The following is a 121,523-nucleotide window of genomic DNA, read 5'->3' as shown; positions in this document are numbered from 1 at the left end:
ACTGTGTAGCCTTGGCTGGACTGGACTTGCTATGTAGATCTAATGACCTGAGTCCAGTCTCTGCGACCCACATGTGAAGGAGAAAAACCTATTCCAACGAATTGCTCTCTGACTTCTACATGAGCACTGTGGCATTTGCGTGCGTGTGTGTGCGTGCGTGCGTGCGTGCGTGCGCGCACACCCCAAACTGCTTTGTTAACCTGTTCCATCCTAATAAATAAATAAAATGGGGTGTTTTGTGTTTGTTTATTTGTTTGTTTGGTTTTTGTTTTTGTTTTTTGAGACAAGAGTTTTCTATGTAGTCCAAGTTGTCCTCATTCTTTTCACCCTGTCTTACAGGTATACACCACACCCAGCCCTGCTGATTCTAAACTGTGTGTGTGTGTGTGTGTGTGTGTGTGTGTGTGTGTGTGTGTGTGTGTGTGTGTGTGTATACATCCTTTGATCCAGCTCCTGGGAATTTATGTACATAAAGACTTCTGTTTGCTCAAATGTGTGCACCCGAGTGTCGACAGTAGCACCAGCCGTATCCCATGTGCCCATCTGCATGTTAGTGGGCTGTGCTCTCTCCATGGTGTGAGACAAGCATTAAAGGCAGCCGTCCTCATGAGTTAATACTTATGGTCAAGATACATTGATTCTATTATGTAAAACTGTCTGTGTGTGAAAAAGGGAGCTGAGGCTATGCATGCTTATATAGCCGTAGAATACCTATGGAAACAATGTAAGAAATGGCTCAGTGGGTAAAGGCCAAGCCCAATAGCCTGAATTTTAGTCCCCACAACCCACATGGTGGAAGGAGAGAACTGTGTTGTCCTCTGACCTTCACACCTTGCTGTGGCATATGCATGAACACACACACACACACACACACACACACACACTTCAGAAAAAAGGAATAGGCTGTAATGTCAATTATATATATATACATATATGCAGATATATGGTTTGATGTCTATAAAATCTAGGGGCTGAAGAGATGGTTCAGTGGTCAAGAGCATTTGTTTCTCTTGTAGAGAACCTAGGTTTGATACCCAGCCCCCTCGTGATGGTTCACAATCATCCATAACACCAGTTCCCAAAGATCCAATGCTCTCTCCTGACCTTGAGTGCCAGGCACACGTGTCTTACATGTACATACATTCAGGCAAACACTCATACACATAAATATTTAAATTTTTAAAAATCTAGGATCATCTGGGCGGCGGTGGTACACCACTTGGTTAAGGCAATGGACTGCTAAAAATCTAGGATTCACAAATGAGAGAAAACATTCCATGTTTATCTTTCTGCATTGGTTTGATTCACTTAATGCTGTTATCACCATTGCATTCATTTTCCCGACAAGGATATGGCTTTGTTCTTATGTATGGCTAAACACAGTTCCACTGTGTGAACCCATGTTATCTTTGGCCATTCTCTGTTCTTGGACATCCAGGTGGCTCCATGGCCAGTGTTGTTAACAGTGCTACAATAAACTGGTGCACGAGTGTCTGTGACATGTTGACCTGGAGTCCTTGTGTCATGAGTAGAAGAGCTGGGCTTCCATAGGATGGACTAGCCTCCATTTCCAGCAGTGCATAAGGACTCCCTGTTGTCCACATCTCACAGCATTCCTTACTTGTTTTCTTAATGATTGCCATTCTGGCTGCGGTGATGGACTCCCATTGTGCTTTGGGTTTGAGTTTTTCAGATGGCTAAGAAGGTTGGACATTTTCTGCATGTGCTTATTGGCACACACACATACACACACACACACAAAACCCTTTTAAGTGGTTTTTTTTTTTTTTTTTTTGGTTTTTCGAGACAGGGTTTCTCTGTGTAGCTTTGCGCCTTTCCTGGAACTCACTTGGTAGTCCAGGCTGGCCTCGAACTCACAGAGATCCGCCTGGCTCTGCCTCCCGAGTGCTGGGATTAAAGGCATGCGCCACCACCGCCCGGCCCTTTTAAGTGTTTTTGAACCATGATTACAAAGTGTTTTTTATTGGGGGGGAATGCATGTGGGAGATGGAACCAAGGGTTTTGCCTATGCTGAGCATGAGTTCCACTGAAAGACCCTAACCCTTCAGGCTTACACCCCCAAGCCCCAGGAAATAAGGAACTAAAAAGAAAACTAGTTCCAAGGGCCACCTGACTCAGCCACTACTCAATCACCCCTGTAACAATGTAACAATGTAAAAAGATTTCTGTTAAGAGATGTGCTCAACTGTGACTGGGATAGTTGCAAGTGTTCCAGGAAGGACCACTGTGACCTTTGTGTAAACTCCACTCCCACCCTGATACCCCTCCTTGAGGTTTCAGGAAGAATGTACATGGATGTGACTGTACCCACTCTGTGATCAGACCATGTTCTTGTGAAACGAAATTGTATGGGAATTGTAACCTTATGGCTTTTGTGGGTTTTTCCTTTAAAAACCCCCATATGGCTGCAGTAAGATGCGGCTCTTGCTCTTAGGAGCAGAGTTTGCCCTTCTGTATAGAAATTTCAATAAAATCCTCATGCTGTTGCATCAACTGGACTGGAGTCTGGGTTCTTGGGACACCCACTTGAGACCCTAAACTTTGGGGTCCAACACCACCACTGAGCTCCACTAAGCCCTTTTTTTTAAAAAAAAATCATGCATATGTCTTTGTGTAGATCAGAGAACAACTTGTGAGAATTGGTTCTCTCCTTCCACCACGTGGAACCTAGAGATCAAACTCGGGTCATCAGGCCTGGCAGGAAGCACCTTTACCTTCCGAGCCATCTCACCAGTCCAGAGCCTAATTTTAAATGTATCATTGGAAATACAGAAGAAACCCAACAGAACAACTGGCAAAACACGTGACTGGGTGATCTAGAAGAGACGCTCCAAAACACACTGTTTCTCGTTTTCATTAGTCAAACTCAGACCACAGTGAAGTACTCACCACATTCCCTCCAAAGAGGCTGCAAGAGAAACACGGGTTCAGGAGCTCCCACACTCTAGCCGGTGGAGACGAGACAGGATTTGCTAAACTTCAGCATATGCACAATTACAGGACTGCCCCTAAGAGCCCCACACTTGACACAACCTAAAGGTCCTGAAATACAGGGCGGATAAATAAACTGAGGCCTGTTTGTACAGTAGAACTAGTCTGCAGCTATGAAAATGTAGAAGTAGACGACAGTAATGAACAGGAAAGCACGGGCAACAGTATATGTCACACAACATGATGTTGCATAGAAGCCAAGTGCCAAGAGTGCACACTGCAATCCTGCCAAAAACACACGAAAGTGGCCTCCACCAAGCCAGGGCTGTCGTGGCTCCATTGAAGGGGAGGTACAGGAAACGATGATAATCTGCCCTGTGGCCTGGGAGCTTGCGGCAGGGCATTCTTGGGATGAGAACCCATCTAGGCATTAAGGCTTGTAGCCTCCTTAAGCAAATGCTGGAGAGACAGAGCCCCAAAGACAGCACCCTGGGGAAGCAGAGATGTGTTTTGGAAAGCTGCCTGGGTTGTTTGACATTTTCCACTGAGTTTGTGGGGGTGAATTTGTCAACAGCCAGATTAGGAAGGCCTGATGACTGAAACTCCACACCCCACAGTGTTGAGCAAGAACCCGGAAGTCAAAACCCAAAGTGGGGCAATATGTTCCTCAAATCTTTTGTTCTGGGCACTTCACCTTACCTATGGGCAGAGCCTGCTGGGAGTGGCCTGCTTAGTGGTTTAGGTGCTGAGTGAGACAGGTGCTTGGTGGGATGGGTGCTTAGTGGATCAGGTACTTGGTAGGATGGGTGCTTAGAAGGTCAGGTACTTAGGAGGGCGGGTGTTTGGTTCACCATGCATGCTTGGGGCTGGGAATGGCTGCTCCCTGAAAGCTGGGCCTGTCCTTGACACTCTTCCCTGAATGGCCCGCTCACTGTCATGTCCCTTAAGACTAGATTGAAGTGCCCTCCTGCCTGACCACCAATAGGATCCCTCCCCTGCTCCCACTCCCGGGGCATTTCATCCCATCCCCTTCCCTGCCTTGCAGCCTGCCACCTCTGGCCACCTCCACTTCTCTCTCATTTACCCGATTCTTTTCCTCCTCATGAAGCAAGCCTCACAGAAGGCAGGGAAATATGTGGAAACCTTAGAAATCACTCTGTTCTGGATACCTGTTGCCTCCCCCTCTTCTGGCAAGAGCACCTCTGTTTCCTGGAAGTCACCTTTTCCTTGCACCAATCAGCATGGAGGGGCTGGCCCATACTGCTCTTCAGATTCCTTATCCCGGTAAGCTGGCCTCAGAAACTGGCTCTAAGGATGTGCGTTCCCACCACATTCTGGGATTTTGCTGGAAGGATCAAAAGAGAAAACGCCCTTTGTCCACTGGGCCGCTAAGGTGAGGGTGAGACAGAGTAATCCTGGAACTGCTAGAGACCGGTCTGTGAAAAGAAGCTGATCTGAGAAAGAAGGAAATCAGTTTAGGCAGTACTTTGGCTAGGGTTTCTATTGCTGTGCTAAACATCACGGACCAAAAGCAACTTGCACTTCCACATCACAGTCCATCATTGAAGGAAGTCAGGGCAGGAACCCGGAGGCAGGAACTGAGGCAGGAACCCTGGTGGAGTGCTGATCACTGGCTTGCTCCTCAGGGCTCGTTCAGCCTACTGTTTTATAGCTCCCAGGACCACCTGTCCAGGGGTGTCACCTCCCACAATGAGCCGGGCCCTCTCACATCAACCCCAAAATGCCCCACAGGCCAATCTGGTGGGGACATTTTCTCAACCTAGATTCCCTCATCCCTAAAGTCTCTAGCTTGTGTCAGATTGACATAAAACTAGCCAGCACAACCTAAAAAAAAAAACAAAAAACAAAAAACAAAAAGACGCCGGGCGGTGGTGGCACACGCCTTTAATCCCAGCACTCGGGAGGCAGAGGCAGGCGGATCTTTGTGAGTTCGAGGCCAGCCTGGCCTACAGAGCGAGGTCCAGGAAAGGCGCAAAGCTACACAGAGAAACCCTGTCTTGGAAAACCTAAAAAATAAAAAAATAAAAATAAATAGCCAGTACAGGCAGACCAGGAAGAAGTAAGTTCTAGTGACATCTTTTGTGCCCTTAGATCCTGCTGGGCCTGCTTCAGAGCTTTTTAGTTAGGGAAACTCATAGATCTCTCTACAAAAGGCAATTTGTATTGAGTCCCTTGCTTAGAAGGGAAAGAATCCAAGCAGGTCTGATCTATCAGTCAGGGTTCTCCATGGGAGCAGAACAGAATATGTGCCTTAAAGGAGGTTTATTAGGTTGCCTTACAGGATAGGGCCTGGGCAGTCCGACAATGGCCATCTGCATACTGGAGAGTGTGAGAACTTGGTGGTGCTTCAGTCCATGAGGCTGGACACCTTAGCAGTCTCAATCTGACACTGAGGGTTCCTGGTCTTCCATCCATGTGAGAAGGCCAAAGAAGCTGGGTTCTGATGTCAGAAAGGCTGGTGGCAGCAATATCACGGATGTGCTCACCAGCAAGGGGCAAAGGTGGGTAGGCAAACGCAGCATTGCCTCCCTCTCTCTCCCTCTTACTTGGGTCTCCCAGCAGAAGATGCCATCCCAGGGGAGGGGCCTCCCCCTAACTTAATCCTTCCGGGAAACACCTTCATACCTGACCAGAGGCTTGATTCCTACCTAGTGGATTTCAGATCCAAGCAAGTTGACAACCAAGGTTAACCTTCCTACCTTTGGTTGGAGATGGTATTCCCACCACACTCCCTTATCTATATGTTCACAACAGGAAATAAAGCAAACCAACCATCACATGGCCTTTGACTTTGTTGCTGTTGTGAGGCTCTCTCTCTCTCTCTCTTCTTGTCTTCTCAAAGGAAAGAATTCAGTTGAGAGACATGGGCAGTTTAAGTAAAAATTTATTCAGCAAAGCAAAACCACATTCCAGAGAAAGATTGGAGTGGGCTGTCCCAAAGAAAGAAGCCACCTAGTGGGTCCGCATTGTGGATTTTAAAGGAAGATTTTTATGATTGTTATTATTATCATTATCATTATTTGTTGTTGTTTTTTGAGACAGGGTTTTAATGGGAATAGGGGGGCCAGAAAATGGGATAACTCCACGGAGTCTATTTGAAGGTCACAAGAATAATTGAGTTGGTCTTGGAATCCAGGAGGGGTGGGTGCAGTCCAGTGCGGTTCTCAGGAGAGCTCTGCCTTGATCCGCAGCACCAGCATCCCAGACCACGAGGTAGCGAAGAAGGGGCAAGCAAGTTACTCCTCCCAGGTCTTAAGGGGTCCCAGTCTGGGGCTCGCCCCCTGGGGGGCAGGTACCTAGCAGTTACCTGCTGCCTCACTAGGGGAGATGCTTCAGGGTAAAGCACAGACAACCAGCCCTACAGGGTTTCTTTGTGTAGCCTTGACTGCCCTAGAACTAGCTCTGTAGACCAGGCTGGTCTCGAACTCACAGGGATCCGCCTAGGATTAAAGGCGTGCACCACCATTGTCTGGATGATTTTATGATCACTTATGAAGTATGGTGGATGACTCTTTTCTCCTCGCAAATCATGATTGGGCCAATCTCCCTTTTAGGATATTCCCATGATCCTCTTGAAAAGCCCACAGGAAGTGTAACACAATATAAATGATAGCATGATGAAGCAAGGGTCTTTTGAAGATGTGGCCCTTTTGTTAGTGCCATGTGCAGCACTGGGAAAGATTTATGGTACCTTAGTCTCCGATAAAATGGACAATCTATTTGCAGATTCGAGGACGTTTACCTGCAAAGGAGCATCCTGACCGCCAGAGAACACAGCTACCCAGACACAGCCTCAGGCTCTTTCATTCTTCATATCCTGCCCCTTGCCTATCACGTCTCAGTGTGTCATTTTCATAGGGGTCACAAATATTTTCTGAGTCATCTACCCTGAATGCTTCCCAAGTTGATACCAAGTTCACTGGTCTGTGGCTTGCAGAACATTCTTCCTCATTTCAAAATGTCATGTCATCTGCCTCTGTCCAACTTCCTGAGGGGGTCAGAAGCGTGTTAGCAGGCAGGGCAGGGTGCTGCTGAATCTTTTGAGAAGAAAGGATGTCTCTCAATATGGAGTATGACCATATTGTTTTAGTTCTCTCCAACAGTTGTCCAGGTGAGGTCAAGGTGGCAGGAGTTGGTGCCTAAGGCCAGCTTCCTTCACTGAAGCAGGGGAGGGTTCCTTCAACCCCAGCACCATCCTCTCCCATCCTGCAAGTTTTCTGAGCACCTATCTCTAGCATCTCACAAGGATGAAGGCTACAACCTACCCTCCCCTCTGGCACTAAGCTCTCACACCCAGAGGTCTAGCTTCTCCTGGGGTGGCCACGTGCACCTGGAAGGTCCCAAACGCTCCAGGAACAGCAGCTTCCAGCCTTTTCCTCACCATTTCTTAAACTTTCCCGAGAAGTCTTAGTGGGACAGATGTTCGCATCTGTTAGCAGGTGCTTGGTTACCACACTACCTACATCATCTTCCTGAGTGGCCGAACTCCAGTCCCACTGCCTAACATTCATGACTTCGGAAAATCCCTGGAAAGCGGCCTTGATTTTCTTTTTCTTTTTCTTCCCGGATCTAGGCACGGGAGCCAGGACCTCGGCCATGCTGGACCAGTGACCCGCCGCCACTGAGCTCCACCCCCAGCCTCTTTGTGTTTCTCTATTGAAGAGATGTGGGAGAAGCTGTATGGCTGGACGTTGTGTTTTTGAAAAGAGCCCAATCTACCGGTCTTTTAAGACACGCCTTTCAGAAGACAAATGGGATTCAGCTTGCCACCCGCGCCTTCAAAGGCGTGTCGGTCCACGGGATCTTCGCGGGGACTCTGCTACCTCCGACAGGGTCAGGAAGTGACCTGAACCTGACCCCACGGGCCTCGCTCCTTGAGGAGCTTTTCCCTCTCCTAAACCACTCTTGCGTGCAAAAAAAAAAAAAGCCGCGCCCTGGTCATCCCTCTGCAGGAACTCTGTTCCGAAGCGAACCGGCGCGGCTGTCACGCGGCGCAGGGAAGGAGGGGTGCTCCTACGCCTGCGTACAAGAGCCGAGAGAGGCGGGGCGCTCCCCGCAAAGTGACAGCTCGCTCGTAGTGCCTCCGAAGGCCCCGACTGCCGGCGTGTCACGTGGTGCTCCCGAGGCGGGGCGCCCGGCTCACTCCTGGGCTCCGGAGAACCCGGCCGCTCGCGCGTCACTCAGGGTGGGGGGCGGGGTTGGGCGGGGCGCTCCCGGCTGACTGACAGCGCTCTCCGCCACACCTCCGAAGGACCCGGCTGCTCGCGCGTCACGTGGTGCTAAAGGGGCGGGGAGAGCCCAACTGACTGACAGCTCGCTCCGCCACGCCTCAGAAGGACCGGGCAAGGCTCGTCGCGCGCGGCGCATTCGCGGCAGCTGCGGACCCGACGGCGTCCGTCCCCTGCCGTGTCCCGCGGGCCGCCGGGGTGAGAGGGCCTCGGGCTGCGGGGCTGCGCTCGCGAGGGGCTGGGCGGCGTGGCTGCGCGGGGACCGGTGAGGAAGCGTGAGGAGGGGTCGCTGGCGGCGTGGGCGGGTCGGCTGGACGGTCGGTGCGGCGGGCAGGGCTGTCACTCTGCCAGCCTCAGCGCCGGGCCCGCCGAGGGCCGCAAGCCGGTCTGCGCGGGGCCGCCAGGGAAGGCTCGGGCACCGGAGCAGCTTCTAGGATTTGGGGAGATCCGACCCAGTCTTGCCCGGGTCTGCGCTCCCCCGAGTTGCGGGTTGAGACGTGGGAAGGTGACAAGGGGTGGAGGGAAGGAGGCTGGGCGGTCAAGTGCTGCACCCACCGGGTGCGCCCTACGGAGTGAGCGGGAGCGCGGCTCTGCCGGCACAGGTGCGCTGGCACGGGCTGGGTCCCCGACGTGGAGCTGTCCGGGTGGTGAGTCAGAGGTAGAGGTGAGCTGGCAGCTGTCAAGCCGGGCTGCCCTCACCAGGCTGGGATCCAGCCTGTAACCCGATGCTGAGTTCTGATTCATCCCACTCTGCCTCCTCCCTAATCCTGAAAGCAGGGCAGGCACATAGCACGAACCTCAGGACAGGAGCAGAGAGGCTCCAGCGTTTAGTGAGCCACGTCCCTTCCCCCTTTCCCACACTGTGGTCAGAGATGGGGATATTTAGGCCTTTGAGGACCAAAATGGCAGATAAGCTGTTTAGATGGGCTCCATGGAAAAAGTTGACACCTGAGATTTTCTTTTCCTCTCAAACACTGGTTGGTGATGGTGGGCTATCTCAGTCTCTGTGGCATTCCACAAGTTCCTTGCAATGGTTGGCTTTTGGATGGTCTGTATCAGTTCACGTGGAGTGGATTCCTATTTTTTGAGACTGTCACAAGTATAAGCGGTGTGACGAGCATATCATAAGTCTTCAAGAAATTGAAGTGAGGTATCTCTACAGATGCTAACTGCATTTTATCTTCATGGCAATTGTTGTTTCTCCAAAGTCAAGTTGTTTCATAGTAACCCCAAATGGTTACTTTTAGGACAGCCCCCTCCCCAGGGAAGCTATAGAGTGGGCAAGTCATGTGAATACCTGGCTTTCTTTCCTTCTCTCCCTTCTCTGCATTCCTTTCACAAAAGGAAAACAATCAGGTTAAAAGAAATGTCAAGGGGCTGGAGAGGCGGCTCAACAGTTAAGAGCATATGCATGTACTGCTTCTGCAGAGGACCAGAGTTCAGTTCCCAGCACCCACCTTAGGTGACTCACAGCACCTGTAACCTTGTCTCCACAGAGTCTGACACTCTTCTCGCCTCCTCAAGCACCTACACTCACTACAATACATAAAATTAAATAATAAAAACAACTCCTAAAAAAAGAAAATAAATATCAAAAGCCAGGTACAGTGGCATTGGCTTGTACTATTAGCACTCCAGAAGCTGAGGCAGGAATATCATGAGTTCAAGACCAGCCTGGGCTATATAACAAGACCCAGTCTAAAAAGAGAAATCAAAAGCTGAGTGACAGCCCACTTCAGGAAGGAATAGCAGTAGCAGGGTGGCTTCCACTGCTACTGTGTCCTCTTGCTTTGGGAGCTTACAAAGTACTTTCAACAGGAGCTCTTAGTTCATCCTCATTAATTTGGGAGTGGCAGATGGCATTCCTCCTGATGAGGAAACTAAGACTCACTTGTCCAGGGCTACTTAACTGTTGGAGGCAAAGAAAGCGCCACAATAACTTTGTTGCTACAAGTGTTGAATATAGCAACCCATCAGCAAGGGGAAATGAGATGCATCTGAGTAAATTATGCCCCCTGCTTGGCTGGGTGGGTGCTGAGTGGAGCATCCTTCTCTGCCTTCCTTGCCTCATTGACAGTCAGCCCGGCTGGCCAGCCAGCTCACCATCCTGTTACCTCTCCCTACACACCCTCTGTGGCAACTCAGATTTGTTTCTAGACTTTGAGAAAGCCAGTAGGAAGTGCATTGCTGAGCATCTTTGCTCAAGTGCCTAGTGTTTCCAAACAGGCCAGGTGTCCTCTGTTATGATGCAAGACAGCGTGGATGTTCTGGGGAGACCTGCCCCAGTGAGTTTTCCTCATCACCCACCTAGAAGAGAAACATTGTAAAATCCACGGAGCTGCTGTTAGCTCTGCTGGTTTCACCTAGATTTTGTACGTGGCATTGTTTGAGGTTTCATGGCATCTTTTCTATTTTTAGCATACACAGCTGTTCTCGTTAGGGAAGAACAAGCCTTTTATCCCATTCTCTAAATCCCGGCAGCACCACAGGACTGCAGGGGGTTGCCTTGTATCCGCCTCTGCAGGTCAGTGCTTCAGGCCAGATTGAAAGCCAAGGCAGTCGTGGGCACATGTATTCACTGCATGCCTCGGAGACTGTGTTCTTTTCATGAAGGTCACAGGAAGCCATCGAGAGTACTCACTGAGGTGCAGGAATTAGAGCTGGTAAGCCAGGAACATCTTGATGGCCGGAATTACAGAACATTCAGAACTGTTATTGGGAAGGTCCCAAGAAGCAAAGGACAAACAGTCCAGTTAGAAAGGCTTCAGTTTGAAGAATGCCATGGTCTCTCAGGATGACTTCCCTTGGGCTGCCAGGTAGTGACACAGGTGCTGACTGATCTCACCTGTTCCTCCAGTGTCAGCAGCTACCCGGGTACTCCTGCAGGTCCCTCCCTAAGCATGCCTAGTTCGCTGTGCCACAGGGCCTGTCCACTGGTTGTTCCTCCTTCCAGATTTCCCTGTAGCCACCTCCCTGTCATTCAGGTCACCACTCCCATATCACATGTTAAATGAGATCTTCCCTAATAGTCAAAATGGTCTTCCCATTACCCCTGGTCCCCGGCCCACTCCCTTCAGCGTGTTGTACTAGTCTTTGTCTGTCTTAGAAATGACCTTGTTTCTTTGAGAATATTTTTATTATCTTTTCATTGTTTGCTGCATGTATCAACAGGCCCAGAACAATGACTGGCTTGTAGTAAGTGTTCAACACATATTTACTGTGGGACTGTTTATTCCAGTCAGAGCCTTGCAAGATGGGAAGTTGTGCTACTAAGGTGGGCATTGAATTGTTTTTCTCTTACTGGAGATAGCAGCTAGCTGGCAGCTGACCACTAGGCAGAAGAATTCAGGCATGGGTGAATGGGAAGGGAAGCCAAGGGTCAGTCTCCTAGAGCAACTAGCTGTAACAAAGTGCCACAGACTGAGTGTCTCAACAAGGTAAATGTATTCTTCCAGAGGTTTGTAGATCAGAATTCCAAAGCTGAGGAATAAGCAGGGCTGGTTCCTTTTCAGGGACTCAGAGGGAGATGTCCATGTGTCTGTCTTTCTGCTTCCAGTGGTTGCTGGTGAGCCCAGGTATCCTTCCCTTATAGATGAAGCACTCCAGCCTCTGCCTCTGTGGTCACATGGTTGTCTTCTCTTGTTTCTGGATCTTCTCTTGTAGGGGCACCAGTTGGACTGAATTTAGGGTCCACGGTATTCCACTGTGGTCTCAACCAGTCACTCAACCATCTATGACTACCCTTTTAAAATTAAGTTCATGCTGAGAGATTCTGGGGTTAGAACTTCATTTGACTTTTGGGGGAGCATAATTCAATTTAACATCTTCCGACTACAGGATCTAGTGACCTTTAGTTGGGTGTAGGGCACTCACTTGTAATCCTAGCACTTGGGAGGCAGAGACAGGAGGATTGCAGCAAGTTTAAGGCCAGTTTCCTAGTAAGTTTGAATTCAGTCATAGTCATAGAGTAAGACCCTATTTCAAAACACTAACAAGCAAATAAACTAAAAAAACCAAATGACCACCCCCCAAATGTAGTGACATTTTAAAGGGGAAAATTGGTGGAAGGTGCTTGGTGATGTTTAGGGACGATGACAGTGACTTAGACGCTTTCTTGGGAAGTGTCCATGATCCTCCCAATCTTCAGAGGAAGGATGAATGGTGTGCTTCATGCAGGTCCTAGGACAGGATTTTCTTCATGGGCTTTTTGCTGGGTTCTGCCCAATGGAGTAGAAATAGCTTGTCAATGTCTAGCAGTGAGAAAGAAGATATCCTATCCCTGTTCTGTTCACCGTGGACTTCATTCACACCTCTGTGTGGAAGAGGTGCTGACATCAGGGAAGCTGTGCCCTCCCTGAATGGTTCCTAAGGGCAGCCGATGAGCCTGTTGGGGCATGCAGTCTCTGACCTTGACCCTTGCTTGACTGTGCATGAGCTTTCCAGGAGCTCCTGTCAGGATGGTTGGAGATCTGTGGGGACAGAATGGGTTCTTGCTGTGTAGCCCAGGTTAGCCTGTAGCTCACAGTCCTCCATCAGCCTTCTAAGTACTGGCATCCCAAATCTGTGCCTCATTGTCTAGGTTGCTAGTATTTTTTGATTAGGCAATCCATGTGGCTAGTACCAAATTCAAATGATATCAAAAGATGTTAATGAAAAAATTGCTTCGGTCACTCTCGTGTCCTTTCCCACCTTCTCAAGGCACCATTACTGCCAGCCTCTCGGGGCTCCTTCCAGAGACCTGATGCTCTTTTTGTTTTCCTTCCCAGATACCACAGGCCTGTGGTTGCGTCTCCTTTCAGCCTTCTTTTCTCCTGCTCCTTCTGTGCCCAGTGGACTGGCTTGTTCCCATGTGTTCAGAGATGATGGCACTACCCCTGCCAGGAGTTCTATATTGGGAAGGAACGTGCTAGAAGAAATGACTTAGTGGTAGCACGTTTGAGACAAATGTGAGAAGAGTGCTTCTCTGGAAGGGTGCTTCTCAGTGTCCTGCTCCTCCAACCTCATTAACTAGGCTAGTGCTGACAGGGATGAGGACAAGGGACCCTGCGGGCAAGGTCAGCTGATCTTATGTTCCAAGAATGTGAAATTGTCCAGAGCCTTGTGATAGCTGGTACTTATTATAGAGTATACTCCACCATGACAAGCAGTGTGCCCAGCTTTATCGGGTTGTCACCTCAGTCCCCACAAAAGCAGTCTGAGGTAGCCACGGGTAATATCCCAATTTACAGTTGAGAAACTAGGCATAGAGGAGCCAAGGAATCTGCAAATCCAGGCTCCCTGGCTCTGGAGCTGGCTCCTTAGCTTGTCTCCTCTGCTGCTGCCCTGGGATGAGCCCAAGTCACCTGTGAGATCCCCTGTTAGTGTGCCTCTGCCAGGTGCTGGAGACAACACTGACCCTCTGCCCTCTGTGCCTGGGCGTTCCTGTTGTCCTGGCAGCCCTGGCATTGAGTCTCTAGGCCTTATAGGTCCCCTCCCCACCAAGAGCACTAGCTCAACAGCTCTGTAGCCTGGCCAGGGGGATCTTCACCCACCTCACTCACTCTCTTACCTGGCCTCAGCACCTCTGACACTTTGGGGATGCAGAAGTGCTGAAGTCTAGTATAAGGCTGCAGATGGCTTGAAAGCCCTGGCCTCTCCAAGCTTGGCTGCCAGCGTACTGCCCGATTCCTTCTGTGGAGATGCTCAGCTCTCGACTTCAGATCCAAGAGCTCAATCCTCGTGTGTCTTCTGCCTCCCCTCACCCTCTCTCTGCATAGACCTTAAACAGATCCAAGAGCTCAGTCCTCGTGTGTCTTCTGCCTCCCCTCACCCTCTCTCTGCATAGACCTTGAACAGATCCAAGAGCTCAGTCCTCGTGTGTCTTCTGCCTCCCCTCACCCTCTCTCTGCATAGACCTTGAACAGATCCAAGAGCTCAGTCCTCGTGTGTCTTCTGCCTCCCCTCACCCTCTCTCTGCATAGACCTTGAACAGCCTCCTCCTTCCCCTTTTGCTCTTCTGTTCCCTCCTTCCTTTAAGAGCTTGTAGAAGTACATTTTACACATTATAGAATTTACCCATTTCACGATTCAGTTGTTTTTAGTAACTCTACTGAGTGGTAAGACCATCGTCATAGTCTAATTTTAGACCATTTCCATCGCCCCCAAAAAAGCAAGTCGCTAGTGATAGCAGTCACTCTTGGTCCCATCCCCCACCAAGGAGCTTACCGGTTTGCACCCTCACCAGAGTCCTGCCTATTCTGGGCACTGGGCAGTAGGTGGCTCTTTGTGACAAGTGTCACTTCTAGTGCAACCCTATTGGAGCATGGACCAGTCTTTGCTCCCATTCAGTCATTATTCTGTCCCAAGAAAGTGTGATGCCTTCTGTCCCTCTGTTTTCCAGCCCCAACCTGCCATCTTGCAGATATGCCTCTGCTATAGGTGGTCAGGTGAGTGAGGGTTCCCTTAGCATTCTTGTTGACTCGGCTGTGGACTTTAATTTGGGGGATTAACATCAATGTAGCTCTGGATGGTCTGAACCACAGTCCTCCTGCCTCAGCCTCCCAGTGTTGGGATCACGGGCATGTGGCACTAGCCTGGCTCAGATCTTGTTTGGATTGCATGAGTTTGTCTATGAATGTCTTCTTTCTGTCCCAGGATCCTAGCAGAGTCCCTGTTATATGTCTGTCATAGCCCCCTGTGCTGGGACCCCTCTTGTCTGGCCTCTACACACACACACACACACACACACACACACACACACACACACACGCGCACGCACGCACGCACACACATACACACACACACACACACACACACACACACACACACACACACACACACACACACGGGGCGGGGGGTGTGGGGGGGGAGACACAGACAGACAGACAATGGTGGTGCCTGTGAGACTCGCCAGCTTTGGAAAAAGAAAGGGACACTAAGACAATGCACATGAAGCTGCCTACTGTATTGTGGAGGGAGGATTGTCAGGAGTAAAAGCCACTGTGGATCTTGGCTATGTGAGCTCCTTCCAGAAGCTTTTTTCCTGCCTCTAGAGCCAGATATGGGTGGTCACAACCCATTGCAGGGCAGGAAAATATCTAGCAAAGACTGGGGCTAGGGGTGTTTTTCTCTTAGTTACTACCCCTGTTCAGGGTATTGTGCTGTGTGCAGACCACAGGCAGGGGCTCCTACCCAGCAAGGTGTGCCAGAGACATTTCCCTGGCCTTTGCATCCTAGGCAGGCATGATTCAGAGCAGATGAGTCACAGCTGCAAAGTGGCCACTGAGCTTGGGGGAAATGGGACACTGGAAAGAACAGATGCAGTGCAGATGGAAAATACCAAAGTAGATAGGCACCAGTGGCTGCTGTTGAGCCAACATGCTTGAACTGAGAGGAGTAAACTAAAACTGGGGTGCAGAGCAGGGCTTCCAGAGAATGGGATGAAGGCCCTGGAAGAGCAGGAGCCCCACCCTGGAAAACTGTAAATATTAGGAATGGAGGATCGAACCCAGGGCCTTGCGCTTGCTAGGCAAGTGCTTCACCACTGAGCTAAATCCCCAACCCGAATTCAATGATTTTTGTGTAGCTGGTATAACCAAAACATTATTTCCACATAATATAGTTTTTAAAAGGTTTACTTATTTTTATGTGTATTAGTGTATGTGTGTCTGTGCACCACATGTGGGTCTGGTGCCCCTGGATATCAGAAAGGATATCAGATCCCTTGAGACTGGAATTACAGGCAGTTGTGAGCCTCCGTATGGATGCTAGGAATCAAACCTGAGTCCTCTGGAAGTACAGCCAGTGCTCTTAATGGCTGAACCATCCCTCCAGCCCCACAATTTAGAGTTTTTGTTTGTTTGTTTGTTTTTGTGTTTAGATAGGGTCTCACTATGTAGTCCAAGTTGGCCTTTGAGACATTTGTAGTGTCACACTGGCACTAAGCACCCTACCCTAGGCAGGGAAGTTCCTCCCAGAGAGACCAGTCTGCTGAAGGCATTCCATACTACAGTGAGAAGCCTAGCTGTGATCACAGGAGAACGGCAGGCTGAAGGTCCACCATGCTGGGGAGAGATGCCCTGCTCTGCTGTAATCAATGATGCCTGCTCCATCACCTCTGGCGATATCGGGAGGGTCCTTATCTAGGAACCTCGTAACTCCATGCAGACCTCACCTCCTCATTCCCTTTCATCCCAGGATGTAGTCTCTCAACCTCATGTTTCTTTCCCTCAGAGGACAGAGCAAATGAGAACCACCTCCAGTGAGAACAGTTGAGCTGAGAGAAGAGAAGGTCACTTGTAAACAGATTTCTGCATAGGCAGTAGAGGGACTACATCTATACACACAGAATAGTCCTTGCACTGTTTAGATGCCATGAGTGTTGGGGTGGCAGGACCCTTCTTCCTCATTCACCAGCTAGTGGCACCTGCAAATTCTGCACCCCATGTTTCTGAAGGACATGTGTTTATATTACAAAGTCAGAGAAGAATGGGGACTGAGGGTGTTTAGCTCTTGTCTATGAGTACCCATGAGAGAGTTTGGAGCTGATTTTATTATGGCTAAAACAGTGGTTAATTATTTACGTTTGAATTGTATGGTTTGGGGGGATTGCTTCCAAATGTAAACTGAAACTGTGCTAAGCTTCCAGTATTGTTTATCCCTCCCCGTTTTCCATCCAAGTCTGAGTAAGTCTGCATTAGCTATGTGGGGGATGTCAGTCCACATCTATCCTTAATCTTCTGTTTTACACCATCTGCTTTGTGGTCTTAAATATCTTTTGGTGTCTGGTATGCTCAGGTTCTTCCAAGATTTGGCACAGAAATGTATTCTCTCTGTCTCTGTCTCTGTCTCTCTGTCTCTCTCCCCCCCCCCCCTGCTCTCTCTCTGTGCGTGCACTCGTGTGTGTCCATGTTGATTTGTGAGTACAGTGCCATGATGCCCATGTGGAGGTAGGAGGATCAGTCTTAGGTATCAATCTTCACCTTCCACTTTATATGAGACAGGGTTGTTGTTAACCAATGTGCATGCCAGGTTAGCTTCCAAGGATTCTTCTGTCTCCACCTCTCATCTTACTGTAGGAACATGGGCTATAAATGGACACTACTTCTCATGGCTTTCCAGGGGTTCTGGGGTCCTCTTGCTTTGAACTGAGTCTCTCTTCTTGTGAGGCAAGTACTTTACCCACTGAGCCATCTCCCCAGCACCAGGAAAATGAGGCTCTTGAGATTTCCCTGGGCAGAATCAAGCTTCCACTTCAATGCTGCCATTAGCATCTACATCCAGAATTGTGGCATTTGTCAGGATGCTAAGATACTTTTGGTATGTCTCTAGCTTGTGGTTGGGATGGGAAGGCTATTTCCCATTTATCTTCACACCCATGGGGCCAGCAAGGACCTGATCAGTGGTTGTCAAACAAATTCCTTGAACTCTGTGAAGTAGCACCCTGTATCCTCCCCTCTGTGCCTTCTGTGGGAAGCAAGGAGAAGTGGCATCAAGACAGCAGCTGTGGACTCTCTGACTGCTCTGTACTAAGCAGGGTTGGCAGCCAGTCCAGAGCAGGAACAGTCTCTCTGTTAATGTCCCACAGCCAGGGGCTGCCAGCCCACCCCAGCACTATGGCTGTCTGAAGGGTCCTTATCTATGTTTATCAGCTTTCATTACTGAAGCACCATACCAGAGACAGCTGGGTGAGGAGAAAGGTTGTTTAGCTCACGGGTTTGGAGGTTCAAGCCTAAGGCTGGGCCACATTGTTGGTTCAGCCTCCAGTGAGAGGAACAATGCATGGCAGAGCCTGTGAAGACAGAGTGGTTGCTCAACTCTAGCCTGAGCAGGACTGGATGAACTGAGTCCCAGTGACCTAAGGACCTCTCGTTGTATCTGCCTCTAGACCATTTCTAGCCCCTCCCATATTGCCAGCCTCTGGATCAAGCCTGTAATGGGATGGACCCTTGGAGGAACACAAATTCCATTCTAGCTGTAGTGGTGTCCACAATCCAGAGTCTGTGGAGTCAGACTCTGCTGACTCTATCTGGACTTATGCAGTAGCTCTTTGGCCCCAGATAGCTATATAAGCTTTCTAAGCCTTAAGGCCTCCGCACCCACAGACTGAAGTAACAGTGGACTTGGTCCATGTGGCTCATTGCCTGGTGGGTTGTGACAGCATAGTGTAAGTTGCCATTTTTTTTTTTTTTTTTTTGGTTTTTCGAGACAGGGTTTCTCTGTGTAGCTTTGCGCCTTTCCTGGAACTCACTTGGTAGTCCAGGCTGGCCTTGAACTCACCGAGATCCGCCTGGCTCTGCCTCCCGAGTGCTGGGATTAAAGGCGTGCGCCACCACCGCCCGGCTAAGTTGCCATTATTTTTAATGACCAAAAACCCTTGCCACTGCTGGAAAAGCCCAGCTGGGCTGCCCCGCCTGGAGTGCAAACAGCACTGGATTTGGATGGCTTTGACTCTGGGGCAAATGGTAACAGGTTTACATAGCATGCAGAGGAGTACCCATGTCACACAGGGCCCTAGAGAGGATGCAGCAGAGTCCCCTTCAAGACACCTGAAAATCCACTCTTCGATTCAAATGCAAGGTTTTTGTTGTTGTTGCTGTTGTGTTTGTTTGTTTTTCGAGATAGCGTTTTACTGTGTAGCAGCCTTGACTGTCCTGGAACTAGCTCTGTAGACCAGGCTGACCTTGAACTCACAGAGATCCACCTGCTGCTGCCTCCTGAGTTTTGGGATTAAAGTTGTGCGCCACCACCACCCAGCTTCAAATGTAGTTTTATCAAGAGAAAAATTCAGAGAGCTGTAAGTGTCCAAAGCTTCTATAATGAGTGACACAAAATCTTTGAAATGCTTAATAAGGGAAATTTAAAGTGCTCTACACAGCTGTAGTTTCAGCTACTAAGGAGGCTGAGACATTACGAACACTTGAGTGTTGGCACGAAGTAAGGTGCTTGCTTGCTGTCTCTGTTTATGTGTGTCCAACTCTCTCTTATTCACTCGCTCTCTGTGGGTATCTGTGTTCATTTCTTTGCCTCAGTATTACCCTCTCCATTTCTGTCTCAGATTGTGTCTTTCTCTCTCTGTTATGTGACTCTGGTACCCCACTCCACCCTGTGTGTGTCCTTCTTTCTGGCACTGGAAAGACTGAGCAGTCTGATCTGATCAGAGGCATGTGGACAGATGGCACTCCCCTGCACTGTATTTGGGGAATTTTGACCCGTGAAGCTTATTTAATCTCTTGTATCAAGTTGTCTGAAGGATCTGGTGTGGCATTTTAGGAAGTTGTCCTAAATTCAACATTCTTCAGCAAGAGGCATCAAACTGGGGTGAATCACTCCAGGAAAAGCATGTGTTAAGTGAGGCCATGGGGACAGGAAGGCCAGGTGTGGTCCGTCAGACTCAAGCCTCTGTTCCTGAGCCTTGCTGAACGTGGCCTGCTACTACTCAGGCCCCAGTCTCAGTGTGGAGAGGATTGTGTTAGTGCAGCTCCTCTCTGCCACAGAGGCACCTCCTCCGAAAGCTGAGGGTCCGGCTCTGGTGACTTGCCTGGCCACTCTTGCTCTTTTCTTTGGGTTGCTCTGCCCCACTCCCATGGAAGTATTTGAATGGGTGAAATGAGGCAGAGAGGCACAAACACTCTCCGGCTTGTTTCCTTGCTGGGTGAGGCAGAGGCAAGTGTTTTATGTTGCTTATCTGTGGCTCTGACTCTTGGGCAGTCAGTGGTGAAGATTCTGGGTGAGTGGTGTTGGTTTATAGGGAAGGAAGAGGGGGGTGGATGCCTGGCACAATGCAGAAAGTCAAGGTGACCTTCCATGTCAACCAGGATGGGCCATGGTGTTCAGGGAGCTGACTGGAAATGGAGCTCCACCCAGGGGGCCCAGAAGGAAGCCTGCAGCACGCATTGTTGCTCCTGGCAAGCATTGAGGCTCATGTTGTCCCAGCAGTTCTAGAAGCATCTGCTTTCCCACCCCAGACAGTAACACTAATCTTAAGGGTAGTTCCCTGCTCATCCTGTCAGCAATCTGGTGCTGGGACTCATCTGGTTTTCTGTGACACAAGAGTCCTGGGGGCTCCTGGCACAGCTTCCTGTCCCTCACCCCCACACCTGGTGTGAACTTCCTGTGCTGCCCTGGACTCATGGCTGATGCTGAAGAAGCCCAGCATGGGTATATCCTGAAGAGTGCCCAGCAAGGGTGTGACAGTGGTAGTGTGCAGTGTGGCGTCTCAGAATTGAGCTGGTTATGGCCCTGGCATTGATGCATTTGGCCTGTCAAGTGAGGGAGGTCTTTTCCTTGTTAGCCTGGGTCATTGGAGCTTCCCAAAGAAGCCTGGTGGGACCTGTCCTTGTGTCCCTGTGAGTTTTGCCCATCATCCTCTCACTTGGTTGTCTGTCTTGCTATACAGTGGTGTCTTTCACATGCAGCCACCCTCTCTGAAGCTGCCTGCCCTGTTCAGTTAAAACACCAAGCCTGCCTGACCTAGTGTGGGTTTTGAGCATGGAATTATTTCTCCTGATTGGTGGAAGAGGAGGAGGTGTCTGGCGTGGGAAGCCCCAGCTCCCCTCTCTTCCCTTCCCACCCAGCCTCCACTCCACCTGGCAGGGAACTTGGAATCGACCTTCCTCATCTCCAGCCCCTCTCCAGCTTCCAGGCCCTCACTGAGCTTCATTGTTGTCATGAGCAAGTGAGACTGTAGGTGGGAACATCTTTGTCCTTTGGGGCCTGCTGATGACAGAGCCTGAGGTGACTCATATTCTCAAAGGACCAGGTTCAGAGCTGCCTGTCAGAGAGGGCTGTAGCTGAGGTCTCTCAGGACAGTGGAAACCTGGGGAAATCTTGGGCATGTAGTGAGAGGCTGCAGCCAGCTGCTGAGTCTGGGGTCTCTAAAGCCCCCTCTTTCTCTTCTTTTTCTCCTTTTTTTTCTTTTTCTAAGTTTATTTTGTGATGCTGGATAAGTGCCCTATACTGAGCTATCCTCCAGCCATTCTCCTAAGAAAGGGGAACTGTTCAATCTGAGCTGTGTCTTGGGCATTCGGTTTCTCTTCCTTATAATTATCATGCAGAAATATAGACAACTTTAGAATGTATTTTAAAATGCATAGATTCATTCAGTCACTACTGAATTCAATTAGGAAACAGTTTATATCATCTCAAATTTCCTTTGATGATGTCCCTCCCCATCTCTACCAGGCAAGGACATTTCTCTGTCTTTTGGAAAATGTCTCACAGGTGGAATCAGGTGAACTGTCAAGGAGACTCCCTTCACCCTGCTGAGGCTCACCAAGGCATTCATGCCTGTAGTCTAGAGTGAGAGCATGATGGCTGATGGAACCTTGTCTCTAGCTGTTAGCGTGAACATTGCTGAGCAGATCTGCGAATATGTTACTCCCCCCAGAACAGTGCACACCTGGGAGAGAACTTGCTGGGCTCTGCAGTCCCTGTGTTTAGCACTGTAAGATACCCAAGCCTCCCAAGCAGAGGGATTCCCAGTGATGTATGCAGATGCTTTGCTCTGTGGGGTGGTGCCTCCATCATGCGTCTCCGGTAAGGCCATGAACAAAATAGGAGAGATAAAGTATTAATTGTTGTGGCTGTAGAGATGGCTCAGCAGTTAAGAGCACTTACTGTCTTGCAGAAGACTGAGGTTCAGTTCCCAGCATCCATGTTGAATGGCTCACACCCACCTGTAACTCCAGTTCCAAGGTATCTGATGCTGTCTTCTAGCCTTCACAGGCTAAAAGTAAGTACACACATAATGCACTTAGAGAGAAGCGTGGTGTACACACACACACACACACACAGAGAGAGAGAGAGAGAGAGAGAGAGAGAGAGAGAGAGAGAGAGAGAGGGAGAGGGAGAGGGAGAGGGAGAGGAGAGAGAGAGAGAGAGAGAGAGAGAGAGAGAGAGAGAGAGAGAGAGAGAGAGAATATATATAATTCTGCAGAGCCTGACGGAGGACACAGCAACCTGATGCCCAGGGCTGGCCTCCATCCAGAGTGGTGAGTGACTAGATGGCCTGAGCCCAGATGTGGTGAGAGAGAAATGGCTCTCTCTAAAGACTGCTCAGCTACATCCCAGGAGTATTTCCTTTCCTCTCTTTGGGTTTTTGGAAACAGGGTCTCATGTCCTCAAACTTAGCATGTGGCTGAGGTTGACCTTGAGCTTCTGATCTCCCTGCCTGTGCCTCCTGAGTGCTAACAGTGTCTGCTGCTGTACGATACTTCCATCTGGTTAGCTGCGCTTTCCTGCTCCTTGAGATGTCCTCTTTGACTGTTGGATTATATGTGTGTGATGCATGTATGTTGTGTGTTTGGATGTGAGTGTGAGAAGGGTGTGAAATGGATTCTCTAGAATTAGTCAGCTTCTTGGATCTATGGTCTTTGTCCCTTGTCAGCCATAGCTTTGGGAATTTTGGTTGGTTTTGGCTTGCTTCTCTGTTGTATGCTGTCTGTCTTTCCAGCACATACATATTGGACCTTTTGCTGCTGTCCCTTGTCTGCAGGCTCAGCTCATTTCCTCCTCTTTTCTCTGTTGCTGGGATCAGGTGCTTGCTGACCTTTTGGTGTGCGCTGACTCTGCTCTGCCATACCGTTCTGATCCTCTCCAGTGAGTTTCTAATTTTCCATTCTACCATTTCTGTTTGATTTCCCCTATCTTCTTTTCCCCTGAGACTTTAAAATTTTTTCCATTCCGTGTCAGGACCACCCAGCTTTGCTTCTTAGAGTATTTTTAATAAAAGCCATTCTGAAACCTCTGTCAGCTGATTTTAGTAGCAGTGCCCTCTCAGGTGATCTGAGCATTCATCTCTCTCATGAGGACTTTCCTGGTCCTTTGTATGCTGAGTTAATTTTGGATTAACTCTGGATGTTCCGCATGTCAAGATTCTGAGTCGTGTTTAAGTCCCTCAGAGAGTATTGGTATCTTGGCTTTAGCAGGCATTAACCTCTGCAGGTTTTGGTTTTGGCTGTTTCCCATGATTTTGCCCAGCTGTTCTGACCTTCCCTTGCCATAATCTTTCCATACAGTGATTCCCATAGATGCCTGAAACCCTAGTGGTACCAAACTCATGATAAAGTTTAATTTACATGTTAGGCACACCAAGAGACTAACAACAGCAATATGATGAGCAGTTACACAGCACACTATAATGACCAGCATATAACTCTTTTACTTTGGGGCCATTATTGAGTAAAATAAAGGCTATGGAAACACAAGCACTGGGTACTAACACAGGGGAACTGATAACCAACATAGATAACAAGTAAGATCGAATGGGTAGTGTATAGAATGTGGATATGCTGGACCTCTTAGGCAGGATGGAACAGTATATCAGGAGGTCCTATCACACTATTCAGAACAACACATAATTTCAAACAGAAATTTTATTTCTGAAAATTTCTGTTTAATGTTTTCAGACTGCAGTTGACTGAGGACAACAAGGACACCGTAGATAAAGGGAGGCTTCTGTGTTTTCCTCTGGCAGGACCTCCCCTCTGCTATCCTCCAGCCCCAGGGCTTACCAGGCTTTTCCTGTCTTTGTGCTTACTTCCTTGTCCAAGAAGACAGAGAGGAAAAACAGTGGGGTTTCCACCCATTCACACCTTTCTGACTGAAAGGGGTTTTTCCTCCCTTGGGGCTGAGGTACCTGTACACAGGTCACCTGCAGCCAAGGAATGGTCTGGGGACAGGGCCACTGGAAAGCAGAGAACAGAGACAAGGCAGCAGTGAAAGCTGGAAGATTTGGCTCATCTGGAAAGCAAGCCACCTTATTCCTTTCCCCTAAGCCAGGACTGGATGGCCAGCGCCCCTCCCCCATGCTGAGTCCAGGTATTGGGTTCTATTTAGTCCAGGCTGGGAACGGCAGGAGCAGAAAGGACAGTCTCCTGCCACTCTGGTGGTACACCACCTATTGATCTCTTCTGTCACTTATCAGCCAGAATTAGATTTTCAGAGGCATCAGTCTACATTTTCTGCAGGCATCAAAGCCACAGTTGGGGTGAGGTAGGTGACCAGGCACTTACTCAGAAGCACAGGGAGCCTAGAAGCCCCAGCCTGCAAGGCATGAAACTGAGAACCTGGATTGAATAAAGAAAAGAGGAAGTTACTGCATGTCTGGCCAGGAACCATGTGGTTTGTGTGGGGAAAGAGGAAAAGGGTGGACGATTGGGCAAGGATAAGTACAGTGCTGCTGCTGCTCGGGGGCTCTCTGCAGCGCCTTTGCTGAGACAGCTGATTTTTGTCTTCACAGAGTGAGCAGCCTCCTGGGCTAAGCTACTGAGTGACACCAGAGGAGCTGCCTCTCTAGCTGGAGCACAGGCTGAGGATCTGTATCTGAAAGTCTAAAATTCCCAGCTCTTCAAAGTCAGAAACCCTCAGCATCAACATGATGCTATAGTCAACCTCATTAGAGGGTTCGAGTCAAATGCAGACACACAAAAAAACTGTATAAAATTACTTTTGGGCCATGTGAATAAGGCACATGTGGAAGATGCACATATTCCAAAGCATGAAGTATCTCAGATCACCCACAGGCAGCCTGTATTGGACAATCTTAGGTGGAGATGTGAGGAAAGACTTCTGAGAATAGAGTTTTGAGTCCAAGGTGTTGGGTGTTTGCATCCAGATGGTCACCGTGCGGTGCCTCCTGCAGTCTAGCTCCATAAAGAAATTAGTATCTAGCCAGTCATAGTGGAGCACACCCATAGGCCAGCACTCCAGAAGATGAAGCAGGTGGTTTCCAGGCCAATCTAGGCCGCAGAGTGAGATCCTGTTTCAGCAGCAATACAAGTTCTCAGTGTTTATGCATGGTGGTACTCTCTCATTATCCCTTTCTTCGTCTTCTTTTTTTCTCTCAAAAAGCAAAGCTAAAGTTGGGTGTGATGATACACATTTATATTCTCTGTGGGACAAGAGGATGGTCAGTTTGAGACCAGCCTGAGCTACCTACTGAGTTGCAGGCCCACCTTGACTAAAATGTGAAATCTTACCTTGAAACAAAAGCAAACAGACAACCAAGAAACAACCAAAAACCAAGGGCTGGAAATGTAGCTCAGTTGATAGAGTGCTTGCCTAGTATGTTCAAAACCCTGGGTTCAGCTCCCGGTACCACATAAACTGGGGATGATGGAATACACCTGTAACCAGACCATTCCAGAGCTGGAGACAGTAAGATCAAAAGTTCAAAGTCATCCTGGGCTGCATAGTGAGTTTAAGTCTGTCCTGGGCTAAATGAAATTCTATTTCAAAAGAGAAGTTTTTACTGCAGGAATGATTCTTGATGGTTTAAAATACCCTCCGAAGGACTGTGTTAGTCCCCATCAGTGAATACCCATCTGCACGTTGACCGTGGCTGTCAGGGTTCTCCTCACTGTGGATTTTCATGCTGAGCTCCCTTCAGACACCTAGTATTAGCAAGCTGCTGAGTGCTTCTAGCTCTTGGACAGGCCTCCTTCATCGTCCCCTACATCATCATCCCTACATGCATCGATCCCTACGGCCACCTACAAAGACAGCCAGGTTTCCCAAGGGCTGGCTGTGATCGTCTTACTGCTCCCCTTTTTAGCTTCGTTTCGTTGTCATTTAACATAAGCATTTCCCCTGATGCCGCACTGTCGTCACCGCTCTCATATTTCCACAAAGTGCCAGAGTTAATGTAACAAAATGTACGTAATGTTTTCAGTGCACGGCTTTGCTGTATGCTCAGGTTAGTGCCCTAGGATAGACCGAACAGGCAGGTGTGATGACATGAGGGGGTCAGAGGATGCCAGTGACCTGCAGAAGGCACCCACATAGAACACTGTCAGCTTGAGACTTCTGCATGTGGAGGAGCAGTTTCCAGCTAGCTAGGGGTTCAGCCAGAGAGAAAGGGAAGGTAGGAGAGAAAGTCAGCCCTGAAGGGGTAGGGTGCTGATGAAGGTTCAGAAGTGCTCACGTACCCTCCTGAGGTTGCTTCTGAATACTGGCAGCATCTCTGCTTTTGTCCCTGGAGAGCTGTGTGGGCAGCTTTGACCGAGATGACAGGTGTCCTGAGTAGGCGGAGATGGACATTAGTGGCCTTTCTGCAGAGGACTTTAGGCAGCCTGCCAGGGCTTCCTGCCTCCGGGATAGTAGCTTGATCTCTCCTCCCACGGGACACATGTCCTCTACACATGCACAGCTTTGTGCTTGACCCTCTCCTGAGCCAGCAGACAGCACTGGACCTGAAGAGAATGAACCATTATTTGTTCCCATCGTGACCTCCAGTGGGATTTCAGGAAAGGCACACTTTCATATCCTGTGGGAACCTGTCTCCATCTGGGGATGGCCAGCTCTTTTTTCCATAGCAAAAGACACGCACTGTTCATGTATTTTGTAAACTTACCAAAAAGGATGAAGAGTCAAGCCAAGCCAGTGTACAGACTGCATCCAGCTGTCTCAATTGTTGTTTGTTCTGTTAGAGAACTGCAGCTCAGCCAGGTGGTAGTGGTGCACGCCTTTAATCCCAGCACTTGGGAGGCAGAGGCAGGTGGGTGAGTTCGAGGACAGCCTGGTCTACAGAGCAAGTTCCAGGACAGCCAAGGGCTACACAGAGAAACCCTGTCTCAAAAAACAAAACAAATAAACCTGCAGCTGGCCAAGCTTGGTGGCACACACTTTTAATCCCTGCACTCAGAGACAGGCAGATCTCAGTGAGTTCAAGGCCAGCCTGGTGTACATAGCAAGTTCCAGGTCACCTACAGATACATAATGAGAGACCCTATTCACAGAAGGACAGTGACTGACATTGAGCTGGAGCATGTGGTTAGTGCGAAAACAGTGGAGCTGGGGAATGGTGAAGGTCATGGAAAACAGTGAACTTGCCTGAGATAACTGAACCATTACCTCTGAGTGTAGCTTGAGTTTTGAGTGGCACACAGAAGCCCATGGCTCAGACTTGGAGCTGTTGCTTGTTATCACAAGTCCTGTCCTCCCTTCATGGCAACTTGGGCTGCTAGACTCTTCTGGATGTTGGCTATGGGATGGAGTTTGTTCTGGAACCTTCTGTGGTAGCCAAATCAAGGAAGAAGGAGGAGGGAGCCTGCCTCTGTCATGCCATGCTCCCAGCCTGTGCACAAAGCCTGGCTCATCTAGTCATGGGCAATACTGCCAGTTGCTATTCATGGAAAATGTTACCTATTGTTTTAACCCTCTGGATTAGGGACCGACAGTCAGTTCTCTCTTTTTCCCATGGCCTTGGAAACATGTTGGCCATCTCATTCTTCCCAGAGATGATAAATTTGGCACCCCTTTGCATGTAACATGATGAGGGTTGCAGCAGAGAAAAGCTAGGTTGAGTTTCACAGACATCTCAGAGGGAAACAACAGGAGCCCCTTCCTGTTAAAACCTTCTGATTGGCTTTCCAGGCAAGAAGATTTTATGTTCAAGGCCATACCTTACCTTGTTGGAACCATACCAGTCTAGTCCCTCCTGCCCAACCCCTTACAGATGGGAGGGTTATGGTCCCGTCTCCAATTAACTGTCCCCCAACCATGAATTCCTTCCACTTCCTCTCCAATGTTCCTTGACGTGATCTACACATGGCAGCTCAGCATGGTTTAATTTCAATGCCTTTGGATACTAGGAAGATTCTCAGCAGCTCTCTGCTTTCTCTTTTCATCTTTATTTAAAAGATTTATTCATTTATGTACTTTATGTATATGGGTGTATTGTCTGCATGTACATTTGCATACCAGGAGAGGCCATTGGATCCCATGGGACTATAGTTACAGATGGTGGTAAGCCACCATGTGGGTGCTGGAAATTGAACTCAGAACCTCTGGAAGAGCAGTCTGTGCGCTTAAGTGCTGAGCCATCCCTCCAGTATCCTCTTTTCATCATGTTTAAAGTCTTGCAAATGCATCAAATTAAAATGCCTTTGAAAATCTATTCTTTTTGTTGTTGTTTTGTTTTTGTTTTTCGAGACAGGGTTTCTCTGTGTAGCTTTGTGCCTTTCCTGGATCTCGCTCTGTAGCCCAGGCTGGCCTCGAACTCACAGAGATTCGCCTGGCTCTGCCTCCCGAGTGCTGGGATTAAAGGCATGCACCACCACCGCCCGGCGTAAATCTATTCTATATACATAGATGACTCTAGGGTTGCTTTGAACTTGGGAGATAGCCAATATCTAGGGCCATGGCTACTCACAGTATTGCCGTGGAAAAGGAAGCTGACCACTGCTTCCAAGGTGCAGAATTGCAGAGTATTCTCAGCGTTCTAATCTGCACAAGCACAAACAACATTGTTACTTGGCTTTAGATCAGACATTTGTCGGTGCATCTCAAGATCATTCTAGCTTGTGTGGTTGCTGCCCTGACACATGGATTCATAGTAAGTATGTCATCACCCTTTGAGTACCTTTCAGTGTGGTATTTCCTCATGGGAAGGCACAGGCCTTCTGTTCTGTCCTTGTAGCTGACCACATGGGTGTATTCACTTTGCAAGGACTCTATCAGCAGTGTGGTTAGGGTTTATATGCTTTCTTTATTTTTGCTTAAGAAAAGGAGGGACTACTCTTGTCACCACATAGTGACAACCACATCATGATGAGTCTGTGGTGATGGGAACAGTAAAGGACACAGCTGTTTCATAGGTCCTTTGTAAAAGAATGAGATATGAACCGGACGGTGGTGGCACATACCTTTAATCCCAGCACTAGGGAGGCAGAGGCAGATGGATCTCTGTGAGTTCGAGGCCAACCTGGGCTATAGAGTGAGTTCCAGGAAAGGTGCGAAGCTACACAGAGAAACCCTGTCTCGAAAAACCATATATGGATTTGGTGGCGCACGCCTTTAATCCCAGCACTCGGGAGGCAGAGTCAGGCGAATCTCTGTGAGTTCGAGGCCAGCCTGGGCTACCAAGTGAGTTCCAGGAAAGGCACAAAGCTACACAGAGAAACCCTGTCTCGAAAAAAACCAAAAAAAAAAAAAAAAAAAAAAAAAAAAATCCATCAAGCACTTAACTAGTGTCAGGCCACTTTTTCTTGTTGTATCATGAGTTTGAGTTTGTTACCTATGTTCTAAGCCTGGTGTGCTGTTTCCACAGTAATGACCCAGCCTATTGATGTTATTCATGGTCTCCCCTGAGAATCTTTTGTCATAGTGTACCCCTGGCCTCTCCTCAGCTACCCTTCCCCAAGCCTTTTGTCTCTTCTTGGTGACAGCCTCTTTGTCCTGCTGCCCCCTCAGATCATTGAGTTGTCCCCATTACCAGCAGTGTGCCTTTGGAAGCTGGGGCCGGGTGGAGGTGCTGGGAGTTGATGCTCTACCTGCCTCCACATAGGAATGTCCCCTGCAGATGTTGCTCTACCTGCCTCCACATAGGATGTCCCCTGCAGTTGTGTAAGGTGCTGTTGATGTCTGGGGATATAGCCCAACTTCCACTTTCACAGCCTCACGGCAGCTCCTTCCCTGGCAGCTGCAGCACCGCTCCTGTCTTGGCTAGCACTTACTGTGCTGGCACTGGAAACCCTCTTAGAACTCCAGCAGGAGACAGCTGGCACATGATGGGAGACCTACAAAATGCCATGCATGTCTTCACCTAGCGGCAGTCTCCAGGCAGCCAGATCCCCATTCCAAAGGCACAGGATTGGCTGCCTGCTGCTTTCTAGACTCATTTAAAGGAACATTTGGTCTCTGCCTTGTTAGAGACTTTGTCATCAGGACAACCAGGGTCTTTTCGTGGGGAGGGGCCCAGCAGGTGCTTAAGGAAAGTGATGGCAGGTGCATCTGGCTGGACAAAAGGAGTCTCACAGCACAGCATGTGTTGTTGCCTTTGGTTTGGCTATCAAGAAACTCAATTCATCCCATCACTTAAGGGCAATAATGGGTTTATGTGATTCTGCAAGTCTGTAAATTGCCCTGGAGCCATATTAACTGGGTATAAATCTAAAAGCAGCTACCTGTGCACCCTGCTATCTAAAAGGACATTGGTAATGTTCCCTATGGCTTGGCATTCATTGGAATGACTGTTTCCTAGCCCAGCTAGCTACCACTTCCCTCCTCAACTAGCCATAAGTCCCTTCCCGGTTGTACAGTCACTTACTCTCAGTGAGGAGCAGATTGTTGGTCAGGAGCTTTGGGGTTAAACTCATCAGCTTGGCAGAGTTGAGGATCCTCTTTTGGTCTTAGGGTAGGTGGCCTGCTTTCAGACTTCTTGGGTGGCTGGCTGCCACCTGGTTGGAGGAGTAGGCACCCAGGCTTTGTCAGGGACTTTGCCAGACACTGTGTCAGAGCCTTCTGGGGTTCTTGTTAGGTCAGGAAGGATGTAAGGGGAAGCTGTAGGAGTATATGTTCAGAAAACACAGGCAGTCACAGGAAGCACTGTGAACAGCAGGCTGCGTGTGTGAGGGTGGGCTGAGGTCTGTGAGCCTTGTGGTCCTTTGAGTTTCTTTCCTCCACTGTACTTGCAGTGGTTACTCTGTGCAGGGTATCTCAACCACGTTCCGTGTCTGTGATAAAACAGCTGACAGAAGGGATCATGGAAAAGGACTTAGTGCAGTTCACAGTTCCAGTGCTGTTCACGATTCCAGTGCAGTTCACAGTTCCAGGTTACAGTCTATCCCACTGGGGAACCCAAGGCAACAAGAACTTGAGGCACCTAACAGACAGAAATGAGTGCTGGTGCTCAGCTCACTTTCTTCTTTTTATTCAGTCTGGGACCTCAGCTCCACACTGAGGGTAGGCCTTCTCCTTTCTCTTCATCTAATCAAGAACATTCCTCACAGATCTTGCCAGAGGCTAGCCTAATCTAGATAATATGTCACAGGTGTACCAGAGGCTTATCTCATGGGTGATTCTACGTCCTGGGAAGTTGACAGTATGAACCATCACACGAGGTAATATATTAAGCACCTGTGAAGGGAGTGAGCTATTGGACTCTTGGGTTTCTGTCCCAGAGACCAGAATTCTAAGCCAGGAGGCTACTCTGCCGGATTCTCACATTTGCACCCAGATCAGCATAGTCAGTTTCCAACCAAGCACCATTCAGGACACCAGAGAACACTGTTCGGACAGGGCCTCTGGTGTGTTTGCAGCTGTCATGAGAAACAGCCACTAGCTGGAGGCAGAAGAGTCCATTGTCTTCTAGTGTTGAAAAGGGACATATGACGAGCACACTGCAGGCTAGAAGGACCACGCAGAGGGAGAGGGTGGATTGCCCTCCTGCTTCCCAGCCCCTTTGTAGCATGTTTGAGGAAGGGACTGAAGTCTTCAGAGTCTCCAGAGCTTGAGTGGCCAATAGGAGGAAGCAGCTTTAACAGGCCATTACAGAAGCCTGTTAGATCCCAGAGCAAGCCGGAAAGGGATTTGTGATGGTTCCTGCTGGGTGTGGGCCAGTCAAACCCTAACTTCCACACTGCCTTCAAGTTTCAGTAGCTTTTTTTCTGGGACCTGGAAGCTACAAGAAACACCCAGATGTCTATACCTGACAGGTACTTATGTCCTAACGACATTTGTCTTCCTTATTGCTACTGGAACAAATGTCTGTGTGCTTAGTGGCTTTAAGCAGCTCACATTTACTGCTTTACTACTGTGGAGTTCTCAGTTGCTCATTGGGATAGTCAAGGTGCTGCTGGCAAGATTCCTTCTCAAGGCTGCGGGAAAGTATGTTTTCCTGCTTCTCCAGTTCCCCACGGCATCTGCCCACACTCCTTGGCTTTCTCTATCATCAATCCCAGCAGCCTAGTGTCATCATCTCCTTTTCTGACTCTGACCCCCCTTATTTCTAAGGCCCCTGGTGATGGCATCAGGCTACCTGCCTAACCCAGGACCATGATGCAGCCTTGCCAGGCCCCTCTAGCCTTTACTCTTGGCAGTTTTTGGACAAAAGGTAAAGCAGATACATGCAAATGTGGTGCTGTGTGTCCTGTTCATGCAAGGGCTGGGCTACAGGGAGACCAGAACATGCTTGTACACACATGTACACTGCATGCACACATACCCTTTTGGCTCAAAGTTACCTTCTAGGGAAGTCCCAGCCTTCTCACTCTGGTGGTGTGTTGGGAAAATCAGAGTTTGAGCAAAGCTCAGGGGATGTGGCTAAGTGCAATAGCAGACAGTCTTGCCATAGTTCCTCCTGAAGCCTGGCTAGGAAGGGCTGATGAAAAGGTAGGGCTGGGAGGAACCCAGGGAGGAAGTTAGGGTGCCTTCCCTACCCTCAGAATGCTGATGCCACAGCTGCCTCCCAGGGCCTGCCTGTTTGGCTCTGCCTCCCTGGTCTGTACCTTCCTCCCAGACTTCCTATGGCCCATTTAGGCCTTATATAGCCAGGAAAGCTTCCCTGGTCTGCTTTTCCCATGAGCAGCTGCCCAGCAACTGCCTCCTAGGACATGGTCACCGTAGGACCTGTGTGTGGTACTGGCTTCTGGGCACCAGGTCTCCTTCCCAGACCTAACAGCACTGTTTGGGGCATTACCTGAGAACATCTCAGTAGTACTATGAGTGTGTGTGTGTGTGTGTGTGTGTGTGTGTGTGTGTGTGTGTGTGTGTAGTCAGAGGTCAATGTCAGATGTCTTATTCATTTGTTCTGTGTCAGGTCCAAAGGAAACTCCATTTCCCCAAATTCTGGAGGTTAGACAAAACACAAGCGTTTCTCAGGAACTTGTAAAGCTGGTTCCCCTCTACCAAAAGAAGCCATTTCCCTATCCCTGGCAGAAAGGACAGATGGCTGTCTGCGATATCTATTAGCATACCAAAGCACATGCTGGCCTCCAGGCTCCCTCAGTATCACCCCAAAGTACCTGTTACACATTTCAGAGTTCATGCTGGCATCCTAGCTCTTCTCATTTCCTCCCCTACTTTAAACTTCCCTTGATGACAGGCTCCCCTCCCCCAGCTACTCATTCTCCTTCTAACCCGATTATGTTGGCTATGCCCTCCCTCTCTTTGTCTTCATCTCTTACTCCCCGCCCCCCCCCCCCCACACACACACACACACACTCTCTCCTCTCACTCTCTCTATCACTCTGCTCTGCTCCTGCTTCTCTCAAGGCCAGGTCCAGTCTGCTGGTCATGCTAGTCTACTACTTAATCTCTGTTCTGGACTCTTCCAGGTGCCTCTGACTGTTCTCACTCTCATATCTACAATAAAAACCTTCCCCTTAACCATACTACAAAGCAATCATATCATCAGTTTATACATTCTGTGCCGTATTTTTTGAAGTAGGATCTCTCACTGAGCCTGGAGCTTGCAGATTTGACTAGGCTGGCTGGCTGGCTGGCCAGTGAACTACGGGATTCCTCCTGTTTTCTCTTCCTCGGTGTTGGGATTACAGATGTTTGATGTTGCACATGGCCTGTTTGTGTTAACATGGGTTCAGGGGATCAAAGGTGGGGCCTTTGCTTGTGTGGCTAGCACTTTACCAATGGAGCTGTTTCTGTTTTCCTCCCCCTAGCTCTTGAGCTTTGTGAGCACAGGCAAGCAGACACTCTTGTTCTTGGCTGTGCCTCCAGCTCCTCTCACAGTGGCTGATTCACAGTCCCATCAATGTTTTGTGGCATGAAGGAATCTCAGCCGAGTGTGGCAGTCACAGTTATTTAGCAGCACCTTGACCATGAACCAGAAAGTGCAGAGAGACAGGTAGCTTTTCTGGAAGCCTGAGGATGTCTGCACTGTGGAGCAGAGTCCTGAGATTGAAAGCCAGTGTCTTTAACTGGGCACCACCAGGGCCTCTTGGAGCCCCCTCCAATAGATTGAAGTGCGATCTACAGATTTCGGGCTCACAAAGTGCTTTGAAATGAATTTAAATCCATTGCCACTATTGAAAAATTGGAAGATTTCACATAGCAGATTTCAGCATGCCTTGAAAACTCTAGAAACTCTGATGCCACTGGACTTATGCTTCTTTTTTTTTTTTTTTTTTTTTTTTTGGTTTTTCGAGACAGGGTTTCTCTGTGTAGCTTTGCGCCTTTCCTGGAACTCGCTTTGGAGACCAGGCTGGCCTCGAACTCACAGAGATCCGCCTGGCTCTGCCTCCCGAGTGCTGGGATTAAAGGCGTGCGCCACCACCGCCCGGCTGGACTTATGCTTCTTAATGGGAGCCCCTAGCTGGCTCCAAGCAGGATAGTGTCAGTTCTATGTCCCCCGGCAATCCCAGACCTCCCCCGGAGGTTATCATGAAAGTTGCAGTGACCTTGTCTCACCTGGAAGCCTATGGCTATGTTGTCTTTCTGAGGAGCAGATTGGGAGCTGATGTCCAGGCTCTTATGACACACACCACCTCATCCTGGCCCTGCATGTAGGGTTGGCCAGCAGGCCTGTTCTTCTGTGAGAGATGAGACCATGATGCTGAGCATCCTCAGGGACAACTGACATGTTGTCATGCACAAGGCTAAGGACCAGCATCTGCCCCCTCTGCTTCCTCTCACTTTGTCCCTGGTCTGTGATTTTGTTACTATCTGTGGTGGTGTGAATAGAAATGGTCCCCATACGCTCATAGTGAGTGGCACTATTTAAAAGGATTAGGAGATATAACATAGTTGGAATAGGTGTGGCCTTAACCTTGTTGGAGTAGGTGTGGAGTAGGGTTAGGCCTTGCTGGAGGAAGTATGTTATTGGGGGTGGGCTTTGAGGTTTCAAATGCTCAAGCCAGGCTGATTGTCTCTCTCTGAAAGCCCCTCTTTAATTAAATGCTTTCCTTTGTAAGAGTTGACGTGGTCATGGTGTTTCTTCACAGTAACAGAACAATGACTAAGATACCATCCTGAACCCATAGAGGCAGAGGTAGCTCTGTGCTTCTGGGAAAGGGTGACTTATTTACCAGCCCTATGAGCCCCAGATTGGATCAGAAGTGGCCTTTAATAAGTCAGTCTTGTCTCATGCCTCCTATGCTGGCAGGCCCATGTGGCTCTTCTGTCCTCTTAGACTGATTTCTTTGGCTCATGGGTCACTGGTATGAAAATGGGCTGAAGAGGGGACCTGACTCAGTGCCATCCTATAACCAGTACTGTGCATGTCTCCAGCCCACTGTCATCCGACTTACTTTCATCCCTATGTTCCCAGTGCCCCAGCAGGGATGGTGCACAGTAGGACACTATTGACACTGTCCTCACTCTTTAGTCACTGACTGCTATGATGTCCATGTCACTTCTTCACTCACTGTTGTAGATGCCTGTCTGTCAGGGTCACAGATACTATTGTAGTGACATTTTTTCCCCTGTGTAACTGATTTTGATGGTTTGAATTCTTTTCTTAGAATAAATGCAAAGCATTCAAATTCTTGAATGGGAGGAGTGGCAGACATGAAATTTCTGAAGTTGCATCTGCCCTGATTGCCAGGGATCTGGAGAAGGTCAGTTTTACTGGAACTATGGCGATACTTGGAAACCGCTCTGTAGACTAGGTTGGCCTCAAACTCAGATATCCACCTGCCTCTGCCTCCCAAGTGCTGGGATTAAAGGCATGATGGATTGTAGTTTTAAAATTTTTGTAACTGGGTACATGAATGTCCTAATTTATGTGTTTTAATTTTTTTCTTTGAGACAGGGTCAAATGTAGTGGCCTCAAAGTCACATTGTAGCTGAGGATGGCTTTAACTCTGGATCTTCCTGTCTTTACCTGGGATTATAGGCATGAGCCACCACACCTAGAAATTTCGCATATTTCTGTGTGGTGATTAGTATGGATTGAGACTTGTCCAAACATTTAGTGGCTGTGCTTCCTCTTGTGTGTTCTCTTGAGTGATTTGTGTGTTAATGAGAATCAAGGTTTGGTTAGAGCTGCGTGAATCTATAATATGGTAGGATTAACAGTGCCCCTGTGCTAGTCACTACAAATGCTTTCCTTGTATGTTTTTCATGGGTAGCCACAAGCATGTGGCCATGTGTGTGGCTTTTTGTTCTTTGGAGAGTAGGAATGTGGTTCCACGTGGCCCCTTGACATCTAACCCAGTCTTGATGTCTCACATTAGGAGACCTTCCCAGAAAGCAGGGCCACGGGCAGCAGATGTTAGTAGGAGAGGGGATCCCAGTGCCCCTCTTTATCCCATTCTCTCTGAGCTACCACTCACTGCCCTCTGACCTTGTGAGCCCTTGCCACTGTCTTGGCTTAGACAGGCTATCAGAGCCAAGTTTTGTGAGTCTCCTGTACACTGATTCAGGCCTTATGGGCTCTACTGCACGTGTATCACTGCCCCGTGCATGTGTGCATGAGGATGGTGGCCAGAGCCAGCTGTTTCATCTTTCTGACTCAGAGAATCTAAAAATATCTTGTGCTGGGTGATTGGAGGGGATCTATGATCAACCTGTGAGTGTTCTGCTCTCAGGAGTCAGCATGTGTGGGCTTGAACTACATTTCCCCCAGAAGATGCAATCATCTCAGCAGTACAGATGGCAGCCCTGTCCTTGCATAGCCTCCCAGGTATCTTGTCTGATAGGCCTGAGGCAGGATGAGGTTGCTTCTTCCACCATTAAGCATGTCTGTCCCAGGCCTTTGCCATTCAGCTGCTGACCCTCAGTACTGGTAGGAAGGACTTCCAGAACAACAAATACATCCTGAGCCAGTGCCAAGAAACAGGGTTCTCATGCTCTCTCAGCTCCATGAGTATGTTCCCAGTGAGGTGTGCTCATTCATGCACCAGATGCTCAGTTAGAGTCTGCACTGGCTCATACATGAGTCTAGATGAAAGGCCAGGTCAGCAGGGACCATAATTGATTTTGAATTGCTGGGGAGTGAAGCCTCTCAGAAGATGGGCACTTGACCTAGCCTTGAGGGTGAACAGGATTCTGCAGTGGAGCTAGGGAGGGAGGGAGAGAGAGAAAGAGAGAGGCAAAGGAGAAGGGAGAGGAGGAAGAACTCCAGGCTTCATGATCAGAGCACAGGAAGTGACTTCCCATTGATATCCAGGTAGCTGCAGCCCAGGAAGAGGGGAAGAACAGGGTCGAACCACAGAGACTGAGAAGCATCAAGAGGCCGGGGCAGGCTCTGGCTTTGGAGGGAAAACTGAAGGGAAAGGACTCTGCAGGTGAGGGGTCTGTGCTGCTTAGCGGGGTGCCACTTACACAGTACTGAGGACAGAGCCAGCCAGAGCATTGTGCCTGGTCAGTGTTGGCTGCCAGGGAAAATGAGTGGCATTATGCTCTGGTGATGGCTCTGGTTTGGTTGGCTGGAGCATGTGGAGTTGGAGTATGCTGCTTAGCTGGGAGGGATCCTGACGCTGGTGTCCCTGGGCTCCCATGGCCTGCTACCACATGGCAGCAAAGTGGACATAGGAAACAGACACTGGCTGGTGGCATCCCAGATTCTGTAGGTACAGAGATTATCGTTAGTACAGGAAAAATGTGACTCATGCTTTCCTCAGGTTGATTTGGGATCAGTGACTTTCCTTGGGGGACTGGCCTTCTCATAGTGACAGTGTTTATGTCTGTTTCCATTCCAGATGCCATAGGGCCTCTGAACTGCTTGAGACTCAGCCTTGGTGGTAGCCAGAGGCTCCCAACATACTTGTGCGTGCTTGCAGCTTCAAGAAACTGCTCCTCAGGCTGTACCCATCCTGTTTGGCAGCCCAGCCACCATGGAGGCCCCAGAAGTCCCTGTGGGCTCCCTGATTGACTTTGAGACTGAACCACCTACGTCCCCTCCCCTGGAGGCAGCGCCTTCAATACTCCAGGACCCAGATGGCTCCCTGGGTGATGGTGCATCTGAAAGTGAGACCACTGAGTCTGCAGACAGTGAGAATGACATGGGCGAGTCACCCTCACACCCATCCTGGGACCAAGACCGCCGCTCTTCCTCCAATGAGTCCTTCTCCTCCAATCAGAGTGCTGATTCAGCCCCAGATGAGGAGACCCTGGCACTTCGAGAGTTCATGCGCAGCTACGTAGAGAAGATCTTCTCTGGAGGGTAGGCCCTCTTTGGGATGGGGGTTAAACCTTCTTTGGAATGCAGGGTAGACCTTCTAAGGACACTAGCCTGCTATCAGGTCCCAGGGACCTGCTTCCTACTGTAGGCCACAGTGGCCATCCTAGGCTGCCTATAAAGTCATATTGGGAGGTTTTAAAGAGTTCCCAGTCCTGGGGGTTGAGGATTTAGCTCAGTGGTAGAGTGCTTGCCTCACAAGCACATGGCCCTGGGTTCAGTCCTCAGCTCCTGGACTCTACCCCAGACCAACTAATACCTGTTCCCTGGAGCAGCTTGCCATGTATCTACAGGCTGTTTGTGACTGTCTGGGGGCAGCATACTGACAACTCTTAATTGGGATGTCAGCACCAAGGGTGGCCACAGAGGGAGTGGTCCTCAGCCTGGCCAGGCCCATGTTCCCTGCTTGTCCTGGTCAGCACTGGAACACAGACTCAGTTCATCTGTTTCCCCTTAGTTTTCTCACTTTTCATTTCATGAGTGGTTCTGCCTAGGCCTCATAGGACCAAGGAAGCAGATCAGAGACTGTCTTCCATGGTGTCTTCAGTAGCCTGTATGGTATGGGCTGCACCCTTATTGCTACAGAGGCAGAGGACGCTGTAGAGAAACAAATGATGAGCTCTGTTAGCTGTTGACATATGTCATTTCAGAATTTTCTCTGTGCATTCTTTTTTCCTGAGGGTATTGAGGATTGTCTTAGTTACTTTTCTATTGTTGTGAAGAGATACCATAACTAAGGCAACTTATAAAAGAAAACATTTATTTAGGACTTACAGTTTCAGAGAATGAATCCATGACAGTCATGGTGGAGAGCATGGCAACAGACAGACAGGCATGGCACTAAATCAGTAGCCAAGCATTTATTTATTATTATTATTATTATTATTATTATTATTATTATTATTATTATTATGGTTTTTTCAAGACAGTTTCTCTATGTAGCTTTTGGAGCCTGTCCTGGAACTCACTTTGTAGACGAGGCTGGCCTTAAACTCACAGAGATCCACCTGCCTTTGCCTCGCAAGTGCTGGTATTAAAGGTGTGCGCCACCACCGCCCAGCCATGGCTGAGCATTTATATCTTGATCCATAAGCGCAAGACAGAGAAAGATAACTGGGAATAGCATGAGCTTTTGAATCTCAAAACCCACCCCCAGTGACACACCTCCTCCATCAAGGCCACACCTCCTAATCCTTCCCTAACAGTTCCACCAACTGGGAACTAAACATTTAAATATATTAGCCTATGGGGACAATTCTCATTCAAACCACCACAGGGATAGAATTTCCAGGCCTCATACATGCTAGGCAAGTGTCTTATTGTTGAACTACTCCTTGTTGAGATACAAGCCTTTGTATCTGGCTCTGGCCTGTATGGTTATGCCTGTGTGTGCAGGTGTGCATGCCTGTGAGTGTGCCGAGGACAGAAGTTGATGTCTGGTATCTCCCTTGTTAGCTCTTCACCTTTTTGAGAGAGGGTCTCTTCTGAACCTGAGGCTCCTTGGTTTGGCTAGTCTGGCTGGCCAGTGAGCCCTCAAGATGCTCCTGTCCCTGTCCCCAGCACTGGAGTTACAGGTGCATGCTAGCATGTCTAGCTTTTATGTGGGCACTGGGATCTAAACTCAAGTTCTCTGCTTACCAACTGTGCCACTTCCACAGCCCTGCTCTCTGCATTTTAAACTCTGGTCTCTGTGAGGTTGCTCCCTCCACTCCGCACTCCAGCTCCACTGATACTTGTCTTACTTGGTTGTTGCTTTGGCCTCCCAGCCACTGGGCATGTCCAGAGAAGCTTCTCCAGCTGTCTCAGAGCCTAGCTGGCCAGGAGGCTGCACTTATTGCTGCTGTAACTAAATTCAGAGTGATAAAGGCAACAGAATCTGGTCACCCAGCCTCCTGCTGGAGTCTACAGGCAGCTGATTCCTAAATAACTGTTTCCTCGGAGTCTCTTCCTGGAACTTCTCTATGGCCTTTTTATTGTGGTTCTCTTTTAATTAATTAAGACTCAGGGGACCAGGCAGTGGTGGTGCACACCTTTAATCCCAGCACTTGGAAGGCAGAGGCAGGCAGATTTCTGTGAGTTCAAGGCCAGCCTGGTCTACAGAGTGAGTTCCAGGGAGCCAGGGCTGGTTACACTGAGAAACACTGGGTTGAAAAACCAAAAAAAGAAGGAGTCAGGGGGTCTGTGCATGTGCTACAACATGTGTATGGAGACCAGAGAATAATTTTCAGGAGTCAGTTCTCACTTTCCACCTTGTTAAGGCTGGGTCTCTCTTGTTATACCACTGCATGGCTCACTATAGACTAGCTGGCCCATCAGATCCAGCTTTTTACATGGGTTCCCAGAATCAAACTCAAGTAATTGTGCTTGCCATCTCCTGACTCTATTTTGGTTCTTGAAGGAATAGAATATAGGAACCAACAGCAGAAGCTTAGGAAGCAGATGTTTGGGGTTAGAATCTGGCCTGAGCAGGGAATGTCTGGTTGGCCCCCTTAGCTCTGCCTCCATGTCTCTGTTAAGTGGTACCTCAGCTGGGACAGGGGGTAGGTGGCAGCCCAGAATCACAGGGTCCCAGGTCTAGTCACTGATGTGTTAGCAGCTACAGCAGCTTGCCAGGGGTTAGGTTCTTTATGGACCAGCCACATCAGCGTCTCCTGAGTTGGTGGAAATGCAGAGCTTCAAGCACTGTAGCTCCTCTGGGTGTGCACCTGGATTCTATCAAGCCTATCTTGTGGGGACAGTCTGCCCACAGCTATGGTCTTGGGGTTCATAGGGTGATAGTGCACTCTCATTAAAACCAATACAGCCAGGCGGTGGTGGTGCACGCCTTTAATCCCAGCACTCGGGAGGCAGAGGCAGGCGGATCTCTGTGAGTTTGAGGCCAGCCTGGTCTACAAAGTGAGTTCCAGGAAAGGCGCAAAACTACACAGAGAAACCCTGTCTTGAAAACCAAAAAAAAAACAAATACAGATTAAAAGCAAAACAAATGTCTACCTATTAGGCTATGGCTGTGACTCATCTGGCAAAGTGCTTGCCCAGTGTGCATGAAGCCCTGGTTTAATCCCAAGCAATGCATAAACCAAGCATGGTGGCATATACTTGGGATTCCAGCACTTGGAAGATGGAGGCAGAAGATGAAGAGGTCAAGGTCATCCTTGGCCATATAGCAAGTTTGAGACAAGACTAGTATAGAGACTCTTATCTTAAAAATATATATAATACATATTGTATATTTATAATATTTTAGATGTTATGTCTTATATTATATTAATATATCAATTAATATATAATATATTAATATTTATACATGTTTTTTATATGATTGATAATATTATTATTGTCTGATGACAAACCCATAAGTACAAATTACATACGCTGGCCAATCCTCAGCCTTCTGCTTCATTTTCTTCTTTAAATTTGAGGAAAATGTTTGGCTATTCACAGGGAGGACTTGGACCAGGAAGAGAAAGCCAAGTTTGGAGAGTACTGCAGTGGTGAAGACGGGAAAGGCCGTGAGTGGTTTGCACGGTTTGTGAGTGCACAGGTGAGTGCAAGGTGGACAAAAAGGACCACCAATCTACCTGCTCAGTACCGCTATGGTGAAGAGAGTGGAGGACATAAGCCAGTGGATGAGGGCAAAGACACCTGAGGCAGGCTATAAAGGCCTGCCCCCTGGTTGGAAGCTCAACTTTGTGTTTTTTTTTTTTTTTTTTTTTTTGGTTTTTCGAGACAGGGTTTCTCTGTAGCTTTGCGCCTTTCCTGGGACTCACTTGGTAGCCCAGGCTGGCCTCGAACTCACAGAGATCCGCCTGGCTCTGCCTCCCGAGTGCTGGGATTAAAGGCGTGCACCACCACCGCCTGGCGGAAGCTCAACTTTGGAAGGAATAAGGACTATGGCAAGCTTGGGAAGTCTCCCCAAATTCTTTTCCAGAGGCAAGCATGTGGGCTCTGTCCATGCATATTTTTATTAAATAACCTGTAGTATTCAAATTTTGTAAACGATAACACTTTCAAGGTTGTGAGAGGCAAGTAAAACCAATGTATTGAGATAGCTTGGGAAGATTCACAGCTTGCATATTCCCATTGTAATAGGGATGTGTTCTTCATAGAGAAGTTAGCAAATGCAGAAAAGAGTAATTAACAAACCCAGGAAGAGCCAGTTGCCATTTAGGGTTTTGTCACGCCACACTTCTCCACGGAGAAACTTTATGATCCTGTGAGAGCAGGAGAGCACCTTCTGGGCTCCCATGCAGAGGGCCCTGGGAAGCGCCTGTGTCCTGTCCAGAGTTCTGGCAGAAGAGAAGCAGCTCCTGGGGCCCATCCAAGAAGCATGGAGACATGCAGAGTGACAAGCCTCTAGCCCTGCTGAACTGCTGCATGTCACCAAGTCCTGCTGATTTGCCTGGTTCTTTCTGCACAGCGCTGCAAGTCCAAGTGTGTGTCTGAGCCAACCTTCTACCGCCTGGTGCAGTCCTTCGCAGTGGTGCTGTTTGAGTAAGTGGCGTCCTCCCTCAAAGTCCCCTGCAGCTGTCCTTCCCACTTTTCCCACCCATGATGAGCCAGCTGTGAGTGACGGCCACACCAGCTGTCGCCCACTCTTGGCTAGAATTCGTGACCAGCATCTTCTGGGAGCGGAGTAGTGGGCTCCCTCCTGCCCAGACGGAGATGGGGTTGTTCGGTTTGCCTTCTCATTCGGAGTGCAGAGTCTAACTGGACTAGTATAATTTCCTCCTTTTAAAGCCTCTTTCTCTCCTTTCGTGTGCTAAGTTGGATGGCCATGTGACTACCCCATTAATATTTGGTTGTAATCTTTAGCACACTGCAGTACCGTAAGACTGGTCCTTTGCATTTGTAAAATGCCACTTGGTATGTCACTTTCTTGTATTCGATAGTTTGTTTTGATTTTCAACAAGTGACACAAGGGGCATGAGTATCTATCTACTGTGCTACCTCTGGACCAGGAGGGTAGGGACAACAGTGGCCTGGGGTCTTATGACTTATATGTATTCGTACCCCACCAAACCCCTGAGACTGAGCCTGGGACTGTCCAGTGGTTCATCTCCTAACAGCCCTCCAGGACATCTGGAGCTACTGACTTCCAAGCATATATGTGAGGGACAACACATCCTGATGATCCCTGAGAATAGGGGCAATGGCAAAATGGTCTGAGCCACTGGTGTGGACCAAAGCTTGAGGTGACTTCAGGTCCTGGCCCTACTGGGGTGCCCTGGGATGAGATTCCTGGGCCTTGATTTGATCTTAATGTGAGAGAGACCAGGCTGAGAGCCACAAACACCTTCCCACACCCAGAGCCAGGCCTTGCACCTGCAGTGGCTCCCCTGACTGCGTGCTGGGTGTTCCTGTCGCTGCTGTGGCAGTGTCTGGGAGCTGAGGCTTCTGAAGCACTTTGGTCCTGCTTCATCATCTTGCAGTAGTGCCTGGTTATGGCGTATACCTTTAATCCCAGAGGCAGGCAGAGCTCTGAGTTTGAGGCCAGTCTGGTCTACAGAGCAAGTTCCAGGAGAGCCAGGGCTACACAGAGAAACCCTATTTCAAAAAAACCAAAACGGCAACAACAAAAACCAACCAAACAAACAACAAAACAAACTTGCAGGGAGTCAGGTAGTGGGGCTCTAGCCAGCTGACCTTGCTCCCATCCCAGGTGCCACCAGATGGATGACTTTGGACCTGCCAAGAACCTCATGACCATGTGCTTCACCTACTACCACCTGGGTGAGTCAGCTTGAGCAGAGCAGCGACCCGGGAATGGAGTTGTGCGCTGGTAACACAATATGAAGGGAAGCTTCCATGATTACCAGCAGGTGCTACAGGGCTTGCAGAGAGGGAGCTGATGTTGGGGACAGGACAAGCAGGCATGGCACTCCTAACATGGAGGGAGAGGTGGGCTGCACTTGGGGTCAGGGCTGGCTGTCTATGTAGGGAAGGAAATGATAGAGGCAGGAGTGCTGCATGTGGGGGGGTCTCCGTTTTTTGCTCCAGCAAAGCAGGATTCAGAGCTGGCCATCTAGAGGAGCAGCCTGGGATTGTATATCCTGGGAAGAGTCCGGGGTGGCTGGGGATGACTAAGCAAAGATACAGAGCTGAGAAGTCTCTTTTGGCTCATTGTGTTGAAACACCCAGTGTGCAGGAGCTCCAAGGTGTCTTGTGCTGAGCCCTGCAGCCTGCCAGCAGAGCCTGGTTCAGCTCCTCACAGAGAGTGCTGAGAGCCTCTCTGTGGAGACCTGGGCATGGGGAATGGAGTAGTCCCCTCCCACCCTCCTTGCTCACTATTGCTCCACTTCCCTCTGTGTGTGCTCTGGGTCTTCTGCTCCTTGAAGCCCCAACTGGCCTGATTGCTATAGATCATCAGCCTGGCCCTTCCCAGCAGGCTGTGTGCTTGTTGGCTACCATCAAGTCAAATGGAAAGGTTCATTCTACTCACCTAGCCAGAGTCTGTGCAAAGATGTACACTTGGCCCACTGGGGTTATCTTGGTGGGGTTATTTCCACTCACTGTCCTAAGGAAGGATTCTGGGTTACCCCACTCATCTCTCGCTATCCATCTTCTTCCCATATTTACCTGAGGAAGGCCCATTCCAGATGCCTTTGGGACAGGGCTGAGTCTCTGCCCTGTGCCCCACCCAGGGCAGCCTCTTCTGTTACCACAGCCTCTCAGACCCGCTGTGTGGCTCTCAGCGTAGACTTCTCTTCTGTCCAGGGCCAGCTCCTTCAGGCTACTTCATAGTTTCTGCCCACTGCTCTGTGCAGTCTGTGTACAGGGAGGCCTGCCCATCCTTGTCTGAGGAGCCTGCTACGCCAGCTGCTTCTGACCACCCTGTTGGGGAGACTGAGGACAGCGCCTTCTAGTCTACAGTCCCTGGGAGGCACCTTCAGGCACTCTCCCTCTCCTGTCCATGCCGCAAACCACTCCTTACTCCCTTTCTCCCCTCTTCCAAGGCAAACCGCACCTGCTCCCTGCAGAGCCCAGGGAGAAGCCAGCTGGCAGCATTGACTCCTACCTGAAGTCAGCTAACAGCTGGCTGGCAGAGAAGAAGGACATTGCTGAGCGGCTGCTGAAGAACACGGAGAACATGAAGGGCTTCTTTGGGGGGCTGGAGACCAAGCTGAAAGGACCACTGGCCAGGAAAAATGAGTGAGTGTGGGCACAGGCCCGAGCTTGTGTGGAGATGAACTTTGGGAGAAGCAGGTGGCTTACCTAGTCTTGACCCTGCAGCTGCTTTTGAGTCCCACAGCTGCCAGCTCAGCATGACCCTGCACTCCCAGAGCTTCCCATGGTTTCCACATGCTGTTTGCTTGCTGGCACATTTGGCTTTGTCATTTGGCAACAGGGAAATCACACCCCCTGTCCCTCCCACTGTCATGCAAGTTAATGTGAGGTGCCATTGCCTCCAGAGAGGCTGCTCTGGTAGACAGCGAACTTTTTTGTTTTGTTTGAGACAGGGTCTCTATGTAGCTCTGGCTGTCCTGGAGCTTGCTATGTAGACCAGGCTAGCCTGAAGCTCAAAGAGATCTGCCTGACTCTGCCTCCCAAGTGCTGGAGATTCAAGTCATGAGCCACCATGCCTGGCCCCAGAGGGCTCTTGAGAAGGGAGCACTGGTCACAGGAGTGCTGAAGCTGAGATACCATGAAGAGGGGTACAACAGGACAGGGGCGGCCATCCAGGGCCCTGCACTACCTGAGGCTTGGTTACAGCCAGGATACACAACTGATCCCTCCCTCTCCACAGAGTGCTCTCAAAGAAAATGGTGCCATGCAGTCTCAGCACCACAGGCCTCAGTCCCCAGTCCCATCAGTTGCCACTGTGGCACTGATTCCAACCTCTCTTCAGAGGAGCCACACGGAGAACAGGGCAGCATCAGACAGGAAGTGTAGCATGGGCCACCTTTTCACTTTTTTGGTCTCTCTCCCTCCAGGGAAGATGAAAACAAACCTAAGGACAGACAGCTGAAGACTGGTAAGAACACAGCTCTTTGGGCTGTCTAGGAAGGGGGGCCTTAGGGAGGCGGGGCCTATGGCATGGTGGAACCTGGGGGTGGGGTGCTATGGCATGGTGGAACCTGGGGGTTGATGCCTGGGGGAAAGGGGTGCCTGTGAAGGAAGGCAGGGCCTACCTCTATGGCCTTGTAACCAATACACACCACCCAGGACTCGTAAACTGGCCCACCATTAGGCAACAACAGGAACAAGCAAGCTGCACAGGGAAGGCCTTTGCTACAGGGGCTGCCTTTCTAAGCAGACTGTGCAGAAATTAATCCTCCACCCCAGGGAGTTAAGCCAGACGTTAGAGGTGGTACCACTTCATGGACCGCACTGGGAAGAATCCCTAAGCTAAGGCTGGTCGAAAGCTTCCTGGAATGTGGGCAGTGTAGCTTGATAGCTTTTGGGAGACACAGTGCCTGCTGAGTGTCCGCAGGATCTCCCATCATGGAGTGTCCAGCACAGGCTGCCCTCAGATGTCCTTGCTCTTGCAGTGACCGTGATCAGCCCCGAAGATGAACAGAAGGGGGAGAAGGTTTACCTGTACACACATCTGAAGCAGCAGCCCATCTGGTAAGGCCCACCCACATCCTGCCCCAACTGACCGGACCTAGCTGCTGCCCAGCCCCTCAGCTGCCTGTGTCTCCAGCAAAGGTAGTGGCTATCCTCACCTCTAGGGTAGTCACAGTGAGAGGATCGATGCCAGCAAGTCTTAATAGGGATGTGAAGAAGACATCTGACTCTCCGTGGAGGTGGGAAGGTACAGCAGCATGGCCGTTATGGAAATTCCATTGTGGGTTCATGCAAATACCTACACGGAAATCTGTATGGAGCTTGTAGCACCCTGTTCAGAACAGTCCCGAGTGGACAAGGCTAGCTGGCTCTAGAGTAGGCATAATGTGGTCTTTCTGCACCATGAATTGTGGAGTAAGCCTGTACACAGATCACCACACAGTGACCCCCAAGCCATTGTACTCATGGAGAAGGCAGAAACAAAAGGCCATGAGTCATCTCGTCCTGTGTGTACAGAACGCAGGGCACAGGAGCCGCAGTAGAGAAGTGACAAGAGTGATGAGTGGCTGCTGTGGGGTTCCTTTGTGGGGCTGCAGAAGTGCTCTGGGGTCAGACAGTGCAGAGAGCTGTACTACCGAATACACCAAAAAATCACTGAATTTCATGCCCTAGTTGTTCCTTTATACATTCTCTAAGTTACTATTCGGAATGTATTGCTTGCATGTGTGTCTGTGCAACGTATGTGCCTGGTACCCTTGGAGGCTAGAAACAGGCGTCAGATCCCCTAGAACTGGAGTTACAGATGACTGTGGGCTGCCATGTCTGTGCTGGGAATCAGGACCCCTGTCCTCTAGAAGAGCAGATAGCGCTCTTAACCACTGAGCCATCCCTCTAGCCCCTACATACTTTATTTAATTTTCTTGTGCCAGGGCTATCACATACTAAGCCAACACTGCCCTTGAGCTACATCTCACATTACTGGGTAAACTTCACGGGATATCAGTTACATATTGTTTTTGTGCATACACACACACACACACACACACACACACACACACACACACACACACAGTTGAAGCAAGAACCGGGGGCTGTGCTCTGGTCCCTGGTGTAGTGAAATTAAGATGGTAGGAGCTTTAGAAGTGAGGTCACTAGGGACTCAGCCTGGGCACCATCAGGAAGGAATTCAAGTAGTCAAGTATGTTGCAAAGCAAGGCAGCCTTATACACTTGGCCTCTCCTGTGCCATGTTGGGATACAGCCAGGGATCCTTGTTGGAACCAGTACAAGACTATTGGGACCCTCTAGCCATAAATCTTGAGTCAAATAAATATCTTTTCTGAATATATTGTTGTGCTAACACCACCAGGCATTAGCACAAAACAGACCAAGACAGCAGCAGTGAGGCGCTCTGGCAGCCTTTAGTGTTGCCCAGAGCCCTGGGGAACCTCCCACCTCACATTCACTCATCAGTGAGGAGCAACTCTAGCATTGAATAGAATGCATCAACGTGGCTCCTCCTTCAAAGGTCACAGTACAGCAAGGGCCATGTGAGAAGTGTGGCTAAGAAATACAATGGGAACTCCCAGGGCAGAGGGCTGGGTAGAGGCTAGCAGAGGTCAGCACAGGGAGGCAGACTCCATGCAGCAGAGAGGAGGGCCTTATTACCATATTACTGGGTCCATATTACCCCAGGAGCTCTGCTGTACCCTCAGGTTCCTGGAGCTGGTGTAACAAAGGGCCAGAAGCCACTCTTGTGGACTCCGGGTCACATGGTCTCTGTTCTCCCACACGCTGTGCTGTGTAGTCAAAGCTGCCATGTGGCCGTAAGGTAATGAACCTTCATGTGCAGATGCAGGCCAGAGGCCACCCCTGATTTTCTACAGGAAGAACTGTTCCAGCTTCCATGGTCCTGTGGCTATGTTCCTATGACTGCCATGGTGTGTGGCTTCAGCGTTCCCATGTTGGTGAGATCCTGCTCAGTAGGGCAGGGGTCTAGTTGTCCACTTTCCCTCGGAAGCCTACTGCTGCCTGCCCAAGCAACTGAACAGGCTGGCTTGCTCCACTTCCCACGGTCCTCTTCAACTCTTCCATCCCCTGCCAGAGCAACACTTTAGTTACCTCTCAGGCTTCACAAAATGAGAAGCTGTTACTCTTGGGGTAGAACGTAGGAAGGACCAGCTTACTCCTGGGTAGAACTTTACCATGTCTCATCCTGCAGGCACACGTCAAGGTTCTGGAATGCGGCCTTTTTTGATGCTGTCCACTGTGAGAGGCGGAAGCGATCTCCCACCACCAGGTATGAGCCAAGAGTGTCCCCTCCAGCCTTGGGAGAGAGGACCAAGTCTTGGCTCACTCTCCCAAGTCCTTGGGAGCCAGCAAAACGGCTGAGCTGCTGTTGGTTTCTTCCACCCATGTGTCCCAGAGCCCTGCAAGCTGCCTGAGGGGTTAGTGCTCACAGCTTTGGGGGTGGGATGCTCAGCTTGCATGGTGCTTCCTGTTCTGGGGCTCTGGCATGACATGGCCTGATCCTCTTAAAAATGCCACCTCTGCGCAAGGGAGACCACTGGCCTCCACTCCACCCCGCTGTTCACTGTTAGAATCAGGCCTGGCAGTGCAGCCGCCCTCTTGGCCTATAGCTGAAGCCTAAGCACCTTCTCAGCCACGCCCATACTAGTCCTGCACCTCAGATGCCCTGTGGGACTCTGTTCAGAAAGCCTGGAAAGCAGGGAAGGGCTTGTCCCCCAATATTACCGAGGCTCTCTTTGGGAGCAGGCACAGGTTGCTACCCACTCCAGTCAGCTGCAAGGCAGCAGTCCCTGTGGAAGCCAGGCCAGCCCTACTGGCCCACCAAGTGTGGGGCTTTGTAGCCAGTGTCTCAGAGCTTCAGTTGACTGTCACTAGGGAGGCCTTGGGCCTTTTGCTGTGTTTGGCAGGGAGCAGATGAGCAGAGCACCATCTGGTCGAGGCTCCTCTGTGGGAAAGTGATTATTTGAGGTAGAACCCTTCCTCAGAGGAGCAGCTGAGGCCAGTGGGAATGAGGTGGCTTGCCTCAAGTCCCATGACCGTTTGTTGGGACTGTTTCCTGGGGAAACGGAGGGAGCATGGGGTGGACAAGGCCCTAGACTTCTAGAAGACCCTGGGGAGAGTTCCACTCTGTTTGGAGACTGGGCGGCCTCCAGGCACGCCATTGGCTTCTTGCTGAGCTCTCCCAGCTCCTAGGGATCCATCTGTTCTGGGTTCCCTGTCTCTCTCTGTCCTCTCTGCTCCCACCTAGAATAATCCTCTCTGCTTGCTCTTTTCCATCCACATATCTTGCATGACTTTGACATGTGCCTTTGTTTACCTGTTTCTGCTGCCGCTCCAGAGGGGATGCTGGAGAGCAGGAGGAGAAGAGGTGTGTGTCCACGTGACTTCGTTCCATTTTACAGCTCTGGGGTTCTTTCCAAGGCCACTGCCAGGAGGGGAGGGTGTCCTTGGGGAGGCATGCCCTGTGCTAGGTAGGCTGGTGACAGGGCCTGGCCCAAGACAGATAGAGCTTGCCAGGGTCAGAGCATCCTGAGATAGTTAGAAAACAGAACACTATGAGCCACCCCAAGAGGCACACATGGGCAAAAGACTGCTAGCCCTCAGGGGCATGGCACTCTTCCATGTGCCCCTCTGTACCTGGGCTAGGCACAGGAATCCCACTGGTGTGGAAGTGGAGGGTGGGTGTAGAAAAGCTGTCCTGTTTGCAGCTCCTGTCACTCCCACTGGAGGGGGTGTTATCTGGTCTGCAGTCACATGGAAGGATAGTTACCACCTCTCCCTCAGCCATTTGGTAACCAGAAGTGCTGAGGGTGGTCCCTTGAAGCAAAGATGGGCTGTCTTTGAGCCTGCAGGGGTCTGACTTGTGTTCCCTAGAAGCCTCTGTGACATACTTTTAGAGTAAAAGCTGTGCCCAGTCATAAAGAGTTGTGAACGCAGGTGGGTTTCCTTGGAGTCTGGACATGCGTGTTTTGTGACGATGGTTCACAGCTGTGCCACTCTGATGAACCTTGCTGCTGTGGCTCTACAGTAGCTGTGAGGAGCATTCTGGCCTGACATCCCCTCACAGTAGCAGGGCCCCATAGCCCCAGGTTCTCTCAGAGAACCCTGTGACAAGCCAGCTTCCTAGGAGCAACTCAGGCCCAAAGATGGGCACTGTCACAACCCCATCCCCCACCCCCGCCCCAGACAGCTGAGCTGGTCCATGCTACTGGCCCAGTGACCTGTTCTGAGTCCAACTTTCCTGCTGCCTAGGCCTCACAAGCATCCTCCTTACTGGAGCCCAAGCAGCTGCTAACTGACCAGCATAGACCTACTGGAGAGTAGCTGGTGTCACTCAAGTACCCCAGCCTCCAGCAGCTGCTTTTCTCAGTGACCCCTGCTAACAGAAGACTTCCTTCCATCACCCAGTCCCAGAGGTTTCCATCAAGTGCTGGACACGCGCGCACACACACACACAGACAAAGACAGACAGACACAGACAGATAGACAGACAGACACAGACAGATAGACAGACACACACACACACACACACACACACAGAGAGACACAGACACAGACAGAGACAAAGATAGACAGACACAGACAGACACACACACACACACACACACACACAGAGACAAAGACAGACAGACACAGACAGACAGACAGACACACACACACAGAGACAAAGACAGACAGACAGACAGACAGACAGACAGACAGACACACACACACACACACACACACACACACACACACACGTAGACAGAGAGAGAGAGCGCTTAGATTTGTGATCGATGTTCCATGTGTAGGACATTGCAGAATCCTGAACTCAGCTCTCAGGAAACAACTAGATAGAAGGCACCAGCCGGGCCAAGTTGCTCGTGACCTTCCACTCTTTTTCAGAAGTCAGGTGACACCTCAGTTTTAGTCCTGCCCACAGCAAGGAGAGTCACTTCCTCATGGGGTCAGGCGTAAAGGACCGGAGCTGCTAAGCCACACAACTCAGAGAGTGGTTCTCTGTGCACATCTGTCCACGGCAGGCTGCTGGTGGTATGGGGCTGTGGGTACCTAAACAGCCTCCGAGCAGGTGTTGGCAGGCTGCACAATCCCTCCAGTGCATTCTGGGATCTTGATGGAGGTGCTGCCTGAGCATGCAGAAGCTGCAGGTGAACTCCACCCTGCTGAGCTGTAGTAGTCAGTGGCCTGGGCCAGGAAGAGCCAGGCCTGGGCCTTGGTCCCTTGGTTTTGTTCTCGCCCCTCCTTCCTTCCTTCTGCTTCTCCACACTGACTCTCCTTCCTCCATGCTACTTCTTCTCTCCCTGTGCTCCAGTCTTTCTCTCAACTTTACTTTAGTTAGCTCATCCATCCTGAGGCTTCTCTTTGGAGGACGTGGGCCAAAAGGAGCTCTCCTCCTGTCTGAAGCAGTGTGTCTGTCCTCTGAGTACTAGGGTCTGACTTCACGTGGGCAGTGAGCACAGACACAGGGGGCTTCTGTGTCCTCTTAGGAGGGGCTGCTCCAGGAGCCTCACTGGGAAGGGGAAAAGCCAGGGTGATGGGTGACGTGTGATGGTCTTGCTGTGGTAGTGGCAGAGAAGTTAGCATAGGCAACTTTGTATCTTACTCCTGGGCCTTCCCTCTACACAGGGCAGGTGGATGCCTAAAAGAACACCCCAACCTTACCCAGGTGCCCACCCCATGCCACCTGCCCAGTGCAGAGAACAGTTCTTAGAGACTGTCCACTACCCCACTGGCTTTACAGTTTGGACTGGCTTCATGATGGACACATGGTCACAGGCCAGTGCCAGGAAGCCTCTAGGCAGAGTGTGGAGTTACTGTCCCCTCCGTGGTGGGAAACAGCCATGGTGGAGAATCCCTGTGAGGCAGGCAGAGTCTGTGCAGAAAGGACAGTATGGCTGTCATACATTCCCAGGCTCCCATTCCTGGGTCTTCTGTAGATGCTGCCTTGTACATCTGGTCCCAGGACACCAGGCAAGGTCCTAGCCCCTCTGAGTTTCCTGGTTGTGAGTAACCAAGGCCCTCTCAGGTCTCCAGGACAACAGAGTGTCGTTAGCTTTGTGGTTCTTCATCTTAGGCAGGGAGTAAATGTTGGTATTTGGGGATCCCTAGACTAGCGGCAGGCTCTGGTGGAAGCTACCCCCAAGGCAGGTCCCCATGTGTCTAAGAGGCAGTGCGGACTACCAGCTCCACAGAGCAGGGGAGGGAGGGTCCCAAGCCATTCTGAAGCCCATCCTGTCCTTCCTGTGCCCACAGGGAGAAATGGTGCCACATGACCCAGGAAGAGCGGGATGACAGCCTGCGGTTCAATGAGAACATCACCTTCGGGCAGCTCGGGTGAGAGCCGAGCCTCGAAGCCAGACGGGGCCACCTACCAGGGCGGGGTGGTGGAGTGGGTCTGATTTCGCAGGAGCACGGGGCTGGGTGGTCGGTCTTTCTCTTGATCCTGGGGCACAAATTCCAGTTAGGAGGTGTGGGTGACATTTTCACCTGATGCTGCCCCATGCCCCAGCCATCCCCCAGTGTTGGAGCCCAGTGTCTTGGCTCCCTTTTCTGGGCCAGCAGGAGGGTAATGGCCACGGTGTTTCTCCTGCAGCACGTTCACCCACAACATGCTGGCCTTTGGCCTGAACAAGAAGCTGTGCAGTGACTTCCTGAAGAAGCAGGCTGTGATTGGCAACCTGGATGAGGGTGAGCTGCTGGGCTGGGGTATTGTGGGGAGGTGGGAGCCAGAGCAAGCCCTCCACACTGGGGCTTCCCACCCTGCCAGGAGGAGGGCGCCTGTCATGGAAACCTGTTTCCCTGGCTTGCCTTCTTCCCCAAATCCGTGGAACATTCACTCTGGCTGTGTAGCTGGAAGTCGTTTCTGCTGAGGGATGGCGGGTGACATGTGGCACAGCCAGGTCAGAAATGAACATGACTCTGGATTCTAACTCTGCATTTGTGCAGAGTGAAACCCTGGCCACAAGTTGGTACTTGCTAGAGCGCCATCCGGTTTTGAACCACGCTGTCAGGGCCGGATGGTGGATAGTGGGGGGTTCTGAGGCTCCCCATAGTCCACTGCTCTGCCTCAGCAGAGAGCTTTGTGTCGTCATCTCAGCACTGCGGCCAGGCTTGTGTGTCAACTGTTTGCTGCTGGTGTTCTCCTGGGCCAAGGCCTTACACTCAGACCCATGTTCTGATGAACCGGTGACTCACCCCTGCCCTCGTCCCTAGCCAGGAAGAGCAGCTGTGCAGGCACAAGGGCATTTGTAGCCATCAGACAGCCTCAGTGTTACCTCCCCCTCCACGTGGCCATCAGGGCTCAGCCTGCCTTCTGTTGGGTCCCACTCCGCACATGACACCATTCCTGTAAAAGGCCATGTTCCTGAGAACAAGGGCCCACTTCCAAGTGTGTGATCCTGGGGACACATACTTTTGACAAGGGTTCAGCTCTGAGATGTAGCAAGGAGTGACTGACGACCTACCACCCTGTGGCTGACTGTGGCTGGTCAGTAGACTTATCCCTGGCCTGCGTATACAGACTGGGCCAAGTCATTCCTGGCCACCAACCATCTCTTCTGGAATAATCCTGTTCTCTCTTCCAGAGCAATACAAGCTGCTAAGTGACCACATTGAACAAATGGCCACAGAATAGGGAGGTCAGCACATGCCGCTGTCCCAGGAGCTGTCACCCCAGCGATGACCCTGCATGACACCAGCAGCACCCAGAGCCGCTCCTGGCTGCCCTAGAACCAGCAGTTCAAAGACTCCGGAAGCCTGTCTCCCCTGCCTGTGTCTGCTCCCCACTCTATGTACAAGGTGTCCCTTGGGTTACACAGCTAAAAATGAGGGACCGTCTACCCCCCCACCCATCCTTGAGCACCAGGCTTATGAGATGAGACAGAGGATGGAGGGGAACATAAGCTAGGGTCCCCGAAGTTCCTGCTGAGAGCCAGGGACGTGTGAGCATGGAGGTGCAGGAGGGGAGCCACACAGTGGTAAGTCGAGAACAGAACCACTACTGAGGGTCACAGCCTGCCACTCGCTGCCACAGGACTTTCTGTGAGCATAAGCTGTGCAGAGGGGCCATGGAGCCTTCCTGAAAGGTCATGGCTACCTGTTCTTCTCCACCTCCTCATGTGGCAGGAACTAGAAATCACAGGAACTGGAAGAGAGCTCAAGGGCTGTCACTTTTCTAGGAGTGAGAATTCTGCCAGCCACAACCTTGTCTCAGACTCGAGAGGCCTGCCAACAGAACCTGGGACCTGGCCACTCAGCACAGTCTCTCCTTCAATAGCAGACAAAATCCTTCAGTTCCCAGCAGCAGCAATATATGTCATGGACTGCACGAAGCGTGGGGAGAGCTTTCTTCAGGGTGACGCCCTTGCTAAGAGTAGCTGGTCAGAGCTGGAGTACACAGAATGGATCTGACTGAGTGAGGAGGCCACAGGGAAGCGACGTTGCCTGGGAGCTCCAGCCCATGGCCCTCTCCTTCTGAAAGACCCACAGGGACTTGCCTCCTCTGCACCCACATGCCAGACCAAGTCTGACCCACAGCATCCAGTGTGCTGGCTCCAGAGCGACTGTTCCCATCCACCCCACCCGTGGCCTAGGTTCCTTCTGTGCCAGCCACTGCCTTTCTGGTCACTGACCTTGAACTAGGCCTGCAGGCTCTCCTGTCACCCTTCATCACCTCATTCTCTGTTCCTCAGCCTTCAGTCACATTTAGTCAAGGTCTGTCTATGAGCACAGCAGTCCTCTTCTGACAGCCGTGGACTCAGCTGCCATGGGCAAGCCTTCCCTGTGGGGAATGCCCCCCTCGGATGTCCAGAGAAGAGCAGGATGGGTCAGGCTTCCGAAGGAGCATGTCTTGCATGTTGGGGGTGACCAAGGCAGCTCATCCATCGCTGAGCAATTCAAACAAATGCTGACAGCCAGGTCAGCCCCTGATGACATAGTATGTGTTGCTGGGGTCAGCTAGGACCCCCACCCCAGGGTTAGGACCCCATAACTGTGCCTGTCTCTGCTCCTGTGTTTTAGGGAAGTGACATCAAGTGAGATCGCCCCTGCTGTCCTCTCTAGAGCCCTTCCTCAGCAGTGCAAGCATGGCAGCCTCTCCCTGCTCCTCCCAGCCCTGCGTTAGTGTGAGGTCAGGAGTAGTATGACCTGACAGCAGCAGCAGCAGCAGCAGCAGCAGCAGCAGCTGTGTTGTCTGACCTCTGCCTGGCTCCGTGCAGCCATGCACAGCCTTAAGGGGAAGAGCACCAACGGTTCCAGCACGTGGACTTAGGAATACCTTGGAGACTGTTCCATACCAACCCTTTGAGATAATCGTTTAAGGAGGAAGGAAGGATGGCTCTGTTTTGTCTGTCTCTAGCTCTTTATTGCAGATCCAGCCCCACCGAGTTGGGAAATTCTGACCCATGTTAGACCCACATGGCCCTGCTAAGGACCTGGTAACCCTCTGAGGACAGGGTGGCCCCTAATGGAAGCAAAGCTGCAGGAGACTGGAGGTGGTCCCACCATCACCTGCAGATGTCCCGTCTTGACAACTAGCTTTGGTGATTGTTTCACATCTGGGAGCCGCTGGCCAGTGTCTCTTGGAGGTAACTAGTCTGCCCCCCACTCCCGCCCAGGTATTCTGTCTTCCTGTAGTAGCTTTCCCCTAGGGCCCACCAAGCAAGTGTGAACTGCGCTCCCTGAAAAGCACTCCTTGGCCGCGAGCTCGTGAACCACAAGCAGGTCAAATTACCTGGATAATCCCAAGCAGTATCTCCAGTCTTGGCTGGTAGTGGCCCAGATCTGTGCAGGCCCATTAGCAACACACTCAAGCCTTTCTGGTGTGTGACCTTCAGGATTGTGTGAGTCATTACCACTCACAATAGTGTTTACCTTCACAGAAAAAACGTCCTCTGGTAAGCTGCCACTCTGCTGTGGTCGGCTATGTTAGGGTAGTGTGGGTGTAGGAGGCAGAGTGTGGCAGCCTCTAGGCTACCTCTGCTGAGTGTCTAGCCACAGGCAGAGCTGTGGTATATTGAGAGATCTGCATTGTGCAGCCTGGAAGACCGTGATTTTCCCCTTGTCCAAGAAACAATCGGGCTGAGAAACTCAGTATCTTAAGAGGACCGCAGACAAAGCTAGTTTTCAAGCTCCATTCACACAGAAAGGAGGTCTTCCTGGCTGGGCCCAGTGGAGACCTGCAATCCCTCAGGAGGTGAAGGCAGGAGGATCAGGAGTTCAAGGTCATCCCCAGCCACATAGGGGGTTCAAAGCCAGCCTGGGCCACATGAGACCTGATGTCAAGGAAAAAAAAAAAAAAAGTAAAAGGTGACCCTGAGAACGGAGGATGGGCTTAGAGCCAAGAATTGGCCTGATGCAAATGGAGGACTCATGGCCTGCCTTGTCCCAGCTCAGCTGAGAGGAAGCAGTCAGTGTTCTGTCCCTGTTTCTGTAGCCCAGGGACACTGTAGGCTCCAGGGACAGTGCACTACTCTAGAAACACCTGACACTCCAGGTTACTGGTGTGAGGGACCCAAACTTCTCTGCTGGAAACTATGTGAAAAGCTGAGGTCTGACTCTGGTGACCTTAATAGTCCCAGGCCGTAGACTCACACTCAACCTTAACCTTCCTGGGTCACACTGACTAGTTGGTTTTTCATTCTGGGCTGGCGCAGCTAGAGCAGCTTTATTCCAGTTCCCAGACTGCAGTCGGACAGCCAGGAGGATCCTTGTGTGGAACACGGTAGGAAGGGACTTTAGGGGGTGGCACTGGCCCCATAGCCTCGGGGGAACGGTAGGAGAACCCTCCTCAGCAGAGGGTCCTTGGTTCCAGGCTCCTACCTCCACTCTTCCCACCTTCCAAGCCAGCTCTGCAGAGCCCTTGCTAAGGGCTGAGCTGCCTTCACCCATGTGTCCTTCAGATCCAGCCTCGCAGCCACAGCCTCAGGTTTGTTTAGCATGAGAAGCTGCCAGTAGATGCCCACAGAGTGGACCTCGTTGACTGGACAGGCCTTTTGCAGGCTGGGCTCCTGCACTCCACTTCATCAGGCCAGGAACAGGAGCACACTGTTAGGTCAAGATGTGAGTAGACCTATCTTATCCAGGCTTCTCACATCTGGTGAACACACCCCTACTAAGGCCATCTTCTGTGACAGGCTCCTGCAAGGCCTTCATTCAGTACCATAATTCCCTTGGAGTCTCTGGGTCACCTGCTCCTGGTGAGGAATGGAGTCCAAGGTGTGGTGGGGGCCAGTTTGCCCAGCTGCAGGGTGACAGGGCAGCTTATACCAATGTACCAACTGGTCTGAGCTTTGAAGAGCAGATGAGCACAGAGCTGGAAGCACCACCCCAGTCAGGCTGTGTTCAGGGGACTCCTCAGGAAATTAGTGATTTGGGGGACCAGCTTCACTGTAGACTCCAGGCTCTGACAGGAAGTGGCATGGGCCCAGCTGCAAGCCTTGCTCACCTAAGCTACAACTTTAGAGATAGCACTTTATCTAGAACCAACCCCGTCCATGAATTGCCTTGGCTTTGATCCTGAGCTTACGCTGACCCTGGCCCATCCTTACTCCTAGATGATAGATATATTCATGGAAAGGAGGAAAGAGACCCTGCTTGAGGAAGAAGGTTGACTCACCACCACTCTTGCAAGAGGCACTAGCTTAGTGGTCTGAGATTGTCACTTCATTCAAATGGGGATACCTTGGGACGGATGAGTTAGACTGTTGGGAGATACTAGTCTCAGACAGCAGGCATGTATCCCATGGAGCGTATGTCAGGACCTGGACCATCGGCTGCCTAGGCTATACCCGGTTTCCAGTGCAGTTTCTGTGGGGACTCCACCTGCACAGTCTGTTCTCTCTTGGGGTTCCACACCCATTTGTTGCCAGAAGCCCCCAGTGATGCTGTGTTTTATATGTTAGTTACACAACTTTGTGCCCTGCCAGGTCATGTTCTAAAATTAAGGTTGAGAAAGTTATGAGGTCGAAGATCTCAGGCAGTGCTGTTTCCTGTGAAGAAAAAAAAAATGTGTATCCATATATATATAGTACCTTGGCTTGTCAGGAGGTGGAAACTGAAATAAATTATCTTTTAAAAAGAAGTCAGATTAGCTTGTTTTCACATATCTGTGAGGACTTCACGGAATACATAGTCACGTCACTGGCCTCGCAGAAATAGGTACCCCCCCACCCCCACTTGTACTTGGCTGACTAGACTCAGAGGCTGGGTTAGAGTTTGCCTGAGGACAGAGTGTGGGCCTGCTGCTTGGACATGTGGGCCTCCCTAGACCTGACCACCACGTGCCATGTGGGGCCAAATCGGGGTCTGACACCTGTTACTCCCAGGTAGGAGAGGGGGTGGGGGTGCTTTGGCTCAGAGAGGAGGCAGGGTCAGGGGCATCCTAATGCCTAGGTGGTGATCAAGCCTGAAGGCTTACCCAAGTTGTCTGTGGAACCAAGGTGTAAAAGACAGAGACATCCTCCTCTCTCACATGAGTCTAGGACCTTGGCATGCTCACGATGGCCTCATTCTTCCTAGGGAACAGATCCCTCAGATACCTTGAGGAGTATGCCAAGGGATCACTCCACACATGCTCCTGGAGGTGTCCACCTATCCACTACCTACCCCCACTGTGGACCTCTGTGTGTTTATGGCCCCATGGCCACCGTATACATCATGTCATGTCTGCGTAATGACTGAGATGTGTGCCCATCTGCCAAGTTCATGCACTGAAGAGTTAAGTCCTTGGGTGCAGAGCCTGCAAATGGTCCTTGTGGAAGGTTTGGGAGGCAGCCACAGCAGGGGTCCTGAGCTTACAGAAGGGGGCATTTGGGCACAGACCTTGATTCACTTAAGGAGAACACCATGTAGAATCAAAAGCAGACATTGGGTGTCATGGCCACAGGAACAGGCCGCACCTGCCAGAAGCTGGACAGGTGCCTGAGGATCCTCCCAGTTGGTGGTACTTGACTGGGAAGACCCCCAAAACTAATGTACCATGCTTTAGTATTAACATAGTGTGGAGACTCCTGTCCCCAGATGAAGGCAGGAAGCAGACAAAGCAAGGGTGCGGTTGAAAGTCACATGTCTTTCACTGACACCAGGAATCTGAGTCTGCAGAGCAGTCTACTGTGCTGATAAAGAAAGAGGCCCCGGGGATCCCTGACCGAGGACACCAGCAGAGCCCACCAAGGTCCAGGCCAGCCTAGGCCTTCCACCTGCCACAGGATCCTCTTCCTAGTCACGGCGTCCCTGCTGCTGTCCCTTGAGGTCCTCCAGGGGGATCTCCTCCACAGAGTCAGCCTCACTCTCCTCCTCATCTTTCCCCTGGTGTGCCATGGTGCTCTGAACACTCTGAGTGACAGAAAGAAAAGTCACAGCCACAACATCCAAACCAGGAGTGGCGATGACAAGCCCTGAGTTGGAGAGTTGGCCCTCCTACACCGCTCTAAGGAGTGACTATGGCCACAGGCCACTTAGCAGGTGAGGCCAAGAGAGGGCATGACTACCAGCCAGGGAGAGTGAGTTTGGAGAAAGCCCAGTTCCTTCACTGTACTTAGAAAAGACATTCATGAAGTTCAGTGACAGCCCCTTGCACTGGCCACCTCCCTCACAGTGGTCACTTCCCCTGGCACTGGCCACCTCCCTCACAGTGGTCACTTCCCCTGGCAGTGGCCACCCCCCTCACAGTGACCATCTCTCTTCACCATGACTCTGGGGCCATGCCTGCCCTGGCCACACCCTACTTGCAGACACTGCCAGTTTCCCTGAGGTTGTTAGCCAAAGGCAGATGAGAGCGAGCCGTTCCTGAACTGTCAGGTGACACTTGACTAGTGTGCCTTATTCCTAACATCTGAGACGTTCTGAATCTGCCTGTGGCCCAAGTGGGGTCAGGTCAGACCTGTCAAGCCAGACCCCTCCCTCCAGCGCACTCCCCTCAGCATGTTTCTGGGGTGGTGGGCACATGCAGGCGGATGCTGCCAGGCCTTCCCCAGCAGGGACCACTGCTCTGGTTGTCAGCCATCCATCCACGTCCCTGGTTTCTTCACTTTGTCCCTCGATTAACTCCCATGATGTGTAAGTGCTCACCTGGCTGGCCAGAGGCCAAGGGACAGATAGAGAGGGGCTGGCATCTGCCAGCGGCCGAGCTTCGCTGTGCCCATAAGTTCCATGCATCTTGGCTCTGAAGTCCTGTCAAGGAAAGACCAAGGTGGTTGGATCCAGCTTGAAAGCACAGGAGAGGAGTAGAGAGCAAAGCTAGAAAGCTATGAGGCATCTATGGGTAATTCCTATTTTATGGACCCCCACAGCAGCCCCCAAGGGGGTGTTCAAATCCCATCAAACAGATGGAAAAACTAAGGCCCAAAGACACTAGGTAACACAGTCACACAGGACAATCACTGGTTGGAAATCACTTTCAACCCCTGAAAGAATATTGTAGAGCTGAGACTTGAGCTACATGCCTGTAATCCTAGCACTGAGGAGGCTGAGGCAGGAGGATAATGATTGAGGCTATCATGGGCCATAGAGATGAATGAAGTTTTGGAGAACCTGGGGTTTTTCTGTAGCCTTCTGTGTGGTTTTAAAGCTTTTGTAAAAACCCTTGGATGGATCTTCCATTCTGTTCTTGAGTGCCAGCCTTAGTGGTTCACCTGTAACATCCAGGCAGGAGCATACAGAGTGACTTCCTCTTGGCCCCACAAGGTCTTAGTGCTCCCCATGTCTTAGGCTGCTGGCTGGTGGGAACCATTCACTACAGATAACCTGGGTTAGGTGCCAGGCTGTGGGCTTTGTGGACTCCTGGTTTAGTCACCAAGCTCCACACCCATAGAGCCCCACGCTGCCTCCCAAGGCACCTTTACCATTTTCCTGTATCTGGAGGATAGCTACTTCCCTCCACCATCTGCACATACAGAAAGAGGCCTTTGAAATAGCCCGGTTCCAGACTGTGACCCAAAGCCACAAGATAAAGGGACAGATGATTGGCTCACAGCATCAGTTTTGGGGCCAAGCTCTGCAGATAAAGCTTGCTGAGAATCTAATCAGCATGGCTGGGGACAGTCAGCGCTTTGCGCTGAGAACTGAGTGCCAGCCACAGAAAGCTTTTGTCCCTGCTGTTTCTCTTCAGTACTCAACAGGCCTGTGATGCTGAGCAGGTGACATGCCAGGTGACCAGGAGAAGATTCCGCGACGGGGTGGCACTCGGACCCAATGTTTGAAGTAGCTCATCAGAGCAAGCCCTCGAGCTAGGTGGAAACCCACAAAGGCACAGACAAGCCCCGGACCCACCTGCAGGTCTCTCTCCAGGTCGTAGCTCTCCAGGGTCCTGAAAGCACTGGAATACACCTCCACTGCCTTTGCATGGAAGACCATCTCGATGGTCACAAAGTCCGAGAAGATTCTCTGTGGGAGAGAAGCCTAGTCAGGGTAGCGGCACCACACGGGGCACATACATCGTGGATGCTGAGCCACATCCCCAAGCCTTTTAAAAATTTTTTGGAGATAGCCCTCTACCTAGAGGCAAGAAGACCCCATTGGTACCAAGTCCCTTACACGCCACACTAACAGTGGCCACTTTTGAAAGGCCTCCTAATCTAGACAGCCTGCACCGTTCCCAGCTTCATTCACTCATATACTGACTCATTCATTCCACAAATATTTCTCAAGTACCCACCATATCCCAGGCCCTGGATCTAGAGGCCAGGTGTCTGGAGTCGAGCTGATCTTCTGGACCTCAGAGATGAGAGGGGTAAACCCAATGCAGGAGCCTGACACAAGGCACATCCTGTGCTAAGTCCCTGAGGTAGGAAGGAGCTTGGGCCTTGAGCCTGGGGTGGGGGTGACAGTAGAGGATGCTGGAAGGCCCAGGCTGCTGCCTTGGGAGGGCTTGTTCTTTGACCTTAGGACCAGGTGAGTCATCAAAGGGTGTGAATCCCAAGACTGACAGATCAGAGCTGTCTGTCAAGGGCCTCCTGGGGCTGAAGAGTGGAAAAGAGAGGACTGGTGGGTGGGGAAGGCAGGGACATCCGTGGTCAGTTAGTCCTGTGAGAGCAAGTTCCTTGAGATCTCTTGAAGGACGTGGGACTTGACCTAGTATCCCATGGTTCTCGTGGAAGAGGGGGGTTCTGGTGAAGATAAAGGAGACCCTGCCTGCCTCGGACCACCTCAACATGGCTGCTTCCTAGAGGGGCTTTGTGAGCTTCAACGGGGAGCTAGGATCTCTTGTGGACACAGGTGAGAAAGAAGAGTAGGTTCAGGAATGGGACAATGTGGGCAGAACCGTGCCTCAGAATCCGCCTTGTTGGGATCTGTGTCCAGAGCACTGAGCAGCTGGGTGAGGCCAGCCTACCCCGAGCAGATAACCTGTCATCTGCAGCCAGGATCAGCTCTCCCCAGAGCCCTGGCCTCTGAGGGTCATGTGGTCATACACTGCATGAGTACCTACTCTCAAACACGGGAATTCACACCCATTCTCGTGCATCCACACACTCACAAAAGGCTGCCACTGCCTACCCGGAGGTCTTTTAGCTTCTGCTCCTGGAAGGCATCCACTGTCTCTGCCAGGTGGTGGGTAGAGCGGTTAGTGTCCACGGAGGCTCTCTGTGCACTGGTCTCCGCCTGGCCTCAGGAACACGAGAAGTAGAAAGTATCACAGGGTGGTCCTGGCCCCTACACACTGTTCGGGGTTGTTCTCAGTCCTACCACCTCCTTTGGGGCAGTTTCTCCTGCCTCATGCAGTCTCTTGCTAACTTGGTCATTAAGGAAACGATCAGGCAGAACCATGGTAAAAGGGTGGTCACTGGGGCTGGATAGATCTGCTTCTTAGCTGTGTGACCTCAGACAAGTCGCTTAACTTCTCTGAGCTTCAGTTTCCTTGCCTGTTGGGAGACGGTTATGCTTGCAAAGTTGGGAGAATTGGATGGTGAGAGGTGGGGAGCCACTCCACAATGGAGCCCATGCTCAGTATGTGGGAGGCCCTGAGGACCCCAGACTCATCCCCAACTCTGTCAGCAACAATCATCAATCCAAGATAGGCATTTGCTAGTCTGAGCTTTATTCCATGGAGGCTAAATGTTCTTGGTAACTGATTCCTGCCTGTGGACAATTGCAGGGCAAAGCTCCTGTTCCCTTTCCACATGGCAAAGTTGGCTCCATTCCAACACCAATACCTCAGCAGCCTTCCCTGGAACTGAGTTTGGTATTTAAGGACATGTGTGACATGAGCAAATTACCCCCATGGGCCTCACTTTCCTCTTCTTTAGAATGGGGCCATAACACCAACTAAATGTTTGTGAAATGGTGGGACAAGGGAGCTAGGGGCTGGTACCCAGAAAGCCCCCCCAATAAGGGAGGGGAGCTGGGATCTAAAGAGATGGGTGGCCAGGAGGTAGGGGCACTGGTGGGAGCTGGGGTAGAAGTCAGAGGTGCTTGTTCCAGACAGAACGCCATGCCTGATTCCCTTGCTCCAGATGTAGTGACCCTCATGTTACAGAACGGGCACCAGGATGGGGAATCCAAAGATGTCCACCTCCTAAACCCCATGTCATGTCTACAGGTCACCAGATATGGTAAAGGGCATGCTAGGCTACAGTGGCCTGTGGGCTGCTGATGCACCTGACCTGAGGTTCGTAGTGATCCTGAATTCCCTGATAGAGCAACAGGAGGGAGCTGGAGGGGAGCTGGAGGAAGGTGTGGCTGCAGAGGAACGGTGGGGGAGGGGACAAGAGCTTGAGGAGCCCAGTGGGACTGTGGCCTAGACACCGTAAGAGGTGGAGCTAATCCCCTAGATTCCCAGAGGAGCAGCCTGCCTACCCATGATGAGACCAGAGAGCCCCTCAGTGGATTCTAACTCCTGATCTATGAGGAAGGAAAGAGAGAGAGAGAGAGAGAGAGAGAGCACAAGCCAGCCAATGACTTTCTGTCACCTTCCCACATGACAACCCAAAATGCAAAATGTCCCTAGGGGTCAAAGTGAAACTATGACTTAGGTCCATGAAGGGCCACTCTGAATGAGGCCAGTTTCACAGTGACAAGCAGGGCGCAGAGGACAAGTCCTCCACAGTCCTGCACCCAGTTCACAGGCAGGCTGGAGCCGTGAAGATGGCAGTGCCGCCGTCTCGCTGGGACTCGTATTCATACCCACGCTTGCCTGAGCTTGCTTGAGCAGCAGGGCTCGGGGCTGGCAGTGGTTACCCTGTGATCAGGATGCAGGTGACCCCATGACCGGGTGGCTTGCTGGACAGAGCCCAGATCTCCTGACCCTCAGCAAACCCTCCCTTTGCCTCACCCTGCTGCTCTGACTCACCTGTGCGCCAGCCTCCGTGGGTAAATCTCACCTACCTACCATTCCATGGAGTCTCCGTTATCTGTCTAAGATGCAGAGATGCTGCCTGCCCAGATGGAAATGTAACATATGACACTCACCTGGGACTGAGGAGGACTGTTAAGGATTCAGGTGAAGCCAGGTGGCCTGCAGGTGGTACCCCCTTGGCAGCCCCTGCCAACTGAATCCAGGTCCCCAAGCCCTTCAGTACACTGTGTGGGATGGTCACCCTGCCTAGCAGGAAAAAGGATACAATCATTTGACGGTCTGAGGGTGACTTCTGCCTCAGTTTCTCCAGCTTTTCCAGTTGTTTGATCTCATTATTTTGGACACGTTTACATTTCTTGATATCTGCCTACACACAAAAAAAAAGAGGGCCATTTCCTAGGGATCCTGAGGGTCCAGGCCCCACCCCTGCGCACCTTGAGGTGTGCCCAGCTCACCCGGGTCTGCTTTATCTGGGCACCGTAGAGCTTCAAAGGGCTGATGACCTTGGCCTCCAGCCTCTCGACCTGCAGGGCACATGTGGCAGCATAAGGAAAATAGAGAAGACAGCTCCATGACCAGCCACCTGCACCCCCAGAGGACACACCCAGGGCCCACACCTGAAATGGCAGAGGCCGGGCTCTGCCCTCACAGGCTCTGGCCACGTGCTTATTCCCACTAAGTTGGCATGTCCAACTGCGCACTGGGACAGTGACTGTGCCCCAGGGTGTCTCAGCAGGTCAGTGGGACACTTGCAGAGTCTGGGAGGACAACACCAGACACTGCACTTAGAGGTATCACTGGGGGGGGGGGGTTGACATGTTCTGGGGACAGTTTGTGTGGAGGGTCCCAGCAGGGCAGAGACAGGACTTCCGGCCCTGGCCTCTTCTGGGCCCAATGCAGTTCTGGGCTCCAGGTTGTTGCCTCAAGGTGTTGAGCTGCTTGGAAGTTGCACAAAGCAAAGACTGGTGTGGGATTCCAAGCTGATTGCTCTTCACGACCTCTAGTACTGGCGGGGCCCGTGAGTGGGCACAGGAAGCCATTCAAGACCCTCAGACCTCATCCCAGGCTTCAGATTCCAGGTTCTCTTAGCATCTGACAGTTTAGGAAGGCAAGAGAAAGGGGAAGGTCCCCCCCTCACCCATGATGGTTTACATTGATTGGCAATTTGACAGGACCTAGAAGACAAACTCTGGCTTCGTCTGTGGAAGCAATTTCTAGAATGGATTAGCTGAGATGGGAAGACCCACCCTAGGAGTGGGTGGCGCCATTCCCTAGGCCGGAGTCTAGAACCAAATAAAAAGGAGAAAGCGAGCTGAGCACCAGCGCTCATCTCTCTCTGCATCCTGACTGTGGATGTGATGTGACCGGTTGACTCATCCTAACCGCCATGGCTTCCCCATCACGTGAGCCAGAATAGATCCTCCCTGCCTTAGGTTGCTTTGTTGGGTGTTTGAGCACAGCAATGATAAGTTAATACACCCCTGTGCCCGGCAAAATCGTAAAGTGGTGCTGCTCTGGGTCTTGGGGTTGCACCAGCTGCAGAGGAGTCCTGGATTTGATGGAGGAGGCCTGGGGGTGGGGGAGCAGTGTCTGGGCAAGACAGCTAGAGAGGTCTGTCCTCCTGTCATGGCTCCTAGCATCTCGGGGATCAGGTTTTACAAAGGACCAGGAGTGGCAGGAGCCCCACTAGGCCATTCCTGACCCTTGAGAGAGACAGTGCCATGGTAAAGGGTCATGGAGGGACAGCCCCACCCTTTCCCTACTTTCAGAAAACTCAGTTGCAATTCCTTTCTCTGTCCCTTTGATGTCCTAAACCCTTTAAGAACATAATGTCCTTCTTGGTGACTCTATGAGCTCTTTCTTAGGCTTAGGGCCAGCTCTCTGCATGGAAGGCAGAGAGGAGAGGCCAGAGGCCTTAGCTGGGTGGGGCTACTGGTGGCACTCAACTGCCCAGCACAGAGCCAGAAGCTTCCATTTTCCCAGTGGTTAGAGCAGGGAAGAGTGCCTCACACCTGTAATCCTGCCACACAGGAGATTGAGGCAGGAGGCTGGCCAGACTAGGCTACAGAGTGACCTTGTCCCCCGCAAAAGGACAGTGGGCATAGGCAGCCACCCAGTGACCATGTGACATCTCCACGCACCATCAGAGAAGCACAGCAGCCTCTTTCAGGGACGGTCACCTTCTGTTTCAAGAGCATACACCTGCCTGACTGTATGTGGGTGCAGCAGGAGCTGTCTGTCACACAGCCCATGCTGTGTGCACCTCTCTGTAATGCTCAGCCACAGTGTTCTTGCATCCTCCACTCTGCCAATCACACAGGATGTTTCTGAAAAGACATTACTCCACTGCCATCTCCTTCATCTTCTCCCTACGCCCGGGAATCCACGGCCCTCATCCCGCCCCCCATAGACTTCCAGGTCCCCTTGGCCCGAGTGGTCCTTGTCCAATACAGTGAAGCCTTCCAGCTCTCTACCCCTGTCACCAGTGTGATCATGAGGGGAGAGACTGTGCCAGCTCTCACTCCTTACCCGGGCTGCCATGCTCACCTCTGCCTGCCGGTAATCCTGCACCTTGGCCAGGTCCTCCGCAAAGTCTTTCATGGTAGCCCGCAACTCCGGGTTCTCGGTGTTGGCAAAGTCCATCAGCTGCTTCACCAGCTGGTCAGCCTTGTCGCGCAGCCGGGCTGTCTTGCGCGTGTAGGAGGCCAGCAGCGAGCAGAACTGACCAAAATACCTCTCCCGCGTTGGTCACGGTGTTCTCCATGGCCCTCACCTGACTGTCCCTGGGTGGGGGTGATGACACCAAGTGCAAGCAAGGTCATGGTCACTGGAGCCACTATACCCACCTCTCCAATGTGGCAATCACCATCCAAGTACCTGGTCCCTGGACAGTTCTGAGTGATATCTTGGGCCCATTGAGGCAGAAGACAAGGCCTGCCTGTGTCCCATGGCTGAGCAGCAGTGGATGGAACTCAGGTGGGACCCCTTGTCCCTGGGGCCTGTGAAGGGGTGCAGCACCCCACAGTCTTGTGCACACCACTGTATCAACCGCAGAGGCTCCTCCTCCAGCCCCCTCCACTCCCGTGGGCCCCTCCCCCATGCTGTCCACTCTTTCCTCCCTTTTTAGAAGCTTTGGGTTAAATGAATGACCTTTTGGAGATCTATTTGAGGCTAACAGATAGTTTGAGGCCTGGAGAAATGGTTCAGTGGGTTAAAAAACACCACCGAAGTCCTAAGTTCAGATCCAGTGCCTGAGTTAAATAGTGGGGAGGGGCTAGAGAGAAGGCTCTGTGGTTAAGCATGCCTATTGCTCTTACAGAAAAACCCAATTCACAACCACCTGTAACTGCAACTCCAGGGGGATCTGATGCCCTCTGCTGGCTGCCATGGCCACCTGCACTCATGTGCACAAACCCACATCTGTATACACACATAGATAACTGAAAATATAAAAATATGAGCTGGGCATGGTCATGCATGCCTTTAATTCCAGCACTGGGGAGGCAGATCTCTATGTCTGTGGCCAGCCTGGCCTACATAGAGAGTTCCAGAGCAGCCAGGATTACACAGAGAAATGTTGTTTCAGAGAGAGAGAGAGAGAGAGAGAGAGAGAGAGAGAGAGAGAGAGAGAGAGAGAGAGAGAGAGAGAGACAGAGATCAGGAGTGACCCCACATGCACTGGTATGTAACTCCAGCATTGTTGTAGGGCACAGAGACAGGAGGGTGACTGATTTGCTTGCTGCCAGCCTAGTTCCTGGTTCAGTGAGAGACCCTGTTTCAAGGGAATAAGGTGGAGAGTCATAGACAGGACACCCACCATCCTCCTTTGGCCTCTGCTCAAGTGTGCACAGGCACACACAGCCAGCCACACACATGTTATAGACACACAAATAAATGACTTATTTTTAAGAGGACTGTTTTGCACACCCTCTCTCCTTCCCAGTATCTCATTTCTTGCAGTCCATTTGGTTCCAGGGTAGGGAGGCATTGTTGTGGACGGCCGTGATGGCCCCCACTGGGTACTGCATGCTCAGCTCTGACACATGCAAGGTGCCATATGTCCCCACCAAGCTATCTGCAGGGTATTTGGACCCTTGCTCTCCCATACTCTTCTGGCTGGTCCCTCCTCCCTCCCCACCAGCCCTGGGCTCCTCCATGGAGCACCTTACAGACCGCTGAACAGACTCCACACCCTTGCCCTCCCTGACACACCTATAGGGCTCATGCCACCTCTACCATGACCTATCCTTGTCCGCCCCCCGCCCTCCCCTTCCCCATAACCTACCCACACCCGGTGTTCAGTGATAACACACGGACTCAGCCTTCCTAGGAGCACTATGCCCTCCATAGTTTCCCTCCCCCTCAGCCCCAGGCTGTTGCTGTCCCTTACAGCTCTCCCTCTCTAGAACCCAAGCCCCTCACGCCCCCCTCCCAACAGAACCTGCGGGGGGGCATCATCTCACCCCTCCTAATGAGCCTTAACTTGGTAGTTTGTAAATGCTCTGTTCACGCCTCCCTAGAAGATGTTGCTGCCTCCATTTTTAAATCAAATAAACTGAGGCCCGGAGAGGCAAAGCATCCTGTCCAAGGGCACACAGCAGGCCAGACCCCAAGGCAGCATCACTCACACACAGGTTAGACATGCAGGTCCCAGGCTCTGGGAATCAGGCCCCATGGGCTGCGACTGGGAAGCCAGCTTTCAAGGAGCACACTAGGTACATCCAAGGCACCTGACGTCTGAGCCACAGGGAGACTCAAAGTTGATCAGGGAGGGCTGGGGACAGTGAACCTGGGGCATTGGGCAGAGCAGTGGGCAGGGCTCCCAAGGGCAAGGTCTGGGGCCTGAATTGTGAAGGGCTTTCTAGGAGCAAGTGTGGGAAGCAGGGAACAGACCCATGAGCCGCTGCACCAGGTCTTCAGGAAGCAAAAGCGAGGCCGGCAGATTGGATTCCGGAAACCTCTGTGGTCCAAGCCCTGTTCACCCTCCAGCTTGAGCAGGGAGGGCAGGAGCTCACCTGCCCTCTCCTCTGACACCGTAGACCGTGAGAATCCCCCCAGCACTTCACTTCCCTCCCAGCAGCTCAGGCTGCTCACCTGGAGAGGACGACATTCATTGTGGACAGAGGCACTTGTTGCTTTGATCTCGGGGAATAAAAACAGGGTCCCAGGGGTCCCCTAGGCAGACAGAAGCCAGCCAAGGCTGGGCCCAACTGTGTGGTCTGGCTGGGCTCAAGGGACTCTGCTGCCTGGTTGCCAGGCAACGGGCCATCCCAGGCAAGCCCTAGGAGGAGCCCAGCTGGTTGCTGGGCAACCAGGGCCTCCCCTGTGGGGTGAGGAGGGCTCGCTTTGGGCTTAACTGCACTCTGAAATGGAAGAAGGGGACAGAGAGGTTCCTCATGCGTGCTTTCAAATATGGAGCTTCTTGGGGTTCAAAGCGTCTGTGTTCACCAGGAGGGGACAGGGAGAGCCCTGGAGGCAGCTTGCCTGGGACTTCACCCTGGGCCCCGCTGCATGTGTGGGTCCCAAGGCAGAGGGCCAGTGGGCGGGGCCTAGGAGCTGGTGTCCCTGTTAAGGGTGTAAGGGTGGGGTGGAGAAGCAGACGGTGAAGGAGGGGGCAGAGGCGGGCAGAGGACTTGCCTGTGAATGGGAGGAGCGAGGGACAGCAGCTCAGAGCAGCGCTTAGCCTATCAGGCGGTCCTGGGTCTCCCTGAGTATGCGACTCCCACTGTTACGGTTGGGAACGGTGACCCAGCGTCAGCACACTAAAAACCTCACTGCCCCAGGTGGGTCTTACTCATGGTGAGAGGTCTGTGTGTCACAGCCTGGCATTTCACTTACGACACAAAGCAGCCAGAGTCATACCCAGGCCTGGTGGCGGAGGCGGAGAAAACAAGGCAGTCACTGGGGTGACTGTCACACTGGGTTGGCTCTGTGTGGCTTCCAGCTCTCACCATGCTGGGGTTTGCTTTTAAACACTTATTCAGGCAGGGACTTTAAGATCAGCCACAGCAGGTTCAAATCCCACACCCTAGCTCTGCTGTGTGACCTGAAGCAAAGCACCTGATCTCCCTGGAAACTAGACAATTCCCTAATAAGGGAGACGGAGCCTCTGGTGCTGTGAGGAAGAGGCAGGGGTGGGGCGGGGCACTGGGAGGCTGGCTTCCTAGGGCAGCTGGCCCTCAGGAGCACACCTGTGTGTCCGTCTCAGTGGCACCTGTGTTATGCTCCCCTTCTGGGAGGCAGGTTCCCCCAGACAGCACATAGGTACATCTCTGCATGTCCTTTGAGGTACTGTACCCTCGGGGACTGCCACGGCCTTTGCCTCTCACAGGGACTCTGCCACTCCCGTGGTTTTCTCTCTGAGTAATGTCAGGTTGGGGGTGCTCTGTGTCTCCTGGCCCACAGTCCCGAGCCCTGTTCGATTCCCTCCGCTCTGGGCCGCTTGCTGGGTTGAAAAGTGTCTCCCCAAAGTGCATGTCCACTCCAGGTCTCAGAACATAGCCTTATTGGAAATGGGGGTCTCTGTACATTGGATGTGCAGATGAGTCACTCCGGCATGGGAGGTAAGGCTCACTCAGGGGCTACTGCTCCAATCTGCAGAGGAAGCACCCCCACAGGGTACCTATCCACCTCCTGTGCCCCTGGACCCATTCATTGACTGCTTGTAACTTTTCTGCCTGGGGCGGGGGCGTCAATGCCCCAAGGATGTGGCCAGATCCTGGGTGCACGAATGGCTGAACCTTGCATCTGCTAGCCAGTGGATTGGTACATCCCTGCATCAGTCTGTCTGGGGTCTTCTCTCTCAAGGGATCAATTTCCTCAGGAACCCCAGCTCTTCCAGTACAGCAGCATAGTCCCAGTCTGCCCTGTTTGTGACCACCAGAGGGCGACAGAGACCGTGCTCAGACCCCCCTGCCTGGGGCAGAGGGACTGCAGAGGGGTACAGGAGGCTGGAGACACATGTGTGACATAGGTGTGGAGGACAGAGTGTGTGAGGTCTCGTTCACTAGAAGCATCGAGAACCTCATGACTTTTGAAAAATGAAAAACTGTCTTGGGCTACCCAGAATCAAGACATCTGGTGGCCAGAGAGGGGAAGGTTGGGTCTCCAGTCGCCAACCTGCATAGTCCAGGGTGGCCACTCGAGGGCGCATGTCTCTGTCCTTGTCTGTTTCGCCTTAGTCTGTCCTTTTCCTCTGTCCTGTCTCTGTTTCTGTCTCTCCCTGTTTGTCCTTGTCTCTATGTCTCTGTCTCATTCTGTGTCTGTCTCGGTCTGTGTGTGTGTGTGTGTGTGTGTGTGTGTGTGTGTGTGTGTGTGTGTCCCCTACAGATGAACATCTTGCTGAGCCCTGTGGGACAGGGACAGGTACCATGAGGCTCAGCTTGCCTCTCAGGAGGGCAAGGGCATACATCCTGGTCACTCCCCACACAAGCGAGGAGCCCAGTTACCATCTGGCGGTGGCTCTGTTCCCCACAGCTACCTGTGTGCTGCATGGGATCCTGTCACAGCTGTAGATGGCTTTCCCTCCGGTCTCAGGGCCATGTCGCATGGCAGTCCAGGCGCCTCTCTTGCTCCTGGGCCCCTGTGGTGTGTGTGAGGCAGTCCCTGGCAACGACAGGAAAAAGAGGGAAATTCTTGAGTTGTGTCCACTTTGAAAACCCAGTGACAAAGGCCAGGAGGGGCTGCGATCACTCCCGCCAGGGTCTGCAAACAGATAAACCCAGGAAGACTCAGCGAGTGGAACCTGGGGGCCCAGATGCCCCTCAGTCAGGCCCTGCCTTGGCCTCGGTGTGCTGTGTGATTTGGGCAGAGTCACTTTCCCACCCTGGAGCAGGAGCCATGATCTGGGAGCCATGAGTGCTCATCTCACCAGGGCCACCACCCTTTTGGTGACTCAAGGGTTCCCAATGTCAGAATATGGTGCCTGCTGCGTGACCTGTCCTCCGTCACCTCACCTTGCTGTCACATTCACCTCCTCCTTAAGACACAAGACAAGAGAAACCAGACTGTGTGACGCAAATGCCTGCCATCTGGGTCCCTGGGGGCATTTTCTGAGAGCTGAGTACTGGTCCATCCTAGGCCGTAGGTTCGGATGCGATCTGTCACTTGAGGAGTATGAACTAAGTGCCTACTGTATACACAGCTGTCCCCAGACACTTGGACCAGTCTGTGAGAGAACAATGGACACATGGCACTGTGTTCGCTCGGAGAACATTCTGTCTGGGGGAAAGCAGGCGATCTCAGCCGGCAAGATGCTTCAAACAGCCACAAGGGCTGCAGTTTTTCTCTCTGGAGCTCATGCACCAGAAAGGGGAAGGTCTCCATGGCAATTGCCTGATAATATGCTGGGAACTGCTTCCCTGGAATGAGGTCACAGGGCTGTCCCCAGAGAGCAGAGGGCCAGAGCCATGCCTTTATACATTGCCCAGTGTTGGGGCATTCCTCCACAGCCAGGAGCCAGGGAGGGAAGAGATGGAAAGAGATGGAATGTGCAGAGCTTCCTCCACAGGAGGCCCTACTGTGTGAGCTCACAGCGTCTTCCTTGGTGTTGGTGTGTGTGTTCTAGACAGAGTCTCCCTCTGTAGGCCAGGCTGACCCTGGAACCTGAGTTCCTCTTGCCTCAGCCTCCAAGAGCTGGGCGGAAACATGCCAGGCTCTTGTTTAGTTTGCCAGCAGATGGTGGTGGTGGTCGGTTTTAGTTTATTTACAATTTTTAAAAATTATTTATTTATTTTTATGTATGAGTGCTCTGTTTGCATGTCCACATGCATGCCTGAAGAGGTCATTGGACCCCACTGTAGATGGTTGTGAGCCACCGTGTGGGTGCTGGGAATTGAACTCAGGACCTCTGAAAGAGCAGCCAGTGCTCTTAACCGCTGAGCCATCTCTCCAGCCCCTGGTTTTGGTTTATTTTTGAGCCAGGGTTTCAGGTATGCCAGGCTGATTGTGAACTCCTTATGTAGCTAAGGATGGCCTTGAACCCCTGATCTTCCTACCTTTATCTTCAAGTATAAGATGATAGGCTGTGTGCAGTTTATAAATATGGCCTTGTGGCTGGCCTGTGGCTCGGTGGTAGAGTTCTTGCCTGACATGCAGAGGCCTGGGGTTCCGCCACTGTCCAGCTGTGAAACAGACACCCCGTTTGGCGCCCCACAAAGTCAGCACCCGTCTGTGAATTCCCCAAACTAGGAAGCAAAGCCTCCTACCCAGGGTGTCTGAAAGCCGGTGATGATGACTGGGCCAATCCACACAGCCTCTGGGATGACCAAGCATCCCTGAGGTCAAAGCTGGGGCCCACAGGACCCATGGCAACCTCTAAGTCTGTCCTGGAGCTCGGTTCTCACCTGTCCACCTGGAAAAGCCAGTGATTTCAGCCTGAACCCTGACTAGCCACCCCAACCCTTCTTGAGGACCCCACAGTCAAAATGCTTGGTTCTAATCCCAGCTCCGGAGCTGGTGAGACGGCAGCAAGCTTGACGACCCGAGTTCTGTTCTGGAGGCCCGACCATGGTGGAAGGAGAAAACCAGCTCCCACAGTTATTCTCTGTGGTGTGTATGCACCCACCCACACATACAGTAAATAAAGGCAATTTAAAAATAGATTCCGCCGGGCGGTGGTGGCGCACGCCTTTAATCCCGGCACTTGGGAGGCAGGGGCAGGCGGATCTCTGTGAGTTCGAGGCCAGCCTGGTCTACAGTGTGAGTTCCAGGACAGGCTCCAAAACTACACAGAGAAACCCTGTCTCGAAAAAACAAACCAAACCAAACAACCAAAACAGCAACAACAACAACAACAACAACAACAACAACAACAACAAAAGGATTCTAGCTCTATTGCCTCACAACTGGAGACTGTGGCCAGAACTGACTCTTGGCCTCAGTTTCTCCGTCTGTGAAATGGGACTGGTAAGATATCTCTTCCCTCAGACAGAGAATAGAATGGCACTCAGATAGGCCTGGGCACAGCCCCTGCTCTGCACATGACACTGCATGGTGGCCACTCTGATTCCTCTCCCCGTGTCCCTAGGCGTGGGCCAGGGTGGCAAGCTTGGGCAGGGAAAGTGGGACAGTGCCCAAGACAAGCTCTGCTGACTCAGGTGGCTGTTGGCCTCCAGCAGCCACCATCCAAGCCACCTGTGTCCGAGGGAACAAAGAGTGACCTCCCCCAGGCCTGGCTGGCTGCACCGGGACATGTCCCATCCCGAGGCTTTGCACAAGTTTGTCCTTTGAACGGCAAGTGCCCCTTGGCCAGGCCTCCTCCCCACTGGCCAGGTTGGCTTGTTCACTAGGGGAGCAGTTCACATGCGAGGCTCAATGACAGCTCCGCTGTAGCCGGAACCTGGGACCGGGGGTCACAGTCAGGCTAGCACACTAGACCAGCATCCTGGCCCTGCTCTGCTTACCCCGGGACCAAATCTGTCTAGAGCAGCCATGTGGAGGACGGGGCCTAGACAGCAGGCTAATGAGTAATTATCAGAGCTTAGAAATGTCCCTAGGACAGAGGTCTTGGTGTGGTACCTAGATATCAGCTGACAAAGGATCTTTGGCTCTTAAAGCAGTGAAGGTCAGGCGTGGCCGACGTCATGACACTTGGGGACGCTTCCACACCCACCTGTCAATGTTGACCAGATCTCTGCACTCAGCCTTGGACAGCACTGGGCGGGGCAACTGTGTGCCTGCCTTTCCTGGGTTACCGTCTAGCCAGGATTGGTCTCCAATCTCCTATACCCCAGACTAGCCTAGAACTCACAATCCTCCTGCTTCAGCTTCCCAAGTGCTGGGCTCACAGGCCACTGCCCAGGCCCGGCTGCTTTCAGGCCTCCAAGGACCTCTACGCTCACGGTCCTGTAACAAATGCAGCTGTTGTGTGTTTGTGTGTTGTGTATCTGCGCGCGTGTGCAAACAGAGGCGGGGTGGGGGGGCAATGAGTGGTCCGTTCCACTCTCTGCCTCGTTCCTTGAGCCAGGTCTCTGATTAGACCTGGGATTCACCTTATTTGGGCTAATCTATCTGACCAGCCAGCTATGGTAATTCTATCCCCCCTCCCCGCCTAGCATTGTGGTTATATGCATCGTGGGCCATGCCCACCTTTTACATGGTGAGCTGGGGATCCAAACTCATGACCTGTGCTTTAGATCTACTGCTCCGCCTCCCAGCCCCTTCACTCTGTTTCTGCAGACTTGGCAGCTGTGGATTCAACCAGCCACAGGTTTTCTTAAAACAATATTAGGGGGAGGACAGGGTCTCATGTGCTGAGGCTGTTCTCAAAACCTCATGTAACCAAGGATAACTTTGAACTTCTGATCCTCCTGTATCCACCACTGAATGCTGGGATGACAGACTTTTGCTACCATGCCCAATCCAGGGCTTCGTGCATGCCAGGCGAGCATTCCACCCCACGGAACCACATCCCAAGCCCAAAATGTACTTTGAATTGCATCCGTACCAAACACTGGGGCTTTTAATGAATGGGAACTGGAAGGTACTTGCAGCTGCTGTTGCGAAGGTTGCTCCCCGCCTAAGTGGCAGTGACTGAGCACCTACTGTGTACCAAAAGCACACGCTGAGCACTTTGCCGACGACGCTTTCCCATCCTTTGTCAAGAACGCCCCACATGTCTCTCAGCCAGGCGTAGGAGTCACCCTGGCAGAGCTGCGCTGAGCAACCCAAGGGCCTGAGTCCTGACTGTCGCCAAGGCTCTGTGCTCCCTTGCTGGTCCACGTGTAGGGACAGTTGTTTTCCCACCTGCCCAGAGAGCAGGGATCCGCTGTCATGATCTGCTGTCCCCTCCCTTAGGTCCCTAGTGCCTGGAGGTGTCCACCGTGCTAAAACAGAAGCATATCTGAACAAATGAAGGAAGGAAGGATTGAGCATGCTTTAGTGCCAGGTGCTGAGCTGACACCTTAGAACATCCCTGCGAGGCCTGGAGGCCCCTCCTGGCAGGTGGAAGTCCACCATTAGCCACAGAGGGCCAGCATCTCCCTGGGAGGCCTGTCCTAAGGCTGGGTGGCAAACAGCCCAGAAGGGGCCTCAGGGTGGGGGATGGCGCCTCCCCCTCGGCCACCTTGGCGCCTAAGCTTTCCCCAGCTGGTCCTGTCCATCTCAGGCTCCCCAGCCACCAGGGAGCTCCAAGTAGCATGGCTCACCTTTCACACAAGGGACTCCCCGCTTTGCAGCCTTTTGGCAACCCCCACCTCTCCAGTTACATTCCACTCCCAATCTGGATCGCAGGAGGGAAAAGAGAGGTGGGAAAGTGTGTGTGTGTGTGTGTGTGTGTGTGTGTGTGTGTGTGTGTGTGTGTCTGTGTCTGTGTCTGTGTCGCGTGCACGGCAGCGGGGACAGGCTAGCTGGGACAGGACTCAGGGTGTAGAATGCCACCCTTCCTACCCACAGGCTCACCTCTTGCCATGTGAGGAGCCTTCCCACATGCTGCAGCTGCCAGGCTGGGCTGCCTGCTGTAGGCAGAGGGCCAGGGGAGGGACGTGGGGCCAGGGGAGGGACGCGGGGCCAGAGACAAAAGACAGGAGCAGAGGCACTCATTAACAGTGTTCTGTTGTTTCTTCTCACCCAGGGTGGCTAGGTACTGTCAGGCAGGTGGTTCACTCTACAAGGGAACGTGGGTCCACCTGACAAGCCATGTTGCCTGCCCTGGGCTTCTATCTGTCCCCAAGGGCATTTTTTCCCTTCAGAGACATACAAAGACACGGTGCAGGCTGACGGCCTGGCTCCCACATCTTTGCTACTCTGAGACTCTCCACGCCCCCACTGGCCCACATGACAACAGGAGCAGCACCCTGTCTTGAGCACAGTCGGAGTCTGGGCTGTGTTAAGGGACTGCGTACACAGTGTCTCTCCCCCGACAACCTTTATATCGCCAGAAGCCTGGACCACAGATGTACCTCATAATGAACTGTAAGTGCTGTGGACCCTCCTGGGCCTGGAAGGATCTGCTGCTAGCTCTGACTCCAGGGCAGTGCCAAGGAGACTGCTACGTCACTACGCCATCGCTGTGTACACAGCAGGTGCTGGAGGTGGGCATGTGTGGGTACAGATTCAGATGCCCCTCTCCAGGTGGTTTTATCAGGCAGAAGCATGGGGGCGTCACCTCACCTCCTTTCTGGGTCCCCAAGACTGCTCCAGTCCAGGAGAGACTTGTTCCCAGGCAGAGCCCTCAGGTGGCACCTCTACATTCCTGGGGAAGCTCACACCCAGCGTCCGCACAGGCACAGGCAAGGACTCCAGAGGGCAGCTGTGCTTTGAGCTAGGGGAATGGTCCAGGCCCTACCCTGACCTCACCCATCCCATCCAGACAGGAGTCCTGCTGCTACCACCTTAGCTTTCCCAGCTGAAGAATGGGTGACCATCCTGCCAGGTCCTCCTTGACAAGGTAAATAAAGCACCCTATAACTCGCCAGGGACACGTCCGCACACAGTAGGTACTCAATAAGTGTATCTTCTCCCGTCTTCTTGCCACCATGGCAGATGAAGATTTGCAGGTAAACAGTAGGTACTCGATAAGTGTCCTCTTCTGTCTTCTTGCTGCTGTAGCAGACGGAAGCATAGAAGCACACAGTAGGTACTCAGTATGCACGCCGTCCCTGTCTTCATGTTCTGTAGCATTACACGCTGGAGCTCCATGCCCAGGGACCCCTTCTCCCACTCCCATGGTGGCCCTGGGCCTTGTCCTGTGCTGAGATGTTTCCCTGCTCCATCTGTTGGAATATCAAGGCAGAGAGAAACCCTGCCCCAGACTTGACGTCAGCACCCAGCTTAATTGGTCCTGGAGCCTTGTGAGTCTCTGGCTGTCCGGTGTGGAGCCCGCGGTGGTGGTGGGAGGTGAGGGCTGTTTGCACCCGTAGCTTGAAGTGAAGGCTTTGTCTTCATGGCTCTTGGCACAGACACCTTGCCCTGGGCACTCTCTCTGGTGTAGAAATCTGACTTATCACTTTCTTGGGGAGAGAGAGGCATGAATATTTAATTACCCCACTGCTAAGAGGCCTGGCGGAGCCGGTGAATGAAGAGCTGGCTTTCTCTTCTGGAAGGGCCACTTAGGGTCCTGCCAGCCAGCCAACTCCTCCCATCCTGTCTCTCATCACTGGGGGACCCTGAGCCATCAGGCCTGTACCCGTGTCTTGTGGTATTGGTGAGCCTGGGTCAGGTCTCAGCTCCCAGGCACACTGTGTTTTCTTTACAAGAGACATGGGAGCCAGTGGTGGTGGGCGGCGGCAGGTCAAGTCCCCTGGCCAAGAAGGAAGGCCTGTGGCTGCCGGCTAGAACATTCTGCCCCATGTGAGCCAAGAAATTCCAAAAGAAACACCGCAGCGTCCAGCCTGGGAGAGGCGGAAGGGGACTTCCTCTCTGAGTGGCCGCTGAGGTCTCAGGGGCCTGATTGGTGGGGGGCCCTCTGGCAGCCAGAATGGAGGGGCGGGTGCAGACACAGGAAATGGGGTCACAGCTCCAGGCATCTCCAAATTCGGAGACACTCAGGGCCAAGAATCTCAGGAACAGAGCAGTGAGAACTATATCTATCTATATCTAAACGCTATATTTTGCTTCTAAAGTGGGTAAACTGAGGCACCAAGATGCCCTTTCAATGTCTTGTGTTAACAGAGCAAGCTTGCAGCACATCTGAATATCCCAGATTCAGATGTACCACCCAGTATCCTTAGCACACCAAAGGCTAGTGGTCAGCCCATAAGACAGACAGACAGGCCGGGCGGCGGTGGCGCACGCCTTTAATCCCAGCACTTGGGAGGCAGAGCCAGGCGGATCTCTGCAAATTCGAGGCCAGTCTGGTCTACAGAGCGAGATCCAGGACAGGTACCAAAACTACACAGAGAAACCCTGTCTTGAAAAAAAAAAAAAAGACAGACAGACAGACAGACAGGGGACAGGCTCAGGCAGGCAACATTTGTAAATTACTCTGTGGTTCATTTGTCATCCAAAACAGTGCAGCTCACCTGGAGAGCTGTGTACAGTAGACCATGAACTAAAAGAAGATCCCACTGTGTGTGTGTGTGTGTGTGTGTGTGTGTGTGTGTGTGTGTGTGTTGCGTGTGCCTATGTGTGTCTGTGCCTGTGTGTGTTTCTGTTGTGTGTGTGCCTGTGTGTGTATGCAGAGACCAACCACATCTTCATCTGTCACCTCTACCTGTTCATCTGGAGGGTGGTCTCTGAACCTACCTAGGGCTTGCATTTTCTGGGCTAGGCTAGACCCCAGCATGCCCCAGTAATCCTCCTGTCTCCACCTGACTTGGAGCTGGGGTTACAGGCTTGTGTAGGGCACCTGGCTTGTCACATGGGTGCTGGCATCCAGACCTCAGTGCTCACGATTGTACAGCAAAGTGCTCTCAACTGCTGAGCCACCTCTCCCATCCGGCTGCAGGTTTAATAGCAGCCACCAGGGGCAGTGAGGAGCTCCTCTGCCGCCATCTGATCCACAGGGACATAAAGCCCGAGGGTGGCTTGATGGTAGAGGACTTGCTCAGCACATGTGAGGCCCTGATCCCATCTTCAAAACCTGGGGAGCAGGGAGATAGTGACGGACCGTCTAAACAGCCATTGTTGGAGTCAAAGTCATGAAAAGTACAGCCGTGCAGATGTGTGACCAGCACAGCCTGAGATGTGCAGTGTGCACTCTGGACAACTGAACACAATCACCCTGATGGGTAGTTGGACCTGAACTTGGGGTTGCCTCTCCAGAGCCTTAACTGACTTGGTGCTCCTGACCCGGCGGTCCTGCCCAGTTTCTAAGTGGTGACTGAGGAGACTGAGAAAGGATGGGACCAGTCACTGCTCAGTTGATGGACCTTCCTTGGTCCCAGGGTGAAGGGCCCTGGACAGTTCCTGAACAAGGAGGCTGGGCGTCGCAGCTGCAGGAGCAGCTTTGGAGGGTGCTAGGGCTTGTGTGAGAGGACTTGCAGCACACATGGCATTTACTGAGCACTTACTGTGTACCAGACACTCTTGGTGCCTTGCTCAGGGAGGTCCTCACTGACTCCAGAGGTTTCTGGCCAAGGGGTGAGCAACTCAAGCATGTCCCAGGCCCCACCCCACCCCACGTTTCCTTAGAAACAGATCCCAGGAGCTCTGTGAATAGTTCCAGAGCTGTCCACACCTTTCTTCCCAGCTCCCCTCCTTTCCCACACAAAAGGGGAAACTGAGGCTAGAGGAGGGAGGGGAGGAAGAAGATGGAGGAGAAGAAGAGGAGGGGGAAGAGGATGGAGTAGAAGAAGGGGAGGGGCGAGGAAGAGGATGAAGAAGGGGAGGGGGAGGAAGAGGATGGAGGATAAGAAGGGAAGGGACGGGAGGGAGGCAGAAGAAATGGCAAATGAGATGGTGGCCTGGGCCTAATTTTCTATTTTTTAATACTCATTTTTATTTTTAATTATGGATTTGTGTGTGGGCACACGTGTGTGTGTGTGTGTGTGTGTATGCCCACACACATATGCACGCAGGAAATGTGTGCCACAGAGCGACTGCGGCGATCAGAGGACAATTTTGTGGAGTTTATGTTCTCCTTTACCTTCAAGTGGATTTCAGGAATTGACCTCAGATCGCCAGACTTTCACGGCAAGCGCTTGACCCATTGAGCCCTCTCATGAGCCCTGGCCTCCATTTTAGGGGCACTCATGAACTCTGAGACACACTTTGTTCCAGAACTAGCCCTGAGAACAGGTCTCAGCTTCATGCACAGCCCAGCCCAGCCCCCACGTGATCCTAAATCCCACTAAGCTGAGGTCCTTCAGCTCAGACAGCCTAGACACTTTCCCGGAGCCTGCCATCCGTGTCCTAAGGCCTGGCCCTGGTTCCTGCTTGGTGTCTGGCTAGACCACTGGCCCTGAGGACAGAGCCCCTCAGCCAGAGGAGGGTCCCTGTCCTCTCTCTTACAGGCTGTGGGTCCTAGGCAGATCTTGGCAGTACGGTGAGTTCATACGCAGCCCCTAACCACTGATGGGAGGGGCTCCACAGCCCACCCCTTCTTCCCCTCCTTCTCTGAACCCCTTCTCAGGGCTGAGATTTCACTTCACAGGAGCACAGACCTGTGGTCCTGCTCACAGGGTTGTCTTCCCAGGTGCTCTTCTGCGGAACGGATCACCTTTCTCCCTGCCACCCTAGCCTGCGAGGCTCTTGATTGTTAGGCCTCTGGACTTTCATTTCTCCAGGGACATTCTAAGAAACCAGCTCCTGAGATGCTTAAGTCAGGTGACAGCACCCCTGGGTGCCCCAAGGGACCAAGGACTCTATACTGACCTCATCTGTTGCTGTCTCATGGAACTCCATCAGCCATGGCAGAAGGAGGTGTGAGGAGAAAGTGTGTCCCACACACACACACACTCCACTGCGCAGCATTAGCTCAGGGCTGCTGGCCCCTGGTGAGGCCACCACCCCAATTGCTACTGAGTCGGGAGCTTGAGACCAGTTCCCACAGCCCCCTGCACAATGATTGTGTCAACACCACAGGCCAGGGCCTCTTGTAATCAAGGACAATGCTTGGCCCGTTGTCCCGAAGGACACCCCTGGGTCTCCAGAGGCCAGTGACCCTGCCCAGCCACCTGGCCCTGTGCCTGCAGGCAGCCTGCCCAGGGCGGCCACCTGGAGACTCCTTCCTTCCAGCTGTAGTCCTGGCTCCAGAGGTTCCGGCCACACCTTTCCTGTGCCACCTCCAGGGCTGGGTCCCCACCCTGAACCTCCACCCTGCCGCAGGCTTGCTCCTCTAGGACAGAAGGGGAGCGCTGGGGCTATGGTGTCACCCACCAGATGGCATGTGCTTGTACTTGGCAGCCACTAGGCTCTGCCCACCAACCTGATGCCAGGAATCACTATTGGCACTGTACGGATGGGGAAACTGAGGCTCTGAGAAGTTAAGTGGCTTGACAAATTCATACAACTAAATCCACAGTAAAGAGAGAATGCCTCCAGCAGGTAGTGTCTGCTCACATTTCTACCCTATCTTACTGGGGACAGACCAGCCTCAGGGTCCCACTACTCTGAGCCTCTTGGGCCTGAATGGAGCAAGCCCGGGTTGGGGTGTTCCTGCATCTCTAACTCATGTCTCTGGTTCCTCTAGGGATGGGTGACCAGTTACAGCTGGAGCCGAGGTTCTAATACTGTCCTTAGAGGAAGAGGTTATGAAAGGCGTCCTCTGGGCTTCTTCAGGGCACATCTGGGGGAAGAGGAGTGTGTCTTACCACCCACAACCTGGGACAGATGTCTCTGTGAATGTGGCACCATTAGACAGAAGGTGGCCAAGAGGAGGGAGGCTAGGGAGAGACTGGGAGACCGTTGCCGATCCAGGAGTGTAAGGGGGCAACACGTGGGGATGTGGTTGCTACGCTGGCCTCCTGTCAAGCTGGTCAGTAGGAGTCACTGGGTCAGGAGGAAAGAACTGGCCTGGGGCCAGCCAGATCCCAGGTTCAGCTCTGTCAGGCCCAGAGCGACTTGGGGGAGAGGGTCACTGTGACCCTTGCTCTCCTCCTCTGCCAACTGAACAAAATGGCTCCTGCCTGAATGGAAAAGGGAACGAAAGGAAGACCATGACTGCTCCCGGGTTTGGTGGAGGAGAAGGTTTATTGTAGATAAAAGGGAGAGCGTAGGCAGAGGCGGAGACATCTGGGAGAGTCGAGAGTGGACATGACCCTGAGCCGGGCCATGTGAGGGGAAGCGGGAGGTGGAAAGGAAAGATATCGGCTCAGGACCCCCAGGACCAAGTCCCCAGCACAAAGGGGGTTTATTTGCCCCTCGAAAGACAGCGGGCAGGGGGTAAGGGACAAAGACAGGAGACAGAGGACGAGGGAGAAGGGGAAGGGAACAAGGGAGAGGGGACAGGGGTGTCTGTCCTGGAGGGACATAGAGAGGAGGCAGACATGGCCCACAGGAAAATGGCAGTTTATAAAGGTACAAGGGGAAACCCCGTGTTAGGCTGAGGTGTTTAATTGGGCATGTTAATTAGGTGAGCCAAAGGGGGCATTTGATTGCTGGACTTCAATACTTTGATAGTTGGACCTTGGTAGTCAGCCTCAGGGGGAAGAAGTGGCCAAATAAGGGAAGAGACCTTGGTGGCTAGCTTTAGGGATGTAATCTAATGGTTTTCCCAAGGCAGAGGGGCTGGGGGAGAAGGGCAAGGCCTGACAGAGCCATGTTTGCCATGCTCCAGCTGGCCAGAGTCCCTTCAGGAGGGGAGAGGGGCGAGCCAGGAGACCCAGGTGCAGAAGCCAAAAAGGTAAAAGGGTCGAGTAACCAAAATGTCTGGATTACATAGGGAAGGTCAGCCCAGCCCCTGGGCTGGAGAGTTCAGGGTAGGGGGCAGGGTATGCCAGCCATATACCCTGGAACGCTACAGGCTGAGGGATGCTGGGAGAGCCTGGGAGAGTCACATCCACTTTTCCGTTAAATAGGCACCTCGGTTAGCCATTGGCCCCGGGTGTGAGACCTGACATCGCCCCACAAGGCCGTCACAGAGCAGCCATCAGGAAGAACTACAGGGGTTCATACTGCAGAGAAAGGGGGTGAAGGCTCAGAAGGGCCTGCTGAGGGTGGAGAGACAGCGCCTCCACCCCCTCCAAGGCTCGACCTTGACTTGGCCTTGCTTCCTATTTGAACTTGCCAGCCGGCCTGCCCTCCTGTGAGCCTTTCCAGACCCCCTTGCCCAGGGAATAGACTCCAGGCTGCAGCCCGCAGGGCCCGGCGGGAAGGGCCCCTCCTGGGTTCCTGTTGTGACCCCCTGCAGCTGCTCTGATTTCACGGCTCTGGTGCTCACTGCCACTGGGTTGTCCGGTGTGTCCCTCCCTCCATTCCAGTGGTTGGGCCATCTGAGCCGCCCGTCCTGGCCAGCGGTATGAACCCAGGCACCCCCAGCCTCACTGGGGAACCGGGACAGACTGAGGGGCGCCCAAAGGGCAGTCGTCTAGCGTCGCTGTTCCCAGGTCTGATCCACCTGGGTCTACCTAGAAAGAGCTCAGGGAAGGACACTGATTGGGCCTGTTTGGGTCACATGTCCACCTCTGCACCAATCATAGTTGCTTAGGAAAATGGGGACCTGCAATTGGCTGGAGCTGGGCTATATGCTTGCCTTGTTGCCAAGGTGCAAGGGCAGACTCCTGAACTGGGCAATTGCCTAGAAGTTGAGGGGCAGTGGAGAGCAGTTCCGGGTCAGGGGCATCACCTCCAAGTATGGAGCAGGATTTTGGGGTGCTGTTGACCCCTCAAGTCCAACGCAGAGCCTTGCAGAGTGGAGGGAGGGCAGGACAGGGAAAGGTGGTCCTGCACTGTGTCCAGGAGAGGGCGCAGAGACACCCCTGTGTATCCCAGCCCTGTCACCAGAGCGCATGTTGCAGCCATCTGGCGGGCCTGCTGCTGGGGGTCCCCTCCCGGAGCCCTACTGCTGACAGGAACCAGCGCCTTTTACAGCCGCCAGCGCATCTGGGAACGCTCTGGCCTCCGGGCTGGAGCTGTGTCCCAGCCACGCCGGGGAGCAGCCCCCACCCCGCACCCACGTGACAGCCTGCTGGACGCCGGCCACCACCGTTGTGTAACCAGCCTTGTCCAGGAGAGAGGCGAGGCTGCGGGGCAGGGCTCCAGCTGGGGCTGCCGCCAGGTCCCCAGCAGGCCTGAGGTGGTTGGGGACGCCCGCAGCAAGGGCACTGCCCCCTCTTTTCTACACTTTTCTTATATTCCTCCTGCCTTTTCTCTCGTGCTCTCTCTTCTCTGCCCCCATCGCTCTCTTTTCCCGCTCTTCTTTCTGCCTTACCGTCTCTTTCCTCCTCTCCTTCCTCTGCTCTCATTCTCCTGTCTTTTTCCTTTCCAACTCCAGGGGCCCATGCCATCCCAGGATCCCCTTGGAGGTGGGATCCCGAGTAGATTACAGGGCTCTCCACAGACGCAGTGTCTACTTCAGAGGACAAGGGCTGGGGAGTGGCCGTGACCCCAGCAACTCCACACCATGTCACACACTCCTGCAGGCCTTTTAAGGACAAGACCAGCTTGATGGCCGGCATCCAGCTTTGGCCCTAGATCTCTTTGGGATAGGGATCATGGGCGTTTGCTACCAGAATGAAATGCAGTAAAAGGGGTTTCCCAGGCCTCAGGCAGAGGGGAGACTCTGGCTAGGGCCCATAGCATCTCCTCCAGCTTGTGCCCCAAACCCCTGCTCATAGGAATCTGGGACTCAAGACCTCTGCCCATCTGCCTGTGGTTCCCTCCTCCAGCCGCTCGGTCCTGTGAGGAGCAGGCCAATGCTCCAGGCAGTAAGAATGACATGTGCAAAGGCCCCGGAGCACAGGGCAGCTTAGTGGACTCCTGGGTCTAAAGTGAAGCCCTAAAAAGTGGCCTCACTGAGGGGGGCCCAAAAGATGTGGAGGGATGGGGTTTGGGTATGGCAATAGGGGAGGCATTCTGTGAGCTGAGGCAGGAGCATGCCTGGCTCCCGTGTTTGGAAGCCTACAGGGGGTCACATGGAGAAGATACAAGGGCAGGCAGGGCAGAGTAGAGAAAGACTGATCATTGAAGCAGGGAGGGATGGTGCTGTGGGTGGGCTTCTGGGAGGAGAAACTCGAAAGTGGGGAGAAGAGACAGATCAGGGGGAAGGTATTCCCAGCAGGGGACTGACTGTATGCAGAGATGTAACACCCTCAGGGACCTCAGAGGCTGTGGTCCCCTTGGCTCAGGTGACGAGATGCAGGGCAGGGCTGTGGTGACTCTGGATTCAGAGAGGTGGAGGACTTTTGGGGTCCCTAGGGCTCTAGAAGGTGTAAGCTGTGACTGCTGGTGCCAGGAAAGGTGGTGGACAGTCTGGAAGGAGCCTCTGTCCTGATGGGCTCTGTGTCTGTGGTTTTAACCATCAACACACCCTAGAATCCCTTGGGAAGAGAGCCTCCATCGAGGAGTGATCTGGGTCGCATGTCCATGGTGGGTGGGTTGTCTAGACCGTTAATTGATGTAGCCCACTGTGAGTGGTACCATTCCCTAGGCTGGATCCTGAACTCTGTCTGAATAAAGGAAGCTGGCTGAGCATGAAGCTGGCAAGCAGGCAGCGTGGGGATCATCATCATTTTTTTTCTGCTCTTGACTGTGGTTGTGATACGACTAGCTGCTTGAGTTCCTGCCTTGACTTCCCTTGCTGACGCACTGTGACCTGGAAGTGTAGCCTGACTAACCCTTTGTTTGTGCTCAGGGTGTTTCCTCACAGCAGCAGAGGTCAAACCAGGCCCCGTGGAGCCAGTGGGTGTCCCTGACCAAGTGCCAACACCAGCGCTGCCCCCTGCATGTGGGAAGCCACCAAGGGGCCCCACAGCTTCACGCTACCCTGCCCGGCTTTGCTCCTTTCTGGTCACATGACCTCAGGACAGTTGTAGGACTCTGGGCTGCAGGCCTCCACCTGGCCTCAAGGAGGGACTTGACAGTGACAGGCTGGGATATCACAGGGGCTAGATTGGCTGCCCTCAATCCTCAGATCCCCCACACAACACTGGCCAGAGAGACGGTTTCAAGGCCCCATCTCCACACTAGTCTTGAAGAGACACTGAGTGAGGGGTTCTGGCCAGAGCCTTGTGATCACATGGAGACAGGTAGACAGCCTGAGGACATAGGGCCGGGTCTCACCACTTGCAAAGGGAGCTCCAGTCTCCAGAGCTCCTGCAGGGCTGATGATGCTCAGGGTGACCCAGGTCCTGCCTTGCATAAGGCACCTGTCCCACCTTAGCCTTTGGAAGGACAATCCCAAGAACAGAACCTTCCATTTAAGAAGTATTTTAATTTGCATTATTAGTGTATGTGTGTGTGTGTGTGTGTGTGTGTGTGTGTGTGTGTGTGTGTGTGTGTGTCACAGCGTGCATGTGGAGGTCAGCAGACAGGTCTGTGCCGTCTATTGTCTCCTTCCACCTTCACATACGTAGATTCTAGACATCAAACTCAGCTCACCAGGCTTCCCGGGCAAGCCCTGCTGAGCCAGTTCGCACTCTGTCAACTCTGATGGTCACAGGAGTGAGGGGCAGAATCTCTATACCTGGAACACACAGCACTATGGCATAAATGACCTACCTTGAAGAATACTTTCACTTTGGTTTGTGTCTTTTGGAGAGTTTCACTATGTAGCCCAGGTTGGCCTTGAACCCTCCATTCTCCCAGCTCAGCCTCTCAGGTGCTGAGGTTGCCAGGGTAGACCCGTTGCATGCCTGACTTTCTAACATATTTAAAATGATCACATCTTGCAAGGGTCGGCGGGGGGGGGGGGGGGGGGGGGGGGGGGGGGGGGGGGGGGGGGGGGGGGGGGGGGGGCTCAGCAGCCAGGCCACTGATGGTGTGGCTTGTTCGTTGGTAAAGCAGCGTCAGGGCTGGGGGTGTGGCTCAGTCAGTAGAGTACCGTCTACTGAGCGGAGCCCCGAGTTCAATCCTCAGCACCTCCAAAACACATGAAGCAGACAGGACAATGTGTGGAGAATGAACTAGGAGAGACACAGGCTGTGTGGGAAGAGACTCCTGTTGTCACCCACAGCTGTGGTTCGAGCTTAGTCCATTGACCTCAGGACCAGCCACCCACTGAGGCTTGTCAGAGAAAGCCAGGCTATGTCCCACCTTCTGGTATCTCAGCATCGGTCAACTGCATCTGCATGTTCATACTTTGAGTTTTTTTGTTTGTTTGTTTGTTTGTTTGTTTTTCGAGATAGGGTTTCTCTGTGTAGCTTTGGAACCTGTCCTGGATCTTGCTCTGTAGACCACGCTGGCCTCGAACTCACAGAGATCCACTTGCCACTGCCTCCTGAGTGCTGGGATTAAAGGCGTGTGCCACCATGCCCAGCTCAAGTTAATTTTTTTTTTATGGTAAAAACGGTGCATGGTGGCTTTAAGTAAGTTTACAGTTCTGTGTTGGGTGGCATTCATAACTATCTAGGTGGCACATGGCCCGCAGGCTGTGGTTAGATACACCTGGCCAAGGCCCAAAGCCATGTGCTCTTTCTGCTCTGAACAGAATAGAGTTTGTTTAGATCTGTGTCCCATAAGGGCCAATCTGTGAAGGGTTAACTTAGAATATGGTCTCATTTATGTACAATGCCATATCTGCCTCTCTCTGCAAGGAGTGTTGGTGAGGTCCCCACTGTCCTAACATGCCTTTGAGGAAAAGCTAGCTTTAGGGTTGGGCATTATTGCCACCAAGCTGAATCCTTCAAGCTCTGAGTGTATTCAGTCCCCCAGAGCTGGGTCCCTGGCCTCTGCCTACTCCATGCCAGTAGCCCCCTCAGCGGCACCCTCCCTCCAAACAGGAGAACAGATACCCAAACAGAAGAACAGATACATGACGTCCTGGTCTTGTTAACTGTCCCCTAAGGGCAAATCACTCTGAGACAGAAGTGCTGGCATGGGGAGGGGTCACAGTAGGGAGGGGATGTTTGGATTTCCTTGGCTCTCAGCCCTGTTGGCCCAGGTCCCAGGATGGGCCACGGGAGGCAAACGCTACTGAGATGGAGCAGCACCCGGCTTGGTCCTGGGAGGGATAGTGAGACGTGAGCAGTACTTATTTGGGGGGGTCTGTAACTCACCCTGCACCCTCAGGGCTGCATCTGCCTCCCGGCTGGACCTGGAGTTTTCTGCCACTGTGGGGGTCCCCAGCTCTTGGAGTGAGCAGCTCCTGTTTCACGCTGAGGTGAAAGCCACATGGGGATATATATTAGGAGACTACCCTTGGAAGAGCACCATGCAGCCTTGGCTGACCCCCAGGAGCCGCAGAGGTAGGTGAGCCCTCATGGTCATCTTTGGTTATACCAAGATGGCTGGCTTTTATGGGCCAGTCTTGACAGGTCCTGGAGCCTGGACTTCCCGAGTACTGTTTGGCCTTGGGTGAACTGGCTCTGGTGGGCGACAGCTGAGTGTTGTCGGATCACAGCGTGTCCTCCTAGAGGGGGGCTGGCCTGCCTCTCCGTCACTGTGGTGAACTTGCCTGCCAGCAGAAAAAAGGGTGTTCCAAAGGGCATGGATGGGTGGAAGTAGAGAGCTCGGCCTGGAGGGAGGTGTGTGGAAGTGGGGGGCGGGGGGCTTGGTCAGCAGGGGACGGAGCCAGCTGGAGAGCAGTCTGCTCTGGAGGCTTTTGTTACAGGCTCTGAGGTTTAGCTGGTGCACCCCACCCTCATGCCTCTAAGTGGGCAGTCCAGCACTTCCCAGTGCGTCTTTGGAGGTGGGCAGCCTTGCTACTATTGGATCCTGAAGTGTTTTTGGTAGTCCCACGCTGTGAACCCCAAGCCGTCCCTTTTCCCTCCGCCTCCCTGTCCCTAAATTTACTCGCCCCTGGCCCACGCAGGGATGTTTCTATCTGGACAACCTCCCGCAGATGGTTCCTGCAAGCTGTGCCGCTACATCTGGCTTCTCTCACTCAGTCTTGGGGGCCTCCCTGTCACAGCTCCTGCCACAGGCCTCACTCCTCTTTAGGGCTGGGTAATATTCCCACACACGGACAGAGCACATTGTATTCATTCTTGGCTGGTTGGTGACTTCCTGGTGGTTTCCACTTCTGACAGTTGTGACTGACGAAGCTGTGGATGTCTGTGTGGGTGAGTGCTTTCCACGCCCACTAGAGAAACTGCTGGCTCCAGCCTTGAGAGGAACCCCCCAGACGCATCCCTGCCAATCCCCTGCCCACGTCACTTGCTGTCCTTTCCCTGGTGACTAATGTCCTTCCTGGTCACTTGTCTTTTAAATTTTTTTTATTTATGTATTTGCTTTTTTTTTTAATTTGGCTATCAACTCTTCTCTATGACGCTGTAAACATGTTTCTAGTTTCCTTTATTCTATAGTCTGTCTTTTGACTCAAAAAAATACTCCCCGCCCCAGTCCTGGGAACGGAATTCGGGATCTCCTCATGAGGAGCTGTACTCCTCTCTTTTTACTTGTTTGAGACAGGATCTCACACTGTAGCCCAGGCAGGTGTTGAACTTGGGATCCTTCTGCCTCAGTCCCCGGAGTAGCTGAGTTGACAAGCCTGTGCCGCCAGCCCTGACAGCCGAGTCTGTCTGTCTTCCTCCCTCCCTCCCTTCCTTCTTTCCTTCCTTCCTTCCTTCCTTCCTTCCTTCCTTCCTTCCTTCCTTCCTTCCTTCAGGCTTATTTATTTTATGTATATGAGTGTTTTATATGTGTACATCTTTTCCATGCCTGGTGCCCCTGGAGGTCAGAAGAGGGCATTAGATCCCCTGGAACTGGAGTTACGGATGGTTGTAAGCCATCATGTGGGTGCTGGGAACCGAACCCAGGTCCTCTGTAAAAGCAGCAAGTGCTCTTAACTGCTGAGCCATTTCTCCCACGTCTCTTCCTTACCTGTGCAGGCTTCTTTCTTTCTTTCTTTTTTTAAGTTCTTTGAGACACAGTTTCTGTGTCTGTCCTGGAACTCTCTTTGTAGACCAGGCTGGCCTTGAACTCACAGAGATCCACCTGCCTCTGCCTCCTGTTAAAGGCATGCACGACCACCACCTGGCCTTTGTGAAGGATTCTTTAAGCACCCATCCTTTTTAAACCTTGATGAACGTTCAGTTACATACTGTTGTCCCCCATTATACTGTCGCCACACCCTCCTGGTGGATTCTAAGCGCATGGACAGTTTTCTCATGCAGATCTCGGCTCCATCTTCACTTAACCCTTGTACTTGTGTGTGAGGTAGCAACCCAACTTCATCCTTTTGCACATGGACAGCTGGTTGTCACTGATCCACTGGCAGAAGGGACAATCTGTCCCCCTTGAAAGAACTGGGATGGTCAAGGCCATAGAACTGGGGGAGGGGTTGGGGGACCCCTGGGTAGCCGGGAGTCATGTATTGTACACTAGCCACAGGATTTCCTGCTGCAGCCCAGGGCTGGACAGATCTTTGTGGAACCTCCCCAGAGAGCCCTTTGACTCTGGGTCAAGGTCAGGGACAGGGGACAGAGTGGGGGAGGCTATTAGCTCAGCAAATAAGGCCTTGGAGAGGGGTGCTCAGGACAGGTACTCTCTGCATCCTAGGGCCAGAGTTAGAGGAGTCTTGGGAACCACTTCCTCCAGCCTGCCCCCCATCCTCTGGTGCTTGGCCATCTCCAGTGTGTTCTTGGTCTCAGGTGCCTCCCAGAGTGCTGTGTGATGGCAGGTACTAGCTGGCTCCTTCTCTCTGAGGTGGGTAGTTAGTTGTCTTCTCTGCCAATGGTTCCTCAGCATTTGCAGCCAGCACAGAAAATGTGAATACAGCCACAACCTGATCCAGCTGCGACCCTTCTTCACCTGAAGACCCTTTGAAACCCTCCCCATGGCTCTGGGCCACCACCCCTTGTACGGAGGACATGGCAGGAGGAGTGTGTTGTAAAAAGGTCCCTCCCCTTCTTGCCTGACCTCTCCCAGGATGGTCAAGCCTTGCCCTCTCCACCCTTTAGCTTAGGTCTGGACAGGCACAGCCCCAAACAGGATTTGATGATGTGGTGTCCACCCAGCGCGTGTAGATAAATGGGCTCTGCACTGGGTGTTAGGGGCAGCCCGCCAAGGAGGGAGGAAGAGTCAGTGCCAGCCCGGGGGACCAAAGCCCTTCCCATCTCATTGAAGCCTTCAGTGGCTGCAATACCCAGGGCACAGCCGTCTCAAGGCCACAGCCTAGAAAGCCAGCCAAGGCCACACAGCATTTCCTGTCACCGAACTTCCGATACATGTTCCTTGTGGCCTGGATCCAAACCCACCCAGAGATTCCATGGGAAAGCCTCAGAGGGCCTAGGGGCAGGGGTGGGGACTTGGCCAGGGCAGGAGTCAGGCCTGAGGTCTGTTCTGAGGGCACAGGAGGCCTTTTGGTTCTTCTGGCTGTCCCAAAGCTGGGAACACCTTTTCTCTGTGCCACAGCACTGCCAGCCTGGGGCCCCGACACAGCTCTGGAACACCGTAACAGTGGTCGGCAGGTTCAAGGTCTCTGCCACCTGTGAGGTGCTCGTGGCCCCGACCCCCCGTTGCTGACCGCCGTGGACACAAGCAGCCTGGGCCAGTCTGAGACTGTGATGTAGCCCTGAGCACTGAGAGCGGTCCCACAGAGCAGTCGGGTAGCTGCCTGTGAGGTGGCCGCCCGCCAGAGCTGGTGGCACACCTTGGTGAAGGTGGACAGGTGTTTTTTTCAATTGAGCCTTCCGCTGTCTGGGAGGAGAAGCTTGTAAAGACATAACCACCTCCCTCCAGGCCCAGGGGTGCAGGGCACACCTTGGTGGTTATGAGACGGCCAAGGAAAATGAGGTGAACCCTAATGGGCCCGTCTGTATCGGGCCACAGTTAGGATGTCTTCATCAGACTCATTGTGGAGGCAGGTTCTGGAGTGTCATGGTGAAACACCCAGGGAGGGGACATGGCTCAACCTGGTCCCTCAGCTGGCCAGGTAGGGCTGGACTAGACGCCAGAGTGCGTCTACCCTGCAGTCTTTGCCTGCCCAATCAGTGGCCATTCCCGGGGGAATAGCACAGACCTGTGCTGTACTCAGAAAGATTCTGGAAAAGAATGGTGAGTCCTGCAATGATGTGGCTTCTGCCTGTGAGGTGCCACAGGGGACTGCGCAGGGGGATCGGAGTGCCTCTCGGAGGGGTGGCGTGACACTGGTGTCAGATGGGCTCTGACCAAGCAGGGGGCTGAGAGGGAGGGCTGGGACAGAGCTCTACAGGGGTGGGGAACAGGGTGGGCTGGTGGGAACCACACCGCACAGTGCTTCGACTGGCCTTGGGCTCCCCCTCCTTGCCAGGGGCTGGACAATACAAAGACGCCTGAATGGGGCTTCCTGCCTTTGAGGAAATTACAGACTGGACGTGAGGTGTGCAAGTGTGACAAGGAGCTGCAGGGATGGTGACAGCCCAGAGGCTGACTCACCCGGGCTGGGGCAGCCAAGAGCTCCTTCAGGACTCAGTGCTGGGGCTCGGTAGGGCTGTGCCGAGCCAACCTGGGGAGATGGGGAGGGCAGGTAGGGACAGTCAGGACTCTGTAAAGCCATAGGGCAGGTCAGACAGGGCGTCAAATGAGTCCCCTGGCGTCACTGTGATGTGAGCGCACATTTGGATATGGCGGCTTACACTCTCAACTCGGGAAGCTGAAGCAAGAGGACTGCCGTGAGTTCCAGACCAGTCTGGACCAGAGAGAGAGACTCTGTCTCAGAACAACAGCAACAAAGAAAAGAAAGAGGCTTTAAGCATTCTGTATTGGCTCTATCAATTGTGGGGGTCAGAAGTCCGATGTGGAAGGCTGAGGCATAAGTCAGTGGCAGGGTGCTGGCCTGGTATGCATGGGGTCTCAGGTTTGGTGCCCAGCACAAGAAGAGGCAGAAGAGATGAAAGAGGAGAGATAGATGGGGGAGGAGATGGAAGAGGAAGAGAGAAGGGACAGGAGGTCACATTCTGGGGTCAAGGGTTGGATCCTGCTGGAGTTGTGGGGAGCAACCCGGCCCCTTCCCCTCCCCAGCTTTTGAGCTAGCTCCTTCCTTGGCTATGGTTTCTGCCGTCAATAGGAATAGTGCCTGCAGACCTCTCTTGGGTCTGGGTCTGATGTCTCCACCTTCCCATCTTGGGAACAATGGGTTTGGAGATGGGTTGGTGGTCCCTAGGGAGCTGTTCCCGAGTGTAGACAGGAAGTGGCGTGATGGCTCGGGGGAGGAGTCAATAAGGCTGAGATGCAGACAAGAAGGAGGCCGGGCAGGTGGGAAGGGATGGTCCTAAGAATAAGGACACATCCAACTCAGTGATGGTTCTTGTCCCCTTGGTTGAAATCACAGTCACCATGGAGAGACACCTCTGGGTGTATCTGTGAGGGCATTTCCAGACAGGATGACCTGAGGAGGAAAGATGTACCCACGGGCTGGAGTCCCAGACAGGATTAAAAGGAGAACTCGAGCTGAGCACCAGCGTTCATCACCCTGTTCCTGACTGTGGGTGACATGTGACCGGTTGCCCCACACTTCTGCCACCATTCCTTCCTACCACAAGCCCTTCAGTCCTTAAGTGGCTTTCGTCCGGTATTTTTTGTCGCCACAAAGAGAGTAGCTAATCCAATGAGTGAGGGTGAGAGTCCAAGCCCAGGGAAGCAATGTGTTCTGCAGCCAGCACAGGCAGCATGGGCCGTTCTCTGGCTGTCTGTACCTTTCTTACTTCCTCCCTGACGCCTAGATCCCTATGGGCCTTCCTTCCTGCTCGCAGGAGTCAGGGCAAACTCACGTGGACCCAGCCAGCGCCGGCCTCAGACCTACCTAAATTCAGCCTGGATTTGGCACAGGGCGCCCGGCTCTGCAGACGGCCTATGGGTGGGTCTTCACCAGATGACCCAGCAGCCCACTTACCTGGCCTCCTGGCTGACCCTGGGTGGGCCCCGCAGCCCCTGCTGGCTTCCTGCTCTGTAAACATGGCCAGATTAATGGTAAGAAACTCAGAGAGTCCCATCGGATGGGACTGTTTTGAAGATGTCTTGAAGATAAGGACAGGAAGGCCAGTGCAGCCGTCAGCACACCATCGTATGTTTTCCTGGCAGGGTTTTCACAGGGCTGCAGGAAACCATAATCATAGAGTTAATCACTCTTGATTAGCCCACATCTGCTGGGAGGCTACATAGCCTGGAGGTGTTCTAGAGTCAGGAACACACACACACACACACAAGTCCCCAAGCCTGGGACTTTCTCACCAGGGACTGTGTGCCCAGCTTCATGGCATCGACCTCACTGACACAGATGCCACCAAGAGGCCTCTGTGCTTTCTGGGCTATCATTCTCCAGTCTGTGTTACCTATTAATTTTATTTAAAGAACTATTTTTAAGACAGAACCTCACTCTGTGACCCCTCCTTGGTCTTGAACTCCTGACCCCCAACAGATCCTTTTGAGTCACTGAGACTACAATGTGGACTTTCCATTTGGCAATCCACCCCCCTTTTTCAATATTAGATATATGCCAGGCAGTGGTGGTACATGCCTTTAATCCTAGCACTCGGGAGGCAGAGACCGGGGGATCTCTTGAGTTCCAGGCCAGCTTGGTCTATAAAGTGAGTTTCAGGTCAGCCAGGGCTACACAGAGAAACCCTGTCTCAAAAAAAAAAAATCACATGTATTTATTTATTTGGGAGGGGTCTGCATGTGGGGATCAGAGGACAACTTGCAGAAGTCAATTCTCTCTTATCATGTGAGTCCTGGGGATTGAACTCAGGTTGTCAAGTTTGGTGGCAAGCACCTTTACCTGCTGAGCTTGCCAGCCCCATCCCCACTTTTAATAATTAAGGCAAAATGAATATAAAACTCACCACTTCGAGCCGGGCGTAGTGCCACACAGCGGTAACCACAGGAAAGTAGAAACAAGATGATCAGAAGTCAAGGTCATCCTCAATTACATTGGGAGTTCTAGACCAGCCTGGGCTACATGAGGCCGTGTCTCAAAAACACATAGTAAACAATAAAATCAGGAATAAATGAAGTCCCTTACTGCCATCCCCATAAGCACATGAGCCCAATACTGTTAGTATCACAGAGCTGGGCGGCTGCAGGCTGGGTCTCATTCCAGGGCACTTTTAGCCCCCTAAAAGGAGCCTGTCCTCATCAATAATGGTTCCTCCCTGTCTGCAGACTACCTGTTCTGGACATTTTGTTTAAATGGGACCAGACAGGACATGGTCTCCTGGCATCATGCTGAAAGACATCATTTCTTTTTCATGGCTGACTAATGCTCCATGTGTGTCTTCTCTGTTGTGAGCCACCATGTGGTTGCTGGGAATTGAACCCAGGTCCCTCTGGAAGAGCAGCCAGTGCTCTTAACCTCTGAGCCATCTCTCCAGCCCCATTTCATATGTGTCTTGTTAGCCAAGTGTTAATGGGTTATGATTATTTCCACTTTTTTCGTTTGTTTTTTTTCAAGACAGGGTTTCACTATGTAAACCCTGACTGTCCTGGAAATAACTTTGTAGACCAGGCTGGCCTGGAACTCACAGAAATCCTCCTGCCTCTGCCTCCCAAGTGCTGAGATTAAAGGTATGCATTATTATACTCAGCTTTGTTTCTTTTCTTTTCTTCCTTTTTTTTTTTTTTTTTTTTTTTTGAGACCGGGTTTCTCTGTGTAATGCCTATCCTGAATCTTGCTCTGTAGACCAGGCTGGCCTCGAACTCACAGAGATCCACCTGGCCCCACCTCCCAAGCCAGGATTAAAGGCATGCGCCACTGCTGCCTGGCTGTTTCCATTCTTTATCCCCATACTGTTGTTGTTTCCTTTGAGACAGAGTCCTAAACAGGCCAGGCTGTCCTGGAACTCCCTAGGTAGCTGAGAATGACCTTAACTTCTGATCCTCCTGAGTGCTGGGGTTACAGACTCCAGTCACCACACCCGTTACTGCAGGACTGGGTGGAAGCCAGGGCTTCTCACATGCTAGGTAAGCGCTTCACCACTGAGCCACATCCCAGACTCTCTTTTATCTCAGTTGTAGAGACAGGACACACAGCTCCTTGCTCTCACTGACTCCCAACATGGCAACTCCACTTTTCGGTATTAATATTCACTCCATAGAATCAAGAACAAGGCCCTGGGCACATGTATCCCCAGCAGCCTTGTTTACAACAGCCCCACACTTGGGACTCCCAAGTGCCCCCTCCAGCCTTCCCTCGACAGACCAGGCTCACCACGGATTGGAATACCACTTGTCAAGTTTGGTGGTACGCACGGAAAAGAAAGAATGACAGGATGCAGCCCCTTGGGAGAGTTTCAGAAACGACAGAGTGACAGAAGCCAGACCCACTGCTCGGAACACCGGGTGTGAAGGGCTTTCTAGGAGGCAAGAAGTCCATGGCAGTTGGCCCAGCAGTCACCCGGGAGGGTACAGGGAAGATTCAGAGGTGCTGGGGACACAGATGACTCTGACCAAGGTGTGTCTCTGAGTGTTAGGTGTCAGAGTCATTTCAAATGGGCTGGGGCTGCCCAGGTGGGACAAGGCAAGAGGCTGGCACTAGTCTGAGTCCAGGCATATGGGAACCAAGGGGGCCACTGTGACTGTGCACAGGCCTCAGTGTAAACATCTGCCTGAGTCTCCTGTCTCTGTCTCGTATCCCTCCTGCATCTCCTCTCCACTCTGTCATTGAGTCAGAATACTATGTCCATGCATCCGTCTGGGTGCCTTTAGATGAGCCACCCTGGCCCCTGTGAGTGCATCTGTCTGTCCTGGTCTACACACAGCCAGAGGGGCCCCTCCTGCCTCTGGGCTCCTGACCGATTTGGGAAAGTAAGCCCCGAAGTGGGCCTCCCTCCAGAGCCCCGCCCCCCAGCCTTTCTCAGGCACTCTGGCGCCTCGGGTGGCAGGGGATTGTCAGCTCTGAGGCCTGGGAGGGGCGGGCTATTCCTAGGGTAGGAACTCTCAGTTCTGTCCCTCTGCCAGGCGGGGCTGGATGTCCAAACTGATTGTCTGGGCGGATCTCAGTCTTCCCACTTCTCTCCTCTTCTCCCAGTTCTTGCCCCAGCCCTGTGAGCCTTGGGTTCTGCGGGAGCAGATGGAAGCCTGGAGGATGCTAGGAGCTCCCACTCTCCTCTTGGGCTACACGGCTGCCTCAGGTCTTCCCACCCACTCTGGGCTGCATTTCTTGACCCAAGTTTGGAGATGAGGAACCCCCAGCATCTTGAGAACGGAGTTTACTGGGAAGACCCAGGAAAACTCAGCCCCAGGACCACACTGGCCTACCAAGCCAGCAGCCCAGAATGGCTGCGTATTTATTTGTCAAAACCCCTAATGTCTCAGTGGGTCCAATGAGGTTTCAGAGTCAGCCATGGGGCCACAGCCCAGCTCCCCAAGCCTCCAAGTTCAAGGTTACCACCTCCATGTGGGAGTCGGAGTTTCAACTCCCGCAGGAGGGCCGCAGTGATATCTGATTCATTGCCCCAGGAAAGTGGACATCTGCTAGGGACGCCTGCTCCTTAGAAAATGGAGAACTCATAGTTTTCAGTTGTTCACAAAACGTTCTTTCAAGTGATCATCAGAAAACCCCACATGTACACACGAGCTGCCGTGCGTCCCGCCACAGGCAAGCGGCTCTCATCCTGAATATTCCAGGTGGACACTCAGGCCACAGGGGATGGGGAAAGTATGTGGCAGCTGGAAGACAAGCCTCGGAGGGCTGGAAGATGGGCCCGAGCGGTCCAGGCCATCACTCTGACTTCCCAGGCCTCTCTGCCTCAGAGGGATCAGAAACCATATGTCTCCAGCTTCAGCCTGCCACTAGGTGCCACATACCAGGGTCCTGGCTGTTGGCAAGAGTGACAGCTGTGCCCTGCCTCAGGGGACAGGCTCTAGCATGTCTCTTCAGGGAGGGGGTGGCCATCTGTAGATCCTACTGACCAGGTCCTAGCCCAGGCTTGTCCTAGGTATGCTGGCGAGTGATTCAATCATCCAGGCTAGTAAGTAACACTGACTGTGGGGTACTGGGTCACTAAAACAAAAGCGGGCGGGCATGGGCTGAATTCGAACAGAAAGACACATTGAATACAGTGGTCTCTCTCCCTGAAGCAGCCCTTAGAGGTCTTGTTGGCACACACCAGAAACATGAGCCAGAGCCTTGGAAAAACTCCCTGGTTGGTGGCAGGACTGCATAGTTAAGCAGCTCTCTGGTTTAGAGGCACCAGGCACCTCATTTCTGCAGCTTGCAGGAGCCACCTCAATAAATACTTAGGGAGCCCGTGAAAGTCAATGAGTGGCTAAGCTGTGTAGGCCCAGGCAGGTTCCTTCACCTCTCTGGGCTCCGTGACCATCAATACTGTGTAAATGGTGAGTGCACCTGTCTATATAACCTTTCAAGTCAAACTCAGGATCTCAGTGACGAAAGAGAAGGCAGTCAGGAGCTGAGGATGTAGCTCAGTTGGTAAAGTACTTGTATAGTATACACAAGGCCCTGGGTTCAAGCCCCAACACTGCATTAGCAGGCATGGTGGGGCACACCTGTAATCTCAGCACTAGGAAGGTAGAGACAGGAGGATCAGAAGTTCAAGGTCATCCTCAGCTCATCCCACAACCTGGGCTCCATGAGACCTTGCCTCAAAAACAAAAAAAAAAACCAAGCAGGGAGAAAGGTCAGGGCCAAACAGAGGGACTTTCCAAGGTCCCTGGTCATTTTTAGCTTCCCTCCCTGGGGCGAGTGACCTGCACTCTGTCCCCTGGCCCCACAGCTCACACCAAGTTCTTTTTCCGTCTGTATGAACTCAGGCCGAGTCCTCAGCCAAGGCTAAACTCAAGAGGGTTGGACACGTGGCTTGGGCCGGGAGCCCAAGCAGATGGCAGGCCACCTGTTGCAGGGGTGGCTGAGAACCAGCAACCCGTGCTGTGGCACCGCTAGCGCCGGCTGTCCCCTGCCTGCCTTTCTGCCCGCCCCACGAGCCTGCTCACCCTCTCTGCCCTGAGCCTCCGGGGTGTCCACAGTGGGGAGGGGGCGTCTGGGCCTCACACGACAGCACCCAGTGAGAGGCTGGGCAAGGTGGTGAGAGTCAGGATGAATCCTAATTCTCAACAGTGGGGTGGGGGACACGGAGGCGACCCAGTAGCAGGGGGTTTTGCTCCCCCCCCCGATGATGAACAGCCCCCCCGATCCTCCCACACCTGCCGCTCTGCTGCCTGCACAGAGGTCCCCTACTAGACATTTGGGGATTCCAGGATTTGGTCTGTTTCAAGAAAAGGTTTAGATATGTAGCCTAACCTGACCTGGAGCTCCAGATGCTGGGGTTACCAATGTGAACCATCACACCTGGCTTACAGGTTATTAAACTATAATTATTAATTCACTCATATATTGTTTGGTGTTTTTTGAAACGGGGTCTCTCTATGTGGCCCCTGCTGTCCTGGAACTCTCTATGTAGGACATGCTGGACCCAAACTCACCTGCCTCTGTCTCCTAAGTATTGGGATTAAAGGCATGTGCCACCACACTTGGCTAAAGTATTATTATTTTAAAACAACAGCAGCAGAACTGCCACACATACCCCTAGTTCAGGCAGAAACCTTTGAACAACTGGGAGCAAAACTCACATGGTGGCATTCACCTGTAATCCCAGCACTCTGGATATGAGGCAGGAGGACTGTTGGGAGTTCAAATCCAGCCTGGTCTGCATGGTGAGATTTTTGTCTCGTAAAAACCAACGGACAAAAGAAAATCCCACGTGTAGGAAAGAAAATCCAGCTGGTCTCCAGGGAAAAGGCCTGAGGCCAGCCCCAGGCTTCTCTGCGGGCTCACAGAACTTTTTAGCCTTCTTTCACTTCACAGAGGGGAGGGGGGAGGTTGAATTGCCTTCCTGTCAGAACTTGGACAAACTTTTCTCCTCCAGCATCCTTTGGAGGACAACATCTTCATGCAGGGCTCCCTGATCCACAGCTCCAAAATCAAAAATGCTTACAAAAAAAAATATATATTTTGTGTAACTTTTTGGCCACAAAAATCTGCCCTAAGCTGACATGAGGCTATTTATAGCCTCCGCTTTCTCCCACTCAGCATCGAGATTCACGTCTCAGCTACAGCAATGCCGATGTGTTTGGTTAAGGGCTGGCCTGAGGTAGCGTTTCATGGTGCTCAAATCCACACATCTGAACTCTGGGCCCTCCTACTCAATCACAGTCACACAGCGGCTTCCTGCTGGTCCGGCCATGTGCAGGGCTTGTCTGCTGGATGCTCTTTGCCACTCTGTACCATCCGCAGGTGTCCATGGGGCAACTGAGGCTCTCAGAGCCTCTGTGGATGAGTAACAGCTGAGGGCTGGGTGTGGCTCCTCCCCTTCCTTCTTGCCCCAGGCTGACCTCAGTTCATGATGACCCTCTTGCCTCAGCCTCCTGAATATTGGGACCACCAAGCCCAGTCGTTGTATGTGGCTGTCTGTTTGCATGTTTGGGGTGCACCTATGTGTGGGGTGCATGTGTGCTTGTTTATATGGGGGCCAGAGTTTGACCCCAGGTGTCTTTCTGGATCCCTCTCCACTTTGTTCATGGAAACAGGGTTTCAAGCAGAACTCAGCACTTGCCCATCCCTCTCATCCAGCCAAGCTTTCCCCAGGGTCTTGTCTCAACCTTCTACTCTCTGGGATTACAAGTGGCCACTATGCCTGCCCAGCTTTTCATGTGGGTTCTGGGGATCGGAACTCTCTGGTGAACTTGCCAAACTCTTTATTGATGGAGTCACTTCCCCAGATCCCACAATTCTTCCAGACACATGTCGAAAGTCATGGCTATTCATGGCCCCTACAGCTCTAGCCTCCTCAGCCAGTCTCCAGAACATAGGTCTCATCATTTTGGACAGGTTCAGATCTATTCTGAGTCCTATAAAGCTCTAGAACATTTGTTCTCAATATGTGGGTCACGACCCCCAAAGACCATCGGGAAATACAGATATTTATAGTATAATTCATAACAGTAGCAAAATTACAGTTGTCAAGTAGTAATGAAAATAATTTTATGGTTGGGGGTCACCACAACATGAGGAACTGTGTTAAAGGGTCGCAGCATTAGGAAGGTTGGGAACCACTGCCATAGAGTCTAGAGTCTGGAGTCTAGACCCTCTGCCCAGCCTGGAACCAGGGTAAAGGGAGCAGATGCTGTCCTTAGCTCTGACCCTCACTGCCCCACGAGCAGCTTGTGCCCCTCGGCAGGTGCAGGGTTGTCAGCAGCTCCCTGGTGGCCTCAGAGTGACTCCCAACCAAGTCATTAATCTTGTTCAGCACAGTGAGCACAGCTCAGACCTGAAGCCATGCCCCCCTTGACCTTTTGGCACACTTCACAGGACACAGCCTCCATCCCAGGAGCCTCTACTCCAGAGGGCATTTAGCTTTTGTCTTAATTCAGCCTGCCTGTCTTTCCCACTAGACTTTTTTATTTTATTTTTTTTTTATTTCTTTGAGATACAGTATCATGTAGCCCAGGTTGGCCTCAGACTTGCTGCGTAGCTGAGGATAAGCTTGAACCTCTGATTTTCCTGCCTCCAAGTGCTCGGATCACAGGCCTGGGCCACCATCCTCAGCTACTGCTACACATTTTCCAAGGGTTAAATATTTCCTCCCATTTATGTCTGTCCACCCACCTATCTGCAAACCAATCCACCCATCCCTTCCATCCTCCATCCTCACTCTCACTCACCCATCCCTCCATGCCCTCCCTCCCCATCCCAGTGGCTAGTAGAAACTTGGGAGTTTCAGTGAGCAGGTGTGAACCGGGAAGCTTCCCGGGGCAGGAGCTGGGCTACTGTAAGCTCCTCCCACCTCTCATTTGCATATAAAGTCTCTTATTTGCATAGACACTAGGTCTGCTACCCTGCTTGCTCCAGGCCCCAGCAGCAGGCTCTCTCCTGTGTGCTAGACTGCAGTGTTGAGCAAAACCAGATGCTGGCCACTCACCCTGTGGAATTTGTCAGTTTGGAGGAGACAGATGTGAATCAAGTAACCACACTCTTGAAACCATAATCACAAACAGCCCCAGCCAGGCCTCAGCCAGGAGGCTCCTGGGAGGTGGGGATAATCCCCAGAAACCAAAGGCCTGCATGAGTACCTACCAGGAAAGGGCAGCTAAGCAGGGGGCTGCAGGACAGGGGGTTGAGGGGAGGAGACCAGGAAGGTGGTAGCTGAGCTGAACAAGAAATAATGAGGTCAACAATACACACAGGCTCAGGGTCAAGGGTGCTGGTGGGAGCTGAGGAGAAGCCAGAAAGTGTGGATGGAGGAGCAGTGGTGGGGGGGGGTGCACTCCAGCCAGCAGCAGGCCAGGCTATCCCTACTCTCCAGTCTCCAGTCCTTCCCACTGACTGTCCCAAGTAGAATTCAGAGGCAATGGAGCCTCTGGGGAAATCGAGTGTATAGGCTCAAGCTGTGGACCAAGGGAGAGTAAGGAATGACGGGCAGCAGCGAGGGAGGTGGAAAGGCTGAGGTGTGATGCACATGGTACTCTTGGGGAGGGTACAACCCCGAGTCTCACCTCTCCTGGGAGGGGACAGTACATGGAGCTTGCTCTTTAACCCAAGGACAATGACTTCTAAGAATGGCTGGGAGCACCGACAGAGCCCAGCACCAGAGCTGCACTTTGAAAAGAGGATGCTTAGCTGATGGGTGAGCAACTGTCGGGCCCAGGGAAGGGGAAAGCAGGCAGGCACCTGCTACCCTGCCCCACCTGTACCCTAGGCATGGGTCCTTCCATCTGTCTCCAGCCCATGAGCACTGACAGCATAATGAAGCCGCAGCCCTGTACAGGGCCTGGTTACCATGGTGACCATTGGTTTTCTCCTTGCTTCCAAATGGCCTGCTCTGCCCCTGTGGCCAGGGGCCCTGACCACCTGCCCCTTCCCAGGCCTCCGCTGCCCCCCAGCCCAGTTGCAGGGGCCACTCAACTGTCCATGTCCACCTTGGCGTTCCACGTTACCGTCCGCTCAGTTTTCCAGCTTGATCAACATCAATAGCTGTGCAGTGGGGAGTGGAGAGCAGCGCACCACCTGGAGCTGTGGGGGCCCCTGGGGTGCAACCTGCTTCCTCTGCTTCTCTCAGGGCCATGGTTAGCCCGTGCTTGAACTAAACCTCCAGGCCCCCAGGAAGAGGTGATGTCAAGGAAAAATCTTTTTCCTTTTCTTTTCTTTGAGATAGACTGACCTCCAACTCGGCGTACATTTGTGTCAGAAGACAGCCTTCAGGAGTCGATTCTCTCCTTCTACCATGTAGGTTCCAGGGACTGAACTCAGGTAGTCAGGCTTAGTAGCAAGCACCTTTAATCACTGGAGCCATCTTGCTGACCCAAGGAAAAGTCCTTAGAAACATAGCAAAAGCACATGGTGGTATCATGAGCCTTCCAAAGGGGCACGATCTACAGCTGGAATTTAGGAAAGCCACGTTTTGGCCTCGTGTGACCTTGGATGAGGTACTGTGCTGGCCCTGGGTCTTCTGTGTCCCCTCTAGCCTGGCCTGGAATCCCAGCCCATCAGGAACAAGCTGTGTGACCTTGGGGAAGGTACCTAGCCTCTCTGTGAGTCAGTTTCCCTCCCTGTAACTGGAAATCATACCTGTGCGCCTGTCAGTTCAGACATTGAGAGGATCAGGGTGATTCATGCAGAGCTGAGACAGACTGTGGAGGCTCCAGATCACAGTGGCAAAAGACCCTCACTCAAAGCACCACCTGCCACCTCTGTGAGCTTGGACTTGGGGTGGTCTAAGTCAGCCTGAGGAGCAGGTGGAACCAGGGAGTGTACACTCCTGTTCCTGGCAGGCACTACCCTGCAGAGGCCAGAAGGAGCGAACTGGGACTACGGAGCGAACTGGGACTAGGACAGTGGTTCTCAACCCGTGGGTCGCGACCTGTTTGAGGTCGCATATCAGATATTTACAATATGATTTATAACAGTAGCCAAATTACAGTTGTGAAGTAGCAACAAAATACTTTTATGATTGGGGGGTCAGCACAACATGAAGAACTGTTTTGGAGGGTCACAGCACTAGGAAGGGTGAGAAGCACTGCACCAGGACTTGAGCAGGCTGCAATTTTAAAATGTATTTTCCCTTCAGCGGGGGCCATTTCTCAGTATTGCTGGCCTGTGAAAGGAGCACCTTTTCAGAGCCAGGGTGGGAACACGCGTGTGTTCGCACAGCCCAACGAAACAGACACTTTGAGTCCTGGCCTCTGAGCCCATGTGGACATCATCAGGCTGCTCAGGGGGGCCGGATGGGGGGGCCTGCCCTGCAGCAAGGTGACCTGCAGAGCCAGCCTGGTTGTCAGGGGCCTAGGAGCCAAGGGAGGCATCAGGAAGGGCTGAGGCCAGGAGCTGGTGAACCACAGGAACGACGGTCACCACAGGCGGGATTTGAGACAGCTTGTCTAGTGTACAGAAAGCCTACACACCTCCCTGGGGTCAGCGTTCCACTCATGGGTGTCCACCCGACAAGTGTATCATGTTCTGTCAACCAACGACATGGTTAGGGTATGCAGGAAAATGCCACCAGCTTTGCCTCCGATGGAATCCCTCAACCCACGAAGGGATCAAGATCAGCCAGTCATTGTACCAGCAGAGTCTCGGGGGGGGGGGGGGGGGGGACTGAACCAACCAGGTGTCTGTCATAAAGGGAGATTCACTAGAGTGGCCTACACAGGAAGGATGGCTGCCTGCATGCTGGAGAGGCTGAAAAGCCTGGAGCTGAAGGAGGCTGGAGGCCTCGATCAGGAGCCACAGGCCAGGATTATGGAGTGTTGCTGGAAAGAAGCTTTAATCCCTGAGTTCATCCTTCCTGGGAAAGCCTTCACAGACCCACCCAGAGGCAAGACCAACCCTCACAGTCACCAGGGGACTTCCACACAGCAATACAAAGGATAAGATGGTGCTTTGGGCAGCAGCAGGAAGGGGGCTGGAGCATGGCTCAGTGCCAGAACAGTCGACTGGTACACACAGAGCCCTGGGTTGCAACCCAGCAACACACATGCACAGAAAACCCCAAGCAGGAAGAATCAGGCACAATGTGGGGTCACAAGGAAGACACAGGGTGTGCACAGGCTGCAGCCCTCCCCCCAGAGGGGACAGAGCCCACCTGCTCATACTATGACGTGGCCCAGCCTTGAAATTAGCTCAAACAGACAGAGTATGGGGGTCTCCTGCCATCTCAGCACTCAGAAGGTGGGGACAGGAGATCGAGATCATCCTCTACACATACTGCCCTCAAGGCCAGCCTGGGTTACCTGAGACTTTCTCAAAAAAAAAAAAAAAAAAAAAAAAAGCCGGCGGTGGTGGCGCACGCCTTTAATCCCAGCACTGGGGAGGCAGAGGCAGGTAGATCTCTGTGAGTTCGAGGCCAGCCTGGGCTACAGAGCGAGTTCCAGGACAGGCTCCAGAGTTACACAAAGAAACCCTGTCTTGAAAAACCAAAAGAGGCCAGGCACTCAGGAGGAAGAGGCATGTGGATCCCTGTAAGTTTGAAGTCAGTCTGATCTGCATAGTGAGTTCTGGGCTAGCCAGGGCTACATAGCCATCTCCTCCATGTGGCACCCCAAGACAGACAAGTGAAGAGACAGAGGTGAATGGTACTCAGAGCTGAGGGAAGAGCAGCTGGAGGAACCACAGTGATGGCACTTTGGGTGGAGGTTTCTCTTGGTGATGGATGTCAAAAATTGCCATTTGGACTAGCTATGTGGCTCTGTGAACACTCAGCCACGGAACTGTCACCTGCATGGTGGACTGTGCAGTCTGGGAAATGTCATCTCTGTAGATGGGTTTGAACTGGATATGGGATGCTTGTGATTGGCTAGTCAAACCCCAGTTTGGCCTGTGAAAACTTAGTGAGGTGCACCTATGTGTCACATCCTTTCAGGAGCTTCAGGAAGAGGTTTTCAAAAGCATAAAACCCAGCCAGGCCTGGCGGCTCACCCCAATAACCTCAGCACTGGGGAGGGGAGGGCACGGGGGCTGCTGAAATGTGAGGTCAGCTGGGGTTACAGTGAGACCTCCCAGAAGAAAACAAAGTGCCATTCTCCAGTTTAGCACCAGGCAGTGTGAACAAGTCCAGGATAGGCCAGCCACTCCAAAGTGAAGACCAAGGAGGACAGCTGGGGCTGGGGCAGGTCCTGGCGACTCAGAGGGACATATGGAAAGAGTCCAGGGCTGTGGACACAGCCTTCCTGTGAGCCAGAACCTGAGGAAGCCACTGAGAAACTCTGGGTCCAAGGGCTTGGGGACCTGGCTGAAGGTACAGCTGCTGGTGGAGCCATGGGCAGGATGGTGAGCAAGACCACTAGCTTCTGGGGCAGGACACTAAGAGTGACAGGAATGTTTTTATGGGGAAGGATTTGGAGAGGTGGGCCTGTAGGCCGGGAGCTGTACCTTATGGGTGGTGGGTTAGAGCAAGTGTTCAATTCCAGCCCCGACACTTCCCAGTTCTGTGACCTTGGGGACTCCCAGCTCTGTGACCTTGGGGACATGGGGCCACTGTTTGGAACCTCAGTGCCCCATCAGTAAAACTAACAATAGTGTTCGCGTATTAAGTGAACATAGCCCCTGGTGCTTAGAAAGTACCCAGCACTTAGTGAAGAGTTGGTAATGTTAGCTGTCTTCGTCCAAGTGGAGGACCAAAGCTAGCTGACCAACAAACTCACTGACTGTGGGCCAGGCATGCATGCTGGGCAGTTGGAGGTCACTCTCCATGTCTAACTTTCCTTTCCTCCTCTCGTGTCCTGCCTTTTCCAGAACTTCTGGGGCTTGGCTGCTTGGGAACCAACCACATCAAGGGGTTTCTGCTACAAATCAGAGCCTTGGAGGTGCCAGTGGGGAGGGAATTTTCAAGCGCACGTAAGATTTATGTGGAGAGTCTGTCCCATCAGCCCCGTGCAGGTCAGCTCTGTGTTCATCTATCAAAAGGTTTTTACAAGGCTCTGAAGTTCACCGCAGCATCCTCGGGTTGGGGGGGGGGGGAGCTTGAGAGTTGTCTCCTGGCCCCCATGCCCTGATCCTTTGCTGTGAGCACAAGCTGGGATTTTCACACAAGGGCCTTTGCAACGTATGGAATGCTCCTGCCTACACCATCTCAGAACCCAGAGATGGACAGTGAGCTGCCATCTCCTTGCTCTGAGACGGGGGTGTCTCGAAGAGCAGTGGCCGCTGAGATGGGGTTACTAGCGCCCTGGAGAAGCTGCATGTTTAATGAGTTAATGGAATCAGTCCATACGAAGGGTAACAGAAGGGCCTGTGAGCTGGCTCAGTAGTACAGGTCCTTGGCACCAAGCCTGACGCCCAGAGTTTAAGGCATGGAACCCACATAGAGGAAGAAGACCGGTTCCCACAGGTTGTCTCTGACCTCCACGGTATGAGGTGGCAGACCCCTCTATCCTCTGTGCTGCTTAGTTTCATCCCTTTGATACAAATAGTGTTATATGGGAGGAGGGAACCTCAACAGAGGGACTGCCTCCATCAGACTGGCCTGTGGGCAAGTCTGTGGGGCTTTTTCTCCACTGTTGATTGATGTGAAGGGATCCAGACCAATGTGGGCAGTGCCATGCCTAGGCAGGGGGTCCTGGATTGTCTAAGGAAGGGAGCTGAATGTGAGGCAGAAAGCTGCGTTCCTTCATGGCTCCTCCCTGCTGCTGAGTTCCTGCCCTGATCTCCCTCAATGACGGACTGCCATCTTTTTTTTTTTTTTTTTTTTTTTTTTTTGGTTTTTCGAGACAGGGTTTCTCTGTGAAGCTTTGCGCCTTTCCTGGAACTCACTTGGTAGCCCAGGCTGGCCTCGAACTCACAGCGATCCGCCTGGCTCTGCCTCCCGAGTGCTGGGATTAAAGGCGTGCGCCACCACCGCCCGGCTCGGACTGCCATCTTACAGGACCTGTAAACCACATAAACCCTTTCCTCCAAGGTTGGTTTTGGTCATGGTATTTATCACAGCCACAGAAAGCGAACTAGGACACTCCCTCTTAACACACACACACACACACACACACACACACACACACAGTGTGTATATATGTATATATTATGTGTGTGCATATATATGTGTATATGTACATATGTATATATACATAAACGTAATCTCTAAAATGCAGCAAAATTTCACCAGTCTCACCCTGGTCTCGGGAATTGCATCTTTGAACAAGTCCCTGCTTCTGGGGACCCGATTCCCTTCATCTAAAGCAGAGGCAACACTTCTCCAGCCACCAGGCCCAGCTGTCAAATGCTAACGGGGTATGACTGGCCCCAGTCAGCCACCCAGGGATTGTTTTTTTATTGTCCATAGTAACATTCTTTCCCTCTGAGGAGGGTGTATTTTTGTCAGTATCCTGCCATGTTTGAAGCTCTTTCTGTGGAAAGTAGTGAAGTGCTTGCTCCATCCAGATGGAAAAGAAAGGGAAGGGAAAGGCGGGGGGGGGGGGGGGGGAGAGGAGGGGAGCAGAGGGGAACAGAGGGGAGGGGGGGAGAGCAAGAAAAGGAAGGGCAGCCAAAGATCAGTTTTCCTCTTTTGGTCCCCAGCTAGCTGGAGAGCAAACACAGGGCCCAGGCTGCCTCTGTAGAAGCAGATGAACAGACAGTGACTGGGTCCTGGGAAGGATGCTGGAGGAGCGCACACAGAGGAAGAGAGAAGTGATGCAAGGAACAACAAGAAGGATGTCAAAGCTGCAGGCTGGGAGAAGCTGCAAGAAGCTGGGAGAAGCTGGGAGCCTTGGGATAGTTGAATTTGATTTCAGGCTTGGAATGATGGATATATCGAGCAGCCGAAGACTGCTGAGGAGCAGGGTGATGCTGGTGGGATTTTTTTTATTTGTTTTAATTTATTATATATTTGGTTTCTTGAGACACTGATTATCTGTGTAGCTCTGGCTGTCCTGGAACTGGAGACTTGCTCTTCAGACCAGACTGGCCTCAAACTCAGAGATCTGCCAGCCTCTGCCTCCCCAGTGTGGGGACTAAAGGTGTGTACCACCACTACCAGGCTTATTTTTAATATTTTTATTCTTTGAGAATTCCATGCGTGTATAAAATGCATTTGATCTTACCTGCCTCCTTCCAAGGTTTTATTTTTTGAGGCAGGGTTTCACTTTGCAGCTCAGGCTGGCCTTGAACTTCCCATCCATCTCCAGGGTGCTGGGATTATAGGAGGTACCATTCTGCCAGATGGCCTGATGATTCTAGAACAGAAGGCATCATGAGGTTTGGAGTCCTGCATCCCTGGTCCCAACAATGATTGGGCCCTGTGAAACTAGGACAGTGCAAGGCAGGCCAGCCGGGGCTCATCCCCTTGGGAGACACAGCCGGAAACAGACATAGTACTGTGTGGTGCTGGGAGCTGGAGAGAGCTAGGGGGGAGCTGGGAGATGCCCCACAGGCGGCCAAAAATGTGAGCTGTGCCCAGATGCTCTGTACCTTTGCTCCATGTCTCCATGGAACCTGTGGGCTGTGAGTTCCCTGCCCTGAGCTGGGGCTACTGGGAGCTGCAATATTGCCCATGCCTTGAATAGTGACAGGTATGGAAGGAACATGGCCCCTCCGTAGGCAGGGGGATGACTCTGCTGGATACCCTCAGTCTAGATTCTCTCTCTCTCTCTCTCTCTCTCTCTCTCTCTCTCTCTCTCTCTCTCTCTCTCTCATTTTTTGAGACAGGGTTTCTCTGTGTAACTGCCCTAGCCGTCCTGGAACTCACTTTGTAGACTAGGCTGGCCTCAAACGATGCTATGACTCTTGACAGGCATGTGTGGATGGCTCGACCCAGTTTGAGCTTTGCACATGTGAACGGCCAGGCTGGGGGCTGGAATGGCTTTGGAACATGAAGTAGATACTAAAGCATTTTGGTGTCTGAGCATCTGGCACCACAGAGCTGGCTTTGTGTCCAGGCCAGAGCCTGTGAGAGCTTTAGTTTTCTTAGATGCATAGTTGGGGACACACGAAAGAAGAACACTTAGGGCAAATCACTCTCAACATCTTTCTAAGGGGGGGTGTGTGTGAGAGAGAGATGGGGGTATGTTTTCCCACTCAACCTGCTGTTTCTATTGGCTGATTTCTCCTCATTCTGAACCTCAGTCTTCTCGTCAGACAGCCGGGGTGCAATGACATGCCATGGGCCCTGTGGAGATTCAGGAACTGGTTCCTGCAAGGCCCAGGCTTGTGTTCAGCACTTGCCCAGCATGCCGGGATACCACCACTGCTGTGCTCCACGTGGGGGTGGGGTTTGCTGGGGTCCCTCGACTCTGTGCCTTTGAGACAGGGTCTTACTGTGCAGCCCAGGCTGGCCTTGAACTTGAGATCCTCCTGCCTTGGTCTCTGGAGAGCATGGTCTGTCAGCACTGCCTAGGTTCTGCTTTTCCCAAACCTAAAAAAATGCATCCTTTGGTCAGCTCTGCTTTCCTGATGGAGAAACAAAGACCCTGAGGGTCAGAAGCCCCCTCAGCCCCCACCCTCCCAGCAAGGCTGGTGAATGCTGCTGTGTCTGGCTGTGCTGCGGCTCCACCCCCATGTCACCCACCCCCAGATGACTCAGCAGCGTCACCTGTCTTCCTCTTCTGATCCGTGCCAGGGGATTTCCTGAGTCATTCGCCCATTGAGAGAAACAGAAATCTCCCCCCCTCCACCCCGCCCACTTCACCCACAGAAGCACACACATGTATCCCTGGACTTGTGCACACAAACACATACGCATGTGTATATAACTATGCATTCACACACAAATGTATGTACAACACACTACACATGTCTGTACTTGTTCACACACATGTCTATATACACAGCACATGTGTGTAGTAGCACACACATGCTAACATGCACACACACACACACATCCTCCCATCGTGTCAGCCTTCTGTGCCAGGCTCTCATTTGGCCCACTGTGGAAGGAGCATGTGCCCATTACACATAGCAGAAGACTGAGGTTGGTAGAGTTAAGAGGTCTGCCTCTGTCTGAGGTACACACAGCTGGCGGGATGGGGTTTGGGGCTTTGGATGCAGGAATGGAGCCGGTCCTGGCTCTTCAGTGTGCAGGATGGACTTGGAGGAACTGGCTCTTGGGAGATCAAAGGATGTAGGAAGCAGAAGATGGCAAAGGAAATAAAATGAATGATGAGCAGATGGGAAGGAACATGGGCAACTCCAGCTGAGTCCCTACAGATGAGCCTGAAGGGCTCTGTAGATGGGCTGAGGGGCCTTCACCTCCAGGGAACCTGCTGTGCTTGGGCAGAAACAGTTTCCCCAGGCTCCTTCCTACCTGGTGAGACCCCCAGCCCTTCCTTGGTTAGAACAGAAAGGGTTCCTTCATGAGGGAGCTCCCATCCATCGATCTCGCCTCCAACAAGGTATGGATACTGCCTGCAGTCGGGGGATTGCACCCCCCCCCCCCAATTCTGCAAGATAGTTTGCTGAGCCAGCATTTTCTGGGTCAGGGAAGGAAGAGTCCCATGCTCTGCCGTGTTGACATCCCATCTGGTTGATCCTGGAGCCCTGGAATGTCAGGGACTCCCAAGAGGCCTTTCTCCTGCCCATTTACACGGGGTACAGGGGCTTTATTTACATGTCAGCTCACCAAGTGGGGGCTCCTGTCCCCAGAGCCCCAGGCGCTGCCTCCTGCTAGCAGGGTAAACAGCTGGAAGCTGCTAGGAAGTAGAGGCTCACGGTTCTGAAGCTTCAGGGGGCCCTGTTACAGATGGGAGACTTGAGGCCCAGAAGGGTTTGGGATTGCTTGGTGGCCCAGCCTGAACCAAAGGGCACCATCTGTGTGTGTGTGTGTGTGTGTGTGTGTGTGTGTGTGTGTGTGTGTGTGTGTGTGAGAGAGAGAGAGAGAGAGAGAGAGAGAGACAGAGAGACAGAGAGACAGACAGAGACAGACAGAGACAGACAGAGACAGAGACAGAGACATGCATGCACGCCTGTGTGCTTGGGAGGCGCCAAGGACAGTCTCCAGCAGCTTCTGGGTGACGGGCCAGATGTCTGCCTGAGGAGGCTGCATACTCCATGCAGAACCCTGCTGCCTGGGTCTGAATCCTGCCTGGCCTCTTCTTTTGAGTCATAAAGTGAGGGACAGTCATCCCACACTTGCTTCTTGGGGGGAGTGGCTAAGAAGCATGAAACAGTGCTGAACTTGGCCTGCAGGTCTGTCTCTGTGTTAAACTGCTACAATGTATCTGCATCCAATACATTAAGTCGTGGGTATCTGTGGTCTCCGTTACAACACTTCAGCAAGAAGGAAAAGGGTACAGAGAGGTTGAGTTCTTAGTCCCAGGACACACAGTATCCTTCCTACTCCTACCCCTAGGGTGACCCGGTGGCCCCTGGCCAGTCGGGGTGGGGGTAGGCTGTGAGGAGTCTGTCTCCAGGGTGATGCAGAAGACAACTCCTCTTCCCTCTGTCTCTAAAACTAGGGCACTGGGCTTAGAAAGGTGACCCCAACCCCGGGCTACTGAAGGGCCAGGACGCCCCCCCAGCTTTGGAGGCCGGGGTGGGGGTGCCCTTCCCAAGCCTCCCTTGGTACCCATCGGTCCTCACCTGGCTCTAATGCGTCCGGCTTGACCTTTCCTTAAAGATCAGCGGCAGCGGCTGATGGGTTTCGTGGGTCCCAAAGGAGACCCTTCAGACAGCCCGAGCCACGGGCTGCAGAGCCCCTAATTGGAGCAATGAATCACCGCGGGCTCCTGCTGGACACAGAATAGACAGAGGAGCTGAGCGCTATTGTGCCATAGTTTGGGACACAGGGGGGTGAGAGAGGGTGGGGAGGGAGGAGGACGGGGGCGGGGTGCGGGGGTTGGGGAGAGAAGAGGTCAGGGGAGGAGGAAGGAGGAGGATCAAGAGGAGAGGATGAGTCAGGGGAGGAGGGCTGGAGAGGAGGTAAGGGGAGGAGGTTAGGAGGAGGCAGGGGAGGAGGGTAGGGAGAGGAGGATTAGGAGAAGGAGGAGTCGGAGTCCGGGGAAGGGGGGAGAGGGAGGAGGAGCCCGGGTGGAGGCGGGCAGCAGGGCGGCGCGAGGGAGGGCTTCCCCGCCTCCACCTCCCTCCCGCGCCCTCCGCCCCGCGCCGCCCCGCCTCCCTCCTCCCCAATTAAATGACCCGACGCTCGGGCCGGCGCCGGAGCTCGCACATGCGGCCGCCGCAGCCGCCCGGGGCTCGTCGCCACCGCCGCCACCGCCACGTTCCGGGCGCGCTCTCCGGCGCCGCCTGGGCCCGCACCGCAGCCCGCCGGGGACTCGGCAACCCCGGACACCGCCGCAGAGACCCTCCGTGCGCCCCGGGCCGCGTGCGCGCCGCCGCCCGCCAAACTTTGCGAGTTGGGCGCGGGGCCTCGGGGCGCGCGGCCGGAGCAGCGGCAGCCGCGGGGAGCGCGGAGGCGGGCGCGGCGGCCGGGCCATGAGCGGCCGGGCGGCGCCGCTCTCCCGCAAGCAGCGGCTCATGGCAGCGGCGGGCGCGGCCCTGTCGTGCTTCATCTGCGGCGGCGGCATCGCGCGCGGCAAGGAGCTGAAGCTGCCGGTGAGGCCGGCGGGCCCCGCGCAGCCCTTCTTCCCGTTCCTGCAGCAGCAGGAGCCGGCGCCCGGTGCGCGCGGGCTGAGCGCTGCCGATGGCTGCGTGCTGGTGTGCGCCGTGTGCCGCTGCTTCCTGGCCGAGCAGTGGGCCGCCTTCGAGCGCGCGCGCACGCCCGTGGACAAGCGCGTGTACTGGCTCAAGCGGCCGCACCAGTGCGACGCGAGCGCGGGCGGCCGGCGTGGGGCCCGCGAGTGGAACGCCGAGGACGCGCGCGACTCGGAGCTGTCGGAGCTGTCGGACGCCGACGCGCTACCAGAGCCGGAGCCCGAGCCTGAGCCCGAGCCCGAGGATGCTCACGACACCACTAAGCCCGGAGCCCGGCGCCGACGCACGGGGCCCGGGACTCACTGGGCTCCCGAGCCGCGGGCCAGCGTGCTGAGGGGCGTCCAGGAACCCTGGCCTGTCCCCACTGTCCCTACAGCGCCCGACGGCACGGACAGCGCCGCCTCTAGCCGGACCGTGGGACCCCCAGAGCGCAGCGGCACCCCCGAGGGCAGCGACGTCGCAGGGAGCCTCGTTGGGGACGAGGGCCTGGAGCGGCCCCCCCAAACGCCCGCAGACAGCCAGGCCCGCTGTTGCTACGTCTGTGGGTCGGCGCTGTCGCCGGCCTCGCAGCAGCAGATCCACGTGCAGAAGCAGGAGGCGCCCGCTCAGGCGCCCTTCTTCCCCTTCCTGTGGCTGCACAGCCCCCCGCCCGGCGCCCAGCCCATCACCGAGGCGGGCAGCACCCTCGTGTGTCCCTGCTGCTTCTCGTCCCTCACGCACCAGTGGCAGAGCTTCGAGCTGGCCAACGTGCCTGTCCTGCAGCGGCTCTATGTGGTTCCCCTGAACAGCCACGCCCCCGGCATGGCCTCCAAGGCCCGCAGACTCCCCAGAGAGGAGGGGCCCGCCACCGCCGCCGCGGGGCTGCTGCGGGAGGCCTGCTACCTCTGCGGGGAGGACTGTACACGGGATGCCCGGGCTGTGCCCTCCCGCATCGTCAATGGCAACTCGGGGAGCTCCATGCACTTCCCCTTCCTCAGCCTCCTTCCTTGCCCACCCAACGCTCGGCCCCCCAACAAGCGCTGCGAGGTTCGCAGCTGTCCCAAATGTTTCAGCGTCCTGGAGGACGTCTGGGCCCTGTACCGGGCATCGCACAACCGTGAGCTCATCAGCTCGGTGCAAGGCTTCCTGGGCAGGTACCACCAAGCCTTCTCCGCCTCGGACCCTACTCTGAGCGAGCTGCCCGCTTCTGCGCAGGGAGGACCGCCTGCCGTCTGTTACATCTGCGGGGCTGAGTTGGGGCCGGGCAAGGAGTTCCAGCTCAGCATGAACCCCGCTAGCCACCTGGGCGAGAAGGAGCCCTTCTTTCCTTTCCTCACCGTCTATCCGCCCGCCCCACGGGCCAGGCCTGCAGACTCCACCGGCCTGGTGACCACCTGTGTGCTCTGCTATCACGACTTGCTGGGTCAATGGCTGCAGCACGAAGCCAGGGCCGCTCACCAGGCTGTCAGCGCCTGGTCTAGGCAGTACCAGGTGGACACGTTCGTGTGCTTCTTCTGTCAGCAAGAGAAGAAACGGTGTCTGGGGCTGAAGTCAGTGAGGGTGGCCAGGCTGCCCTTGTTCCTGTATACCCTGAGAGCCAGCCACAGCCTGTTGGTGGATGACGGCAGGCAGCTGATCATTGGTGCCTGCGTGGAATGTGGGACCCTGGTTTGTGCAGGTCAAGGGCTCGTCAACCAGGCACCCATGGGCTGGAGCTCCCCAGCAGCAGGAGTAACAAAGGTAAGCAGTAGCTCTCCTCTCCTAGAGCATCTGGGTCGTCAAAAGGAGAGATGTTTTCTGTTCCTTGGTGGTTATCATTGATCCAGCCTGGAGTGTCCCTACAGGAGGCCTCCTCTTTGCCTTGCTGGCTTGGCTGACCTTGGAGGCCTGGGGCAGGAGGTTAGAGGGTCTGGGGGCAGGGGGTGGAAGAGTAGCTGCGGCTGGAATCAGCAGGCACGGGGCTGAAGCTGGGCGTGTTTGCTGAGGGTCTATCAAACGGAGGAAGCTCGGGGCACGGCTGTTGTCCGCCCGATAACATTGGTAATTAGCGTAGCCACGCAGGTCACCGGGAGGTCCCAGTGACAAGTTCCTCTCACTAGCTCCTGGCTGCCTCTCTCCCCAAGATTCCCACCCAAGTGCCTTTGGTTTGAGTCTTCCTGGTGGCTTTACGGAGCAGATGGCAACAGATTCCAGACGTGTAGGCGTGGGATACAGGCGCATGGGACTCGGGATGGTGGCCTAGACAACCTTTGCAGTGGTTAGCGTCTCTGCGAGTCAGCTGCGTGGAGCTGGGCCGAGGCCTGGGGCCTGTTCTCAGGATGCAGCTGTCTGCTCGGTAGGAGAGAGTCGGGGCATTGGGACATTGGGACCCAGCGTTGTAAGAAGGGGACAGGAGCTGGCCAGGTGGCCCCAGAAAGGGAGCGACAGGCAGGCATCTGTGAACCGCACTCACTGTCCTGCCGTTGGGCTGGGATCCTAATTCCTACCAAACAGACTGTTCTGTCCTGGGCAGAGGCCTATGTGGCAGTGACTGGCTAGGGACCTGCAGAGAGAGACACAAAGGTGGGTAGGGGGGGCCCAGTTCAGGAGTGGCTGTTTGTGTATAAAGTGTCTGGGTCCTGCGATTGTGCATGTGCTTGTATGCATGTATGTGTGCGTGCGTGCGTGCGTGCGTGCGTGCGTGTGATGCCCGGGCACAGGAGGCTGACCTATGAGGCAATCCATCCCTGTTGTGCCTGGGTCCCCTTTCCCAGGCTCACAACCCCCCTGCCTCACACACTGCCTTTATCTTTCCTGACCAGAGTTGGCCTTGCTCTTGAGTTGACTTTAAGGCTTTGATGGCAATCACCTGCTTCTGGCATGGGACACCAAGCCTTTCATTAGCCACAGGTGTGTGACAGCCAGTGCTGAGGCTGTTGCTGGGACTTGGAAGGCACAGCTCCACAAGGTCTGAAGTGCAAGAAGAGCTTGGCTCTGGGGCAGGACAGGCCTGGTCCCGGCCTGCCCCTGTCTTTGCTTCAGAGCTGTCTGCCAACAAGTTCTTATCCTGGCTGGGCTCAGCTCTCTTGGCTGCGAAGTGGGAATACAGGCCACATGGTTTGTAGGGATGTTCTGATAATTAAACTAGTCAGGGAGCATTTGAATGTCACCAGGCCAAGCTCACTGTGTTGAGGCTGTTCCTGAGACCCCTCTGTTTGGGCAGAAGGCACAGGGCACTTTTGAGTAAGGCTACAGCAGGCGGGGTGCCTGTTGGAAATTCATTGTGGTGCTGCGTGGGTGGTTGATGCTCACTGGGGGCATGGAGTTTTCTCTGAGGAGTGCCTACCTTATGCTAACCTGACCTCTGTACAGGGTCCCAAGCCAGCAGGGGTGGGAAGTAAGAGCAGTCTGTGTGGCCCCCAGGCCCCTCCCATGTCTACCCAGGGGGCTAAGCTGAGCATCCAGTGAACTTCTGCCCTGTCCTTGGCCCTCACCTTGTCCCACGAACCTTTTTATCCCCCACACTGAGACTCAGGTAAGTCCCATAACTAGTGAGTGACTCTCACAGCCAGCAGGTGGCTGAGGGTTCCAGCCTGGAGCTCAGGACCTCCCCTAACCCCTGGGCCCTGCTCCAGCAGTTTGCCTGAGAATCATTGGAACCTGGCAGAGTAGCAAAAAGTGAAGAGACAGGAAGAACCCTGGAGCCCTGGGGATGGGAAGAGCCTGCTAGGGATGAGGGGACAGAAAGTACCAGATCTGGTAGCCTTTGCGGGGAGGAAGAGCTTGTCCTCTGTGCTGAAGGGTAGCTTGAGTGAAAGTATGGAAGGGACAGGGATGTGTCTGCAGTCAAGCCTATGCTGCAGTGGGGGGTGGGGGTGGGGGTGGCAGGCATGTCTCAGACTCCGCTATGGCGATGGCGGGAAGGAGGAGTCATTCAGCTCCCAGGGTCCGAGGATGCCGGAACGGAGCCCTCTGCCCTCTGCCCTTCCTCTGCGCTCCTGTTCTTCCCATGTATCCCACAAATATTTATAGAGCGCCTACTCTGAGCCAGGCACTGTTCCAGATGCTGGGATCCGGTGGCAGGCACAGCCTGCAGTATCCCTGGGGAGGGACAGGCACAGAAGGTCCAAAAGGCTGTTTCCCCGCAGCGCTGAGAGCCCAGAGGCCATCAGCCAGACTGGGTGCAGTGCAGAGACGGGGGGGGGGGGGGGGGGGGGGGGGGGGCTGTGCAGAGGGCCAGGCTCCTAGGCTGGCAGGAGTGGAGGCAGAGGCACGCACAGCCTCTCCCTCGTCCCTGGGCTGGCTCCCCGAGCTGCCCCTGCCCCCCAGAGTCCCTGAGCTCCCAATTAGCCTTTCTTTCTTCCTGTATGCTGTCTGAGAACTTAGCTGGGAAGTAGGAAAGCCTTGTAAGGGCCAAGGAGACCCACTCAGTGGGGACAGAGCATGTTCCAGAACCTCCTGGAATTTTGGAACCCTGGTAGATGCTCCCTCAAGTGAATCAGCTTGAAAACATCTGAAAAATGATGTGTCTAAGAAGTCAGAGGAAGGGATAGAAGGGAGATGGTATCTGGCATCCTCTAGTTGGGATGCCGGCAGAGTCATCATCCCCCCTTCCCCCCCTTCCCCCCCTCCTGGTCCTTTGATTTTTCTAGAGCTTGGTGCCCTGCCCGCCAAACCACCCTGGTTGCTGCACAGGTTGGATAGTAGCTAGGTTGGGCCAGGGAGGGTTGCAGCTTGCTCTTTCTAGGCCTGGCATCCCTACCCCCTTCCCACAGGAACTAGAGAAAGACCCCAGGTTTGCCTTAAGATAGGGCCTGGCCTAAATCATTCTATAAGGAGCAGGTTGTGTGACCTTGGTAGTGACCCTTGACCTCTCCGAGCCTTGGTTTCCACACCTGAGTGATGGTGCTGCTTTTCTATGGCTGAGTCAGAGTATGGCTCCCCCTGCCACCACCACAGCCTTGTTGCTATGAATGGCTGCCTCTGCCCCCAGTCTGTCCTGTCAGAACAGGTGGTAGGGTGGCCAGGTTGTGAGGCAAGTTTGGGGACAGTCTCCTGAGGAGCTGACTCCCAGGTTGCTATGCTCCCTGTCTCCGTGGTCACGCTATCTTTTACATGCTCCTGTGGAGGGTCTAACCCCCCCATACTATCCTAGGTTGGAAAGGAGCCTAGAGAGGTTAAGTAACTTGCCCATGGTCACTCAGCCAGTTCCTGCAGGGTAAGCTTTGGGCCTGGGCATCTGCTCTGGAACCTGTCCTACTTTCTACCTTGTCCTGCTCTCTGTCCCCTCTGTGCCCCTGCTGTGAAGGTGGCCATCCCGGGAGGGTTGATGGCTCTTCATTTGTGCCATCTTACCCCACCCAGCCACTTGTTCTTTTCAGGGGCAGAGGCTCAGGAAGGCCCTGTGAGAGGAGCCCTGCTGTCTCTGTCATTCACCCATTTTATTCTGCCTGGCCAATGGAGGGGTACCCCCTGCCTCTACTCCCCTACACGGCCAGGTATTGCCTTTGGCTGGCTCCCGTCTTCTGCTCCCATTTGTGGGAGGGTGCCTGCCCTGAGACCGCCATGTCCTCTCTCAGGCACCATGGGCAGCACAGACTAATGGAGCCTGTGGTTTGGTACCTCCTGTACCCCAGCCTGTTGCCAAGAGTCACCTGGCCAAGCCCCCAAGCCTAATTGTCACTGCGCTTCTCATCTGAGCACATCACGGGTCTGCAGAGCTCTGTCAGGGTGGCTGCACATCTGTCCCCTGCTTCTTGGCACGCCGCCATCACCAGCTTCCCACTCTGCAGGGAGGCCCTGGCCATCACCGTTTGCCTCGGGCCCTCGGGATACAAGCTTGGGCTCTTTCTGGAAGGTGCCAGACAGTGCTGGCATCTTCTTCTTGGCAGCAGCTGGGCAGCTGGGCTGTGGGCCTCTCTGAACCCTGGGCCCCTCCCCTTCCAAGGGGATGTCTACGTTTCCTTGCCGGTGTGGGAGCCTTCTGCTCAGAAGAATAAATTTTCCAGATGCCTCGTGCTAAACCTGGAGGAGATTGGAGCCTACTGGGAAAGAGGAAGTGGAGGCAAAAGGTCTTAAAAACTGAGCCTTCCCTGGAAGCAGGGTGGGGAAGAGGGCAGGGCCGAAGGCCAGGCGTGTTTGTAAGGCTGCAGGCCTCATGTCTGCTCAGCTCTCTTGGGACCTTGCCCTGGTGAGGTTAGCGCTGCAGCGAGAGTCCCTGGCAGACCTGGCGGTGGTAACTCGGGTTGTGTCTGCATGGCTGTGGCGGAGCCCACATCCTGGGCTCAGGTCCCTTTGTCCCTCACATCTGGGTCCAGGCTGGATGTGGAGAAGGACAAGACGTCTGCCCTCAGAAGAGAGTGTTCTGGAACTTGCTTCCTGTTTCCCATTGTCACCTGTGTAGGACACACATGGGTGATTTGGAAGGAGCCTCTCCTCTGCCATGTGACTGTGACTCGGTTTCCCCATCTGTCACAGCAGTAGGACCGGTGTCCAAGGCAGTCCTGTGTTAAGGAAGGCGAGGCCGTGGCTTGTGATGTGTGGGCGCCCTGCTGCGGGGCTAGGAATGGTAGGTAGCCTGCCCTCAGAAGGGTTGGGTTTGAAGTTCACTGCACATGGCCGAAGAGTTGACTCGGCAGGTAAAGGTGTTTACTGTGCAGGTCTGAGTTCGGTCCCCAGGACCCCAATGCATGGAAAGTGCGAGAGAACTCACTCCGTCCACAAA

At 52.9% G+C, this 121,523-nt stretch overlaps 3 protein-coding genes and 1 long non-coding RNA gene across 11 annotated transcripts in view; 2 read left to right on the top strand and 2 right to left on the bottom strand.

The window, feature by feature from the left end:
• Positions 1–8,267: 8,267 nt before the first annotated feature.
• On the top strand, positions 8,268–58,653 carry Kiaa0513 (KIAA0513 ortholog). 5 transcript variants are annotated; one of them, XM_052729306.1, is made up of 14 exons: positions 8,280–8,399; positions 35,378–35,473; positions 37,559–38,022; positions 41,479–41,578; positions 42,455–42,528; positions 43,697–43,767; positions 44,991–45,186; positions 45,969–46,009; positions 46,527–46,605; positions 48,766–48,843; positions 49,912–49,941; positions 52,827–52,907; positions 53,167–53,261; positions 54,158–58,653. In XM_052729306.1, the coding sequence occupies exons 3-14, from the start codon at positions 37,694–37,696 to the stop codon at positions 54,205–54,207; spliced, it is 1,224 nt and encodes a 407-aa protein (XP_052585266.1). In that variant the 5' UTR covers positions 8,280–8,399; positions 35,378–35,473; positions 37,559–37,693; the 3' UTR covers positions 54,208–58,653. The 5 variants fall into 5 exon arrangements, with proteins under 5 accessions (XP_052585264.1, XP_052585268.1, XP_052585266.1 ...); XM_052729307.1 differs by having other exon boundaries at positions 8,349–8,466; XM_052729304.1 differs by lacking the exon at positions 35,378–35,473 and having other exon boundaries at positions 8,268–8,399.
• On the bottom strand, positions 56,469–70,208 carry Cibar2 (CBY1 interacting BAR domain containing 2). Its single transcript, XM_052729311.1, is given in 10 exon segments — positions 56,469–59,906; positions 60,642–60,743; positions 61,842–61,955; positions 63,066–63,175; position 64,557; positions 65,129–65,230; positions 65,319–65,387; positions 67,411–67,602; positions 67,604–67,646; positions 69,958–70,208. Coding segments are annotated over 10 exon segments (870 nt in total). The 5' UTR covers positions 69,978–70,208; the 3' UTR covers positions 56,469–59,789.
• Positions 70,209–94,002: 23,794 nt separating this feature from the next.
• Positions 94,003–114,584, bottom strand: LOC128103036 (uncharacterized). Of its 4 annotated transcripts, XR_008215618.1 has the most exons (6): positions 113,771–114,578; positions 111,512–111,608; positions 110,299–110,430; positions 104,433–104,586; positions 95,153–95,353; positions 94,003–94,648 (listed from the first exon to the last, which is right to left on the bottom strand). It is a non-coding gene; the product is annotated as an uncharacterized LOC128103036 (long non-coding RNA). The 4 variants fall into 4 exon arrangements; XR_008215619.1 differs by lacking the exons at positions 94,003–94,648; positions 95,153–95,353 and adding an exon at positions 111,277–111,362 and having other exon boundaries at positions 101,954–104,586; positions 113,771–114,584; XR_008215617.1 differs by lacking the exons at positions 94,003–94,648; positions 95,153–95,353 and having other exon boundaries at positions 101,954–104,586; positions 111,277–111,608; positions 113,771–114,583.
• Positions 114,585–114,622: 38 nt separating this feature from the next.
• Gse1 (Gse1 coiled-coil protein) overlaps positions 114,623–121,523 on the top strand; it is a 380,520-nt gene continuing 373,619 nt past the window's right edge. Inside the window, 1 exon segment of the mRNA XM_052727088.1 lies at positions 114,623–116,560. Coding sequence (XP_052583048.1) covers positions 114,623–116,560 — 1,938 coding nt within the window.

Source organism: Peromyscus californicus, unplaced genomic scaffold, assembly GCF_007827085.1.
Source record: "Peromyscus californicus insignis strain IS unplaced genomic scaffold, ASM782708v3 Scaffold_8__1_contigs__length_139910024, whole genome shotgun sequence".
Taxonomy (NCBI): Eukaryota; Metazoa; Chordata; class Mammalia; order Rodentia; family Cricetidae; genus Peromyscus; species Peromyscus californicus.
This window is presented reverse-complemented; position numbering and strand designations above follow the sequence as displayed.

What these genes read in the sequence shown, in the direction of transcription:
- Kiaa0513 (XM_052729304.1), top strand. Translation starts at nt 37,694, where the DNA reads ATGGAGGCCCCAGAAGTCCCTGTGGGCTCCCTGATTGACTTTGAGACT. An exon ending in AAGCGATCTCCCACCACCAG is followed by an intron (nt 48,844 to 49,911) that starts GTATGAGCCAAG and finishes CTGCCGCTCCAG; the next exon opens with AGGGGATGCTGGAGAGCAGG. An exon ending in ATCACCTTCGGGCAGCTCGG is followed by an intron (nt 52,908 to 53,166) that starts GTGAGAGCCGAG and finishes TTTCTCCTGCAG; the next exon opens with CACGTTCACCCACAACATGC.